Genomic DNA, 144,179 nt, shown 5'->3' with positions numbered 1-144,179 from the left:
TATGTGAACGTAGAGCTTATCAGACCCGATCATCACGTGGTGTCTCAGCACGACGAACTATAGCAACAGTGCATACTCAGGGAGAACACTTGTACCTTGAAATTTAGTGAGAGATCATCTTATAATGCCACCGCCAAACTAAGCAAAATAAGATGAATAAAGGATAAACATCACATGCAATCAACACAAGTGATATGATATGGCCATCATTATCTTGTGCCTTTGATGTCCATCTCCAAAGCACCGTCATGATCACCATCGTCACCGGCTTGACACCTTGATCTCCATCGTAGCATCGTTGTCGTCACACCAACTATTGCTTCTACGACTATCACTACCGCTTAGTGATAGAGTAAAGCAATTACATGGTGATTGCATTTCATACAATAAAGCAACAACCATATGGCTCCTGCCAGTTGCCAATAACTGTGTTACAAAACATGATCATCTCATACAACAATTTATATAATCACATCTTGACCATATCACATCACTACATGCCCTGCAAAAACAAGTTAGACTTCCTCTACTTTGTTGTTGCAAGTTTTACGTGGCTGCTACGGGCTTAGCAAGAACCTTTCTTACATACGCATCAAAAACCACAATGATTTTTCGTCAAGTGTGATGTTTTAACCTTCAACAAGGACCGGGCGTAGTCACACTCGATTCAACTAAAGCTGGAGAAACAGATAGCCACTAGCCACCTGTGTGCGAAGAACGTCGTAGAACCAGTCTCATGAACGCGGTCATGTAATGTCGGTATGGGCCGCTTCATCCAACAATACCGCTGAATCAATGTATGACATGTTGGTAAGCAGTATGACTATTATCACCCACAACTCTTTGTGTTCTACTCGTGCATATAACATCTACACATAGACCTGGCTCGGATGCCACTGTTGGGGAATGCGGTATTTCAAAAAAATTCCTACGATCACGCAAGATCTATCTAGGAGATGCATATCAACGGGAGGGGTGAGTGTGTCTTCATACCCTCATAGACCGAAAGCAGAAGCGTAAGTAACGCGGTTGATGTAGTCGAAGGTCTTCGTGATCCAACCGATCAAGTACCAAACGCACGGCACCTCCACAATCTGCACACATTCAACTCGGTGACGTCCCTCGTACTCCTGATCCAGCTGAGGCCGAGGGTGAGTTCCGTCAGCACGACGGCGTGTTGATGGTGATGATGAAGTTACGACGCAGGGCTTTGCCTAAGCACTACGACAATATGACCGAGGTGGAAAACTGTGAAGGGGGGCACCGCACATGGCTAAAGATCAACTTGTGTGTCTATGGGGTGCCCCCTCCCCCATATATGAACTAGGGGAGGAGGAGGGCCGGCCACAAGGGGCGCGCCCAAGGGGGGGAATCCAACTCCTAGTAGGAGTAGGTTCCCCCTTTCCTAGTCCAGGTAGGAGAAGAAGGAAGGAGAGAAAGAAGAGAAGGAAAGGGGGGGGGGTCGGCCCCCTTAGCCCTAGTCCAATTCAGTTTGGGCTAGGGGGGTGGTGCGCGCCACCTCTTGGCCTGCCTCCTCTCTTCCACCACTAAGCCCATAAGGCCTAATAACTTCTCGGAGGGGGTTCCGGTAACCCCCGGACTCCAAAACTTATCCGAAACGACCCGAACCATTCCGGTGTCCAAATGTAACCTTCCAATATATGAATCTTTATGTCTCGACCATTTCGAGACTCCTCGTCATGTTCGTGATCTCATCCAGGACTCCGAACAACCTTCGGTACATCAAATCACATAACTCATAATACATATCATCATCGAACGTTAAGCGTGCGGACCCTACGGGTTTGAGAACTATGTAGACATGACCGAGACACATCTTCGGTCAATAACCAATAGCGGAACCTGGATGCTCATATTGGTTCCTACATATTCTACGAAGATCTTTATCGGTCAAACCGCACAACAACATACGTTGTTCCCTTTGTCATTGGTATGTTACTTGGCCCAGATTCGATTGTCGGTATCATCATACCTAGTTCAATGTCGTTACCGGCAAGTCTCTTTACTCGTTACGTAATGCATCATCTCTTTACTCATTAGTCACATTGCTTGCAAGGCTTATTGTGATGTGCATTACCTAGAGGGCCCAGAGATACCTCTCCGATACACGGAGTGACAAATCGTAATCTCGATCTATGCCAACTCAACAAACACCATTGGAAACACCTGTAGAGCATCTTTATAATCACCCAGTTACGTTGTGACATTTGATATCACACTAAGTGTTCCTCTGGTATTCGGGAGTTGCATAATCTCATAGTCACAGGAACATGTATAAGTCATAAAGAAAGCAATAGCAATAAACTAAACGATCATAGTGCTAAGCGAACGGATGGGTCTAGTCCATCACATCATTCTCTAATGATGTGATCCCATTCATCAAATGACAACACATGTCCATGGCTAGGAAACTTAACCATCCTTGATTATCGAGCTAGTCAAGTTGAGGCATACTAGGGACACTCTGTATGTCTATGTATTCAAACATGTACTAAGTTTCTAGTTAATACAATTATAGCATGAATAATAAAAAATTATCATGATATAAGGACATATAAACAACAACTTTATTATTGCCTCTAGGGCATATTTCCTTCAACATTGTGTTCGGAAGCCGAATGAAACTTTGAGAGATTTCATCCAGAGATGGACTACCCTTCACCATGTGGTGGAAAATGTGTGACAACACCAGGCAGTCTGCGCCTTCAAGGAGGGCGTCTGGTACAGAGAGCTCATCCTAAAGTTCGGTCGCTCTGGAGACATGTCTGTGGGCCGAATGATGGAAATTGCCACTCGGTATGCAAATGGTGAAGAAGAAGACCGACTCCATAATGGTAAGGGGAAACTGGTCGACCAGGACACTGGAGGTGTGGAAACACCAGCCAAAAGCAAAAATGTAAAGCTGAACCTGCGGGTCCCACCAAGGCCGCAGTCTTGAATCAAGGAAATTTCAAGGGAAAACCTAAAAGGCCGTGGGTGCCCAAAAAGGTGAAAGATTAGTCGGGACAGGACGTCCTGGACTTGCCGTGTCACATCCACACGAAAAAGGATGAAGAGGGTAACTTTATTCTGCCCAAGCATACCACTCAACAATGTCGACTCCTGATTCAGTAGTACCGAGAGGGTCAACCCACTGAGAAGGACTCTGATAAGGATGAAGAGAAGGAAGAACACGATGGTTACCCCAATGTCAACGCTACTTTGGTGATTTTTGCTGACGTAGAGAGCAAAACTCGACTAAAGGTCATTAACAAAGAAGTGAACATGGTTTCTCCGGCAACTACAACATACCTGAAGTGGTCAAAGACTCCCATTACCTTCGACAAATCCGATCACCCAGCAGACGTTGCTACCCCGGGCGCCATGCATTGGTGGTCGACCTAGTCGTTGGGGGCACCCGACTGACCAAAGTTCTTATGGATGGTGGCAGTGGTCTGAACATTCTGTATGCCAAGACCCTCCAAGGGATTGGCATTCTGATGTCCAAACTCAGTGAGAGCAACATGCAGTTCCACGGTGTGATCCCAGGAAAGAAGGCAAAGTCACTCGGGCAGATTGCTCTTGATGTGGTTTTCGGTGATTCCAAGAATTACCGAAGGAGAAGTTGACGTTCGAGGTAGTGGATTTCCACAATGCCTATCAAGCTATTCTGGGTAGGCCCGCATATGCTCGTTTCATGGCCTGTCCATGTTACGTATATCTTAAGTTGAAGATGCCCAGACCCAGATGTGTGATCACAGTTACGAGGAGTCGGCAGAGAGTAGAGGAGTGCCTCCAGAAAGGCTCCAAAATTGCTGATGAGCAAATGGCAGTGGTGGAGCTGGAAGAATACAAGAAAAATGCCGATCTGAGTGATTTGTTGCGAGCCAAGAAGCCTGCTTCAGAGTCAGCATTTCAGTCGGCCGGTGAAACAAAGCCAGTCCACATCCACCTAGAAGACCCCTTGAAAGTGCGTTATATCGACTAGGGGGGGGGGGGTGAATAGGCGATTTTTATGAAAGTCTTCAAAACATGGAAGTTATGAAGACAAATAGTAGAGATATGCCTATCACTATGCAGCGGAAGTTAGATTACACTAGGCAAGCCATGATCAAGTATTCAACAGAGTGAAAGCACAATGACAAGTAGCTGCAGTGTAATAAGGATCAGGTAGGAAGAGGTTATGAAGCCAAACAAATCATACAATTATGTTGTGAAGACAAAAGATATAGCAAGCATGCAATGGCTTCACAATGAGTAACAATACGTAAAAGGAAGTGAAAATGAAACCAGTGACTCGTTGAAGACAATGATGTGTTGCACCAGTTCTAGTTGCTGTGAAAACTGTACGTCTGGTTGGAGCGGCTAGGTATTTAAACCTTAGGACACACAGTCTCGGACACCCAGTCCTGAACACGCAGCTCAGGACACCAAGTCCTCACCGTATTCTCCTTGATCTAAGGTCACTTAGTCCTCGCCCAATCACTCTGGTAAGTCTTCAAGGTAGACTCCCAAGCCTTCACAGACTGCGTTCACTGGCAATCCACAATGTCTCTTGGATGCTCTGAACGCGACGCCTAACCGTCTGGGGATGCACAATCCTCAAGTGTAATAAGTCTTCAGATCAAACAGACAAGAAGACTTAAGTGATGCCCAATGTTCTCTGGCTCTAGGTGGTTAGGGCTTTTCTCCTCGCTAGGAATTTTCTCTCAGAGGCTTTGAGGTGGGTTGCTCTCAAACGACAAAAGCCGTGCACTAAAATTTGAGCAGCCAACCGTTTATGGTTGTAGGGGGTGGGCTATTTATAGCCACTTGGCAACCCAACCTGATTTGTCCGAAATGACCCTGGGTCACTAAGGAACTGACACGTGTCTCAACGGTCAGATGGCAACTTTACTTGGGCTACAAGCAAAGCTGACTTGTCCGGCTCTGGACAAGATTCGCTCTCATTGTCTTCACTCGAAGACATAGGTTTTTGGTTTAGGCATCACTTCAGTCATTCTGACTGGTTCTCCTGGACCCCACTTAACAGTACGGTGGTTCCTATGACTCAACACAAAAAGAAAAAGAACTATGAAAGATTTAGGTCTTCGAGCTCCGTAGGCTTCATAACGTGTCTTCTTTTGTCATAGTCTTCAATGTGAATATCTTCATATACCACCTTTGGCTTCAATGTCTTCATACATTTTAGGGGTCATCTCTGGTAGTGAAACCGAATCAATGAGGGACTTCTACTTGTGTTATCCTGCAATTCTCACAAACACATTAGTCCCTCAACTAAGTTTGTCGTCAATACTCCAAAACCAACTAGGGGTGGCACTAGATGCACTTACAATCTCCCCCTTTTTTGTGATTGATGACAAACTAGTTGAAGTTTTCAACGGGGAATATAGTCTGTGAAATTGTAGAGGATAAGGAATTGTCTTCATAAGTTGCAAGGGCTCCCCCTGAAGATGTGCATATAAGTTAATTTGCTTTTGGAATGCAAATGCACATGGCAGGTTGTACTTGTGGAGATCCACTTCAGCTTATGATGACAATCTACTATGCATGTGAAAGTATATGAAGATAATGACATGCATAATGGAAAATGGACGTCTGCAGAATGAGATAAGTGCGGAATTTATCTTCGCAAAACAGGGTGGCAAACAAGTAGCAGACGACCATCGAGTTTTAGTGTTACAACTCAAAGAACCAAATGAAGCAAAAACAAGAGTTGTAAGCACGAAGCAAAATATAGCAAGACATAAAGCACCCGCCCATATGGACCCGCTTGAAGACTATCAACCCATATGCTTCTCCCCCTTTTGTCAGCAAGGACCAAAAAGGTTTGAAGACATAGAGTGTCTATTCGTTCCCAGAAGCAGCAGGGTCATTGGAGGTGTTTGGCGGTGCAGAAGAGCTTGGAGGTGCTGAAGCAGGTGGCGGTGATGTAGCATCGTCTTCTTCATCAATGATTCTGGCAGTGACTATGGCAGCAGATGAAGAAAACTCAGAGTCTTCAAGTGATGATGTGTTTCGCATCACAGCCCTTCTTGGAGGTGTGGTGTCAAACTTGAATCGCTCAGTGAAGCCATCCTCTTCAAGTTCAGCTTTAGTACACATCATTGATAGCCCTTTCCATGTACGACGACAGGTTTCATGAGTGACGAAAGCATTCTTGGTGGCAAGATTTCGAAGACGATTAACATCCACCAAGAGGCTTTTCATCTGACGCTTTAGCCAGTCATGATGCCTATCTTGTTTTTGATGAAGGGCCACAAGAAGCTCTCGGTTATTGAGAACATAAGCGCGCTTCTTGGGTCTTGAAGCAGTTGCACTATCAGTGGCTTCAGTTGAAGCAGGGTGCGGCGCACGTGTAGTGCCAGCCAAAGGATACACCCTGGAGATGGCTTCAACACCTTCATCGTTCTGAGTGAAGCTCTGGTATTCTGCATTCTGAAGACTCAAAGGTTGCTTGGCAGGCTCAGGATATATAGCTTTAGCAGAGGTATCCACATCTGGCAAGAAGATCCGATGGTTGCGGGCTGAGGGCTGATATGAGATCGCAGAGTGAAGCTTGATCAGTCTCATTACCCAAGGAGCATAGTACTTTAAACCAAACAGATCTGAGCCTGATGCAGCTAGTTGGCGTATGAAGAAATCCTGTGCGTTGAAGCATTTGCCATGAAGGATACAGAATATCAGAGTCTTCATTGCACCCTCGATCTTGGCATTTGGAGAGTGCCCTTTGATAGGCCAGAGAGTCCGCCGGATAATGTGATAGATGGTTCTGGGCAGGTACTCAAAGTCTTCAACAAAAAACTCTGTTGGATAAGGAGCATCGTGGGGCAATGGCTTCATCATGGAGAGCATCTGACTCATATTCGGTTCAGGCCTCTGGAATATGCTCTCAAGAGCTTCAGTGTGTAGTGGACAGCCTTCCTCGAAGAGCTCGCCAGGAGTGGGCAGGCCGGTGAGCTCAATGATATCGAATGCATTGGCTTCATGATGGACATTGCCGGTCATCCATTCCAGGGCCCAAGTCTTCGGATCTCTGTTGTATCCTTTGATGTGTAGGGTGGCATAGAATTGCAACAGAAGCTCTTCATTCCAGTGTTCTTCATCAGTTATAAACTGCAGCAGACCCACTTGCTTGAAGCAATCCAGCGCTTCCTCTAAGCAGGGCAGACCAGCAGTGGCTTCAACATCAAGGCGCTTGTGCAAGAAGATGCGACCTTGGTTGTATAGGATGCATGAATAGTAGCTGCGCTGAGGATAGCTCCAGAACCTATCTGATGAAATCCTTTCCCTTGAATAGGGGTTCTTGGAGCTGTTGAAGAACGTATTGTCTGCCTTGAAGCTATTGATGTCAAAGGAGCCAGGTGCTGATGCAGGACCTGGGAACCTTGGCAGCCTTGGACTGGCTTCTGAACATGAGGCCTGTGTTCAACATGGTAATCAAATTGAGGACCAGCAGCAGACTCAGGAACAGAAGTGTCTTGATCAGTAGCTTTGCTGTCTGCTGAAGCTTTTGGTGGGGATGGCTCCACGTTGGCTTCAGTGTTGGTTGTGGCAGCCTCAATATTTTCAGCCTCCACTTGACTAGCTGGAGGGTCAGTCACAAGCACGTTCTCCCGGAGAACTGCTTCTGGGTGGAGCATTGGATTGGGCTCTTGTGGTGCTTCTTCTGCGGCTGATGCAGCCGGAATGTCTTCAGCATAGACTTGAGGCCTTGGACCTTTGCGAAGCCTGCGGAATGTAGACAACGCCTGTGGGGTTGGAGTGGGCTGGGCCTCATTGTCTTCTTCCTTTTGAGGGCGATCCGCCCATGATGCATCTTGTGCAATTGGCGTCAGAGGACGACCAATGCTGATGAGTTCGCTTTGTTCATACTGAGGAAGGGTTGCATCATCTTGTACATTGTCCTGATGACCAATGTCTTCAGCAGCAATGGGGTTGGCTGCTGGTATGTCTTCAGCTTCAGGAGCCTCTGTGGAAGGAGGCTCATGAACTGTCAGTTGTCGTTCTGTGTTGGGGTGAATCATAGAGACAGGTTCAACTATCAAGGGCTCTGTGGGAGCAGCCCAAGATTTCTTGATCTTTCGCTTCTTCTTGCTGGGGGCAGTAGGAGAGGCTTCAGAGCTTTTCCTCTTCCTGGCTTCAGCCTCTGCAGTTCTTGTCTTCTTGAGCTCTGAAGCTGTTGACCGGCTCTTTGGCTTCGAGCCAGTCGTTGCAGTTGGGAAGACAATTGGAACTACTTCTTGCCTAGGTGCCTCTGTTTCAGCCATAGCAGGCTTCTTCTTTTTCTTCACGGCCATCTTGGGGTCGATGCCTGGACGCCCAAGTGCCTTGCGCTTCTCAGCCTCATTGTAGGCTTGTACACATCTTTCAGCCAGAGACTTCATCCGCTCACGTGAGCCCTGAGCTTCTGCACGCTTCTTCAGAAAATTTTCCTTGAGCTCATGCAACATGGTCTTGAAGCTCTTCACTTCTTGCACGCTGAGCTTGGCCATATTCTTCTTGAACTGAGCCTTTTCATGATCAATTTTCTGCTTCAGTTCAACAATGCGCTAGGCAATGGCAAGTTCTGAAGCAATTGCGCCTTGGAAGGCGACGCTGAGGCCAACAGGCAGCTGCAGATCTTCGAAGCTGATGTTTGGTGTGGCAAACCATTCGTCGATGAAGTTGTGGATGATGGCGACATCAAAGAGAGGCAAATTGTTGAAGATTTCAGCTTCTTCTTTGCTCTTGATGAGCTGCTCTAGAGCGTCATCTCCAAGATCTTCATCACTTGACAGATCAATGGCTTGGCTGCGTAGAATGGCAGCAGCTGTGAGCTCTTTGCCGGTGTGTGGCTGAGGCACCTTGGCCTTCTGGGGCTTGGAGATGCGGGATACGTCTTTAGACTGCACACTGGCTTTAGGAGGTGCAGTTGCTAATGGCTTCGCCCTTGAGATTTTTGATGAAGGGGCCGGCTTTGAAGCTTTTGGCTTCTTCGACTGCTTTGGCTTTGGTACAGCAGGAGCTTCATCAGACTCAGAGTCAGCTGGGGGGTCATTCACGGCAGTCCCTTGGACTAAGATGCGGGTGATGAGGCCCTCAAGGTTGGCATACGGACCGATGATATTGGGTTCTGCGTCGCGTGTGCCATCTGCCCTTGGTGCTGAGGGACCAGGGTTGAAGTCTAACCCAAATTTCTTCTTGTTGAGCTTCGCGGATTGTTGGGCAAACTGGAAATTGCGCTTGAACAGATTGTCGTCACGACACCAGAGTAGTGACGACGGATGTGCATCATCAGGCTGTGGCCCACGAACCATGCATGGATAGAAGCTTTGGGCAATAGCTTCATCTCTGGTCCTGGGTACAAGGTTCTTGTATAAGATGTCTCCCCATGGACTTTTGATGGCACTTTTCTCAGCATACTCTTGGGTTGTGAAGCGGTATTTGAACCATTGTTCAGCCCAATAGCATCGAATCCATTGGATCCGGGACTTGCGCTGCCCATAATTCTCTTCAGGATCTGTTTTATACATTTCTGCCAGGTCTTCAGGCAGATCTTTGGAAGTTCCTCCACGTCTCTGTCTGCCCCCCTTTCTTGCTGCTACTTCTGAAGCCATAAACTTTAACTTGAAAGGCTTCAAAACTTTCAAAGGCTTCAAAGGCTTTCTTTTGTTGGACCAACAGGAACTGGCTTCAGGAGAATTTATGTGATGTTGTAGGAATTCTACAAATGAATGCAGACTATGAGAACCGAAGGATTCTCCCACGGACATGTACCTGTGACAACATTAAGGTACGAGGGAAGAGGAAGAGGTCATATTCATTGTCAGAAGGTTTTGAAGATTAATCAGTTTAGAAGACATTGACCTCATCGTGTAAAGACATTCACTCATAGATAAGAAGTTGGTTCCAGATTTGTATGAACCCACAGATCAGTACAAGTGAGGAATCTAACTACTTCATGAAGCACAAGTGAATATACTAGGCATGTTATGAGATGCAGATAGAGAGATCCATCTTGTGTGAAGAGAAACTTCTTATGGTAGAAAGTGACAGAACCATGAGATCAACCGGGGCTGTAAAAAGAAGTTTTATTTACCACACTTGGAACTGCTAGATGGAGTGGGAGATGATGCCGAGCAGTTCAATCCTCCGTGCCCTAACTTGGCGACGGAAGACACATACGGCGACGGCGGAGAGGACGATGTCCGCGGTCGGCGTGAAGACGGCGTCGGAGAGGTTGCGGCAGCGAAGCGCTTCGTCGCCGACGTCGTCGAGAGCTAGCGGTGGCGCTAGGGTTCGTGCGAGGGTGGAAGAAGGAGATAATGACCGCGGTAAGTGTGAATTTATAGGCTCAGGGGCGGCACTGTGCTATTACAGAGGTGCCCCTGGCGATTCGCATCTGAGGAATGCGTGGCTAGTTTGCGGAAGTTTGGGGTTTGTTCCACGTCCCACACACGCCTGGATTGTCGGGCGGTCGTTCCTGCTTCTCCGGATTTTATGTGGAGGAATGAGCATTGAAAACGGACTTTATGGTTGTCTCTATATCTTCTGCTGACAAGGACACAGTGAAGACATTCGACAGTTTGAATAGAATGCATATGACTTGGAGAGATAGAGTTTGAGATAGAAAGCATAGAGAAGTTGGGGTCCGATCACATTCACTTAGTTCAAAAGATTCAACACGAAGATATAGCTATAAGTGAATGCTGTAGAGGACAGAACACTAGCATATATATATATATATATATATATATATATATATATCTATAATCAACATAGTGAAGATAACCATGAAAATATGTTGAGTTCGAAGCCAAACCAAATGTGAAGACATTGCAAGGTAACGCCATGAGAGAAACACTTCAAAATAGAACGTTTGGTGGTGGCGTTACCCACCGTATAGGAAGTATTAGACCCAGACACGGCGCACAATTATCGTGGCGCTCCGAAGTCAAATTCCACATTAATGATTTCACACTTAGAATGTATGTCTTCATTGATTGAAGATATACTTCACTTCGTGTGTTGCACATCTAAGTCATCAATATGCATAAGGGTTAGGATGTGTGCCTGATCATAGGACATTTGAGGATTCTAGGATATTTAGCTCACACCGTAACTTGCAAAACCACTTCTCATCCAAGGGCTTGGTGAAGATAGCTGCCAATTGCTCTTCAGTGTTGACGTGTATGATATCAATGTCTTCCTTCACAACATGATCTCTGAGAAAGTGATGACGAATTTCAATGTGCTTTGTCTTCGAGTGCTGAACTGGGTTGTTGGCAATCTTGATGGCGCTTTCGTTATCGCAGTAAAGTGGCACTTGCTTCATATGAATGCCATAGTCCTTGAGTGTTTGCTTCATCCACAGAAGCTGAGCGCAGCAAGATCCAGCAGCAATGTATTCAGATTCAGCAGTGGAGAGTGATACACAGTTCTGCTTCTTTGAAGACCAACATACAAGTGATCATCCCAGAAAGTGACATGTGCCTGATGTAGACTTGCGATCAACTTTGTCACCAGCATAATCAGCATCTGAGAATCCAACCAAATCAAACTCTGAGCCCTTTGGATACCATAATCCTAGAGTTGGGGTGTGAGCCAAATATCGAAGAATTCGCTTCACAGCTAAGTGATGCGACTCCTTTGGTGCCGCTTGAAATCGAGCACACATGCAAACACTAAGCATAATATCTGGCCTAGATGCACATAGATAAAGTAAAGAACCAATCATGGAGCGGTATACCTTTTGATCGAACTCTTTACCATTGTCGTCAGGACCCAGATGATGTTTGGCTGGCATTGGTGTTGTGAAGCCTTTGCAGTCTTGCATACCGAACTTCTTCAGGCAATCTTTGAGATACTTCTCTTGAGATATGAAGATGCCATTGCGTTGTTGTCGTATTTGAAGACCAAGGAAGAACTTCAGCTCCCCCATCATGGACATCTGATATTGCTCTTGCATCATATATCCAAACTCTTCACTGTACTTCTGATTGGTGCAGCCGAAGATAATATCATCCACATATATTTGGCACACAAACAGTTCACCATCATATGTCTTCGTGAAAAGAGTGGGATCCAGGGAACCAGGTATGAAGCCTTTGCTCTTCAGGAAGTATTTGAGTGTGTCATACCAGGCCCTAGGGGCTTGTTTGAGGCCATACAGTGCCTTGTTGAGCTTGTATACCATGTCAGGATGTTTTGGATTTTCAAAGCCAGGCGATTGTGCAACGTACACTTCTTCTTCAATCTTGCCATTGAGAAAGGCACTTTTCACATCCATTTGATATAGAAGTATGTTATGATGATTTGCATAGGCCAGCAGTATGCGTATGGCTTCAAGCCTAGCCACTGGAGCAAATGTTTCATCGAAGTCAATGCCTCCCACTTGAGTATATCCTTGAGCAACGAGACGAGCTTTGTTTCTGACAACTTGACCATGCTCATCTTGCTTGTTGCGGTATATCCATTTGGTGCCTATTATATTGTGCTTCCGTGGATCAGGACGCTTAACCAGTTCCCATACATTATTTAGCTCAAACTATTGAAGCTCTTCTTGCATAGCTTGAATCCATTCAGGTTCCATGAAGGCTTCTTCAACTTTCTTGGGTTCTGCAATTGAGACGAATGCGAAGTGCCCACAGAAATTTGCCAGCTGAGTTGCCCTTGAACGAGTGAGTGGACCAGGTGCATTGATGCTGCCAATTATTCTGTCAATCTGCACTTCATTGGCAACACGAGGATGTACAGGGCGAAGACTTTGCTCTTGCTGATCTGTGTTGTTGTTGGGAGGAATGTCTTCAGGCTGAGCATTGTCTTCATGTTGATCAGGTGCTGAGATGATAAGTTCTTCTTCAGGATGAGCTTCAGAAGGTATAATCTCTCTAGTTCTGTCGGGGGGTGCTGATCCACCAACACCTATGGGGACAGGGCCCCTTTCGGTTCGGTGGGAGGCGGAGAGCGCACAAAGAGCGGATCGAGGCATTGCACGCGGGCGATTTTACCCAGCTTCGGGCCGCACGGATGTGTAAAACCCTACTGCTGCTTGTTTGTGTGTATTGAATCTTTGCTCAGGAGCGATCGACGCTACCAGACTGAGCGTGGTAGTGTTTCTGGTGTCTCGAATGAGCCGAACCGGCCCCCCAACCTCCTCTACGTTGCGCTTGGGCCTCCTTTTATACTCTCAAGGGGTCACCCACAGGTGGCAACGTAGACTAGAAGGGTAAAAATGGAAAAGGATGCGGTAGGTGCAGCTACCGCTACTGTGGATACAGTGCACCCTACCTAACTCTGACGGCAGGGGACAAGGGCATTAAATGCCTGTCTGAGTCTCCTAAACAGTGCAAAAGGTGACCGTTAGGAGCGCCACCGTTTGCCACGATGGGCTTCTCTTCATCTCCGCTTGCTACCACGTACCCCTAGCTGCACGGCCTCCTGCCACGTGTGCTTGGGAGAGTCCCAGAGTGACACGTTAGCAGGTGTGCTGGAGCGCGGGCACGAAGTGGGGGTTTCCCGCGGCAAGCTCCTTGCCGCGGCCGTCGTCTTGTCGCGTCCGGAAGCTTGTCGCTCGCCGGATCTTGCGGGGACGCAGGGTGCGTCGCGGCAAGCTTTCTTGGTATGCTTTGAGTGGCCTTCCCGGCAAGCTTCTCTTGCCAGGGTCTTGTCCCTTCCCGGCAAGATCCTCTTGCCGGGGCCTTGGTTGGCCTTCCCGGCAAGCTCCTCTTGCCGGGGCCTTGGTTGGCCCTCCCGGCAAGCTCCTCTTGCTGGGGCCTTGGTTTGAGTACTTTGGTCTTGAATGGTCTTCAAGGGAACCACGGAGGGTCTTGGCGGTCACCCGACAAGCCTTGCCGCGGGGTGCTGCGATTGCCCGTGCACAAATTCGGGGTACTAGGGTACCCCTACTCTAGTACACCGACAGGAGCCCCCAGGCCTGGGCCATACACGGTGCCGAGCGCTGTTGGGCCAGGCCCAAAACAGTGCATGGGCACGCGCGGCCTAGGTCACGCCGCATATCTCTCCGCTCCCACCGCGCACGCCCAGAACGGCACACGTCAAATGCGGCATCGTGGGAGAGATCGTGGGAGGTTGTTTATTTGGAAGGCCGAAACATCCGCCCCGTTCTCCTTATAAGCAGGGGAAACAGGGGTATTTCCCCTATCTTTGCCATTTGCTGCTGTAATCTCAGAAACCTCCGCCGCCCTCTTCCGCTTTCAAAGTCGAAAGAGAGCAGCGCTCCGCTCCCGTCGCCGTCGCCACCACCAGCGCCGTCGATCTCCCCCACCGCCTCCGCCATGCCTCCGAAGTCCTGGAAGGGGAAGGCCACGAAGGCCGTGAAGTCGACCGAAGCGCAGCGGCTTGAGGCGCTGCGGAAAGAGCGGGCCACCTTCCTCCCCGAGCTCTCCGCAAAGGATCTGAGGGAGTGGTACTATCTCTTATGGTCGACGGAGACGCGGGCGCATCCGCGTACGAAGATACTCTCCGCCGTCGCCTCGCAAGCAGCTCCAGTTGGCGGATATCCTTTCTTCGCCGTGTTCTTCTACTGCGGGCTCTGCCCGCCATTCTCTGATTTCTTCTGTGATATCATGAACACCTATGGGTTCCACCTCCTTGATGTCTTCTGGCACCCGTAGCTCGCCTAGGCGCTCCTTTTGCCCTTTTCGCCTCCTTGACCTGCCTCCTGAGGAGAGGGACAGTAAAGGGATTATGGGCATCTTATCTTTTTAATTTGTAAGCCTTCGGGCCTTAGCTGTATCTAAAACTTGTAATCCTCTCTTTCATGTTTTTCATCCTCTATGGACTGTACCTGAGCGGGATGTTTTTTTAATGAAAAGGGGATGCTTGCCGGGTTATTTGTCTCGTGAGTTAAACCCACGCCAAGGAGCAAATCCTTGGTATCCCTCGGACAGACATTTCATCTCCCGGCAATAGGCCCTGCCGCCTTCCCACGCCGCTCGACCTTTCTCACGCTTTTAACGGAGGCAGGAACGAGGTGGGTGCGGTCTCCTCGTTTCATCCCTTTGCTGCCGCGACTACGACCAAACTTGGCCCCGAGAACGAGCCCCAGGGCCTAGAGTCGAGGGAGCACGGCAGTTTCCGGGAAGAAACGTGGTTTCACATTCCCCAGTCCATAAGAGGATGCATGATGAGGGATAAAAGACTTATCTGATTTGCAGCCCCCGACAACTCTGGTTTGCCGTGGACGATTCTTGGCACTCGCAGCCCCCAGCGATACTGGCTTGCCGGGAGGGCTTTTATCTTCCAGCAGAGAACTTTGACGTTCTCGATGCCGGCTTCCGGCAAACTTTTGGCCAGGAAGGCTTTTATCTTCGGCAGAGAACTTTGACGTTCTCGATGCCGGCTTCCGGCAAGCTTGTTGCCAGGAAGGCTTTTATCTTCGGCAGAGAACTTTGACGTTCTCGATGCCGGCTTCCGGCAAACTTGTTACCAGGAAGGCTTTTATCTTCGGCAGAGAACTATGACGTTCTTGATGCCGGCTTCCGGCAAGCTTGTTGCCAGGAAGGCTTTTATCTTCGGCAGAGAACTTTGACATTCTCGATGTCGGCTTCCGGCAAACTTGTTGCCAGGAAGGCTTTTATCTTCGGCAGAGGACTTTGACGTTCTCGATGCCGGCTTCCGGCAAGCTTGTTGCCAGGAAGGCTTTTATCTTCGGCAGAGAACTTTGACGTTCTCGATGCCGCCTTCCGGCAAGCTTGTTGCCAGGAAGGCTTTTATCTTCGGCAGAGAACTTTGACGTTCTCGATGCCGGCTTCCGGCAAGCTTGTTGCCAGGAAGGCTTTTATCTTCGGCAGAGAACTTTGACGTTCTCGATGCCGGCTTCCGGCAAGCTTGTTGCCAAGAAGGCTTATGGCGAAGAACGTCGTCGTTCTTGACACCGGCTCCCGGCAAGATCGTTGCCGGAAAGGCTTATGGCGAAGAACTTTGTCGTCCTTGACACCGGCTCCCAGCATGATCGTTGCCGGAAAGGCTTATGGTGAAGAACTTCGTCGTTCTTGACACCGGCTCCCAGCAAGATCGTTGCCGGAAAGGCTTATGGCGAAGAACTTCGTCGTTCTTGACACCGGCTCCCGGCAAGATCGTTGCCGGAAAGGCTTATGGCGAAGAACTTCGTCGTTCTTGACGCCGGCTCCCGGCAAGATCGTTGCCGGAAAGGCTTATGGCGAAGAACGTCGTCGTTCTTCACGTCGGCTCCTGGCAAGATCGTTGCCGGAAAGGCTTATGGCGAAGAACTTCGTCGTTCTTGACGCCGAAAAGATTGGCCCTAAGGGCGTTGCCAGCCCCCGGGCCATAACTGCGTTCAAACATAGCAAGTGATTAGCATCTGAAGTGCACTTAACTCGCTTGCGAATTTTGACTTCTGCTACATATTCCCTATGCCTGCTGGAATGCTTTCCGGTGCGTGTGATCCAGCCAGCAGCGCTTGAGGGAACGGGCCCTTAGCGGCTATTCGGGAACATCGCCTCCCGGAAAGGTTTACCTTCTTGGTTCTAGCGCAACCGCACAAGTTGCTGAGCGGACTCGAGGCAACATGGAGTGCAACTAGCCCCAAGAAGGCTCCTTGGCATACAGGTCTATGCAGAAATCTCAAATAAATAGCACATGATATCTTCCTGTTCAACCTCTCTTTGTACGTCCACCCTACGCTTTCTAGGGAAACTTGCTGGTGCAGGCACCCTTGCCGCGAGCGCCGAGTGCGGAACTTCAGCAGCCTGCTGGCAGGGTCGCTACCGACAAGCAATCTTGTCGCAACTAGTTGCAGCTCGCTTAAGTTGTTGAGCGGACTCGAAAACAAAGTAAGGGCGCTAGCGGCTCACTTAAGTTGCTGAGCGGACTCGAAGCAAAGTAAGGGCGGTAGTAGCTCAGTTAAGTTGTTGAGCGGACTCGAAACAAAGTAAGGGCGCAACTAGTTACGAGTTGATTCCTCCGTGCACAGGTTTTCCATACAAAGAACAAGATCTCCGAGGCGGATAACCTTATATAGAAAGGAAATATCTAAAGTTTTGATTGACTTAGCTTTTTCTGTTGCGGCACTGGTGCCGTTCTTTTGCTCGCCCGCTTCTTAGGAGCCATGACGATGAAGATTTAGCTTGCGTGCACGCCGGATCGGGTTTGCACAATCTCGACGCCCCCTACCTGGTGCGCCAGAGATGTCGGGGGGTGCTGATCCACCAACACCTACGGGGACAGGGCCCCTTTCGGTTCGGTGGGAGGCGGAGAGCGCACAAAGAGCGGATCGAGGCAGTGCACGCGGGCGATTTTACCCAGCTTCGGGCCGCACGGATGCGTAAAACCCTACTGCTGCTTGTTTGTGTGTATTGAATCTTTGCTCAGGAGCGATCGACGCTACCAGACTAAGCGTGGGAGTGTTTCTGGTGTCTCGAATGAGCCGAACCGGCCCCCCAACCTCCTCTACGTTGCGCTTGGGCCTCCTTTTATACTCTCAAGGGGTCACCCACAGGTGGCAACGTAGACTAGAAGGGTAAAAATGGAAAAGGATGCGGTAGGTGCAGCTACCGCTACTGTGAATACAGTGCACCCTACCTAACTCTGACGGCAGGGGACAAGGGCATTAAATGCCTGTCTGAGTCTCCTAAACAGTGCAAAAGGTGACCGTTAGGAGCGCCACCGTTTGCCACGATGGGCTTCTCTTCATCTCCGCTTGCCACCACGTACCCCTAGCTGCACGGCCTCCTGCCACGTGTGCTTGGGAGAGTCCCACAGCGACACGTTAGTAGGTGTGCTGGAGCGCGGGCACGAAGTGGGGGTTTCCCGCGGCAAGCTCCTTGCCGCGGCCGTCGTCTTGTCGCGTCCGGAAGCTTGTCGCTCGCCGGATCTTGCCGGGACGCAGGGCGCGTCGCGGCAAGCTTTCTTGGTATGCTTTGAGTGGCCTTCCCGGCAAGCTCCTCTTGCCGGGGTCTTGTCCCTTCCCAGCAAGATCCTCTTGCCGGGGCCTTGGTTGGCCTTCCCGGCAAGCTCCTCTTGCCGGGGCCTTGGTTGGCCCTCCCGGCAAGCTCCTCTTGCCGGGGCCTTGGTTTGAGTACTTTGTTCTTGAATGGTCTTCAAGGGAACCACGGAGGGTCTTGGCGGTCACCCGGCAAGCCTTGCCGCGGGGTGCTGCGACTGCCTGTGCACAAGTTCGGGGTACTAGGGTACCCCTACTCTAGTACACCGACAAGTTCCCATTAGCTTGATTGATTCACTAGCTGGAATTTCATCTAGCACATTTGGCAGTTGCTCTCTTTGTGAACCATTTGTCTCATCGAACCGCACATCCACTGTTTCAACCACTTTGTAATGAAAGAGATTGAAGACTCTGTAGGAGTGTGAATCCTTTCCATATCCAAGCATAAAACCCTCATGTGCTTTTGGTGCAAACTTTGAGGTGCGGTGTGGGTCCTTGATCCAGCACCTTGCGCCAAATACTCTGAAGTAACTGACATTTGGCTTCTTGCCAGTTAGGAGTTCATAAGATGTCTTGTTCAGAAGCTTGTGAAGATAAACACGATTGATTGTATGGCATGCAGTGTCAATGGCTTCAGTCCAGAATTTTCTTGGAGTCTTGTATTCATCTAGCATCGTTCTGGCCATCTTAATGAGTGTTCTGTTCTTGCATTCGACGACGCCATTCTGCTGTGGCGTGTACGAAGCTGAGAATTCATGTGTGATGACCAAGGTATCAAGATATGTATCAAGGCCAGTGTTCTTGAATTCAGTGCCATTGTCACTTCTGATGTGCTTTATCTTGGCGCCGTAATTGTTCATAGCTCGATTGGCGAAGCGTCTGAAGACATCCTGCACTTCATTCTTGTAAAGGATTATGTGCACCCAAGTATATCTAGAGTAATCATCAACAATGACAAAGCCATAGAGGCAAGCAGTAGTGGTAAAAGTTGAGTAGTGAGTGGGACCAAAAAGATCCACGTGAAGCAGTTCGAAGGGTCGAGTAGTGGTCATGATTGTCTTCGAGGGATGTTTTGCCCTTGTCATCTTCCCTGCTTCACGGGCACCGCATAAGTGATCTTTCTTGAACTTGACGCCCTCGATGCCTATGACATGCTTCTTCTTCGCAAGGGTGTGGAGGTTCCTCATGCCAGCATGCCCAAGCCTCGGATGCCAAAGCCAGCATTCTGAAGCTTTTGCAAGAAGACATACTGCAAGTTGTGGCCCTGCTGAGAAATCTACCACGTACAGATCATCTTTTCGATACCCTTCAAACACTAGAGACTTGTCAGAATCCATTAGTACTAGGCAACGATATTTTCCAAACATTACGATCATGTTCAAATCGCAAAGCATTGAGACAGACATTAAGTTGAAACCAAGGGATTCAACAAGCATGACTTTATCCATGTGTTGATCCTTTGAGATTGCAACTCTACCTAGACCCAATACCTTACTTTTACCAGTGTCAGCAAATGTGATGTGGCTCTTGTCAGATGGACGTAAGGTTGAGTCCATAAGAAGACTTCTTTTGCCAGTCATGTGATTTGTACACCCACTGTCAATAATCCATTCTGAAGACTTTGAAGACGCTGGTGTCGTACCCTACAGTGCAGTTAGGGGGATAGGCTTCACGAAGAGAATTGTGAAGCAAAAACATTTGACGAACCAGTGGGTTATGAAAACTTAGATCCAGATTAGGACTAATAGGGAGAGTAGCATGCGATTCAGGAACGAAGTACATAATGATGCCATTCGGGCATTTTATCTTGCGCCCTACAAGATTTTTAAGGTCCCCAGCAATAGCGTCAGAAGATTTTGGTTTTCTGCTGGAGACCTTTCCCTGCAAAAGAGAGTTAAGCCTTCTTAACCACCCACATCTTCAAGGGTGGCTTAGAAGCAATAAGTCTAAGTGCAGCATCTGAGAATTTTGGCTTTGAAGCCTTAGCAAACAGTCTTGCAGGTGGACAATAGTACTCATAAGAATAAGCAGAATAATTTTTGGTCATATGAACATGACGGTTTGATGAACCGCTCTCATATTCATATGCCTGAGTATGGTTTCCCTGCAAAACATTTGCGTTAGTGTGACTCAGGTGAGTCCTCTGTTTGTATGAAGCCTTTGGACCGTATGAAGCCTTTGGTCTGAGGTTTGTCTTCTTCAAGTGAGGTGTCATGAAGACATTCACAGGAAGATTTTCCAGACACTTTTTCGGAACCCAGATCTTCTTCATAGGCGGTCCATTCCTGCAGTTAGTACCAATGTACCTGGCAAACACTTCACCATTCTGATTCTTAAACAGTATATAGTTTGCATCAAAGGATTCATCAATGATAATGGGGTTAGCACAAGTGAAGCCAGATAAATTGGATGGATCTGCTGAAGGTTCCTTTGCAGCAACCCACTTGGTTTTGGGGTACTGCTCAGGTTTCCAGTAAGAGCCATCTGCATTTATTTTCCTTACGAACCCAACACCCTCTTTCCTAGGGTTTCGGTTCAGAATCTGCTTCTTGAGGACATCACATAATGTCTGATGTCCTTTAAGACTTTTGTACATCCCTGTTTCAAGCAATGTCTTCAACCTAGCATTCTCATCAGCAATAGCAGTGGTATCCTCAGCAGAGGGGTTAGTTACCACATCAACAGTTGAAGATATTGCAACAGCAGTAGCAGTGGAACATTCAGCAACAGAAGTAGCATTATCACGCTCAATGCATTTAAGACATGGTGGTTCAAATCCTTCCTGAGCGGAACTGATCTGTTCGGTGCGAAGTGACTCGTTTTCCTTTTGAAGATCTTCATGAGCCGCTCTCAATTTCTCAAGTTCTTGCTTCCTTTGAAGATAATCATAGGAAAGCTTTTCATGAGTTGTTGAGAGAGTATCAAGACGATCTTCAAGTTCCTGATACTTAACGTGAAGATTTTTTATGTCTTCAATTAAGGATTCAGATCGAGTCATTTCAGCACCCAACAGATCATCGCTTCTGTCTAACAGTTTTTGAATATGTTCCATGGCCTTTTGTTGTTCAGTTGCAATTTTAGCAAGTGTTTTGTAGCTGGGTTTTGAATCACAATCAGAGTCATCGTCACTGGATGTTTGATAGCGAGTAGTGCGTGTGTTTACCTTGGCACCGCGTGCCATGAAGCAGTAGGTAGGAGTGGAGTCGTCCTTGTCATTTGCATCGGTGTCGGTGATGAAGTCATTGTCTTCAATGTTGAAGATGGACTTGGCGACGTATGCTGTAGCCAGACTTGCAATGCCAGAATCAGACTCCTCCTCAGACTCCACCTCTGCCTCCTCAGAAGCGGACTCCTCCTCAGAATCCATTTCCTTGCCAACAAACGCACGTGCCTTGCCAGATGAGCTCTTCTTGTGTGATGAAGACTTTGAGGAAGACTTGGAAGAAGACTTTGAGTATTTCTTCTTCTTCTTGTCGTCAGAGTCATATTCCTTGCTCTTCTTCTTCCTTCTGTTCTCATTGTCCCACTGTGGACACTCAGAGATGAAGTGTCCAGTTTTCTTGCACTTGTGGCATGTTTTCTTCTTGTAGTCATGAGCAGAAGCTTCATCATTCCTTGAGCTTGATCGTGAAGACTTTCTGAAGCCTTTCTTCTTGGTGAACTTTTGGAACTTCTTCACAAGCATTGCAAGTTCCCTTCCAATGTCTTCAGGATCATCAGAACTGCTGTCAGATTCTTCTTCAGATGAGGAAACAGCTTTTGCCTTCAAGGCACGAGTTCGCCCATAGTTTGAACCGTAGATATCTCTTTTCTCAGAAAGCTGAAACTCATGTGTGTTGAGCCTCTCGAGTATGTCAGACGGATCGAGTGTCTTGAAATCAGGACGTTCTTGAATCATCAGGGCTAGAATGTCAAACGAACTATCAAGTGATCTCAGCAGCGTCTTGACGATTTCATGCTTGGTGATCTCAGTGGCGCCGAGGGCTTGAAGCTCATTTGTGATGTCAGTGAGTCGATCAAATGTGTGCTGGACATTCTCATTGTCATTTCGCTTGAAGCGGTTGAAGAGATTGCGAAGGACACTGATTCTTTGATCTCTCTGTGTTGAGATGCCTTCATTGACCTTGGAGAGCCAGTCCCAGACCAGCTTGGATGTCTTCAAAGCACTCACACGGCCATACTGTCCTTTGGTCAGATGACCACAGATGATGTTCTTGGCAGTAGAGTCCAGTTGAATGAATTTCTTGACATCAGCAGCAGTGACACCTTCTCCAGCCTTGGGAACGCCGTTCTCGACGACATACCATAGGTCGACGTCAATAGCTTCAAGATGCATGCGCATCTTATTCTTCCAGTAGGGATATTCAGTTCCATCGAAGACGGGGCACGCAGCGGAGACTTTGATCATCCCTGCAGTCGACATAGCTAAAACTCCAGGTGGTTAAACCGAATCACACAGAACAAGGGAGCACCTTGCTCTGATACCAATTGAAAGTGCGTTATATCGACTAGAGGGGGGGGGGTGAATAGGCGATTTTTATGAAAGTCTTCAAAACATGGAAGTTATGAAGACAAACAGTAGAGATATGCCTATCACTATGCAGCGGAAGTTAGATTACACTAGGCTAGCCATGATCAAGTATTCAACAGAGTGAAAGCACAATGACAAGTAGCTGCAGTGTAATAAGGATCAGGTAGGAAGAGGTTATGAAGCCAAACAAATCATACAATTACGTTGTGAAGACAAAAGATATAGCAAGCATGCAATGGCTTCACAATGAGTAACAATAAGTAAAAGGAAGTGAAAATGAAACCAGTGGCTCGTTGAAGACAATGATGTGTTGGACCAGTTCCAGTTGCTGTGACAACTGTACGTCTGGTTGGAGCGGCTAGGTATTTAAACCTTAGGACACACAGTCCCGGACACCCAGTCCTGAACACGCAGCTCAGGACACCAAGTCCTCACCGTATTCTCCTTGAGCTAAGGTCACTTAGTCCTCGCCCAATCACTCTGGTAAGTCTTCAAGGTAGACTCCCAAACCTTCACAGACTTCGTTCACTGGCAATCCACAATGTCTCTTGGATGCTCTGAACGCGACGCCTAACCGTCTGGGGATGCACAGTCCTCAAGTGTAATAAGTCTTCAGATCACACAGACAAGAAGACTTAAGTGATGCCCAATGTTCTCTGGCTCTGGGTGGTTAGGGCTTTTCTCCTCGCTAGGAATTTTCTCTCAAAGGCTTCGAGGTGGGTTGCTCTCAAACGACAAAAGCCGTGCACTGAAATCTGAGCAGCCAACAGTTTATGGTTGTAGGGGGTGGGCTATTTATAGCCACTTGGCAACCCGACCTGATTTGTCCGAAATGACCCTGGGTCACTAAGGAACTGACACGTGTCTCAACGGTCAGATGGCAAATTTACTTGGGCTACAAGCAAAGCTGACTTGTCCGGCTCTGGACAAGATTCGCTCTCATTGTCTTCACTCGAAGACATAGGTTTTTGGTTTAGGCATCACTTCAGTCATTCTGACCGGTTCTCCTGGACCCCACTTAACAGTACGGTGGTTCCTATGACTCAACACAAAAAGAAAAAGAACTACGAAAGATTTAAGTCTTCGAGCTCCATAGGCTTCATAACGTGTCTTCTTTTGTCATAGTCTTCAATGTGAATATCTTCATATACCACCTTTGGCTTCAATATCTTCATACATTTTAGGGGTCATCTCTGGTAGTGAAACCGAATCAATGAGGGACTTCTACTTGTGTTATCCTGCAATTCTCACAAACACATTAGTCCCTCAACTAAGTTTGTCGTCAATACTCCAAAACCAACTAGGGGTGGCACTAGATGCACTTACAACCCTTTGCTGCTCCGACCTACATTTCAACTACACTCGACAACAAATAGGAAGAAGCGCTCATCCAGTTCTTCTGTGAGAGATGGACATCTTTGCAGGGAAGCCATCTGACATGCCGGGTGTACCCAGGGGACTGGCTGAGCATCGTTTGCGTGTCGAGCCAAAAGCGAAACATGTCAAAGAGCATCTCTGTCAGTGCGCCATGGAAAATAGGAAGGCGATTGGCGAAGAAGTAGCTCGACTCCTGTCAGCTCAGTTCATCCGCGAGATATACCACTCCGAGTAGCTCGCCAATGTCGTCATGGTACCCAAGAATGATGACTCACTTTTTATGTGTATTGAGTTCAAGCATATCAATTGGACCTGTCCAAAAGATCACTTTCCTCTCCCCCGCATCGATCAGATTGTCGATTCAACTGCGGGGTGTGAGCGTTTATCCTTTTTGGATGCATATTCCGGGTACCATCAGATCCGTCTGTATGCACCCGATGAAATAAAAACAGCCTTCATCACCCCATTCAGGTGTTTTTGCTATGTTACCATGCCTTTTGGTCTCAAGAATGCTGGTGCCATGTTCATGTGCATGATCCAGAAGTGCATGCTCACTCAAATCAGTCGGAACATGGAAGCGTACATGGATGATATTGTGGTCAAGTCATGCAAGGGTTCCAACCTACTAACTGAGCTTGCTGAAACCTTTGCCAATTTAAGAAGATACGCCATCAAGCTTAATCCATCAAAGTGCACATTCGGAGTCCCGAGAGGGAAGTTACTCGGTTTTCTCGTTTTCGAACGGGGGATCGACGCAAACCCAGAAAAGATTGGAGCAATTCTCTGAATGAAATGCCCTATGCGTGTGCATGATGTTCAGAAGCTTACATGTTGTTTGGTGATACGTCTCCAACGTATCTATAAATTTTGATTGCTCCATGCTATATTATCTACTGTTTTGAATGTTTATGGGCTTTATTATACACTTTTATATCATTTTTGGGACTAACCTATTAACCCAGAGCCCAGTGCCAGTTTCTGTTTTTACCTTGTTTTAGGGTTTCGGAGAAAAGGAAAATCAAACGGAGTCCAATTAACCTGAAACTTCACGGAACTCATTTTTGGAAGGAAAGAAGCCCAGAAGACTTGAAGTGCACGTTAGGGAAGCTTCGAGGAGGCCACGAGGTAGGGGGTGCACCCACCCCCCTGGGCGCGCCCTCCACCCTCATGGGCCCCACTGACGTATTTCTTCCGCCTATATATCCCCATATACCCTAAAAACATCCGAGAGCACAATAGATCGGGAGTTCCACCGCCAGAAGCCTCTGTAGCCACCGAAAACCAATCTAGACCCGTTCCGGCACCCTGCCGGAGGGGGCAATGCCTCTTCGGTGGCCATCTTCATCATCCCGGTGCTCTCCATGACGAGGAGGGAGTAGTTCTCCCTCGGGGCTGAGGGTATGTACCAGTAGCTATGTGTTTGATCTCTCTCTCGTGTTCTTGAGGTGGTACGATCTTGATGTATCGCGAGCTTTGCTATTATAGTTGGATCTTATGATGTTTTCTCCCCCCTCTACTCTCTTGTAATGAATTGAGTTTCCCCTTTGAGGGTTCTTTGGTTTCACTCGTTTGTCAAAGAAGCAACTTAGTTTTACCTCTTCTCTTTCTCTTCCTTTTTTCCCTCCGGTGCCATTCTAGAACTCGGGACGAGATCCTCTCGTAGTGGTGGAGTGTTGTAACACCCCGAGACCGATGTGCCAGGTGTCTTCCAGTTATTCGCTGTTGTTGCCTCGTCATTTGCTTGCATATCATGCATTTCGTATCATGTCATCATGTGCATCGCATTTGCAGACGTGTTCGTCTCATGCATCCGAGCATTTTCCTCGTTGTTTGTTTCTCAATCCGGTGCTCCGATGTCCTCTGGTGCCCCCTTTTGCCTCTTTTCGTGTGCGGCTGTTAAACGTCCTCGGATTGGATTGATATTTGCCAAGCGGCCTTGGTTTACTACCGGTAGACCTCCTGTCAAATTTCGTGCCATTTGGACTTCGTTTAATACTCCAACGGTTAACCGAGGAACCGTAAAGGCCTCGTGTGTGTTGCATCCCAACACCCCTCCAAAGTGGCCCAAAACCCACCTAAACCCCTTCCATCATCTAGGACGTTCGATCACGATCGTGTGGCCGCAAACCGTGCTCAATTTGGAGTCTCCTAACTCCCTCTACCTATATATATGTGATCCCCTCAAAAATTCGCGGACGAAACCCTAGCCCCGCTCCTCGCGCCGCCGGACAAAAACCTCCCACCACGCCGGACATGTCCGCCGCCCCGCAGCCACCTCACCCCGGTGAATCACGCGCTGACACATCATCAACTCCGCCGCCTCAGCCAACCGCGCGCCACCACGCGTCCCTGCCAGATCCCACCGCCGCCGCGGCCCGCGCAGCCCGCGACCGGCCCGCTTGGGCATGGGCGCCAGCGCCGCCCGCCCGCGACTCGCGCTGCCCTAGCGCCGCCGTCCGCCTTCGCCGGACACCACCGCCCATACCCCTCGCGCCTCGCCGTCGGTGAGCACCAGGTCGCCGCCCCATCGCCCTCCCCTTTTTCCTCTCTCTCTCTCTCAGGCCTCACATCCCTCTCTCTCTGCCGCCATGGACAGGAGCTCCATGGTCGCCATGCTCGGGCTCCACCTTGACCTCGTCCTCTAGCCGCCGGATCCTGCTGGAAATGGGCTCCTCTGCCCCGGATCTCGTCGCGCATGCCCTTCCCGCTGGCCTGCCTCGCCGGAGGTCCTCCCCGCGCCGCCGCCGCTGTGGATCGGGAGGAGCCCGATCTAGCTGGTCCCCGCTCGAGGCCGTTGACCTCACCCGCGTGGGCCCCGCGTCAGGCCCAGTCCCAGCCGGCCCGATCAGCCTCCTCTGCTTCTTGGGCCAGGCCCGCTAGGTGAGCGCCCGCCTAAACCTCACCCCGAGCGTCTTTTAGTGATCCTGCGCTCTTGTGATTTTGGCTAAGTCCCCAGATCTGCATATTTTCATGCCATATTCATCACATAACAACTTGAATTGTTCTTCTCGACGAGTACTTCATTTCATTCCATTGCACCATGTTCATTTGAGCTCATCTTGATGCCCTAAATGCTGTTGCAAGAGTGCTAGTTTATATTAGTTCCAGATTCTTATCAGTAATTGGACATTTATCATTTTTGCCATGTTTGATGTGTGCCTCCTATGATCTTGAGCCCTACATGAGTTTTGAAGTATGCCATGTCATCTTTACAGGGGTGTATGCCATGTATTTTGGTGATCTCTGTGGTGACTAGGACAAGCATGCAAAGTAGCTCTCGTAATGTTGCTGATTTCAGGGACTTAGAAATATTCTAAGTCTTTGCCCTGTCATTATTTTTATGCCATGTGTTCATGTTGCTACAGAGAGATCCATGCCTCTTTTGAGCATGATCAGTAAGGATGTTTTTTAGATATTGTGGTGCTCTATCCATCCATGTCTTTGTTTTCATTTATGGAGCACCCTAGCTTGAGACAATCGAGCTCTACTTTTGCTATAAATGTTCCTGGCAGAATGTTTACATGTTAAGCATTTTTGCTGAGCTTGTTATAGTTGATCCATGCATGCTATATTATTGTTCTTGCCATTTCTAGCTTCTATGCCATGTCTACTTGCTGGGTGTATGCTTAGTTTGTCATGCAATGCCTTGTGGTGAGTGCATTGAGCTCGTAAACATGCCTACTTGATATCTGTTTTGCCATGTTCCAATTTTCTACTAAGTCTGAATCTGTTAACGTTAATTGCTATGTTAACATGGTTGCCATTGTATTTTCTGATCCCTTTTGGCTTATGGTCAGTAAGGGACTTTTGTTGAATCTTTTGAGTATCTTCATGCCATGCCTTGCTTTGCCTTGATATGTTCCTGTAGCATGTTGTTATCTTGCTCTAAACATTGCTTCCTGATGTTAAATTCCTGACATGTTGTTATTTTCACTAAGTCTGTAACATGTAATCTTTTGCACTTTTGCCATGCTTGTTTGAACCTGCTATTGAGTGAATTAGCCATAGCTCAGTGTTCATCTTTTGTCAAGCATCATGAGTGGATCCCTGCCATGTATTTTGTTGCTATGTTAGAGTGTTGTAGCATGTTGTTCTTGATGCATTTAGATGGCCTCGTGCTGTTAATCACAGACCGGTGCCATATTTGTTTTGCTTGTCTTTTCCAAACCGTGCATCCGATTCCGGTGATCTTTATATCGATTTAGACCGAAATCAACTTATCTTTCTAGTGGCACTCTTGGTTTTCCAAGTTGAGGCCAGGTTCAATCTCTCCTTTCCGAAACATGCATATGCATCGCATATCACATCCCGCATATCATGCCATGTTTTGCATCATGTTGTTTGTGCATTGCACGTGGTTGATTGTGTCTCCCTTTTGCTTGTTGTTCTTGCTTGGGTAGAGCCGGGAGACGAGTACGTGATCGAGGACCTGTTGAGTATGTTTCCGAGGTTCAAGCCTTCGTCTTCTCGGAGAACTTTGCAGGCAAGATGACCATACCCTCGAAATCACTTCTATCTTTGCTTGCTAGTTGCTCGCTCTTTTGCTATGCCTATGCTATGATACCTACCACTTGCTTATCATGCCTCCCAGATTGCCATGTCAAACCTCTAACCCACCTTGTCCTAGCAAACTGTTGTTTGGCTATGTTACCGCTTTGCTCAACCCCTCTTATAGCGTTGCTAGTTGTAGGTGAAGATTGGAGTTTGTTCCATGTTGGAACATGGATATTTGTTGGGATATCACAATATCTCTTATTTAATTAATGCATCTATATACTTGGTAAAGGGTGGAAGGCTCGGCCTTATGCCTGGTGATTTGTTCCACTCTTGCCGCCCTAGTTTCCGTCATACCGGTGTTATGTTCCTTGATTTTTGCGTTCCTTACACGGTTGGGTTATAATGGGAACCCCTTTACAGTTCGCCTTGAATAAAACTCCTCCAGCAAGGTCCAACATTGGTTTTACCATTTTCCACCTAGCCTTTTCTTTCCCGTGGGTCGGCCAACCCAAGGGTCATCTTTATTTTAACCCCCCCGGGCCAGTGCTTCTCTAAGTGTTGGTCCAACCTGAGCGATGTCCGGCGCCCCCTGGGCAACCAGGGTTTATGCCAACCCGACGTTTTGCTCATCCGGTGTGCCGTGAGAACAGGATATGTGCAGCTCCTATCGGGATTTGTCGGCACATTTGGGTGGCTTTGTTGGTCTTGTTTTACCATTGTCAAAATGTCTTTTAACCGGGATTCCGAGCCTGATTGGGTCTTCCTGGGAGAAGGAATATCCTTCGTTGACCGTGAGAGCTTGTGATGGGCTAAGTTGGGACACCCCTACATGGATTTGAACTTTCGAAAGCCGTGCCCGTGGTTATGGGCAGATGGGAATTTGTTAATGTCCGGTTGTAGAAAACCTGAAACGTATCTTAATTAAATGCATCAACCGCGTGTGTAGCCGTGATGGTCTCTTTCCGGCGGAGTCCGGGAAGTGAACACGGTGTTGGAGTTATGCTTGAACGTAGGTTGTTCTAGGATCACTTCTTGATCATAGTTTCTCGAACGTGCTTTGCCTTCTCTTCTCGCTCTCATTTGCGTATGTTAGCCACCATATATGCTAGTGCTTGCTGCAGCTCCACCTCATACCTTTACCCTTCCTATAAGCTTAAATAGTCTTGATCGCGAGGGTGTGATATTGCTGAGTCCCCGTGACTCACAGATACTTCCAAAACCAGCTTGCAGGTGCCGATGATACCGTGCAGGTGACGCAACCAAGCTCAAGGAGGAGCTCGATGAAGATCTTGTTCATTGTGTTATTTCGTTTCCAGTTGATCAGTAGTGGAGCCTAGTTGGGGTCGATCGAGGATCTGTAGCATTAGGGGTAGTCTTCTTTCATTTGGTTCCGTAGTTGGACCTTGTTTGTATCTGGATGATGTAATGCTTTTTACAGGGTTGTGTGAAGATTACCTCTCTTGCGTCATTGCCTTGAATGCGGTTATGCCTCTAAGTCGTGCTCCGACACATGGGAGATATAGCCGGATCGAGGGTGTTACAATACCCTAAAAACATCCGAGAGCACAATAGATCGGGAGTTCCGCCGCCAGAAGCCTCCGTAGCCACTGAAAACCAATCTAGAACCGTTCCGGCACCCTGCCGGAGGGGGCAATCACTCTTCGGTGGCCATCTTCATCATCCCGGTGCTCTCCATGATGAGGAGGGAGTAGTTCTGCCTCGGGGCTGAGGGTATGTACCAGTAGCTATGTGTTTGATCTCTCTCTCTCGTGTTCTTGAGGTGGTACGATCTTGATGTATCGCGAGCTTTGCTATTATAGTTGGATCTTATGATGTTCCGCCCCCTCTACACTCTTGTAATGAATTGAGTTTCCCCTTTGAAGTTATCTTGTCGGATTGAGTCTTTAAAGATTTGAGAACACTTGATGTATGTCTTGCTGTGCGTATCTGTGGTGACAATGGGATATCACGTGATTCACTTGATGTATGTTTTGGTGATCAACTTGCGGGTTCCGCCCATGAACCTATGCATAGGGGTTGGCACACGTTTTCGTCATGATTCTTCGGTAGGAACTTTGGGGGACTCTTTGAGGTTCTATGTGTTGGTTGAATAGATGAATCTGAGATTGTGTGATGCATATCGTATAATCATATCCACGGATACTTGAGGTGACATTGGAGTATCTAGGTGACATTAGAGTTTTGGTTGATTTGTGTCTTAAGTTGTTATTCTAGTACGAACTCTAGGGATGTTTGTGACACTTATAGGAATAGCCCAACGGATTGATTGGAAAGAATAACTTTGAGGTGGTTTCGTACCCTACCATAATCTCTTCGTTTGTTCTCCGCTATTAGTGACTTTGGAGTGACTCTTTGTTGCATGTTGATGGATAGTTATGTGATCTAATTATGTTATTATTGTTGAGGGAACTTGCACTAGCGAAAGTATGAACCCTAGGCCTTGTTTCAACGCATTGCAATACTATTTACGCTCACTTTTATCATTAGTTACCTTGCTGTTTTTATATTTTTAGATTACAAAAACCTATATCTACTATCCATATACCACTTGTATCATCATCATCTCTTCGCCGAACTAGTGCACCTATAAAATTTACCATTGTATTGGGTGTGTTGGGGACACAAGAGACTCTTTGTTATTTGGTTGCAGGGTTGCTTGAGAGAGACCATCTTCATCCTACGCCTCCCACGATTGATAAACCTTAGGTCATCCACTTGAGGGAAATTTGCTACTGTCCTACAAACCTCTGCACTTGGAGGCCCAACGTCTACAAGAAGAAGGTTGTGTAGTAGACATCATTTGGCTATATTGAGTCGATTCATTTATCATCTCGGTGAAAAGTCATTGCCTCTTACCGATTAATGAAAAAGTCGGATACATCCGAGTGGACTCCTGAAGCTGAAACAACGTTTGTAGAGCTCAAAGCCCTGCTTTGCACCCAGCTAGTGCTTGCTGCCCCAGTCAGCAAAGAGCCTTTATTGTTATATATTGCAGCCATTGGGCAGGTTGTCAGCACAGTGCTCACGGTCGAGCGGGAGGAAGAAGGCAAAGCCTATAAATTTCAATGCCTAGTGTATTACATTTCTGAAGTCTTGACTCCGTCCAAGCAAAGGTATCCACATTACCAGAAGCTTGTGTACGAAATTTATTTGACCATGAAGAAAGTTTCACATTACTTCGTAGACCACTTGGTTTCAGTCGTCAGCGATGCTCCATTGTAAGAAATTCTGAACAATCGGGATGCAACCGGTCGAGTGGCTAAGTGGGCAATAGAACTTCTCCCTATCAAGTTTGAACAAAAAAAGGCAATTAAGTCTCAGGAAATTGCAGATTTCTTGGCTGAGTGGATTGAGCAACAATAGCCAACTCAAGTTCACTCAGAACACTGGACCATGTTCTTTGATGGATCTAAGATGTTGAATGGTTCTCGTGCTGGATTGAGCAACAGTAGCCAACTCAAGTTCACTCAGAACACTGGACCATGTTCTTTGATGGATCTAAGATGTTGAGTGGTTGCTACCTCTTGAGCACTACATTAGTTTTCCCCGAACAGGAAGGGATGATGCAGCAAAGTAGTGTAAGTATTTCCCTCAGCTTTGAGAACCAAGGTATCAATCTAGTAGGAGGCTAAGTGCCAGTCCCTCACACCTGCACAATACAAATAAATCCTCGCAACCAACACGATAAGGGGTTGTCAATCCCTACACGGCCACTTACAAGAGTGAGATCTGATAGATATGATAAGATAACATTTTTTGGTATTTTTGTGGTAAAGATGCAAAGTAAAGTAAAAGCAAAGTAAAAAGCAAAGGAAATAACTAAGTAGTAGGAGATTAATATGATGAAGATAGACCCCGGGGCCATAGGTTTCACTAGTGGCTTCTCTCGAGAGCATAAGTATTCTACGGTGGGTGAACAAATTACTGTTGAGCAATTGACAGAATTGAGCATAGTTATGAGAATATCTAGGCATGATCATGTATATAGGCATCATGTCCGAGACAAGTAGACCGACTCCTGCCTGCATCTACTACTATTACTCCACTCATCGACCGCTATCCAGCATGCATCTAGAGTATTAAGTTAAAAATAGAGTAACACCTTAAGCAAGATGACATGATGTAGAGGGATAAACTCATGCAATATGATGAAAACCCCATCTTGTTATCCTCGATGGCAACAATACAATACGTGCCTTGCTGCCCCTACTGTCACTGGGAAAGGACACCGCAAGATTGAACCGAAAGCTAACAACTTCTCCCATTGCAAGAAAGATCAATCTAGTAGGCCAAACCAAATTGATAATTCAAAGAGACTTGCAAAGATAACCAATCATACATAAAAGAATTCAGAGAAGATTCAAATATTGTTCATAGATAGACTTGATCATAAACCCACAATTCACCGGTCTCAACAAACACACCGCAAAAAGAAGATTACATCGAATAGTTCTCCACAAGAGAGGGGGAGAACATTGTATTCAGATCCAAAAAGAGAGAAGAAGCCATCTAGCTAATAACTATGGACTCGTAGGTCTGAGGTGAACTACTCACACTTCATCAGAGGGGCTATGGTGTTGATGTAGAAGCCCTCCATGATCGATGCCCCCTCCGGCGGAGCTCCGGAACAAGCCCCAAGATAGGATCTCGTGGATACAGAAAGTTGCGGTGGTGGAATTAGGGTTTTGGCTCCATATCTGATCGTTTGGGGGTATGTAGGTATATATAGGAGGAAGGAGTACGTCGGTGGAGCAACAGGGGGCCCACGAGGGTGGAGGGCGCGCCTGGGGGGGGGGGGTAGGCGCGCCCCCTACCTCGTGGCCTCCTCTTTTGTGTCTTGACGTAGGGTCCAAGTCTCCTGGGTCTTGTTCGTTGACAAAATCACGTTCCCGAAGGTTTCATTACGTTTGGACTCCGTTTGATATTCCTTTTCTTCGAAACCCTAAAACAGGCAAAAAACAACAATTCTGGGCTGGGCCTTCGGTTAATAGGTTAGTCCCAAAAATAATATAAAAGTGGATAATAAAGCCCAATAATGTCCAAAACAGTAGATAATATAGCATGGAGCAATAAAAAATTATAGATACGTTGGAGACGTATCAAGCCTCCCCAAGTTTAATTCCTGCTCGCCCTCGAGTAGGTAAATGATAAAAATAGAATTTTTGATGCGGAGTGCTACTTGGCATAATTTTAATGTAATTCTTCTTAATTGTGGTATGAATATTCAGATCCGAAAGATTCAAGATAAAAGTTCATATTGACATAAAAATAATAATACTTCAAGCATACTAACAATGCAATTATGTCTTCTCAAAATAACATGGCCAAAGAAAGTTACCCCTACAAAATCATATAGTCTGGCTATGCTCTATCTTCACCACACAAAGTATTTAAATCATGCACAACCCCGATGACAAGCCAAGCAATTGTTTCATACTTTTGACATTCTCAAAACCTTTTCAATCTTCACGCAATACATGAGCGTGAGCCATGGATATAGCACTATAGGTGGAATAGAATGGTGGTTGTGGAGAAGACAAAAAGGGGGAAGATAGTCTCACATCAACTAGGCGTATCAACGGGCTATGGAGATGCCCATCAATAGATATCAATGTGAGTGCGTAGGGATTGCCATGCAACGGATGCACTAGAGCTATAAGTATATGAAAGCTCAAAAAGAAACTAAGTGGGTGTGCATCCAACTAGCTTGCTCACGAAGACCTAGGGCATTTTGAGGAAGCCCATCATTGGAATATACAAGCCAAGTTCTATAATGAAAAATTCCCACTAGTGTATGAAAGTGACGAAATGAGAGACTCTCTACTATGAATATTATGGTGCTACTTTGAAGCATAAGTGTGGTAAAAGGATAGTATCATTGCCCCTTCTCTCTTTTTATCTCATTTTTTTATTTGGGTTTTTTCTCCCTTTTTATGGCCTCTCTTCTTTCTCCTTTTTTTATTTTTTGTCCGGAGTCTCATCCCGACTTGTGGGGGAATCATAGTCTCCATCATCCTTTCCTTACTGGGACAATGCTCTAATAATGATGATCATCACACTTTTATTTTCTTACAACTCAACAATTACAACTCGATATTTCGAACAAAATATGACTCTATATGAATGCCTCCGGCGGTATACCGGGATATGCAATGACTCATGAGTGACATGTATGAAAGAATTATGAACGGTGGCTTTGCCACAAATACTATGTCAACTACATCATGCTAAGCAATATGACAATGATGGAGCATGACATAATAAACGAAACAGTGGAAAGTTGCATGGCAATATATCTCGGAATGGCTATGGAAATGCCATAATAGGTAGGCATGGTGGTTGTTTTGAGGAAGGTATATGGTGGGTGTATGATACCGGCGAAAGGTGCACGGTATTAGAGAGGCTAGCAATGGTGGAAGGGTGAGACTGCGTATAATCCATGGACTCAACATTAGTCATAAAGAACTCATATACTTATTGCAAAAATCTACAAGTTATCAAAGCAAAGTATTACGCACATGCTCCTAGGGGGATAGATTTGTAGGAAAAGACCATCGCTCGTCCCCGAGCGCCACTCATAAGGAAGACAATCAATAAATAAATCATGCTCCGACTTCATCACATAACGGTTCACCATACGTGCATGCTACGGGAATCACAAACTTTAACACAAGTATTCTTCAAATTCACAACTACTCAACTAGCACAACTTTAATATCACCATCTTCATATCTCAAAACAATTATCAAGCATCAAACTTCTCATAGTATTCAACACACTCATAAGAAAGTTTTATTATTAATATTTTATACCAAGCATATTTGGATTTAAAGAAAATTACCATGCTATTTAAGACTCTCAAAATAATCTAAGTGAAGCATGAGAGATCAATAGTTTCTATAAAACAAATCCACCACCGTGCTCTAAAAGATATAAGTGAAGTACTAGAGCAAAACTATATAACTCAAAAGATATAAGCGAAGCACATAGAGTATTCTAACAATTTCCAAATCATGTATGGCTCTCTCAAAAGGTGTGTATGGCAAGGCTGATTGTGGTAAACTAAAAAGTAAAGACTCAAATTATACAAGACGCTCCAAGCAAAACACATATCATGTGGCGAATAAAAATATAGCTCCAAGTAAAGTTACCGATAGAAGTAGACGAAAGAGGGGATGCCTTCCGGGACATCCCCAAGCTTTGGCTTTTAGGTGTCCTTAGATTATATTGGGGGTTACATGGGAACCCCCAAGATTAGGCTCTTGCCACTCCTTGTTCCATAATCCATCAAATCTTTACCCAAAACTTGAAAACTTCACAACACAAAACTCAAAGTAGAAAATCTCGTGAGCTCCGTTAGCGAAAGAAAACAAGAGACCACTTCAAGGTACTGTAATGAACTCATTCTTTATTTATATTGGTGTTAAACCTAATGTATTCCAACTTCTCTATGGTTTATAAACTATTTTACTAGCCATAGATTCATCAAAATAAGCAAACAACACACGAAAAACAGAATCTGTCAAAAACAGAACAGTCTGTATTAATTTGTAGCTAGCGCAAGATCTGGAACCCCAAAAATTCTAAAATAAATTGCTGGACGTGAGTAATTTATCTATTAATCATCTTCAAAGAGAATTAACTAAATATCACTTTCCAAATAAAAATGGAAGCAGTTCTTGTGAGCGCTAAAGTTTCTGTTTTTACAGCAAGTGTAACAAGACTTTCCCCAAGTCTTCCCAACGGTTCTACTTGGCACAAACACTAATTAAACACAAAAAACACAACCAAAACAGAGTCTAGATAAATTATTTATTACTAAACAGGAGCAAAAAGAAAGGAATAAAAATAAAATTGGGTTGCCTCCCAACAAGCGCTATCGTTTAACGCCCCTAGCTAGGCATAACAAGCAAGGATAGATCTAGGTATTGCCATATTTGGCAGGCAATTCTTCAATGAGACATATAACATCTTTAGGAATTTATTTCTTTTTATTGATTATCAAACTTTTAGGCACAAGATCAAAAAAAAATCATTTGTAACAAATGGTTCCTTAATGATAGCAAAAAGATTGGGATGAATACTTATAGATTTGAGATCCGCAGTTTCCTTACTAGAGGATTCACCCTTATTTTTAGGAACATACATAAGCTTGGCAACTTTAGCGGGAGGACTTGGAGTATTCTTTACGGAAGAAAAAGCGGTTCCCAAGTTGGTAATAATATCCTCAAGTTTATCAATTCTAGTGGAATCATGATTTATTTTCTCATTAACTATGGGTTCCTTCTCTTTAATATTTTTCAAAGTGACTCCTACTTTAGATCCATATTGAGAGATTCGGTTGTGGATATTTTTATCCAAATTTTAAATTAACTCTACGGTAGCAACCTTATTTTCAATAATTTCAAGGCTTTGCATTACATGCTCCAAAGTTAATACAGTTCCATTAACCAAAAGAGGGGGTGAGCCAAACAAATCTATCATAACATTATAAGAATCAAAAGTATGGCTACCCAAGAAGTTCCCTCCAGTAATAGTATCAATGACATATCTGTGCCAAGGAGTAATGCCTATATAAAAATTGCGAAGAAGAACAGAAGTAGATTGCTTCCTGGTGGATCTATTTTGAGCATTGCAAATTCTATACCAAGCGTCTTTTAGATTTCCCCCCTCCCTTTGCTTAAAATTCATAATTTCATTCTCGGGAGATAACGGAGAAGATAAGGGACTAGCCATAACGACAAGCCAGCAAACTAACACAGAAGCAAACAAAAAGCAAGCGGGCAAAAAGAGGAAAATAGAGAAAGAGAGGGAGGATAGAGAGAGAGGGTGAATAAAATGGCAAGGGTGAAGTGGGGGAGAGGAAAACGAGATGCAAATGGAAAATAATGTAATCCGAGACATAAGGGTATGTGATGGGTACTTGGTATGTTGACTTTTGTGTAGACCTCCCCGACAACGGCGCCAGAAATCCTTCTTGCTACCTCTTGAGCACTGCGTTGGTTTTCCCCAAAGAGGAAGGGATGATGCAGCAAAGTAGCGTAAGTATTTCCCTTAGTTTTGAGAACCAAGGTATCAATCCAGTAGGAGGCTCCGTGCCAGTCCCTCACACCTGCACAATACAAATAAATCCTCGCAACCAACGCGATAAGGGGTTGTCAATCCCTACACGGCCACTTACGAGAGTGAGATCTGATAGATATGATAAGATAAGATTTTTTGGTATTTTTGTGATAAAGATGCAAAGTAAATTAAAAGCAAAGTAAAAAGAAAAGGAAATAACTAAGTAGTAGGAGATTAATATGATGAAGATAGACCCGGGGGCCATAGGTTTCACTAGTGGCTTCTCTCGGGAGCATAAGTATTCTATGGTGGGTGAACAAATTACTGTTGAGCAATTGACAGAATTGAGCATAGTTATGAGAATATCTAGGCATGATCATGTATATAGGCATCACGTCTGAGACAAGTAGACCGACTCCTGCCTGCATCTACTACTATTACTCCACTCGTCGACCGCTATCTAGCATGCATCTAGAGTGTTAATTTAAAAATAGAGTAATGCCTTAAGCAAGATGACATGATGTAGAGGGATAAACTCATGCAATATGATGAAAACCCCATCTTGTTATCCTCGATGGCAACAATACAATACGTGCCTTGCTGCCCCTACTGTCACTGGGAAAGGACACCGCAAGATTGAACCCAAAGCTAACAACTTCTCCCATTGCAAGAAAGATCAATCTAGTAGGCCAAACCAAACTAATAATTCAAAGAGACTTGCAAAGATAACCAATCATACACAAAAGAATTCAGAGAAGTTTCAAATATTGTTCATAGATAGACTTGATCATATACCCACAATTCATCAGTCTCAACAAACACACCGTAAAAAGAAGATTACATCGAATAGTTCTCCACAAGAGAGGGGGAGAACATTGTATTGAGATCCAAAAAGAGAGAAGAAGCCATCTAGCTAATAACTATGGACCCGTAGGTCTGAGGTGAACTACTCACACTTCATCGGAGGGGCTATGGTGTTGATGTGGAAGACCTCCATGATCGATGCCCCCTCCGGCGGAGCTCCGGAAGATGCCCCAAGATGGGATCTCGTGGATACAGAAAGTTGCGGCGGTGGAATTAGGGTTTTGGCACCGTATCTGATCGTTTGGGGGTACGTAGGTGTATGTAGGAGGAAGGAGTACGTCGGTGGAGCAACAGGGGGCCCTCGAGGGTGGAGGGCGTGCCTGGGGGGGGGGGTAGGCGCGCCCCTACCTCGTGGCCTCCTCTTTTGTGTCTTGACGTAGGGTCCAAGTCTCCCAGTTCTTGTTCGTTGAGAAAATCACGTTCCCGAAGGTTTCATTCTGTTTGGACTCCGTTTGATATTCCTTTTCTTCGAAACCCTAAAACAGGCAAAAAATAGCAATTCTGGGCTGGGCCTCCGATTAATAGGTTAGTCCCAAAAATAATATAAAAGTGGATAATAAAGCCCAATAATATCCAAAACAATAGATAATATAGCATGGAGCAATCAAAAATTATAGATACGTTGGAGACGTATCAGTGGTCCTGGTGTCCACAAGAGGCGACAAACTCAGTTATTTTCTCCAGATTCACTTTGATTCCTCCAACAACGAAGCAGAGTACGAAGCACTTCTATATGGGTTACGTATGGCCATCTCACTCGGTATCCGCCGCCTGATGGTTTACGGCGACTCGAGTTTGGTGGTAAGTCAGGTGATGAAGGAGTGGGACATCAGGTGCCCCGCCATGACTGGATACTACAATGCAGTGAGGAAATTGGAAAAGAAGTTTGAAGGATTAGAGCTCCACCACATACCTCGACTCAAGAATCAAGTAGCTAATGATCTAGCGAAAATAGGTTCCACTCGGAAGCCTATTCCCAGTAATGTGTTCTTGGAGCATCTCTACACCCCATCAGTACAAGAAGATCCCTTCACAAAGGAGCCCCCGCAACCAATAAGTGCTACCAATCCGACTAAGGTGGAAGTACCAGTAGTAGTTGACTTAATCATGGAAGTTCTAGAAATCACCCCCGACTTGACAGTGTCATATATTGCATATCTGCTTAGGCACAAGCTTCCAGAGGATGAAGATGAGCAACGTCAGATCATCTGCAGATCCAAAGCCTTCACAGTTATAAGCGGATAGCTTTACAGAGAAAGTGTTACTGGCGTAGCTCAGTGATGTATCTCTCCAGAAGAGGGTTGACTGATCTTAAATGAGATTCACTTGGGGACCTGCGGTCACCACGCGTCCTCTCGGACCATCATGGCCAAAGCATACCGAGCGGGATTCTACTGGCCACAAGCCAATGAAATGGCAAAAGAGATAGTCAAGAAGTGTGAAGGTTGCCAGTTTTACTTGAACATGTCCCACAAACCCGCATCTGCCTTGAAGACTATTCCACTCGTCTAGCCTTTTGCTGTGTGGGGAATGGATATGATTGGACCTCTAAGGACTGGCAGAAGTGGCTTTACTCATCTACTCGTAGCAGTCGACAAGTTCACTAAGTGGATTGAAGCCAAACCTACCAAGAATCTTGACTCAAGCACAACCATCAGTTTCATCAAAGAGTTGGTGTTCCGATATGGAGTTCCACACAGCACCATCATGGACAACGACTCAAACTTCGATTTAGATGAGTTCAGAGCATTCTGCGCTTCCCAAGGCACTCGGGTCGACTACGCATCCGTTGCTCACCCACAGTCGAATGGACAAGCCGAAAGAGGAAATGGTTTGGTCCTTCAAGGTCTGAAACCCCGATTGATGCGCAACCTCAACCACACAGCTGGAGCTTGGGTGACTGAGTTGTCTTCTGTTCTGTGGGAATTGAGGATGACTCCCAACCGGTCAACTGATCGAACACCTTTTTTCATGGTGTACGGGGTTGAAGCTGTGCTTCCAAGTGATCTGCTGCACAATGCTCCCCGAGTGGAACTCTTCTCAGAAGCTGAGGCGGAGCAATCACGTCAGGACGCTGTTGATCTGCTAGAGGAAGAGCGAGAGATGGCCTTGATCCGGTCGACCATCTACCAGCAAGACCTTCGTCGATTTCATGCCCGAAACGTCAGAGGTCAAGCATTCCAGGAAGGAGATCTTGTGCTCCGAGTGCATCAGAAACGGCCTCACAAGCTCGCCCCAGCTTGCGAAGGCCCCTTCATCATCACCAAGGTGCTCCACAACGGGGCGTGTCACCTTTAAAATGTAGCCAAGAAGGAAGATGAACCCCACTCTTGGAACGCGGATCTGCTCCGACGCTTCTATACCTAAAAACACTCGAATCGTCGAGATGTAATAAGAGTACTTTTCAGATTGCTTACCAAGGACATGATTTCCGCAATCTCATAATGTTTTTTTCATAAATGTGTTTCCAAATCCCCCAGTGGGTAGCTTAGCCGCAAACCTGATTCACCTAAGTTACAAAACATACTCCGAGTGAAGAGCAATCCTCTCACTCGGGGGCTTAGCTGTGATCCCATACTCGCCTAAGTTACAAAAACTGCTCCGAGTGAAGAGCAATCCTCTCACTCGTGGGCTTAGCTACGATCCCGTACTCTCCTAAGTTGCAAAAACTACCCTGAATGGAGAGCAATCCTCTCAGTTGGGGGCTTAGCTGCGATCTCGTACTCGCCTAAGTTACAAAAATTACTCTGTGTGGAGAGCAATCCTCTCACTCGGGGGCTTAGCTGCGATCCCGTACTCACCTAAGTTTCATAAATTACTCTGAGTTAAGAGAAATCCTCTCACTCGGGGGCTTAGCTGCTATCCCATACTCGCCTAAGTTACAAAAACTACTCCGAGTGGAGAGCAAACCTCTCACTCGGTGGCTTAGGTGCGATCCCGTATTCGCGTAAGTTACAAAATCTACTCCGAGTGGATAGCAATCCTCTCACTCGAGGGCTTAGCTGCGAACCAGATTCGTCTAAGTTTCAAAACTACTCTGAGTGAAGATCAACCCTCTGACTCGGAGGCTTAGCTGCGACCCCATACTCGCCTAAGTTACAAAAACACTTCGAGTGGAGAGCAATCTTTCCACTCGGGGAGAACAATCTGAAAGTACGACGAGGTGCACTCTGAGCTGCGCCACAAGTATAAAGATTGTGCTCTCCTCCGAGCTGCACCACAAGTACAACGGCTGCTCTCTCCTCTGAGCTATGTCACAAGTACAGCGCCAACTCTCTCCTAAGCTTCAGAAAACAACTCTGAGTGGAGAGTGATCCTCCAACTCGGGGACTTAGGCGCGATCCCATACTCGCCTAAGTAAAGAAATCCAAGCACATTGGAGAAAAGGCAACGACATTCAGATAAAGCAACCAAGTTCAGATAAATCCAGCAAGGTTTAGAACCACAAGCCAAAATACTCGAACGCCAGACCCAAAGGATTTTAATGATTACAAAATCTCTCGGCATTCCGAGGCAAATAAAGTCAAGTTATCAAGTTTTTCACTCGGTGGGAGGAGGACTTGCTGGCTCGACGAAAGTGTGCAAGTCAATGCCGTCTGCAATAAGAGTGGCTGCATCGATGAAGGTCTCAATAAAAGACTAAAACTGAAGCTTCTTGGTGTTTGCCACCTGAAGAGCTTTCAGTTTCTATTCCTTGGCGTCCTTGCAATGAACACAGACGAGTGATAGAGCTACGTCAGCACCGCAGCGAGTAGATGACTTCTTCCATGCCTGCACTCGGTCAGGGATGTCATTGAGTCGAGTCATCAGTGACTCGAGGTCATTCTGAAACACATCTTCTGGCCACAGCTCCTTGTTCATCCGCAACAGTGCCACTTTCAGCCGGGCGAGATAGTCCAAGAAACTGGCGAGGCAAGATTCCAGTCGCAACATGTTCATGGCAGCTCCGTCCTTGATGGGAGAGTTGATGAGGTCCAGTCCTTTCTTGATCCGCCCGGTTTCCGCCTCGAAATTCTGACAAAACTCTGCACTGAGAGTAAAATAGTGAGTCGGCGGCAACATTGTGAATAAGTTCTGGATCCAGTCGGATAAGATAAAATACCTTCGAGCATGAGGAACATCTTCTTGGCAAGACCTCCCTGATAAGTTTCTAGTTCATCCCTCTGCCGAGTGAGAACATCCACTTTGTCAGCCAGGGCCACCTTCTCCTCCCTCAGCTGCGCAGCTTCTTTCTTTGCCTCGTTGACATCAGTCTTCAGCTTGGCATTCTCCTCCTCCAACTTTCCGACTGAAGCCAGCTTCCTATCGGCCAGTTCAGTCTTCTCGCGCGCCATTTTCGGCGCCCATGCAAGATCAATGTCCTTCTGCTCCAAGGCCTGCTTCATTTTGTCTAAAGAAACAACATTCCTCAGTCGGGCTTGGAGTTGACAGTTTTCACTACGCACATCTGTTTGAGTGGGATCACTCACTCATCTCAAAAGAGGATGGGAAAGGAAAAATAACAATGCATATAGTTGACAAGTTTGTTACCTCCCATGATTGCCACTTCATCTTGAGCCTTCTTCAGGTTCTCCTTGGCCAGATCAAGATCAAGCTTGAGTTGGATTTTCTCCTGTTCCAAGGAAGCATATTGGGTTCCAAGCTCGCAAGATTTCCGCAATCAACAACGAGACCAGTCAATCGACAGAAACAAAGATCAGTTACTTCCGAGTGCAAAAGTGCAAGATCAGATTACTATGGCAAAAGATTTCTAAGAGTGCCGCCGAATCAAACATTCAACAGCAGTCTCGGGGACTACACCCACTGGGTGCACTTAGCATGTGCCCACTAGTTTGATTTCCCACTTGGCATGGTCTGCCCAGTCCGAGTGGAAAGAAGAGTAAAAAAAGAGGAATTATTTGTTCTCAGACCACCTTCGACCACACATAGTCAACAGTGGTCTCGGGGATACACGTAGTGGGTGCACTCAGCATGCCCCCACTGGACCAAGAACTCACTCAATGCAACCTGTCTAATTCGATTGAAAGAGCTACACAGCTATAAGTGAAAGAGCTACACAGCTACAAAAAAACAACCAGTGGGTGTATAGATGCAAGGTACAAACCGACATCTTACGAATAATAAAGCAGCAGTTTTCAGGTAGCATATCTTAAGGGAGGAAGAATCAAGCTAGAAAGCCAATCGGAAATCAACTTACAATCCCGCTTACTCGGACATTAGCTTGGAGAGGAGAGCTGGTGTCGTAGGCGGCCTTGCTGGTATCATACACCACCTTCATTCGGCCCATCGTCAGACCCGCCTGGATCATAGCTTCCTTGGCAGCTCCTACTTGGTCCTCCGGGGTCTGATGTAGAACAAACAGAGTGGTTGATGGAGCATATGACATGGCTGGTGGGGTTGGATCTTGAGGTTGTGCAATCGGACCAAAAGTCTGAGCAGTCGATGCCGAGGGTTGGTCAGTCGACAAAGGATCAGCAAAAGAGACAGTGGCCCGTACTTGATCATCAACTTGTTGAATTACAAGCTCAGATGCCGGGCGAGGCACTTTGCCGGCGGGTACCCTCCTGCTCGAAGCCCTGCCCCTTCTCCCTGTGTTCCTTTGAGGTACTTCCTCCTCCTCCTCCTCCTCATCATCATCATCATCTGGAAGCTGGATAACATTTGCTGGCAATACAAAACACTTGACATCAAGATTTCAGTCGACCGCCCAAACTGTCGACAGAGTGATAGCATGACTACGGAATCATACCTGCCTGAGAGCTGGCCACATCCGCGGTCTCCGGATCACCCCGCTCCTCGTTGATATCCATAGATGTTGAAGAAGTAGCAGCACTGAAAGTTCCAAATGTCACTCGGTCAAGGAAGTAAGATGTTCACAGTGGCAACGAGACGTAAGGAAAAGAAACACTTACACTGAGGCGACGGGCATGGCCACCTTGATCCTGGACAGGGCCTTCCGAGGCTTCGGTGGGACAACTTTGGCCTGCTTCGCGGCCTTCTCAGCTGGGTCCGGGGTTGACGTCCGAGTGCGCTTCAGAATCTTCGCACTCGACAGAACCGCTTTGCCACGTCCTCCTGTAGTGTCCTGTGACTATCTGGAGCATCGTTCGGAGCGGGGTGACGAGTCGACCTCCTCGCTGCTGCCAGAGTCCTCGCTGCCATCTGCATATTGCCAATCAATATTGTCTCCACCTCTCTCTGCTCCTTCCTGGTGCTGCTCCTCGCTTGGCATTGAATACATCTTGGTGAAAATTTACAAGACACAAGTTACAGATATCAGTCGGATTCAAGAACAATCGCGTATTGAAAAAACACTCGGTAAAATCCTCCTGCGCGTTGTTGGCGTCGAATGGCAAAATCCTCCTAGCTCCATGAGGGTTGTCCTTGTTCCCAGTGATGCTTCACAACCACTGGGCCATCGTCTCCTCGGCAACCTCCTTCGGGTGGACCCTAGTGGTGTCATCAACGCCCGAGTACATCCACATTGGGTGGTCACGAGCTTGGAGAAGTTGAATGCGTCGACTGAGAAACACCTCCAGCAAATCCATGCAGGTCACGCCCCCCTGAACTAATGCAATGGCCGTGTCGACTAACATGGACACCTCACCCTTTTCTGTTGCGGTTACTTCTAGTGAAGAAGGTCAGCGGAGTCTGTCCAGAGTGAAAGGAGGGAGGCCAGTCGACTGGCCGGGGGTCGGGATGTCTTTGCAGTAAAACCAAGTCGACTGCCATCCTCTAACTGACTCGGAAAGGTCATGGGGGGAAAGTGCTCCTACCTCTCATTTGTATCCCTAACCCCCCGCACATTTGGATCACATGCGTCTTTTCGTCGTCTGGGTTGGACTTCTTCACTGACTGAGATCGGCAAGTGAAAATGTGTTTGAACAGGCCCCAGTGCGGCTGGCACCCAAGGAAGTTCTCGCACATTGAAACAAATGCGGCAAGGTACGATATTGTGTTGGGAGGAAAGTGGTGGATCTAAGCGCTGAAGAAATTCAAAAAACCCCGAAAGAATGGATGCGGGGGCAAAGAGAAACCTCGGTCTACGTGGGTGGTGAGAAGGACGCGCTCACCCTCGCGTGGCTGGGGCTCAGATTCCCCCTCTGGCAACCTCTAGGACCCGTGAGCAATCAGGCCATCGACAGCGAGATTCTCTAGGTCTTCCTTCATGTCGGTGGAGCGAATCTAGTCCCCCTAGATCCAACCAGGCGGCAGACCGGACCACGACGAAGACCCTCTCACCGTATTCTTGCCCTTCACGCGCTCCAAGGTTGCGGTCTTGTCCTTCACCATGGTGGTGGAGCTCGAGCGGGTCGGGCGACGGTGTGGAGAGCAGGAAGAAGTAAGGCGGAGAAGAAGAGAGAAAGGGGAACAAATGGAATGCACAGTGCCTCGCATCGGCAATGGCGCGTTTTATGGACCCGCTTCCGAGTGGTTGACCTATGGGCCCGAGCGATCCTATCACATCCCGTAATAGGCGCTGGCTCAATACATGGCAAAAAAGGTGGTGCAAAGATCGAGGAGCCCCTATCTACTTTCTCTACTTACTGCGCCACGCCCCGTCCCGCGCACTTCTCCAAAATTTTGAATCCCGTGAGATCCGGGAACCGCAGAGCAGTCAATCACACCATAGATATCACATTCCAATTCACTCGAAGATTTGTAGCATAATTCACTCGGTGATCTCAGAAGCCAGAATCGATCAAGGCGACTGATCCAGGGTTAAAGTACCAGTATGCTTTCTAGACCTTGGTGAAATGCCTCCGAAGCATTTAATCAAGTCGGAAACAACTTCAACTATCGTGGAATTGTCACGGCAGATGTCCTAGTGTGAGGACTTAGTCGTGAGGCCAACGCATCTATGTGGTAGCTTGAGAGGGGTTGATCGGGACAAGAGATGCAACACATAAGACAAGGATTTAGACAGCTTCGGGCCTCGGGAAACATCAGCCGGTAATAGCCCTACATGCTATTTGTGGCTAGGTCTTATTATGCTCATGAGGGAGACATGTAAATCCGGCTCTCCTCTCTTTGTGTCTAGCCTTAATGATTCTTTTCTTGCCCTCCCCTCTTGGGGTGCCCCGACCCTCCTTATATAAGATGAAGGGGCGGTTTACATGTAGAGTCCAACTCGGATTAGGACTTAACCTATTTTGACGTCTTACCATGGGCTTCTTGACATCTTGGGCTTCTTAACGTCTTGGGCTTCTTAATGTAAGCCGGTTTACAATCCGGCTTACAATCTGGCTTACAATCTGGCTTAACTATCTGGCTTACATGACTGTGTGTGCCGGCTTACAATCTGGCTTAACTGTCCGGCTTACATCACTGTATCTGCCGGCTTACATGACTGTGTCTGCCGGCTTAACCTGCTTAACTGTTCCTGCCGGCTTAACCTGCTTAACTGTTCCCGCCGGCTTATAGTTTGCTGGGTCACTGAGGGTGTCCTGGATTAGAGGGTCCTCGGACAGCCGGGGTATATACTTTGGCCGGACTGTTGTACTATGAAGATACAAGATTGAAGACTTTGTCCCATGTCCGGGTGGGACTCTCTTTTGCGTGGAAGGCAAGCTTGGCAATTCGGATATGTAGATCTCCTCCCTTGTAACCGACTCTGTGTAACCCTAGCCCCCTCCGGTGTCTATATAAACCAGAGGGTTTAGTCCGTAGGACAATAACAATCATAATCATAGGCTAGCTTCTAGGGTTTCGCCTCTACGATCTCGTGGTAGATCAAATCTTGTAATACTCATATCATCAAGTTCAATCAAGCAGGACGTAGGGTATTACCTCCATCGAGAGGGCTCGAACCTGGGTAAACATTGTGTCCCATGCCTCCTGTTACCATCTGCCTTAGACGCACAGTTCGGGAGCCCCTACCTGAGATCCGCCGGTTTTGACACCGACATTGGTGCTTTCATTGAGAGTTCCGCTGTGTCGTCGCCATAAGGCTTGATGGCTCCTCCGGTCATCGGTAATGATGCGATCCAGTGTGAGGTTTTTCTTCCCGGACAGATTTTCGTATTCGGCGACTTTGTACTGCGGGCCAACTCGCTTGGCCATCTAGAGCACATCGAGAGCTATGCCCCTGGCCATCAGGTCAGGTTTGGAAGCTTAAACTACACTACCGACATCCGCGGAGACTTGATCTTCGAGGGATTCGAGCCCATGTCAAGCGCGCCGCACAGTCTCGACAAGCATGACTTAGCTCTGCCGTCGGACGGTGTTCGAGAGATCACACCTGTGGCTACTACGGCCTTCGATCCGGAACAGATTGTGCCGTACGAGGATGTGTGGATAGACCCCGCCACGGAGGCCGCACATTCAGCGGCGATAGAGCCGAATACTGACTTCACTCCCTATGAGACCTGTGTTGCCGGACCCTTGGATTCATTCTCGGCCACAGGCTCTGAACCGCCCGCGTCTGTGCCTATCAAATCTGACTGGGCACCAGTCATGGAGTTCACCTCCGCGGATATCTTTCAGCACTCGCCCTTGGGCGACTTGCTAAACTCATTGAAATCTCTCTCCTTGTCAGGAGACCCTTTGCCGAACTATGTCCGGCTTGAGTGGGAAGCGGACCATGAAGAAACTCATTCCCCACCCACCACCCACTTAATAGCCACTCTCGACGACTTAACTGACATGCTTTATTTCGGCTTCGAAGACATCGATGGTATGGACGACAATGAAGAAGAGCAGGAACCACTGCCCATAGGGTGCTAGACCGCCACCTCATCATATGATATATACATGGTGGACACCCCCAAAGAAAGCAATGGCAATAAGGCAACAGAGGATAATCCCTTCGAGAAGCAATCTAAGCACCGGCGTCAATGCCGCCGCTCTAAACCCCGCCATAGCAAAAACAGCGATACCGTCACAAGAGACAATAACGTGGCGGATAGCGCCGAAGACGAATACAATCCCCTCCAGCGAGGCCTCGAGCGGGAGGATGGGCAAGCCAGCCCTAAGCAATAGGCAGCAGACGGAGAATCAGAGGATGACAATTACATGCCTCTCTCCGAAGGTGAGGTGATCCTCGGCGACGACGAATTTATCGTGCCCGAGGATCCCGCCGAACAGGAGCGCTTCAAGCGCCGGCTTATAGCCACAGCAAAAAGCCCGAAGAAAAAGCAACAACAACTTCAAGCTGACCAAGATCTGCTAGCGGATAGATGGACCGAGGTCCTGGCGGCCGAGGAATATGAACTCGAACGGCCAACCAAAAGTTACCCAGAGCGCAGGTTGCTACCCCAACTCGAGGAGCAAGCATTAAAGCCTACACTCCCAGCGTATGATGCAGCTGACCGACCACCTCGTGGCCGAGACAAAGCGGCATATCAGGCCGAAGTCCAGCTCGCACCCCGTCGCCAGTCAATTAAAAACACAAAGGCCCGGGGCAACACGTAGGACCCGCGAGACATATTGGAAAACAAAGCAGGACTTACAAGATCGATCTACGGATCACGGGGCGTGCCCCAACGCGTGATGACGACCGTCATGCCGGATACACTAAAAGCAAATCCGGCTAGGCCGAACATAGTAGACAGGACTCATATGAACTGCGTCGTGATATAGCCCGGCATAGAGGCGCCGCACACCCCCTATGCTTCACTGATGAAGTAATGGATCACGAGTTCCCAGAAGGTTTTAAACCCATGAATATCGAATCATATGATGGCACAACAGACCCCGTGGTATGGATCAAAGATTTCCTCCTCCATATCCACATGGCCCGCGGTGACGATCTACATGCCATCAAATACCTTCCATTAAAACTCAAAGGGCCTGCTCGACATTGGCTCAATAGCCTGCCGGCAAACTCCATTGGCAGTTGGGCGAATTTGGAATATGCATTCCTGGACAACTTCTAGGGCACTTATGTGCGACCACCAGATGCCGATGACTTGAGTCAGATAACCCAACTGCCAGGGGAATCAGCCAGGAAATTCTGGACTCGGTTCCTAACTAAAAAGAACCAAATTGTTGACTGTCCGGATGCCGAGGCCTTAGCGGCATTTAAGCATAATATCCATGACGAATGGCTTGCTCGACACCTCGGCCAAGAAAAGCCGAAATCCATGGCAGCCCTCATAACACTCATGACCTGCTTTTGTGCGGGCGAGGATAGTTGGCTGGCTCGGAGCAACAACACATCAAGAAACCCTGGCAATTCAGACACCAAAGATAGCAATGGCAGACCACGTCATAACAGGCACAAGCGCCGTAACAACGGCGACAACGCCGAAGACACGGCAGTTAATGCCGGATTCAGTGGCTCTAAATCCGGTCAGCGGAAAAAGCCGTTCAAAAGAAGCAATCCGGGACCGTCCAGCTTGGACCGCATACTCGATCGTTCATGTCAAATTCACGACAACCCCGATAAACCAGCCAACCACACCAACAGTGTTGGGTGTTCAAGTAGGCTAGCAAGTTGAATGCCAAAAATAAGGAAAAGGGTTGCATATATAGGAGGGCAGAAGAAATTTCCTGCACAAGTGAAAACGGTAAACATGATATACGCAACCCATATTCCCAAGAGGGAACGGAAGCTTCGGTGTCAAAACCGGCGGATCTCGGGTAGGGGGTCCCGAACTGTGCGTCTAGGAGGATGGTAACAAGAGACAAGGGACACGATGTTTTTACCCAGGTCCGGGCCCTCTCGATGGAGGTAAAACCCTACTCCTGCTTGATTAATATTGATGATATATGTAGTACAAGAGTAGATCTACCACGAGATCAAGGAGGCTAAACCCTAGAAGCTAGCCTATGGTATGATTGTTGTATGATGAAGTTGTCCTACGGACTCGAACCCTCCGGTTTATATAGACACCAGATAGGGTTAGGGTTACACAGAGTCGGTTACAATGGTAGGAGATCTTGAATATCCGCATCGCCAAGCTTGCCTTCCACGCCAAGGAAAGTCCCATCCGGACACGGGACGAAGTCTTCAATATTGTATCTTCATAGTCCTGGAGTCCGGATGAAGGTATAGTCCGGCTATCCGAACACCCCCTAATCCAGGACTCCCTCAGTAGCCCCCGAACTAGGCTTCAATGACGACGAATCCGGCGCGCAGATTGTCTTCAGCATTGCAAGGCGGGTTCTTCTCCAAATTTCGTGTTCCTGTAGCAATAATGTCCGATTTTTGTAATGTAGCGCTCCTTGGCTTCCATGCCCAATAATGGTCGTCTTCCACGTGTCAAACGAATGCGAAAAGCCGGGGCATTTTTACATCCACACCCCTAGCCGCATAAACGATCCGCCTATTTAACGGGGTGGGGATTCAGATCCAAACCACACCTTCTCCTCTCCGCGAGTAATCATCAGAGCGCCTCCAGCAAAGGTCCATTCCAACATGGCCAGCCGTCGCAGCTCCTCCTCTCGCCCTTCCAGTCCTAAACCCGGAGACTGGGAGAGTTGCTCCGTCCCGCACAGCGAGTTAGTGTCGCTTTAGGCCAAGGGATTTCTCCCTCAGGCTTATATGGTCCCGGTCCGAGCTGGACTCGCCACCTATAATGGCGGAAAACAAGCGGAGAGCACCCCCAATCCCTCTAAGGGAGAGCGAGTGTGCTTCGTCCCTTATCTAGTAAGGGGACTGGGATTTCTAGTTCATCTGTTTCTCCATGGGCTTCTGGAGTTCTACGACCTCCAGCTGCACAATCTCACGCCCGCCTCTATATTGCATATCGCGGGCTTCATCGCCCTTTGCAAGGTATTTTTGGGTGTTGAGGCTCATTTCGCGCTGTGGAAGAGGATATTCTGCCTGGTGCCCCGTTCTCAAGAGGGGTCTATATATCAAGTGGGCGGAGCCGAAGTGTGGCGCATCGCCGGGACCGGATACCTATCCGGGACCCCAAAGAAGGCGTCTGAGGACTGGCCTTCGGAATGGTTTTATATAGATCATGTCCCGCTACTGGACCCTATCCGGGTCGGTCTCCCTGAGTTCAGCAATGCTCCATTAAAGAAACACTTGAGCTGGCATCCGCGGAGCTCTCGGAGAGAAAGCGACAGAGACGTCCTTTACCTGATGGGCCGGATAAGACTATTGGCTCATTCCGGACTAACCATGATTGGAGTCATGGCCGCATGCATCATGCGGGGGGTGCAACCGCTTCAATATAGAGGCCACCCCATGTGGGATTTTAACGGGGAGGATGACGCCACCCGTTATGGTCGTAAGGGGCCAGCCTCAGCTGCCGCTCTAGTAAAGATCTTATCCTCTTTGTACAAGGGAGAAGAGGAGGAATTCCGCCGCGTCAACCTGCAGGGCGGATTTACTATGTACAACCCTCCAAGTTGGGTAAGTGGACAATTGTGCTTGCCCGTTCGTTTTATATTCCCATGATTAACTATATAGTCTAACGACTTCAACGCAGGAACTGCGTCAGGAGGTAAAGGATATAAACAGCCGTCCTCCACAGCCCGAGGATCCAGAATGGTCCCTCGATCCGGACTCCGAAGAGGATCCGGACATATCGGTGGAGCTTATTGATGGGGTGTTCCATCAGCTAAGCAAGGACAATACCTTGGTGGCCATTACGGCTGATTACCCAGGGTTAAACCCGGCCTCCCAGGTGACAGAGACCAGAGCCTCATCCCCTTGAGAAGGATTCCATTCTCACGTATTTCAGTTTTCTGACGACAACCGCGTTTTGCAGGGGAGATTTCAGAGGCGGGAGGCCGAACCTGCAGCGGCTAGCCAACGAGGGGCCGCAGGGCCCCGTGGGGTAAAAAGGAATGTGGTCCGGACTGAGATGCCGGTGCAAAGGTATAGCGCACCCTCTATTTCCCTGGTGTTATTTCTTCAGGGCATATTAATGTTCGTGCTATCTTCAGGACGAAGAAACCTCGCCGGACTATATACGGAGAGGTTGCCAATCGTGCCTCCATCCAATGTCTGGCCCGGAAGCGGAGGCGAGCACAAGGCGCGCACCGGACGCTCCTCCGACAGAGGATGCGGATAGGCTTTCTGCCACGAATTCTGAGGTGGAGAGTGCCATGAACCACAGGCGTCGCCGGACAGTTCTTTGCGACGCTTGTTTCTCCCAAGAGGCGTTAGATGCCTTCAATTCGGGAGATGCGTACCTCTGTGCCGCTCAAAATGGTTTAGCCAGAGCCACGGAGCAGTATGTAAAAGACATATGGGTAAGAAAATTTTGGTCAAATATATATATACCAGTAGCCCCCGAGACTTGAAATAGTTAGAGTAACTGATTTAAGGATCATTTGTTATGTAGGTTCTTACAGAGAAGAATACAGTACTGTCCCAGGAGCTGGAAGAGTGCAAAGCCCAACTAGAGGCCGCACTAGCCGCGGCAGGGGAGCCCAAAGAGACCCCCTCTGGTAAGATACACTTCGAAAGATTAGTATTTTGCGGCGTGGGTGCAAATCTGACAAATCATATTGTAGATGGCGCCGGACTCGATCCGGAGAGACAACAACTCTTACGCCGGCTAAAGGCCGGTGAGAGTACGCTGACAAAGGTGAGGCGAGAGAAGAATGATCTTCAGGATGCCAACACCAAGCTGGACGTTGAACTTAGAGATGTTCGTGGCCAGCTGTCGGACTCCACTAAGGAGAATCAGCGGCTTCGACGCGGCATATTTAGTAAGTGCTTAAGCGAATCTTTTGAAAAAAGAGTTCAACGAGGAAGTCGACTAACAGAGTAATGTCTGTAGGTATGCTAACAGGTCGTCCTGCAGAGGAGATGCCCGGTTCTACGGGTGACCTTCTTCCCGAGCTATTGCAACTGCAGGAGCGAATTCGGCAGGCAATGCGAGGCGTTGCCCAAGCCTTATGGTTGTCCCACTCCATGCCCGAGGGCCTTGGAGAGCTTGCGGAGAAGCTTAAGGGAGCTCGGCGGCGCTTCCGGTTGTGGAAGATATCGGCCTGCCGGCAAGGTGCTAGGGAGGCCTAGGCCATGGTGAAGACCCGGTTTACGAGGTCTGACCCAAACCACATGGCCGAAGTCGGACCTGTGGGGCCTGATGGGAAGGAGATCCCTATAAGCTTAGTATACGGCCAAGTAGAATTGGCCGCAAAGTATTCCCAACAGGACTGTAAATTAGACAGCCTGTTAGATGGTATAGAAGATGAATACAATCAGTTAGAGTGACTATGTAATTGTTAATTGACATGTGTAATGCCTTCTAGACAGATTTTAGATCATTTGTCATTGCCGACCTTTTCGCTTCTACCTCGGGACTGACGGTCCGGAGTGTGTCCGAATACCCTACCGGTTATGTATGAACCAGGGTATGCATGGAGACCAGGCGTAGGGGTCATTAGTGCTTTATCAGACAAGTGCCCAACTAGTTATGTTATATTACATGGTTAGTAAGAAATATCTTCCAGAGAGAATAGTTCCGTTAGGAGTTCCTTTCTCTGGGAGGCATGCCCTAAAGTGCATGTCCGGACTGCAAATGCAGGAAAATCATCTGGGGGCATGTATATAAATAAGTAAAAAAGGTCATCTTTTAGTTCACCGACCGAATATTCCCTTAAGAACGCTAGCTTTTGGCTTCACCCAGTCTGAGGTACACATCCGGCTGATCCGGCAGTAACAATCGCAGAGGTGCTCCCTTTACCGCCTAGCCGAACAATCGGGAACGTAGGGGTAAGCACAGGAGCCAGGCAACCCAGCTTGGCCAAAACTTAAGTCATATCGATGCATATAATGGTGAAGAAAAGGTACATGCGGAAGTTTGACGCATGTGTTGGGCGTGAAGCCCATAAATAAGCTTATGTTAAAGAAGCCCCTAGGTTTAATGAGCGCGGGTAGCACGCCACTTAATGAGCCTTTAAGGGCTATAAGAGAAAAGAGGGGAAGGAGAGAAATGTAAGACGAAAAACGTAAAAAATGGACAGAGGAAGGAGACAAACACAGAGTCCGGTGCTAGGCATAGAATCTTCGGAGACGGGCGGCGTTCCATGGGTTCGGCTCGAGTCAGTTATCCGACGCATCTCGCGGGCGGTACGCTCCACCAATTAGGACTTGGTCGATTATGAATGGACCTTCCCACTTGGGCTTGAGTTTGTCCTTTTTCTTATCCAGAAGGCGTAGAACTAGTTTGCCAACATTGTAATTTTTGGCCCGTACTTCACTGCTTTGATATCTTCGAGCCTGCTGTTGATAAAATGCGGAACGGGCTTTTGCCACGTCACGCTCCTCCTCCAAGGCGTCCAAGTAGTCCTGCCGATCGAGCTCGGCTTCTCTTTCTTCGTACATGCGCACTCGAGGTGAGTCATGAATTATGTCGCAGGGCAGAACTGCCTCTGCGCCGTACACCATAAAGAATGGTGTGTATCCGGTGGTGCGATTCGGCGTGGTCCGCAGTCCCCAGAGTACGTAGTCGACCTCCTCTACCCAGTGCGTGTTAGATTCCTTGAGGGACCGCACTAGTCTGGGTTTAATGCCACTCATGATAAGACCATTTGCATGTTCGACCTGGCCGTTAGTTTGTGGGTGATAGACGGAAGCATAGTCGAGCTTGATGCCCATGTTTTTGCACCAAAGTTTTACCTCGTCGGAGGTGAAGTTTGTGCTGTTATCAGCGATGATGCTGTGGGGGACGCCGTAACGGTGTACAACCCGGGATATGAAGTCTATCACAGGTCCGGATTCGGCCGTCTTAACAGGCGTAGCTTCTATCCATTTGGTGAACTTATCCACCATGACCAGTAAGTATTTTTTCTTATGGGTTCCGCCTTTGAGGGGTCCAACCATGTCAAGCCCCCAGACCGCGAAGGGCCAAGTGATGGGGATAGTTCGGAGGGCGGTGGGTGGCATATGGCTTTGGTTTGCAAAAAGCTGTCAGCCGACGCATCGTTGGACCAAGTCCTGAGCGTCAGGCTCGGGCCATCGGCCAGTAAAAGCCCATATGGAAAGCCTTGCTTACAAGGGACCGAGCTGCAGCGTGGTGGCCACCGAGTCCGGCATGAATTTCAGCCAGCAAGTTCCGCCCTTCCTCTTCGGAGATGCACCTTTGAAGGACTCCGGTAGTGCTTGTCTTATAAAGCTCTCCCTCGTGGACTTTATAGGCTTTAGATCGCCGCACTATGCAGCGTGCCTCGTTTTGGTCCTCTGGGAGTTCCTGCCTAGTAAGGTAGGCTAGAAACGGTTCTGTCCACGGGGCGATGACCGCCATTATTACGTGGGCTGAAGGTGTAATTTCAGTGGCAGGGCCTCCAATTATGTCAGATTGTTCGGCGTCGAGTGGTGCGGTTAGGTCTGGGCTGTTATCTGTGGGTTCCCCCTCCCATGCTATGGATGGCTTGAATAGTCTTTCTAAAAAGATGTTGGGGGACTACATCACGTTTTGCTCCAATGCGTGCCAGGACGTCCGTTGCCTGATTGTTTTCTCGGGCTATATGATGAAACTCCAACCCTTCGAACTGAGCTGACATTTTTAGGACGGCGTTGCGGTAAGCTGCCATTTTTGGATCCTTGGCGTCGAAGTCTCCGTTTATTTGGGATATCGTGAGGTTTGAGTCCCCGCGTACCTCTAGGCGTTGAATGCCCATGGATACTGCCATCTGGAGACCATGTAGGAGGGCCTCTTATTCGGCTGCGTTGTTGGAGTCCGTGTACATGATCTGGAGCACATATTGAATTGTGTCTCCTGCGGGGGACGTCAAGACGACGCCAGCCCCTAGTCCGGCCAACATTTTGGAGCCGTCGAAATGCATGATCCAGTTTGAATATGTGCCATACTCTTTAGGGAGCTCGGCCTCCGTCCATTCTGCGACGAAGTCGGCCAAAACTTGCGATTTAATAGCTCGCCATGGCTTATAGGTTATATCGAACGGGAGGAGCTCGATGGCCCATTTTGCGATCCGGCCCATTGCGTCGCGGTTGTTGATAATATCGTTGAGTGGTACTTCCGAGGCTACTGTTATGGAACACTCTTGAAATTAATGTCGTAGCTTCCGGGATGCCATGAATACCACGTATGCAATCTTTTGATAATGCGGGTACCGTGATTTGCATGGAGTGAGGACAGTGGACACGTAGTAGACCGGCCTTTGAAGGGGGAGTTTGTGTCCATCCGTTTCCCGCTCGACGACGAGTACTGCGCTGACAACTTGATGGGTTGCTGCAATGTACAATAGCATTGGTTCGCCGGTGTTTGGCGTGGCCAAGACTGGGTTTGTTGCCAATATGGCTTTTATTTCATCAAGTCCGGCCGTGGCAGCATCCGTCCACTCGAAGTATTCGGTGCGCCGAAGGAGGCGATCAAGGGGCAGTGCCTTTTCTCCCAAGCGAGAGATAAAGCGGCTTAGAGCCGCCACACATCCAGTTAATTGTTGTATTTGTTTGAGGTCCTTTGGGATATCCAGTTGCAACAAAGCTCGGATCTTGGCCAGATTTGCTTCAATTCCTCTACCGGATATAATGAAGCCCAAAAGCTTTCCGGCTAGAACGCCGAAGACGCATTTTTCTGGGTTGAGCTTGATGTCGTATTTTCGGAGGTTGTCGAATGTTAGCCTCAAGTCGTCTACTAGAGATTCGACATGTCTTGTTTTGATGATCACATCATCCACGTACGCCTCCACTGTCTTGCCGATCTGGTTTGCCAGGCATGTCTGAATCATGCGCTGATATGTTGCGCCGGCATTTTTCAGCCCGAAGGGCATTGTGTTGAAGCAAAATGGGCCGTATGGTGTGATGAATGCTGTTGCGGCTTGGTCTGATTCTGCCATCTTAATTTGATGGTAACCAGAGTATGCGTCGAGGAAACACAACGAATCGTGTCCTGCGGTGGCATCAATAATTTGATCGATACAGGGGAGGGGGAAGGGATCCTTTGGACAAGCCTTGTTAAGGTCTTTAAAATCGACACATAGGCGCCAGGATTTGTCCTTCTTTGGTACCATCACCAAGTTTGCTAGCCAGTCCGGGTGTTTTATGTCTCTAATGAATCCGGCCTCCAATAGCTTGGCTAGCTCCTCTCCCATAGCCTGTCTCTTGGGTTCGGAAAAACGCCGAAGGGCTTGTTTGACAGGTTTGAATCCTTTTAGGATATTTTAGCTGTGTTCGGCCAGCTTGCGTGGGATTCCTGGCATGTCTGAAGGGTGCCAGGTGAAGATGTCCCAATTTTCACGTAGAAATTCTCGTAGTGCGGCGTCCATATCAGGGTTTTATCGTGCCCCGATGGATGCTGTTTTATTGGGGTCCGTTGGATGGACCTGGAACTTGACTATTTCGTCTGCTGGCTTAAAGGATGTGGACTTGGATCTCTTGTCGAGTATCACATCATCCCTGTTAACTGTGGAGCGTAGCGTAGTCAGTTCCTTAGCTACTAAGGCTTCGGATAGTGCCTCCAGGGCTAATGCGGCTGTCTTGTTTTCGGTGCGGAGTGCTATGTCCGGATAACTAGCGAGAGTGATAATACCGTTCGGCCCGGGCATCTTGAGCTTCATGTACCCGTAATGGGGTATTGCTTGGAAAATTGTAAATGCTTCCCACCCTAGTAGGGCGTGATATCCGCTGCTGAACGGGGCCACCTGAAATGTGACCTCTTCGGATCTGTAATTATCCCACGTGCCGAACACCACATCTAGTGTGATTTTTCCTGTGCAGCGCGCTTCCCGACTGGGGATTATTCCTCTAAAGGTTGTGCTGCTTCGCTCAACGCGGCTCCAGTCTAGTCCCATTTTTTGAAGAGTTTCCTCATAAATGAGGTTCAATCCGCTGCCTCCATCCATGAGTACCTTGGTGAGGCGAAAGCCGTCCACTATCGGACTGAGGACCAATGCGGCTGGTGCTCGGACTGTTCGGAATTTAGGTTCATCACTTGCGTTGAAGGTAATAGCCGTGTCGCTCCATGGGTTTATTGTTGCTACTTGATAGACTTCGGCAAGGCTGTGGAGTGTTCTTTTTCGCGTATTATTTGATGCGAAGGTCTCGAAGACTGTGAGAACGGTACTGGTGTCTCCAGGGTGGTTTTCTGTGGCCTCCGAAATTAAGAGGTCCTCCCAAATTTTGGCCACCTGCCGGAGTATCCAACATGCTCTAAGGCTGTGAGTTGGTGTGGCGTCCTCTATACTATGAATTTTACAGGGTCCATCAAGCCATCTTTCCAGTACGGTTCCATGCTCTGTAGAGGGTTTTGGTTTTTTGGTGTTTAACCCGGGTGTCTTATGATGATGCACCCTCTTAGTTCGGTCGGGATTGCTATTCAAGGCCGGATTATCCCAAAATTTTATTTCGGTTTTCCAGGCACTTTCCATCGCATAGTACTTTTGTACTATGGACGCCAAGTCAGCGAAGCGTGTAATATCATGACGACTTATGGCGTTAAGGATTCCCTCGTCCGTGCAATTACTGCAGAAGATTGATATTGCGTCTCCCTCACGGCAATCCTTTATCCTGTTCATAACCAGGAGGAATCTGGCCCAGTAATGATGTACTGTTTCCTCGGGCTTTTGCCTGATTTGGAAAAGATCGCTTATGTTCGGGTGGGCGGGTGGCGTTGATTCTGAAACCACGCCCAATCTAAGATTCAGAGGCCGAAGAGCTTCCGAACTCTGAGGTCCGGATTCTTGGATGTTGTCCAATGAGTCTAGCCCGTTGCCTGATTTTAAGCTCAGGTCTCGAGTTACATCCTCCCCTCCGCGGGTATCCGGCTTGGAGGGGTCAGGAATTCGGACGTAACTAGTCCTTAGAATAGATGAAGGGTCGCCGCACTGCACCTCTACCACGGCGACGTGGTGGGTGGCCTGGGGAGAGTTAATTTCTCTTAGATCGGGTTTAAGCCCAACATGGTCGTAATCCGTAGTGACCCGTAGGGCGGCGATGCGATCCAAGAGCTCATTTATGGAAGAGAGCTCCATTGGATCTAACTGCTCGGCGAGTTCCGAGCTGACGTGAAGATTGCTTTTGATGACCCAAGAGGTCATCGTCGGCACAACAGCCGAACATGCAGTCATAAGAAAATCGCCGAGCCGGAGAGTTCAGCCGACAGCCAAAGCTCCCTTAGCAATGGTGCCGTCTTTAAAGACGGGAAGAGGCATCCTTCCTGATTGCGACGACACAGAGGAACTCTCAATGAAACCACCAATGTCGGTGTCAAAACCGGCGGATCTTGGGTAGGGGGTCCCGAACTGTGCGTCTAGGCAGATGGTAACAGGAGACAAGGGACACGATGTTTTTACCCAGGTCCGGTCCCTCTCGATGGAGGTAAAACCCTACTCCTGCTTGATTAATATTGATGATATATGTAGTACAAGAGTAGATCTACCATGAGATCAAGGAGGCTAAACCCTAGAAGCTAGCCTATCGTATGATTGTTGTATGATGAAGTTGTCCTATGGACTAGAACCCTCCGGTTTATATAGACACTGGATAGGGTTAGGGTTACACAGAGTCGGTTACAATGGTAGGAGATCTTGAATATCCGCATCGCCAAGCTTGCCTTCCACGCCAAGGAAAGTCCCATCCAGACACGGGACGAAGTCTTCAATCTTGTATCTTCATAGTCCTGGAGTCCGGCTGAAGGTATAGTCCGGCTATCCGAACACCCCCTAATCCAGGACTCCCTCTGACGTCTATGCGTTGGAGCCAGTCGCCCCAAAGTTCAACCCATGGTCTTCTTGTCCGATCACCTTCGATCGCAAGGACCACCCCACCAGCATCCGTCATGGCGGTTTTGCCACATTGGTCCTTGACACCATCATTGACGGATTTCACCTCACTCGGGTCCTTATGGACGATGGCAGCAGCCTGAACCTGCTCTATCAGAATACAATGCGCAAAATGGGTATAGACCCCTTGAGGATCAAACCCACCAAAACCACCTTTAAAGGTGTCATCCCAGGTGTAGAGGCCTGCTGCACGGGCTCAATCACGCTGGAAGTGGTCTTTGGATCTCCGGATAACTTCCGAAGCGAGGAATTAATCTTCGATATCGTCCCCTTCCACAGCGGCTATCACACACTGCTCGGACGAACCGCATTTGCCAAATTCAATGCGGTACCGCATTATGCATACCTCAAGCTCAAAATTCCAGGACCTCGCGGGGTTATAACAATTAATGGAAACACAGAGCGCTCACTCCGCACGGAGGAACACACTGCGGCCCTCGCAGCAAAAGCGCAAAGGAGCCTTATGAGGCAAACCGCCAATTCAGCGAAAAAGACCCCGGACACCTTCAGGCGAGTCCGGAGTACCCTGCAAGAGGATCGCTAGGCATGTTTAGAGATCGCCTAGTAGTTCGGCCTCCGTCCTAGTCCCATCAAAGCGGCGAAATTAGTGCCGCGCGTACATAATTACGCACTCACTATACCATGGGCATAGGCGGAGGCACGGCCACGGCACAACCCACAATGTGGCTCAACCGCTTTAGGGCCTGTATACCTTTAACACTTTCTTCCTTTCAGGCCCCTACTCTCCAAAGGCCCTCTCCGGTAGTCTGATTATCGGACCCGCCACGGGAAGAAAACACCAAGGAAGCAAGAAGCTTTGATGTACAAGGGAATCCCCAGGTGGTCTCTAATAACGATCACTATACCTGTTTTACATACCACACGCAGCTTGCCCTTAGATAGGACATGTTAAATAGTCCTATTTTTGCTTATTGCACTACTTGTATACATGTGCTTTGACGTATCATTTCAACAACAATGTACAATGTTAGCTTATTATTACATTTCTTCATCCTTTTTCCTGTCTGCCTATTTACGACAAATTGCACCCGTACGTTCTAGTATGTCCAGTGCGCCAGGGGCTTCAGTGTGCCCCGTAACACGACAAGAAAAGTCCGAACACTCTCGACAGTGCGACACCTCGAACTTATAGCATTATATGCATCAGCTCCGAATCATGTCTTGGGTCAATAGTTGGGTTCGCCCGGCTCCCACGTTTTGGTACCTTACGTTCCACTATATCGGCTAAGGTAGCACTGGGAGAACTACTGCGATTGTGTCCCAGTTCTTCCGGACGAGCACCTCAATAGAGAAAGCCGAAAACTGACTGTCATGATGCGGCGAGAGCTGGTCGCTGTTCGAGAGGTCTCAAATCCCTAAAGATTTTTTCTGCTTAGGGCGAGGAGTCGGTCTTGTCCGACTTCGGCGTACATAGCACCCCAAGTTTGGCCTTCCAAATACCAGGGGCTTTGCCAAAATTTAAAATTGTAGACTTCTATGGCTAAGTGAGAGTGATAAAGCTTTATAGTCCGATTGCCTAGTTCGTTGTGCTGAACACCTCCTTCGAAGGACCCAAAACTGGGATAAAGAGTGATCAGGTTTATCCCGAACACCTCAGTACTAGTTACATGGGGGCAGAAGTCGACGACTGGCCAACTCTCCAATTTTATAAACGGCCGCATAGAAGGTAATATTTTAAATCAAACAAGCGCTACATAGCGCATATGAACTTGGTTCACATTACAGGATCAGAAAGTACATTCATTCAAATATTACATCCTTAGTACATTCTTCTGCCACAAGGGGAGCACCCTTCAGGACGCTGTCATAATACTTTTCGGGGTGGCAATGCTCCTTGCCCTCCGGCGGCCCTTCCTGCACCAGCTTTTCGGCGTCCATCTTCGCCCAGTGCACTTTCACCCGGGCAAAAGCCCTGCGCGCGCCCTCAATGCAGATGGACCGCTTTATGACTTCAAACCGGGGGCTGGCGTTCACGAGTCGCCTTACCAAGCCAAAATAGCTGCCAGGCAGGGGCTCACCAGGCCACATCTGAACTATAAGGCCTTTCATGGCCAGTTCGGCCGCCTTGTGAAGCTCGACCAGTTGCTTCAACTGGTCGCTCAAGGGCATCGGATGTTCGGTCCCAGTATACTGAGACCAGAGCAACTTCTCTGTCGAGCTCCCTTCCTTGGCCCGGTAGAACTCCGTGGCATCCGACACACTGCGGGGTAGATCTGCGAACGCTCCTGGAGAACTCCGAATTCGGGTAAGTAAAAGGAAAGTTTCCTTCACATGCTTGCTTTGCATAATGAATGCCTTACCCGCCGCTATCTTCTTAACCGCCTCAATTTCCTGGAGGGCCTTTTGAGCTTCGGCCTTGGCATTTTGCGCGCTCTCAAGGGCCTTCGCAAGCTTGGACCCTAGTGTCTTAGAGTCACGCTCCAAGGACTCGTACTTCTTGATGAACTCCTGGAGCTCTTGCTGAACCTCGCCAACTCGGGCCTCTTGCTTCTCGCGCTCGGCGCGCTCCTTCGCCACTTTGCTTTCGGCCTCAGACAGCGCCTTCTTTAGGGCTGCCACATCGGTCGTGGCCCCTAGCAAAATTCATGACGATCCTGTGATCCAATGACAAGTTTCCTTTTTCTTTATCAATAAACAGATGAGGTATCACTTACCTTTGTTCTCTTCGAGCCACCTCTTGGTAAGGCCGAGCTCTTCCTCGGACCGCTCAAGGTCCCGCTTCAGTGCGGAGACCTCCGCCTTGTGAGCGGCAGCGGCTAGCAGTGAAGCCTGCTTATTCACATAGACATATTATGATTAGACTCCTGTGGTTATTATTTGATCCTCTGTTCGGCTTTTCTTCCGAACACCAAACAGAGCATCAGGGGCTACTGTCTATGCTATAACATTTTCTCATAATTTGATTACTTACCTCAAAGCCTGTTAGGAGGTTGGCACAGGCTTTAGTCAGTCCGCTTTTGGCGGTCTGAATCTTCTTGACCACCGCACTCATGATAGTGCGGTGCTCTTCCTGAATGGAAGCGCCGCGAAGCGCTTCCAGCAAATTGTCCGATGACCCTGGATGGACAGAGGCCATCGGCACAGACTTGCTGCCCCCGGTGTTAGACCCCATGAGAGTCTTGCCCCTCGTACGCCCAGCGTCCGGAACGTCACCTTGGGGCGCTTCCAGAACTATCTCCCCTTGGTTCGGTACCCTTTGAGACAACACCTCGACGTCGTCCGTAGGGCGGGGGGGAGGAGGTGGTCGGGAGTGAATCGCTATTCATCTCCGACAGGCCCAAAGACCCATCCGAAAGGGGATACGTCAATATGGGCTTTGGATGGGCTGCATGATCATGTTTGGCATGATAAGAAGCAATAAAATAAAACATACCAAGAACTATTATGGTATCCGGATACTTACGACTTCGCCAGGGGCTTGTCCCTGGGTAACCACTCCTCATCACTAACAGCGGCGGCCGTGGAGCGTTCTCGAAGGAGATTCCTTCCCTTCTTGGACCATTTGGCTTCCCCTGATGGGGCGGCCTTCCTTTTCTTGTCCCCCCCCGGCTAGGAGGGAGAACTTTCCTCTTCCTCCTCCTTGTTTTCGTGGGAGGAGGGCGCCTCGGTGTTATCGGACGATGAGTCCAATATGACCTTCCGTCGGAGACCTTTCCTGGTACCCGTGGCCTTCTTCTTGGCCTTCTTCTCCGGCGCCTCGTAGGGCGCCGAAGCCAGCATCTCAGTTAATAGAGCGCTTGCTGGATCCTCGGGCAGTGGGGCCGGACAATCGATCTGCTCCGCTGTCGCGACCCATTCCTGTCAAATGGCACGAAGGCTTAGATCCCCCACATGATTATACCGGGGAAAGAAACATCTTATGAGTTATAAAGAGCTTACCGGATTGGCAGGGTGCTTTGCGCTGAGTCCGCGATCCTCGGTAAGGGGAGGAGGTACCTCGGCGGCCTTGAATAGCACCCTCCAGATGTCTTGGTGCATCGTGTCAAAAAGCTCTCGCAGCGTCTGGTGCTTGGCCGGGTCAAACTCCCACATATTGAATGCCCGTCCTTGACACGGAAGGATCCAGCGGAAGAGCATGACCTGGACCACGTTGACGACCTTGATTTTCTTGCTTATCATATTTCTTACGCAGTTATGGAGTTCGGTCAGCTCCACCGATGAACCCCAGGATAGGCCCTTCTCTTTCCAGGAGGTGAGCCGCGTGGGGATGCCGGATCAAAATTCGGGGGCCACCGCCCATTTGGCGTCGCATGGCTCGGTGATGTAGAACCACCCTGATTGCCACCCCTTCACGGTCTCCACATATGAGCCCTCGAGCCAGGTGACATTAGGCATCTTGCCCACCATGGCGCCTCCGCACTCCGCTTGCTGGCCGACCACCACCTTCGGTTTCACGTTGAAGGTCTTCAGCCACAGGCCGAAGTGGGGCTTGATGCGGAGGAAGGCCTCGCACACGACGATAAACGCCGAAATGTTGAGGATGAAATTGGGGGCCAGATCATGGAAGTCCAGCCCGTAGTAGAACATGAGCCCGCGGACGAATGGGTGGAGGGGAAATCCAAACCCGCGGATGAAGTGGGGTCTTGGAGTAGGGACGATCTGCCCCTCGTCTGGGAGCCGGTGCCCGATGTCTGCGGCCAAGTATCCAGCTTCCCGGAGCTTCGTAATGTTCTCCTCCGTAATGGAGGAGACCATCCACTTGCCTCCTGCTCCGGACATGTTTTGAGTGGTTTCATGGAGAGAATGCAAACTTGGGCGCTGGAGCTCGAGTGCGCAAGAATGGATGGGTGGGGAAGAAGAAGGCATGGGTGAAAAGGAGGAGTCCTTGTCCCTTTATTAGGGTGGAAGAAGCTATGCGCCTCCCCACCTGCCTGGTAAACTCGCTTATTCCCCAAGCGGCGCCATTGATGGCACGGTTGGGTTACCCACACCCGTATTGATGAGAATCCCGTGATAATGGGACACGTTCTCTGCTTCGACAAGACCTGCCAAGAAAACCGCCTCGCAATATGCGTAGTAGCTGGTTGAGAAAAACGGTTTGCATAATGACCAGGCCATGGCGTGATGTCACATTATGAAAAGTCATCAGCAGATTAGATTTGTGGAAATATTATACTCTCTACGGTAGTATGTGGAATTTGTTTTGCAGAGTAGGACACGATCATCGTGTTCAAGATCTTCTATGGAGTATTCGGAAGAAGAACCCGCCTTGCAATGACGAAGAAAATCTGCGCGTCGGACTCATCGTCATTGAAGCCTGGTTCAGGGGCTACTGAGGGAGTCCTAGATTAGAGGGTCCTCGGACAGCCGGACTATATACTTTGGCCGAACTATTGGACTATGAAGATACAAGATTGAAGACTTTGTCCCGTGTCCGGGTGGGACTCTCCTTTGCGTGGAAGGCAAGCTTGGCAATTCGGATATGTAGATCTCCTCCCTTGTAACCAACTCTGTGTAACCCTAGCCCCCTCTGGTGTCTATATAAACCAGAGGGTTTAGTCCGTAGGACAATAACAATCATAATCATAGGCTAGCTTCTAGGGTTTAGCCTCTACGATCTCGTGGTAGATTAACTCTTGTAATACTCATACCATCAAGATCAATGAAGCAGGACATAGGGTATTACCTCCATCGAGAGGGCCCGAACCTGGGTAAACATTGTGTCCCCTGCCTCCTATTACCATCCGCCTTAGACGCACAGTTCGGGACCCCCTATCCGAGATCCTCCGGTTTTGACACCGACAGTCACCAATGAAACATCAAGTCCCAGCCGGGTCATATCTCCGGCCGGGTCACACCGCGGGGTATATCCCTGACATTAGCCCCTAGTTTAATTTGGATTGATCCATGTTAAGTTGATCTTGTAAAAAAACACAAGAACAATTTTGATAGATTATGCTCTAGGTTAAGAACTCTTGTAAGCCAGCACCTGATCATGCTTAAGTCCTTGTCGTTTCCTTCTTGTGGGAAGTCCGCTTCAATATACCAGCTTCATAATCAATTTGCTGACATTGGTTTCTCACAGAAAAATATTGTGAAGAATATTGGCCTTGAAATACTCATCTGATTTTCAGCCGGCTTAAAGATGTAGATCTCCATTATATTCATATCACTTGTAGCCCCCAAGGGCCAGGCCATTATGCAATAATGAGCAGCGACTTTTTAAATATGATCATGTAGACTTGAGAAGCAACGTGTAGCCCCCAAGGGCCGGGACATTAAGATAATACTGAGCTGGGACTTTGTATATAATTCATTGATAATAACATCATATGATATAATCTACACCATGGGGCTCGAACCCACGTCCATAAGGTTAAGAGCTTTGTACTCTACCAACTGAGTAGTGGATCTTTCAATATAATGGACTGAGGCTTGTGTACCTTGAATTTTTGACAGGAGCAATTGGTAGCCCCCAAGGGCCGGCACATTACAATGGGATGAGTCGGGTCTTCAATAAGTTGATCAAAAAAATGACTTTACCTCCAAGTGCCATGGTGCATGGTGGCAGTGACACGGGACATGCATATTTGATGTAATCTCAATTTGAATAATGTAGCCCCCAAGTGTCGGGTTGTAAGCCTACAGCGACTCGGGACTATTCCCTCCATTGTAAAAATAAATCATGTCCATTAATAAAATAATAACCATTGCGCTGAAGCGACTTTGAAGACCTCCATCATAATATTGGCTATTGATAACCATAATAAAAATCCAGCTATGTTGGCTATTAAAGATTTGAATAATATAATCTGGTTTGGAAAATCGGTTCCTGTGATATTGAATCATACTGCCGGTTTAGGATACCTGTGTAGTAAGGGTGATAACCCAATCTTTAGAAGCCAAAACTTCCAAATGTTTCTGATTGTCATATATGGCAACTTATCATCCAAAGTCAAGCCGGGTTAATTGAAACCACATATATGTTTCAGATATGAACAAAAAGGTCTCAAGACAAAACCAAAGATTGTTTTCAAAAAACTTACGCCAAACAGAGAAAAAATGAGGCTTGTGATTCGAATACGATTAGTATACAGGACCAAAAGGGGTTAAGCTAGGATTTGAATACGATCATGAAGCCCCGTAGTGGTTTTGGCGTTGTACCGATCAAGAGGGTACCGACAGCTGTGTTCTCTTTGGTTCGAATACGACCTATGTTTGAACAGGAAGCCCCCAAATGACCTTGAGAGCTTTTTAACGACTCTGATTTGCATACGATCAAAGTCGGACCCAAAAGGGGTTAAGCTATGATTCGAATACGATCAAGAAGCCCCCTAGTGGGTTTGGCATTGTGCCGATCAAGAGGGTACCGATAGCTATGTTCTCTTTGGTTCAAATACGACCTATGTTTGAACAAGAAGCCCCCAAATGAACTTGAGACTTTTTTAATGACTCTGATTTGAATACGATCAAAGTCGGACCCAAAAGGGGTTAAGCTAGATTCAAATACAATCAGCCCCCAATGGTCTTTTGAAGCAGGGTACGTATGTTTAAGTTGTGCCTTGCAACAAACTCTCTTTGGTCCCTTTAATTTTTCCTGAGAACTCGAGCTTTGCGAGAGATAAATTCTTTTTGAACCGGAATTTTTTCTGGACGGCCTTTAAATTGGCAACATTTATTGAGCTATGTCCATGTAACCCTCGAGTCTTTAAGACGACTCAATGAGTTGACTTGAGATTCTCCACAGTTGACCGTGATATAGACCGGTTTGAGTCCTGCATGGGAGAACTTGCAAGCCAGAGTACTTGCTCTTTTAAAGAAAGAAATATGTAATATAAAAATATACTGGATGGATTTCACATGATTTGTTAATCTAGAAGTTATCCACCGCAGAGTTGGATGATTATCACGGTGAAGCTGAAATCCATCACGGCCAGGTCGGCCGCGGGAGCAGATAGATAAGTCACCCGCACCGTTGTAAGCTGACGCGGATGGGCGAGTCAGTCACAGGCGCGGTAAGCTGTGCGGTCGGGCGAGTCAATTGCAAGTGCGGACAGATGAATTGGCCGAGGATGGGCGAGTCAGCCGCGGTGCAGATGGGCGTGTTAACCCCATCGTGTCGATGTAGATTGGGCCGCAGAGACTGCGGCTTGCGCACACCCATTCAATAGCAAGCGGGCGCAGACGCTAGTGCATGATGATGCTAACGCACACTCCATAGGCGCGGCATGGCACCACCCCTATAGTGAATAATTGTCCTGCACATAAAAATATACAAACCAAATGAATTGTTCTTTAATTAAACAATATATACTAAAAGTAGATAGAGAAAATAGCACCTGGTAATATTGCAGCAGTTCTCAGCCCAACTAATACTATTGCTTCTATAGCAACAGTAGTAGCACTAGGAACCAAAGTGTACAGTATCCTTGATCTCATGTGGAGTAAGTAGCACCAGTGGTTGATGTGATTTCTCTTGATCAATGTGGAAGCAGCAGCTGCCACAACAAAAGCCAGAGAAAAGAACAAACGAAACAACGCTATTAATCTCCTTCCCTTGCCTCATGCAAGCAGTTTTCCTCCTGCACACAATTAATCTGGGACTCGCTGGACACTTTCAAGTTCTTCCTTCAGAGATTTAGCTTCACCCATCACAGAGCTAAGTTTTACTTCCTGCCTCATCCAACTGTATTGGTTTTTATCCAGTGTATTTTGCAACTCTGACACAAAGAGCTCGTTATTCCTAAATTCCAAAATATGATGTTCATTGCTTTTGGAGTTTAAAATACCAAGAGGACTTTCAACAGGAATATCTGAAGTATCCATCGTGGTGACTTGACTTAACATCCTCCCTTCCTCGTCAATGTTGACAACCTGATGCTCATTATCACGTGGAAATTTATGCCAAGGGAGTACCCAGATTACTGCGACCTACCGGGTTAAGTCATTGCAAGTTCAGTTCATCTGAAACATCAGTGATATTCTCATCTCCATATGGTGAGGCCGCGAAGGCGGGCTGAGGCGGCCAGCGGCTCAACATGGCTCACGGCGTGGCAGCCAACTCGAGACATTGTGGTGGCAGCAACAGACTAGGAGCGACGAGGCGGGCTGCTGCAAAGGCAAGCCACATTGGCGATGAGTCCATAGCAACAGAGGCTGGCTCAATTGAAGCAAAGACGGGTTGAGTCTATGGGGCGGCATGGCGCGTCAGCCGGCTCACGCCGCTGCTGGAGGCGAGGACCGGGAGCGCACGAAGGAATGATAGACCTGGAGCAAAGGCAGTTTAAAGCATGTAATGGAAATTGCGACGGTGGCTCACAGGCGTTGAGACAGAGATGGCCGGTGATTGATTTGGCCATGGCGACAGCTTGTTGAGGCGACGACAGCTCAAGGGCAGTGCAAGGGCGGCTCTCCGACAGCGTGGCAAAGGCGGCTCCGCACTGCATCGACGGGGACGGGCCGCAGCGATGGACCAATGGAGGCAACACAAGGCGGGGCCGCAGTGGAGCCCAGCGACTCAGCGTCGAGGTCGTGCGGGGTCTCGGGTGACTCGAGGCGAACACAACGACTTGGCATATGTCCCAACGACCGCGGAGGCTCGGTGGCTGTGCCACGGAGGAGCCTCGACGACCTTGGTGGGTCAAAAGGCATGGTCGGAGGAGGTAAATGCAACAGAGAGGCACCGGTGTCCGCGAGAGAAGTAGAAGAAGCTACGTCGCGGGAGATTGGCAGGGGTAGCTCGGCGCCGCAGGAGCAAGGTCCGCGCGAGGCGGATCAGTGGTTTAATCAAACGGCGGCTCAGGAAACGGAGCCATGGCGAGACTCGACGCGGAGGAGCAGTTGGCGGAGTGAGACGTGTCGGCCATGGCGGGGCCGGCTTATAACAGCGTGATGCAAGACGGCGCTGCGAAAGTAGCACGAGATTGGGCTGATGAGGCGGGGACTCAACACTTGTCCGCGACAGCAGACTATGGGGATGATTCAGAGTGAAGGCAAGGGAGCGTCGGCGGCTTGGCGCAATAGCGACTCGAGGCCGTGCCCACGGTGGCGGCTTGACGCGCGGGCGTGGCGACCCGGCAAGTGGTTCATGGGCGGCTTGGAAGAAACGGAGACAACGCAGCGGGGTGAGGCCGGCGGCTCGGAATCGCGGCAGATGCAGAAAACCAGAACAAGCCATGGTGGGTCTCGGTGGTGGCGGCAACTCAGACGAGGCGATGGCGGCCCATGAGGCCACAGCGACCCACGAGGCGGCAACGGTGGCGGCTCTCCGCAGTGGAAACCCGACTTTTGAAGTGGCGACTTGGAGGCAGAGGATCCCCAGCGCATGGATAGCTCAGCGGAGGAGACCCGGCGCAGAGAACCAGAGCAGACCCAACAATTGCCGGCGCACGCGGACCCGACAGTGGTAGTGAGCTGGCGGCGCGGTACGACAGCTGTAGAAATGGATGACCGTGGTCACAGTAGCGGAGGTGACTGCTCATGGCAGCTCAAGCGTCATAGAGGAGGCGGCGGGTCATAGACGGGCGACACGGTAGAGGCGCACCGACCGCTCCGGGCCGAAGTAGCGATCAGCCCGGATTCCGGGCAGAGGTGACAGGTGAGGTACAGTCCGTGGAGGAATCCGAGTCGCTGCCCTCTTTGTTTCCGGGTTGTAGGTGTCTTTGAAAAACTCACATCTGAATCTCTGTCGTAGTCTTGATGTAAGAGAAAATTTGACTAACAGCTTGAGGATGTGACCTTTAACAATCACTGATGTTGACGTAACAACAATCAGACCTGCCGCTGATTTCGTGACGACTTACAGTAGTGAACAGATGGCAACCCTGATTTTACAAGAACCTTTTGAATCTCATAAATTATAAATCTGGCCTGAAGAACTTGAAGCTGATGTAGATTCTTTCAAACCGGCTAGTCTTCGTCCAAAAAATAATAAACTTCTCGATCCCTGAGAGATCCCTCCAAGAAATGAACACCACCGTGCGCGAGTCCCATAGTGGGCACCAACTGTCGTGGAATTGTCACGGCAGATGTCCTAGTGTGAGGGCTTAGTCGTGAGGCCAACACATCTATGTGGTAGCTTGAGAGGGGCTGATTGGGACGAGAGACGCAACACATGAGACAAGGATTTAGACAGCTTTGGGCCCCAGGAAACATCATCCGGTAATAGCCCTACATGCTGTTTGTGGCTAGGTCTCATTATGCTCATGAGGGAGACGCCGTAAATCTGGCTCTCCTCTCTTTGTGTCTAGCCTTAATGATTTTTTTCTTGCCCTCCCCTCTTGGGGTGCCCTCCCCTCCTTATATAAGATGAAGGGGCGGGTGACATGTAGTGTCAAACTCAGATTAGGACTTAACCTATTTTGACGTCTTACCATGGGGTTCTTAATGTCTTGGGCTTCTTAATGTAAGCCGGTTTACAATCCGGCTTACAATCTTGCTTAACTATCCGGCTTACATGACTGTGTCTGTCGGCTTACAATATGGCTTAACTGTCCGACTTACATGACTGTATCTGCCGGCTTACATGACTGTGTCTGCCGGCTTAACCTGCTTAACTGTTCCCGCCGGCTTAACCTGCTTAACTATTCCCACCGGCTTATAGTCTGTCGGGTCACCAATGAAACATCAAGTCCCAGCCGGGTCATATCTCCGGCCGGGCCACACCGTTGGGTATATCCCCGACATCAACCCTTCTTCACTCGGACCTCAATCCATTCGGGGGCTAATGACGATGACATGTACCTAGAGTAGGGTCTTAGGCCTGACTTAGACACCCTACCCAAGGACACTGCCCTAAAGTCAGAGACATACAAAGTGCAGCAGAAGATACCGACTAAAATCACCCTGAAGTATAAACCACTCGATGGAATATTCCACTCGGATATCTCAATTCCACTCGACCTGACAACAACACTCAACCATACACAAGAATCACTCAAAGAATAGAAGGCCTAGAGTCACCCCATGATGGCAACGATCAGGCATTCACTCTGTTGTCATAAAGATCATTAATAGCAAGCATTACTAGTAACGCCCCAGTCTTAACTCACATTGAACCCTGTGTAGATGAGAGCTAGGAGGGTCCTGGTGCACTCTATATAGGCCACCCCTGCTACCTCGTGAGCACTGCGTTGGTTTTACCTTGAAGAGGAAAGGGTGATGCAGCAAAGTAGCGTAAGTATTTCCCTCAGTTTTTGAGAACCAAGGTATCAATCCAGTAGAAGACTACACGCAAGTCCCTCGTACCTACACAAACAAATAAGAACCTCGCAACCAACGCGAAAAAGGGGTTGTCAATCCCTTCACGGTCACTTACGAGAGTGAGATCTGATAGAGATAATAATAATAAGATAAATATTTTTGGTATTTTTATGATATAGATTGAAAATAAAGATTGCAAATTAAAATAGATTTGAAACTTATATGATAAAATATAGACCCAGGGCCATAGGTTTCACTAATGGCTTCTCTCAAGATAGCATAAGTATTACGGTGGGTGAACAAATTACTATCGAACAATTGATAGAAAAGTGCATAATTATGACAATATCTAGGCATGATCATCTACATAAGCATCACGTCCGCGACAAGTATACCGAAACGATTCTGCATCTACTACTATTACTCCACACATCGACCGATATCCAGCATGCATCTAGAGTATTAAGTTCATAAGAACAAAGTAACGCATTAGGCAAGATGACATGATGTAGAGGGATAAACTCAAGAAATATGATATAAACCCCATCTTTGTATCCTCGATGGCAACAATACAATACGTGCCTTCTGCCCCTGCTGTCACTGGAAAAGGACACCGCAAGATTGAACCCAAAGCTAAGCACTTCTCCCATTGCAAGAAAGATCAATCTAGTAGGCCAAACCAAACTGATAATTCGAAGAGACTTGCAAAGATAACCAATCATACATAAAATATTTCAGAGGGAATCAAATATTGTTCATAGATAAGCTTGATCATAAACCTACAATTCATCGGATCTCGACAAACACACCACAAAAAGAGTTACATCGAACAGATCTCCAAGAAGATCGAGGAGAACATTGTATTGAGATCCAAAGAGAGAGAAGATGCCATCTAGCTAATAACTATGGACCCGAAGGTCTAAGGTAAACTACTCACACATCATCAGAGGGGCCATGGAGTTGATGTAGAGGCCCTCCATGGTCGATCCCCCCCTCCGACGAAGCTCTGAAAAAGGCCCCAAGGTGGGATCTCTTGGGTACAGAAGGTTGTGGCGGCGGAAATAGGGTTTCGTGGTGCTCCTGGATGTTTTCGGGGTATATGAATATATATAGGAGGAAGAAGTAGGTCGATGGAGCCATGAGGGCCCCACGAGGGGGAGGGCGCGCCCAGGGGGGTATTAGCGCCCCCTGCCTCGTGGCCACCTCGTTGGTTGCTTGACGTCCACTCCAAGTTCCTTGGATCATGTTTGTTCCAAAAATAACTCTCCCGAAGGTTTTATTCCATTTGGATTCCGTTTGATATTCCTTTTCTGTGAAACACTGAAATAGGCAAAAAAATAGCAATTTGCACTGGGCCTTGGGTTAGTAGGTTAGTCCCAAAAATAATATAGAAGTGTGTAAATAATCCCATTAACATCCAAAACATATAATATAATAGCATGGAACAATAAAAAATTAGAGATACGTTGGAGACGTATCAAGCATCCCCTAGCTTAATTCCTACTCGTCCTCGCGTAGGTAAATGATAAAAACAGAATTTTTGATGTGGAATGCTACCTAGCATAATTCTCAATGTAATTTTCTTTATTGTGGCATGAATATTCAGATCTGAAAGATTCAAGACAAAATTTTATTATTGACATAAAAATAATAATACTTCAAGCATACTAACTAAGCAATCATGTCTTCTCAAAATAACATGGAAAAAGAAAGTTCATCCCTACAAAATCATATAGTTTGGTCATGCTCCATTTTCGTCACATAAGAATGCTCTCATCTTGCACAACCCCGATGACAAGCCAAGCAATTGTTTCATACTTTAGTAATCTCAAACTTTTTTCAAATTTCACGCAATACATGAGCGTGAACCATGGATATAGCACTATGGGTGGAATAGAATAATGATAGGGGGTTATGTGGAGAAGACAAAAAAGGAGAAAGTCTCACATCGATGATGCTAATCTACGGGCTAGGGAGATGCCCATCAATTGATGTCAATGCAAGGAGTAGGGGTTGCCATGCAAGAGATGCACTAGAGCTATAAATGTATGAAAGCTCAACAAAAGAAACTAAGTGGGTGTGCATCCAACTTGCTTGCTCACGAAGACCTAGGGCATTTGAGGAAGCCCATTGTTGGAATATACAAGCCAAGTTCTATAATGAAAAATTCCCACCAGTATATGAAAGTGACAAAACAAGAGACTCTCTATCATAAAGATCATGGTGCTACTTTGAAGCACAAGTGTGGAAAAAAGGATAGTAGCATTGTCCCTTTTTATTTCCTTTTTTGGCCTTTCTTTTTTTGGCCTTTCTCTTCTTTTTTTATTTGGGACAATGCTCTATTAATGATGATCATCACACTTCTATTTATTTACAACTCAATGATTACAACTCAATACTAGAACAAAATATGACTCGATATGAATGCCTCCGGCGGTGTACCGGGAAGGGCAATGAATCAAGAGTAACATGTATGAAAAATTATGCATGGTGGCTTTTCCACAAATACGATGTCAACTACATGATCATGCAAAGCAATATGACAATGATGAAGCGTGTTAAATGAAATGGTGGAAAGTTGCATGGCAATATATCTCGGAATGGCTATGGAAATGCCATAATAGGTAGGTATGGTGGCTGTTTTGAGGAAGATATAAGGAGGTTTATGTGTGATAGAGCGTATCATATCAAAGGATTTGGATGCACCGGTGAAGTTTGCACCAACTCTCAAGGTGAGAAAGGGCAATGCACGGTACCGAAGAGGCTAGCAATGATGGAAGGGTGAGAGTGCGTATAATCCATGGACTCAACATTAGTCATAAAGAACTCACATACTTATTGCAAAAATCTACAAGTCATCAAAAACCAAGCAGTACGCGCATGATCCTAGGGGGATAGATTGGTAGGACAAGACCATCGCTCGTCCCCGACCGCCACTCATAAGGAAGACAATCTAAGAACACCTCACGTTTCAAATTTGTTACACAACGGTTACCATACGTGCATGCTACGGGACTTGCAAACTTCAACACAAGTATTTCTCAAATTCACAATTACTCAACTAGCACACTCTAATATCACCACCTTTATATCTCAAAACAATTATCAAGTATCAAACTTCTCATAGTATTCAATGCACTTTCTATGATAGTTTTTATTATACCCATCTTGGATGCCTATCATATTAGGACTAGTTTCATAACCAAAGCAAATAACCATGCTGTTCTAAAGGATTCTCGAAATAATATAAGTGAAGCATGAGAGATCAATAATTTCTATAAAATAAAACCACCACCGTGCTCTAAAATATATAAGTGAAGCACTAGAGCAAAATTATCTAGCTCAAAAGATATAAGTGAAGCACATAAAGTATTCTAATAAATTTCAATTCATGTGTGTCTCTCCCAAAAGGTGTGTACAGCAAGGATGATTGTGGTAAACTAAAAAGCAAGGACTCAAATCATACAAGACTCTCCAAGCAAAACACATATCAAGTGGTGAATAAAAATATAGCCTCAAGTAAAGTTACCGATAGAAGAAGACGAAAGAGGGGATGCCTTCCGGGGCATCCCCAAGCTTAGGCTTTTGGTTGTCCTTGGATTTTACCTTGGGGTGCCATGGGCATCCCCAAGCTTAGTCTTTTTCCACTCCTTGTTCCATAATCCATCAAATCTTTACCCAAAACTTGAAAACTTCACAACACAAAACTTAAATAGGAAATCTCATGAGCTCCGTTAGTAAAATAAAACAAACCACCACTTAAGGTACTGTAATGAACTAATTCTTTATTTATATTTGTGTTAAACCTACTGTATTCCAACTTCTCTATGGTTCATAACCTCCGATACTAGCCATAGATTCTTCAAAATAAGCAAACAACACACGAAAAATAGAATATGTCAAAAACAGATCAGTCTGTAGTAATCTGTTGGTTTCGAATACTTATGTAACCCCAAAAATTCTAAAATACATTTATGGATGTGAGGAATTTATCTATTAATCATGTTCAAAAAGAATCAACTTAATAGCACTCTTCAGTAAAAAATGGCAGCAAATCTCGTGAGCGCTAAAGTTTCTGTTTTTTTACAGCAAGATCGCAAAGACTTTCCCCAAGTCTTCCCAAAGGTTCTACTTGGCACAAACACTAATTAAAAGCATAAAACCACATATAAACATAGGCTAGATGAATTATTTATTACTAAACAGAACCAAAAAACAAGGAACACAAATAAAATTGGGTTGCCTACCAACAAGCGCTAAAGTATAACGCCCCTAGCTAGGCATAAAAGCAAGAATAGATCTAGGTATTATCATCTTTGGTATGCAATCCATAAGTGGCTCTCACAATAGATTCATAAGGTAATTTAATTTTCTTTATAGGAAAGTGTTCCATGCCTTCCCTTTACGGAAATTGGAATCTAATATTCCCTTCCTTCATATCAATAATTGCACCAATCGTTCTAAGGAAAGGCCTACCAAGAATAATAAAACATGTAGGATTGCAATCAATATCAAGAACAATGAAATCTACGGGCACATAATTCCTATTTTAAAAAATAAGAACATCATTAATCCTTCCCATAGGTTTCTTAATAGTGGAATCCGCAAGATGCAAATTTAAAGAACAATCATCAAATTCACGGAAACCTAACACATCACACAAAGTTTTTGGAATCATGGAAATGTTAGCACCCAAATCACATAAAGCATAGAATTCATGATCTTTAATATTAATTTTAATAGTAAGTTCCCACTCATCATGAAGTTTTCTAGGGATAGAAACTTCCAATTCAAGCTTTTCTTCATAAGATTACATTAAAGCATCTACGATATGCTTAGTAAAAGCTTTATTTTGACTATAAGCTTGCGGAGAATTTAGCACGGATTTCAACAAGGAAATGCAATGTATTAAATAACAATTATCATAATTAAATTCCTTGAAATATAAAATAGTGGGTTCATTGCTATGTAAAGTTTTGACCTCATCAATCCCACTTTTACCAATTTTTGCATCAAGATCTAAAAACTCCGAATCATTGGGACGTCTTTTAACTAAAGTTGACTCATCTCCAATCCCATCATTATCAAGATTCATATTGAAAAACAAAGATTTAATAGGAGACACATCAATCACTTTTAGATCTTCATCCTTATTATCATCAAAACTAGAAGAACACACTTTCACAAAGCAATCTTTTTTAGCGCGCATCCAAGCGGTTCTTTCCTTGCACTCATCAATGGAAATTCTCATAGCTTTGAGAGACTCATTGATATCATCCTTAGATGGAATAGATCTAAGTTTCAAAGAGTCAACATCAAGATAAATTCCATCCATGTTCCTAGCCAACTCATCAATCTTAGACAATTTTTCTTCAATCAAAGCACTGCAACTCTTTTGCGAACTAATAAATTCTTTAATATTAGATTCAAAATAAGAGGGCATCTTATTATAATTTCCATAAGAATTGTTGTAGGAATTACCATAATTATTAGAGGAATTACTAGGAAACGACCTAGGATTAAAATTACCTTTATACACGTTATTAGCAAAATTGTTCCTACCAACAAAATTCACATCCATAGATTCATTATTATTCTCAATCAAAGTAGACAAAGGCATATCATTAGGATCAGAAGAAACACTCTTATTAGCAAACAATTTCATAAGTTCATCCATCTTTCCACTCAAAACATTAATTTCTTCTATTGCATGCACCTTTTTACTAGTAGATCTTTCAATGTGTCATTGAGAATGATTAACCATAATATTACCTAGGAGTTTGGTAGCTTCTCCTAAAGTTATTTCCATAAAAGTGCCTCCCGCGGCCGAATCTAAAATATTTCTAGAAGCAAAATTCAATCCGGCATAATTTTTTTGTATAATCATCCAAAGATTGAAACCATGTGTGGGGCAATTACATATCATTAATTTCATCCTCTCCCATGCTTGTGCAACATGTTCATGATCAAGTTGCTTAAAATTCATAATATCATTTCTAAGAGAGATGATCTTAGCGGGAGGAAAATACTTAGAGATAAAAGCATCTTTGCACTTATTCCATGAATGGATACTGTTTTTAGGCAAAGACGAAAACCAAGTTTTAGCGCGATCTCTAAGTGAAAACGGAAATAGCTTCAATTTAACGATGTCAATATCCACATCTTTCTTCTTTTGCATATCACACAAATCAACAAAGTTGTTTAGATGGGTAGCTGCATCTTCACTGGGAAGGCCGGAAAATGGAGCTTTCATGACAAGATTCAGCAAAGCAGCGTTAATTTCACAAGATTCAGCATTGGTAAGAGGAGCAATAGGAGTGCTAATAAAATAATTATTGTTGGTATTAGAAAAGTCACACAAATTATTATTGTATTGAGCCATCGTGATAAACAATCCAACACACAAGCACACAAGAAACAAGCAAAAAGAGACGAACTAGAAAACAGAAGGGGAACGGAAAAAGAGGGTTAATAAAACGGCAAGGGTGAAGTGGGTGAGAGGAAAACGAGAGGCAAATGGCAAATAATGTAATTCAAGGGATAAGAGTTTGTGATGGGTACTTGGTATGCTTGACTTGTGGTAGATCTCCCCGGCAACGGCGCCAGAAATCCTTCTTGCTACCTCCTGAGCACTGCGTTGGTTTTCCTTTGAAGAGGAAAGGGTGATGCAGCAAAGTAGCCTAAGTATTTACCTCAATTTTTGAGAACCAAGGTATCAATCCAGTACGAGACTACACGCAAGTCCCTCGTACCTACACAAACAAATAAGAACCTCGCAACCAACGCGATAAAGGGGTTGTCAATCCCTTCATGGTCACTTACGAGAGTGAGATCTGATAGAGATAATAATAATAAGATAAATATTTTTGGTATTTTTATGATATATATTGAAAGTAAAGATTGCAAAATAAAATATATTGGAAACTTATATGATAAAAGATAGACCCAGGGGCCATAGGTTTCAATAGTGGCTTCTCTCAAGACATCATAAGTATTACGGTGGGCGAACAAATTACTATCGAGTAATTGATAGAAAAGTGCATAATTATGAGAATATCTAGGCATGATCATGTATATAGGCATCACGTCCGCGACAAGTAGACCGAAACGATTCTGCATCTACTACTATTACTCCACACATCGACCGCTATCCAGCATGCATCTAGAATATTAAGTTCATAAGAACAGAGTAATGCATTAGGCAAGATGACATGATGTAGACGGATAAACTCAAGCAATATGATATAAACCCCATATTTTTATCCTCGATGGCAACAATACAATATGTGCCTTGATGCCCCTGCTGTCACTAGTAAAGGATACTGCAAGATTGAACCCAAAGCTAAGCACTTCTCCCATTGCAAGAAAGATCAATCTAGTAGGCCAAACCAAACGAATAATTTGAAGAGACTTGCAAAGATAACCAATAATACATAAAAGATTTCAGAGAAGAATAAAATATTGTTCATAGGTAAACATGATTATAAACCCACAATTCATCGGATCTCGACAAACACACCCCAAAAAGAGTTACATCAAATATATCTCCAAGAAGATCGAGGAGAACATTGTATTGAGATCCAAAGAGAGAGAAGAAGCCATCTAGCTAATAACTATGGACCCGAAGGTCTGAGGTAAACTACTCACACATCATCGGAGGGGCCATGGAGTTGATGTAGAGGCCCTCCGTGATCGATTCCCCCTCCGGCGGAGCTCCGAAAAAGGCCCCAAGATGGGATCTCTTGGGCACAGAAGGTTACAACGGTGGAAATAGGGTTTCATGGTTCTCCTGGATGTTTTTGGGGTATATGGATATATATAGGAGGAAGAAGTAGGTCGGTGGAGCCACAAGGGGCCCATGAGGGGGGAGGGCGCGCCCAGGGGGTTAGGCGCCCCCCTGCATCGTGTCCACCTTGTTGGTTGCTTGACGTCCACTCCAAGTTCCGTGGATCATGTTTGTTCCAAAAATAACTCTCTCGAAGGTTTTATTCCGTTTGATATTCCTTTTCTGCGAAACACTGAAATAGGCAAAAAAATAGGAATTTGCACTGGGCCTTGGGTTAGTAGGTGTGTCCCAAAAATAATATAAAAGTGTATAAATAAGCCCATTAACATCGAAAACAAATAATATAATAGCATGGAATAATCAAAAATTATAGATAGATTGGAGACGTATCAACCCCCTCCTCTGGCACAAGGGTTCACACCCCCTGTAACTTCTACACACATCTAGTCAACAAGCCTCAGTGGCACCGAGACGTAGGGCTTTTACCTCCTCCGAGAGGGGCCTGAACTCGTAAATTTGTGTGTACAATCTCGCCATAGCTAGGATCCTGCCTCCTTCTACGTACCCCCTACTCTTACTGTCAGACTTGTTCCCACGACACTACATTCCTAAGTACGAGTATTTTTTTAGAGATTTCAATATGAACTGCATACACATGTATATAGAATTATAGATATAGTTTAGATTAGAATCTAGATTCACTCATTTTGCTCCTTATGTAGTATATACTGGAATTTCTAAAAATACTTATATTTAGGAATAATGGTGTATAAGACAGGGGATCCAGCTAACCTCGATGGCAAACAACAACATCGCCCATTGTAGCCATGTGTAAATACATGTGGAAAGCCAATGTTAACTACAACAGGGTTAACATCCACCAAAAATAGGAAATGGTAATAAAATGGTAGCATCTGTAGTGATATCTTCATTGCGAAAGAGTAGCACGGTAGCAAAGGGACGGATTAAAAAAATGGATACAACTGTTAATTGCAATAGGCTTACAACATCCTAATTCATGTTTTGTAAGTTTGTAGCCATTGAAATACAACTGTTTAAAAATGGATACAAATGTTAATTGCAACATGCTTAATGGCCATTGAAACCGGTACTGATAAAAATGCAATTGGCAGAGTTAAACATCACAAGGCAGGTGCTGCTAGAGCAGATAATGTCCCAGTTGTCTATAAAAAGGTAGGGAAAATAGCTAAAACGTGTTAGGCATGTTTACTACAACATGCTTAATACATCCACCATACAAAACATAGCCATTAATTGCAAGTTGTATTTGTAAGATTGAACTGGTGAGTACATACTTGGTATGTCCTGAGAGGTAGTTGCTGGGGCACTTCATCTTGGCCAGAGCCCGCCCAAATTCAACGCTGGCGGAGGCGAGCTATTCCTCCGGGTCGAAGTGTCGATCAGTGTCACTGACATGTGTACCTACATGCAACCAGTAAATGGTAGAAGTTAAAATGCAATTGCACAAATGATGTGAAATACTGTAAGACATGGGATGCAGCTAACCTTAATGACAAACAACAACATCAGCCGTTATGACCCTGCATAAGTACATGGACAGGCATGTTAAGTACAACAGGGTTAGCATCCACCAAAAATAGCAAATGGGCAGCATCTCTAGTATATCTTCATTGCGGAGAGTAGCATGGTAGCAAAGGGATAGATTAGGAAATGGATACAACTGTTAATTCACTACAGGAATCAGGCACTTTGCCGTCTGCCATGGCAGACGGCAAAGGCATGCCTGGCGGATGACAAAGGCCTTTACCCTCAGCCAGCAGACGACGACACATCCGGCTGAACAAGCTACGACAAAGGCCTCTTTGCCGTCTGCTGGTGGACGACAAAGATGCAAAGGCCTTTGTCGTCCGCCAGCAAACGACAAAGAGCATGGACGGCACACATGGCAGCTTAGGTCCGTTAAGGGGTTAACGGCATGCTTTGTCGTCTGCCCGCAGACGGCAAAGGGCCCATATAGGCCAGCCCAAGTAGCGGCCACGTGGCATGCTATTCCGTCTGCTGGCAGGCGGCAAAGATGCGAAGGTCTTTGTCATCTGCTAGCAGACGGCAAAGCTGCACAAAGATCCTGTACAACCCCTGTTTTTTCTGTTTTTTCTTAAATTCATTCAATTTGAGAGAATTTCACCAAGCATACCAACAATAAGTTTCCAACAATTTTGAGCTAAGCTAGGTAAATAGGTCATTTTGGAGCTAACCTAGGTAGTTATGCCATTTTTGAGCTAACTAAGCATATTTATTCATTTTGGAGGACAGAATGGTAAGTGTAGGTCATTTTAGAGCTATCCTAGTTAAAATCGGTCATTTTGGAGCTAGGTAAGGTTATTTTGTCATTTTGGAGGAAAATAAACTAATTATATGATAGTTTGGAGGTAAACCAAGGTTATTATGCCATTTTTTACCCAAGTAAGCTAATTATGTCATAAATGAACTAGGTAAGCTAATTATAGATCATTATTGAGCCATCCTAGGTAGTTATGCCATTTTTAGCTAACTAAGCATATTAAGTCATTTAGGAAGAAAAAATGCTAAGTATAGGTCATTTTATAGCTATCTTAGGTAAAGTATGTCAGTTTTGAGCTAAGTAAGGTTATTATGTCATTTTCGAGGAAAATAAGCTAAGTGTAGGTCATTTTGGAGCTAAACCAAGGTTATTATGCCATTTTTACCTAAGTGAGCTAATTATGTCATAAATGAACTAGCTAAGCTAATTATAGATCATTATTAAGCTATCCTAGGTAGTTATGCCATTTTTACCTAAGTGAGCTAATTATGTCATAAATGAACTAGCTAAGCTAATTATAGATCATTATTGAGCTATCCTAGGTAGTTATGCCATTTTCTAGCTAACTAAGCATATCAAGTCATTTTGGAGGAAAAAAAGGTAAGTATAGGTCATTTTATAGCTATCCTAGGTAAAATATATTATTTTGGAGCTAAGTAAGGTTATTATGTCATTTTCGAGGAAAATAAGCTAAGTATAGGTCATTTTGGAGCTAAGTAGGTCATTTCTGAAGCTAAGTATTCATTTGTTAAGCAAAACACTTGGGAAAACTTACCATCATCATGGAGGTGAAGGACCGGCCGGGTTTGCGCCAGTGCCAGACGGAGGAGGACCGGTCGAGGTCGGGGTTGTGCCAGTGCGAGACGGAGAAGGATCAGTCGATGCTTGTCGGGAGGCATGCTGCACCAAAGATCATTTGCAATGTCTCGTTAGCATGATGCAACTAAAATGTGAATACTAGTAACTAATGACCATTCAAATGAAAGTCACCGTGTCCACTATACCAATCTGGGGCATCGGCGGAGGGGTCTGACCGTTTTTCTCGCACACAAACTGCACATTTTGTTTTCATGAGTCAGTCATATTAGTTAGTAATGAAACGAACATTACGTGCATGATTTGGCTAATATGCAGGAGAAACATACCACAAGGAGCTCATATAGGGCCCGGTGAGACGCGTCGTTCTTGTTCCTCTCCGCCTCCAATAGACTAGCCATCCTCTCCTCCAACTCCTTCTCCCTCTGCGCCACCTGCCTGTTTGCCTCCGCCAGAAGCTCCTGGGACCTAGCCTCGATGGTGAGCTCCATTGGCTATGGATGAGGCGGTATCTCAGGATCGGAGCTCATCTGGCGCTTCTTGATCTCCCGGAGAGTTCAAGGACAATGTATGAGTCCATCCCCAATGGCTACCGAGCCATGGTACCTCCCGTCACCAGATAGCATCACGATCTCTGGATCAAAAGGACTCTGGCTCGGGTTGAAGTCCTCCCCTTTCCTCATCTTCCCAACGTCTCTGTACCTCATGAGCTTGTTGTGGGAGGAGATGTTGGTGAAGCTCTTTGTATGATCGAGGTCATGGCTTGGCCTTCTTGTACGGGGCAGTATGAGCCATGGCATAGAGGTCGTACAGCGGTGGCACGTCCTTATTGTTGTGTTTTGCCTAAAAGAGAGGAAAAAAATATTAGTTAAGGGCTCAAGCTAGCATGAAGAATGAAATTGCATGAATCGTGAAGCAAACCACATACCCAGTGATCCCCGTAATCAAACAGGTTGGAGCTCCCTTGATGATGTGGCACACCTTGCATCTGGGCACACTTATTCTTGATCTTGTTGTGGACGGCTAGCCATTGGGGAGAGCACCACTCATCCACCAATGCCTCCCAACAGTCCATCCTATCTGACCACCATCTCGGGGGCACCTAAGTTAGACAAAGATAAATTTCAGCGCTACACCTACAAATCTAATCAAGGAAACAAGTACAAGGCCTTAAGAATAGGTAATTACCTTCATGTACTTCTCCTTACTCAGACACTTGTCGTGGCACTTCTTTCTGGCCCTCTTAATTAATGTTAGTCGAGGCATAGTAGTGTCGAACAAACTGCACCCTAGCCTCGTGTCATAAGTTCTGAAGATTCGCTTGCACTCGGCTTCGAGAACCATAGCCGCGTCTGCCTCCTGTTCCTCAAGACACCTGTAGAAGGTCTACAATCGAACAAGACAACACTGATTAGTACAATCACTAGGTACCATTGATTTTTAATTCTGTAAAGGAGAAATTACCCAAAACCGCCGCCTCACAATGTCGGCCACCATCTCGCACAAGACACCGTCGACCCTCTCCTCCGACGGGGCTGGGGCAGCCACGTACAACTTCCAGCTCAGTGCTAGCTGTGGAACCTGACCCTCACCGGGCAACGTGACCCACCCCGGGAAGTGGTGCCGACAAAACACACCAAGGACCTGGTTGGGCCTGCATACATGATTGCTGTATTTGCAACCCCTGTAGTATGACAAGGCCAACACATTAGATATTAATTTGAAGAAACATGAAGGCCAAAGGTTAAAAAAGAGCAAATGCACTTACTTCTCCCTGTTAGGGTCAATCAACCACCTATGATCGCGGGTCACCGGCACGGCCGTGAGCTTCATACCACCATGCTAGTATACCTTCTTGCCCCCTCAACCGGCTCACCCTCGCTATAGCTATCGTCACAAAAGGTGTCCTCACCACCAGCATGGCCACTAGTCTCCGGAGTCACGTGGGATGAAGACTCTGGGACCGGAGTCTCGTGGGACGAAGACTTTGGGGCCCGAGTCTCGTGGGCCGAAGGCTCGGCGACCGAGGCTCATGGACCGGAGTCGGAGATGGGTCCAAGTCAGACGGGTCCACCTGAGACTGAGAACTCCAGTGGTCTGGAGAATCAGCCGGGGGTGGTGGCGAGGAAGGCGCAATAGCCTTCCTACCTCTTCCGCCGCCACGTCCACATCTAGCAGCCATTTGGGCTTCCACGACCTCTCCCGGCCGAAGAAGAAGCGCCCGCCGGTGTCGTCATGCTGTCTACCAGCGCTCTCCGAAGGTGCTAGGGTGGAATAATACCACCCTGATAACCCACAAGTATAGGGGATTGCAACAGTTTTTGAGGGTAGAGTATTCAACCCAAATTTATAGATTCGACACAAGGGAGCCAAAGAATATTTGAAGGTATTAGTAGCTGAGTTGTCAATTCAACCACACCTGGAGATTAATTATCTGCAGCAACATGGTTAGTAGCAACGTAATATGATAGTTTTGATAGTAGTAGCAATAGCAATAGCAACGGTAACAGTGGTAGCCGTAATTTTGTGGCAAGTGCAACAGTAACGATAGGAGTAGTAACTTAGCAAGAACAATATAAGATAAATTCGTAGGCATTCGATCGATGACTTGTTGGATGATATTCATCATGAGGCAGTTATAACCTAGGGCGATACGGCAATAGCTCCAGTTCATCAACATAATGTAGGCATGTATTTCGTAAATAGTCAGATGTGCTTATGCAAAGAACTTGCATGGCATATTTTGTCCTACCTTCCCGTGGCAGCGGGGTCCAATTCGAAACTAAGGGATATTAAGGCCTCCTTTTAATAGAGAACCGGAACAAAGCATTAACACACGGTGAATACATGAACTCCTCAAACTACGTCATCACCGGGAGTGGTCCCGACTATTGTCACTCTGGGGTTGCCGGATCATAACACGTAGTAGGTGACTATAACTTGCAAGATCGGATCTAGAACATGGATATAATGATGATAACATAAACGGTTCAAATTTGAAATCATGGCACCCGGGCCCAAAGTGACAAGCATTAAGCATGGCAAAGTCATAGCAACATCAATCTTAGAACATAGTGGATACTAGGGATCAAGCCCGAACAAAACTAACTTGATTACATGATGAATCTTATCCAACTCTTCACCGAGCAGCGAGCCTATGAAGGAATTACTCACTTTCGGTGGGGAGCATCATGGAATTGGCGATGGAGAAGGGTTGGTGATGACGAAGAATGGATATACCCCTCTCCGGAGCCCCAAACGGACCCCAGATCTAGCCTCCCGATGAAGAACAGGAGGTGACGACGGCTCCATCTCGTGGATTGTGATAATTCTTTCTCCCTGGTTTTTTCTAGAAAATGGGTATTTAAGGAGTTGGAATCAGGGTCTGCGGGGCCACCAGGTGGGGAGAACCCACCTCGTCGCGCCAGGAGGAGGGTGCGCCCTGGTGGGTTGTGCCCACCCAGGTGCCCCCCTCCAGTGGATCTTGGCTCCAGAAATTCTCTTTATTTATATAAAAATTCCTTGCAAAGTTTCATTCCATTCCGAGAACTTTTAATTCTGCACAAAAACAACACCATGGTAGGTCTGCTGAAAACAACATCAGTCTGGGATTAGTTTCATTCAAATCATGCAAATTAGAGTCCAAAACAAGACGAAAAGCGTTAGGAAAGTAGATACGTTGGAGACATATCAACTCCCCCAAGCTTAAACATTTGCTTGTCCTCAAGCAATTCAGTTGACAAACTGAAAGTGAAAAAGAAAAACTTTTACGAACTCTTTTGCTCTTGTTTGCATAAATAAGCTTAAACAACACCCAGGTTTTCAGCCAACATTATAACTAACCATGTCGACAATAACTCTTAAAAATTATATTAACTCATATCTATGACATAATCATCTAGCGAGCAATAATAAGATGTCTCAAACGACAACACGTTGTCAAAACAACCATGATATAATATGACAATAGTGGTATCTTGCTAGCCCTTTCTATGACCGCAAAACATAAGTGCAAAGCACCTCCAAAGTTCAAGCAGCGTATAAACATTGTAATTCATGGTAGAAAAGATCCAGTCATGATGCACCCAACATTAGCTACACACAATGCATAAGCATGACAGCAGTGCTCTCAGGTTCTGGCGCTTATTTTAGAAGGTGATGACACAACATAAAAGTAAATAGATAGTCCCTTCGCAGGGGAAGCAGTGATTTGCAGAGGTGCCAGAGCTCAAGTTTTAAAATAGAGGTAAATGATATTTTGAGACATGCACCCTTCTCATTTACTTCACGACCATCAGTTATCAATATCTTCCATGCTAAGCACGCTAGTGGCGTTTCCCAAGCGATAAAAGTAAAGGTTTTGACTCCATTGGGAGTTTTTGTTTGATTATTTGTAAGCTTTTCTGTTTGCAGTTTGGGACTGGGCATCCATATTACTGCCCTTTTCTCGTGCGATGGCGAGTGAATAAACACTCGACCTGAGAATAACCCGCTTAGCATGGAAGATACCGACCACCTCCTGTCGTTCCATGAACGATCCAGGCACACAAAAAGGATATTTATTAGAAGTTTTTAGAGGTGGCACATGCAAATTTACTTAGGACGGCAGGGTAATACCGCATATAGGTAGGTATGGTGGACTCATTTGGAATAACTTGGGTTCAAGGTTTTTGATGTACAAGCAGAATTCCCACTTAGTACAGGCGAAGGCTAGCAATTATATTTACAAGCGGCCAGCTAGAGAGCAACAACGGTCATGAACATGCATTATGCATAAGTAACATTGGACACTAGCATGAGTAGGATATGAACACCATGAACATAAGTATCATAGAGGCTATGTTGGTTTTGATTCAACTACATGCATGAACATGTGCCAAGTCAAGCCACTCGAACATTCAGAGGAGGATACCATATCATCATACTACATCACAATCATTTTAACGCAATGTTGATATCCAAGATAAATCATCATCCACTCCCAGCTACTTATGCATGACATGAGAAACTATAACATCTAATTGTCATTGCAAACATGTTTAATCATAATGGGCTGAATCATGAATACTAGGTTAAACATATTTACACAAATAGAACAAGTCGAGTTCATACCCGTTTCTCTCTGCCACGGACAGTTCATCGAATATCGTCATTATTGCCTTTCACTTGCATGACCGAACGATGTGAAAATAAAAATAGTGCAAGAGTGCCGTGGACTAAGCTAGAATATACAAACATTTTATTCAACGGGAGAAGACAAGGTAAAATGGGCTCTTTATTAGATCAACAATTATTCAAATGAGAGCCACTCAACATTTTCATCATGGTGTTCTCCTCGATAAGACTCGAATAAAAAGAAAAAGAAATTCAGAGAAACACACTAAAATATTTATGGAGTTTTTGGTTTTCTAGAACAAGCAAATAAAAGGGAAAGCAAAAACAAGAAAACTATATACATGGGAAAGCTCCCAACAAGCAGAAGAAGAACAAGGAAATCGTTTTGTGTTTTCTTTTTAATGCTAGAGCTAAGCATGCATAGAAAGTAAATTAACTACAACTATTTTTTTGGTTTTTCTAAGGTTTTTCAAACAGACAAGAAGAACGCAAGAAAATAAAATTAAGCATGGATGATGCAATGAAAAAGTGTAAACACCGACAACTGGAATGAGATGTGTGAACATGAATGTAATGTTGGTGAGAAACACGTAGTCCCCCAAGCTTAGGCTTTTGGCCTAGCTTGGTAATCAATCGCTAGCTTGGATAGTAGTCGGATTGGTAGCTCACGGAGGCTCTTGGTGCGGATGCCTCAGCCTGCCATGCTGCCTCCATCGCCGCGTTGTGGGCACGGACCTTGCTCTCAAGGACGAACTACCTTCCCTTGTTGTGATAATCAAAAATAGCAGGCGCAGGCAAATATGTGTGCACAACAGACACTTGGTTAAACAACAAGTTATAGGTGAAATTATGAATATTTCCTTTAAGGATCTTATGATCTTTCATAGCATCAAAGTCCAAATACTGTGTGGGTAGGATAGGGTCAAAGGGCAAAGGTGAAACACCCAACCCTCGTGCCAAGCGTGTGGCATAAATTCCACATAGAAATAGCCACTATTAGCGTTATGCTGCAGTCTGCGTGCAACAATCGCTGCTAGATTGTAAGTCCTATCACCAGTGAGAGCGATGCGTATGAGGCTTAAGTCTGGAGCACAAAGTGTACTACAATCTTGCTTGCCTACGATACATTTCCCGTTAAATAAAGCAAAGTATTGAATTGCGGGAAAATGAATGCTCTTTATTCTACCTTGTGTCACTCCCCTCGTCTCACCGTAGCAAAGACCAGTCAAGAATGATTGGTACTCATCCCTTGGCGGTTCGTCAAGCGAACCCCAAAATGGAAGTTTGCAGTGGTGAGTAAAACTCTCTAGTGATATGGTAAATGGATTTTCATAAAGCTTAAACGACACCCTAGATTCACGTGGATGAAATTTAAATCCTTTGACAAATAATTCAGTGAGAGTGTGGTGTTGGTCGCACTTATCTAAAATGTAGGGACCGAGACCGACATTGTGAACATGTTTCTCAAATTCCTCCTTAATGCCCATACACACCATATAATCATCGCATGGCCAAAGGCATGTTTTGGTGGTGGCATCTCGAATGGAACTTTCACTTGGTTCAACATAATATAGACGAGCGGAGCTGTCACTAGAAGATGCCCCCGAGGATCTCCTCCTCGAAGAACTCCTTCCAAATAGGTTCATCATGTTCGCGTACAATTTTCTAAAAAAATTTGGGTGACAAAAATTTATCAACAAAACTTTACAAGATTGATAGCAGCTACTCGTAGGGATACATAGAGGCCATAACAAGCATTCAAACTACTTAGAACTCTAAGAATTCAACATGCAAGCTCATCTACAGCAGCACCAAGAGTAGCTAATTAATAAAAATATAAACCACTACAACAAAAACTAATTGGACAAACGGTGGAGTCACATACCAAGCAAAAATCCCCTGAAACAGTTTTGGAAATGGAGCTTCGAGCAAAGAGATCGAAATCCGCGGGTTTGAGAGCAAGAACATGAGAGAAAGAGAGAGAGAGAGCTATGGAGAAATTTTTTCTGGGGGTAGGTGATGTTGTGGTCTAAAGGGATAAGTGAGGGGCCTACGTGGCGACCACAACCCACCAGGGGACGCCTGGGGGTGCTGGCGCGCCCTGGTCGGTTGGGCCCACCGGGTGCACGTCCTTGTGATGCTATTTGCACCCAAAATTCTTAAATATTCAGAAAAAATCGTATTAAATTTTTAGGGCATTTTGAGAAAATTTATTTTTGGGTCATTTTTTATTGCATGGGAAATTCGGAAAACAAACAAAACATGGCAATTTATTTTATTTAACTACTAAAAACAGAAAACAGAAGGTAGGGACAGAAGGTAGTGCTTACTAAACTCATCAACTTCATACCTCTAAAAATGATCCATTAATAAGGTTGATCGGGTCTTCTTAATAACCACTTTTGATTAGCATGAAACCGAAGAACTTTCGCAAATCACTAAGTTACCTCAACGGGGATATAAATGTCCCCGACAATGAGCATTTCATATTTCTTTTTGGTAGTAGGTAAAGTTAGTTGGAAACTTCCAATAATGATTGTCGGAGATTTTTCAATAACGTTAATACCATTCACTTGGAATTCTTTCTTCGGAAAGTGCACCGTATGCTCATTATCATTGATATGAAATGTGACCTAGCTTTTATTGCAATCAATAACAGCCCCTGCAGTATTCAAGAAGGGTCTACCAAGGATAATCGACATGTTGTCATCCTCGGGCATCTCAAGTATAACAAAGTCAGTCAAAATAATAACATTAGCAACAACAACGGGCACATCCTCACAAATACCGATAGGTATGGCAGTAGATTTGTCAGCCTTTTGCAATGACATTTCAGTAGGTGTGAGCTTATTCAAATCAAGTCCTTTATATAATGAGAAAGGCATAACACTAACACCAACTCCTAAATCACACAAAGCAGTTTTCACATAATTCTTTTTTATAGAGCAAGGTATAGTTGGTATTCCCGGATCTCCAAGTTTTTTAGGTACTCCATCTTTAAAAGTATAATTAGCAAGCATGGTGGATATTTCTGCTTCCGATATTTTTCTCTTATTGGTAATGATGTCTTTCATATACTTTGCATAAGGAGGCATTTTCAAGATATCAGTCAAGCGAGTACGCAAAAAAAACTGGCCTCAGCATTTTAGCAAAGCGTTCAAATTTTTCATCGTCTTTCTTTTTAGTTGACTTAGGTGGAAAGGGCATAGGTTTTCGAACCCACGGTTCTCTTTCTTTACCGTGTTTTCTAGCAATGAAGTCTCTTTTATCATATCTTGTATTCTTAAGTTGTGGGTTATCAAGATCAACCGGTGGTTCTATCTCAACATCATTATTTGGTTCTTTATTATTTGTTTGAGTGTATTCATGAACCTAATCATTAACTTTTTCATTATCAGAAGGTGAGTGTTCACTACCAGGTTGAGTTTCAGCATCCGATAGAAACTTCATTATCATTATCAGGAGGTTTTTCTACTCCAGGTTCACTAGAAGCATGTGAAGTCCTATCATTTTTATTTTTTTCTTTTCTTTTTAGAAGGACTAGGTTTAGTGATGTTGTTCCTTTGTGAATCCTATTCAATTATTTTTGGGTGTCCCTCAGGATAAAGTGGTTCCTGAGTCATTTTACCTCCTCTAGTTGCAACTCTAACAGCAAAGTCATGTATATTATTATTCATTTCATCTAGCAACTCTCTTTGAGATTTAGCAACTTGTTCTAACTGGGTTTGTACCATAGAAGCATGCTTTCCAACACCTCTAACATATTTTGAGATTCTAAATAACAAGTCACTCAAGCGAGCAATCATATCAGAGTTGTATTTCAATTGTTTCATAACATTTGCATTGAAGTGATCTTGTTTTCTAATATAGTTTTCAAACTCATAGAGGAATTGGCTAGGATTCATATTGCGAGGATTGTCATTATCATTGAATTTCATAAGAGAATTTACCTCTGCCACCTTAGGAGGTGGTGGTGTATTAAGCCCATGTATTTCTTTGATAGGAGGTAAATTTTTAACATCCTCAGCTTTAATACCTTTTTCCTTCATAGATTTCTTTGCCTCTTGCATATCTTCAGGACTGAGATATAATATACCCCTCTTCTTCGGAGTGGGTTCGGCCGGTGGTTCAGGAAGAGTCCAATCATCATAATTTTTCAATACGTTATTCAATAATTCTTCAGCTTGCCCAACAGTTCGTTCCCTAAAAACACAACCAACACAACTATCTAGGAAATCCCTAGAAGCATCGGTTAGTCCATTATAGAAGATATCAAGTATTTTATTTTTCTTAAGGGCATGATCAGGCAAAGCATTAAGTAATTGGGAAAGTCTCCCCCAAGCTTGTGTGAGACTCTCTTCTTTAATTTGCACAAAGTTAAATATTTCCTGTAAAGCAGCTTGTTTCTTATGAGCACGGAAATATTTTGCAGAGATGTAATAAATCATATCGTGGGGACTACGAACACAACCATGAGCAAGAGTATTGTACCAAGCTTTAGCATTACCCTTTAATGAGAACAGGAATAATTTGAGAATAAAGTAATAACGAGTCTTCTCATTATGAGTAAAAAGGGTGGCTATGTCATTCAACTTAGTAAGATGTGCCACAACAGTTTCAGTTTCATAACCATGAAAAGGATAATATTCAACCAAAGTAATCAACTCTAGGTCAACAGAGAATTCATAATCCTTATCATCAATAAACATTGGTGAAGTAGCAAACTTAGGATCATATTTCATTCTAGCATTCAGATATTTTTCCTTATACTTGCATAATAATTTCTCTAGATCATCTCTATCCTTACAAGCAAGAATGTCTCTAGTTGTCTCCTCATTCATAACATAACCTTCTAGTACCTTAGGCAATTCATATATAGGAAGGGTAGTTCTAGCAAGTGTTTCAGGAGTTTCAGTTTCAAGCTCATCATCAAATTCAACAACATCATGTTGCATTACTCTAGCGATCTGTTCATCAAGAAAGTCACCAAGTGGCACACCATTATCATCAAGCAAGGTACTAACATCATCATAAGTATCATTCATAGCAGAAGTAGCATCATCAATAACTTGTGACATATCAGGATTAATAGCATGTGGTGGTGTTGCAAGTTTACTTATAACAGAAGTTGAATCTAAAGCAGAACTGGGTGGCACTTCCTTACCTCCCCTCGTCTTAGAGGGATAAATCTTAGTCTTAGCATCCTTCAGATTCTTCATAGTGATAAATTGATAATAATCCCAAGTGACTCAGCAAATATAGCTATGCTCCCCCGGCAATGGTGCCAAAAAGGTCTTGATAACCCACAAGTATAGGGGATCGCAACAGTTTTCGAGGGTAGAGTATTCAACCCAAATTTATAGATTCCACACAAGGGGAGCCAAAGAATATTTGAAGGTCCTAGCAGCTGAGTTGTCAATTCAACCACACCTGGTGATTAATTATCTGCAACAACGTGATCAGTAGCAAAGTAATATGATAGTTTTGATAGTAGTAGCTGAAGGAAATATGCCCTATAGGCAATAATAAAGTCGTTATTTATATTTCCTTATATCATGATAAATGTTTATTATTCATGTCAGAATTGTATTAACCGGAAACTTAGTACATGTGTGAATGCATAGACAAAACAGAGTGTCCCTAGTATGCCTCTGCTTGACTAGCTCGTTAATCAAAGATGGTTAAGTTTCCTAACCATAGACATGTGTTGTCATTTGGTGAACGGGATCACATCATTAGAGAATGATGTGATGGAAAAGAACCATCCGTTAGCTTAGCATTATGATTGTTTAGTGTTATTGCACATTCCTCTGACTATGAGAGTATGGAACTCCCAAATACCGGAGGAACACTTTGTGTGCTATCAAACGTCACAACATAACTGGGTGATTATAAAGATTCTCCATAGGTGTGTCTGATGGTGTTTGTTGAGTTGGCATAGATCAAGATTAGGATTTGTCACTCTGAGTATCGGAGAGGTATCTCTGGGCCCTCTTGGTAATGCACATCACTATAAGCCTTGCTAGCAATGTAACTAATGAGTTAGTTACAGGATGATGCATTATGGAATGAGTAAAGAGACTTGCCAGTAATGAGATTGAACTAGGTATGATGATACCGACGATCGAATCTCGGGCAAGTAACATACCGATGACAAAGCGAATAACGTATGTTATTATGCGGTTTGACCGATAACGATCTTCGTAGAATATGTAGGAGCCAATGTGAGCATACAGGTTCTGCTATTGGTTATTGACCGAAGATGTGTCTCGGTCATGTCTACATAGTTCTCGAACCCATAGGGTCCGCACGCTTAACGTTTGATGACGATTTGTATTACGAGTTATGTGTTTTGGTGACCGAAGTTTGTTCGGAGTCCCGGATGAGATAACAGACATGACGAGGAGTCTCTAAATGGTCGACAGGTAAAGATTGATATATTGGAAGGTTATATACGGACACCAGAATGGTTCCGATAAGGCTCAGCGATTTTTTGGAGTACCGGGAGGCTACCGGAACCTCCCGGGAAAGTTAATGGGCCCAATGGGCCATAGTGGAGGAGAGGAGGCAGGCCACGGGAGGAGGCGCGTGCCCCCCTTGCCCCAATCTGAATTGGACAAGGGGACGGGGCGCGACCCCCCTCTTTCCTTCTCCCTCTCTTTCCCTTCCCCTTCCCCCTCTCCATTGGAAGGAAAAGTGGGGGCCGAATCCTACTAGGAACGGAGTCCTAGTAGGACTCCCCCATTGCGCGCCCCCTTTGGGCCGGCCTGCTCCTCCCTCCCTCCTTTATATACATGGGCAGGGGGCACCCCAAAGCACAATAGTTGTTTCTTAGCCGTGTGCGGTGCCCCCCCTCCATAGTTTACCACCTCGGTCATATTGTTGTAGTGCCTAGGCGAAGCCCTGCGCGGACACCAACACCATCGCCTCGCCATCATGCTGACGGAACTTTCCCTCGACCCTCTACTGGATCAAGAGCTTGAGGGACGTCATCGTGCTGAACGTGTGCTGAACACAGAGGTGTCGTACGTTTGGTATTTGGATTGGTTGGATCGTGAATACGTTCAACTACATCAACCGTGTTACATAACGCTTCCGCTTTCGGTCTACGAGGGTACATGGACGCACTCTCCCCTTTTGTTGCTATGCATCTCCTAGTTAGATCTTGCACGGTCGTAGGAATTTTGTTTGAATTAGTATGTTCCCCAACAGTAGCAATAGCAACGGTAACAATGATAGCAGTAATTTTGTGGCAAGTGCAACAATAACGATAGTAGTAGTAACTTAGCAAGAACAATATAAGATAAATTCATAGGCATTGGATCGGTGACTTGTTGATGATATTCATCATGAGACAGTTATAACCTAGGGTGATACGGCACTAGCTCCAGTTCATCAATATAATGTAGGCATGTATTCCGTAAATAGTCATATGTGCTTATGGAAAGAACTTGCATGAAATCTTTTGTCCTACCCTCCCGTGGCAGCGGGGTCCAATTGGAAACTAAGGGATATTAAGGCCTCCCTTTAATAGAGAACCGGAACAAAGCACTAACACAAGGTGAATACATGAACTCCTCAAACTACGGTCATCACCGGGAGTGGTCCCGACTATTGTCACTTCGGGGTTGCCGGATCATAACACATAGTAGGTGACTATAACTTGCAAGATCGGATCTAGAACATGGATATAATGATGATAATATAAACGGTTTAGATATGAAATCATGGCACCCGGGTCCAAAGTGACAAGCATTAAGCATGGCAAAGTCATAGCAACATCAATCTTAGAACATAGTGGATACTAGGGATCAAGCCCTAACAAAACTAACTCGATTACATGATGAATCTCATCCAACTCCTCACTGACTAGCAAGCCTATGAAGGTATTACTCACTCCCGGTGGGGAGCATCATGGAATTGGCGATGGAGAAGGGTTGGTGATGACGAAGAACAAAGATCCCCCTCTTTAGAGCCCCCAACGGACTCAAGATCTGGCCTCCCGATGAAGAAGAGGAGGTGACAGCGGCTCCGTCTTGTGGATCGTGATAATTCTTTCTCCCTGATTTTTTCTGGAAAAATAGGTATTTATGGAGTTGGAATTAGGGCCTGCGGGGCCACAAGGTGGTGACAACCCACCTAGGCGCGCCAGGAAGGGGGCGCCCTGGTGGGTTGTGCCCACCTAGGTGCCCCCTCCGATGGATTTTAGCCCCAGAAATTCTCTTTATTTATGTAAAAATTCCTTGCAAAGTTTTGTTCCATTCCGAGAACTTCTATTTATGCACAACAGAAACACCATGGTAGTTTTGCTGAAAATAGCGTCAGTCCGGGGTTAGTTTCGTTCAAATCATGCAAATTAGAGTCCAAAACAAGAGGAAAAGCATTAGGAAAAGTAGATACATTGGAGACGTTTCACACCTCTCCCAGCACATGCCGAGGAAGGAGGCTCAGAGCGCTCTTGACCCGCGCCCACCATCTGTCAACACCTGCAATGACAAAGAGTAAACGAAATTAGTACAACATAAACATAATAAAATATTAAGTGTGTACCATCATCATCAACATAATAAAAAATTGAATACCTAATAACATGAACTAATTAATAATATATATATGTACATAATAATAATTGAATAGCTGACCTAACTCATAATTCACAAATATATGACCCCATCGGCCTCTGGAAGGCCGAAGAGCACCTTTTTCGGGAGGTGTCGGGGGTCGGGGTGTCGGGGGTGTCTGGTCGGGGTCGGGGTGCTGTGTCGGGGTCTGGGGGTGCCGTGTCGGTGGTTGGGGTGTCGGTGGTGTCGTGTCGGGGTGCTGTCTTAGGGTCGGGGGTGCCGTGTCGGGGTCGGAGTGCTGTGTCGGGGTCACGGTGTCGGGGTGTCGAGCCGGGGTCGGGGTGTCATGTCGAGATCAGGAGGTCGGGGCGGCGACCCTCAACCCCCTTTCCCCTCGTCCCTCGACCCCTAGACCCTCGACCCCTTTTCCCCTTGATCCTCAACCCCTCGACCCCTTTTCCCCTCGACCCCTCGACACCTCGATCCTTGACCCCTAGACCCTCGACTCCTTTTCCCCTTGATCCTCGACCCCATGACACCTTGATCCTCAACCCCTAGACCCTCGACTGCTTTCCACCTCAATCCTTTCCCCCTCCACCCGCGACCCCTCGACACTTTGATCCTTGACCGCTAGACCCTCGACTCCTTTTTCCCTCGATCCTAAATCCCTCAACCCCTCGATCCTCGACCCCTAGACCCTCGACTCCTTTTGCCACCGATCCTCGAGTGCTCAACCACTCGGTGACCCTCAATTCCCTTGACAACCCTCTTTTTCTACTTTTGCTACTTCTTTTTTTTCATCTTCTACTTCTACTTATTTTTTTCATCTCCACTTCTACTTTTCTTCTTCTTCTTCTTCTTCTTCTTCTTCTTCTTCCTTCTTTCCCTTCTTCCTCTTGTCTTCTTTTTCTTCATTTTCCTTATTTTCCTTCTTCCTCTTGTCTTCTTTTTCTTCTTCAACTAATAAACCTAAATCAACTAATTAACCTAAATCAACTAAAATCTACTAACCTAAAATCAACTAAAATCTATTAACCTAAAATCAACTAAAATCTACTAACCTAAAATCAACTAAAATCTATTAACCTAAAATCAACTAAATTCTACTAACCTAAAATCAACTAAATTCTATTAACCTAAAATCAACTAAAATCTATTAACCTAAAATCAACTAAAATCTACTAACCTAAAATCAACTAAAATCTAATTAACCTAAATCTCCTTTTTGACTTTGTATAGTAGGGTAAAACACCACCTACTAATTAACTAAGTAACCTAAACAATAACTAACTAAATAATGAACCTATGTATAGTAGGGTAAAAAAACTAACTAATTAACCTAAAAAACTAACTAACTAACTAATTAACCAAAATAAAAAACAGCAAAAAAGAAAGAAAAAAGGGAAGAAACCTCACCAGGGGTGGAGCGACGCCGGGCGGCAGGGCGCCGGCGTGCCGGGGCGGCGGGGGTCGGGGGCAGTGGTGTTCAGGGTCGGCGGGGGCGGTGGGGGTCAGCGGCGGGGGCGGTGGTGGTCGGGGCTAGCGGGGGCGATGGGGTCGGCGGCGGGGGCGGCGGGCACGGGGACAACGGGCACGAGGGCGCCGCGGGTGAGGTGTGGGAGAGAGAGAGAGAGAGGGAGAGAGAGAGAGAAGAGAGAAAGAGGGTGGGGTGTGGGGCCGACCTTTTTTTGTTAGGTTTAATTTCTTTGCCGTCTGCTAGAAGACGACAAAGAGAGTAGCTAGTGGGGTGGGGCCAGGGGGAAACGACCGTTAGGTTGGCTATTATCTTAGCCGCCTGCTAGCAGATGTCAAAGAAAGTGGTCATTAGGTGGTTCTCGTTAGTGGGCCACCCTTCCTCTTTGTCGTCTGCTAGCGGACGAGAATGCTTCTATGCCGTCCGCTAGCAGACGGCAAAGAGTTGGTTGACGGAAAATATGATCTTTGCCATCAGCTATTTCTTTGCCGTCATTTTTCTTTAAGCTAATGGAAAAGACCTTCTTTGCTGTCAGCTAGCTGACGGCAAAAGTTGGCTGACGGCAAAGACCTTCTTTGCTGTCAGCCAGCTAACGGCAAAGAGTTGGCTGACAGCAAAGATCCTGTTTCCAGTAGTGATTGCAACAGGCTTAACATCATCATAAGTCATGTTTTGTAAATTTGTAGCCATTGAAATACAACTGTTTAAAAATGGATTCAACTCTTAAAAGGTAGGGTTAAACATCACAAGGCAAGTGCTGCCAAAGTAGAGAATGGCCCAGTTGTCTATAAAAAGGTAGGGAAAGTAGCTAAAAAATGTTAGGCATGTTTACTAGAACATGTTTAATACATCGACCGTACAGAACATAGCCATTAATTGCAACTGGTACTGGTAAGATTGAACTGGTGAGTACATACTTGGTAAGTCCTGAGAGGTAGTTGCTAGGGCACTTCATCTTGGCCAAAGCCCACCCAAAGTCAGCGGCGGCGGAGGCGAGCTGTTCCTCTAGGTCGAAGCATGGATCAGTGCCACTCACATGTGTACCTACAGGCAACCAGTAAATGGTAGAAGTTAAACTGCAATTTCATAAATGATGTGAAATACTATAAGACATGGGATGCAGCTAACCTCGACGGCAAACAACAATATCAGCTGTTATGACCCTCCGTAAGTACATGGACACGCATGTTAGGTACAACAGGGTTAGCATCCAGTAAAAATAGCAAATGGGCACCCTATCTAGTGATATCCCGAGTCATGTATTGTAAGTCTGTTGCTGGTATTGCTGAAATTGAGCTGGACACGGTAATATTTGAACATCACACAGTGTGCAGTACTAAAATAAACAAGGTACGAACATGCTTAATACATCAACCATACAAATCATAGCTGTTGCAAGTGGTATTGGTAAGATTTAGCTGGTCAGTCTTACATGTTAAGTCATGGGGGGTAGTCGCTGGGGCACTTCATCTGGGCTAGAGCCTGCACCATGTCGGCGGTGGCGGAGGCTAGGTGTTCCTTCGGGTCAACACACACAATGGCCATCGCGCCATGGACCACCATCAGCTCCTGGCGGTGGGGATTTTGAGGCATGAGGATGTTTCGCAGGCGTCATTTAAGCAATCAGGCTGGGGCTGTGATAGAGATCGATGGGTTACCTGACTGGATCCGAGTAGAACATAGATGTGGTTGAAGCTGTGGTTGCGGCGGCGGCAATTTGAGCTGCCAGTAGGGGGCGCGGGGGGGGGGGGATACTGAGGAAATTTGATGGGTGGGGATGTGGTTGGAGGAATAAATTCCGAAATCGCGCGCCTAATGAAAATTTCGCTGCGGAACTTGAAACTTGGGCGGGGGAAACACAAAACACAGACGAAGCCCGCAAAATACTCGTGTGCGAGAACATAAAATTGGCAGATCCCGTCTCCAAAAAAATGTACACGTGTAGTTGATTTTTTAGGTCAATGGTACATCTGGTTTATTAGGAAACATCACATAGGTAGCTCACTTATGGATCATTAACGCAAAAAACGCAGATGGATACTGCATAGAAACTGTGTTTTGTGATCTTCTATTGATTAACGCAAAAAATGCACACGGGCAGACATGCTAATCAACGCTCAAAGCCCTCAAAACATGCTCTTACCGACATTGTACATTAATACTACAAACTTAACATATTACTGGTAATTTTCTCTAATACTACAAACTTAAACTACTTCTCACATGCTGCCACCGGGGCATGCTGGCCACACGCTGGCGTTCTCCTTCCAACCTTATAGGCAGTAGCCCACCATGCTTCGATCTCCACCAAGCTCTCCTCACCACTGTGCACGGCCTCTTCTTTGTTGCGGCGGCGGGACTCTCTTTTCTTGACTGCTTTCTGCCTTTTCAGCTCCTTCTGTGCGGCTTTGGCCGCCTCTAGATCCACCATGCATTCGGCCATGGTAGCCTCAAAGTCCGCCCATGAAACTGTGTGGTCGGCGGCGGCGATGAAATTGGCGCGACGAGATGCCATCACTTCCTTACCATGTATGCGGTCGCGGGCGGCGGGGAACGTGGCGTGGCGGGATGCCATCGCCTCCTTACTAGTTACCGTGCGCCGCGGTGCCATGGACGACACTTGGAGAGAGCTTTGGGATGGAGGGGCCGGGCAGCCGTACAGTGCGGTGGTATTCAAGAGCTCAACAACAAACGACAATAGAAATTTGGCTTCCCTTACAATTCCGCTCGTTCATTATCGCACACGGTTCATCTCCGTCGCTTTCGGAAATAGTGTTCGCTGAGCCTATTGTGTGTTGCATTATGATTCTCCGAAGTCCCAGCCACGCGGATCGCACGTTTGCACCATAGGATGCACTGCGATCGAACGGCAATCCATTCCCCTCACATCACACCCGTGTTGTAGCTGGATTAGATTTATATGCGCTAAATTCCTAGAAAATGCACATAATCCCCTAAATATGGTAAATGAGCTTGGAAAAATGCCAAATTTGAACACGATGATTTGCAGGGTGTATGTTCGTCATAGAAAAAAAACTCTAGGGCAAAGAACGAAAAAAATTTGGATTCCCCTTCAATCTTGGTGATTTCCCTCTCGAACGCATGGAATTTCCTCGGTGATGGTTCAATTTATGAAGGGCGTGCATGAGGACACAAGCCAAACCTTCTCAAATTTGTACAAGGGCATGGTGAGGTCATACCATGGCACCATGCCAGGCGTCATGTTTTTCAAGAATTTATTTCATTTTTTATATAGTTGAAAAGCCAATAAACAAACGTTTGTGGTTGACTATTGCCACACATTTCATCCAAATATCTATCCATTCCTTGTAAAAGGCATGAGAATTTACTAAATGGCACGATCATGGTTTTCCAGGCCGTTCTTGTGCACCCTTTCATGCACGGATTGTTTGAACTTGAATTATGTGCATTCATGCCTAGGAAATGCACACAATCCCCTAAATATGGTAAATGGATCCGGAAAAGTGCCAAATTTTAACATGGTGATTTACAAGGTGTATGTTCATCATAGAAAAAAACTCGTGGACAAAGGACAAAGGGAATTTGGATCCCCCTTCAATCTTGGTGATTTCCCCCTCGAAACGGATACATGTCCAACATATCTATAATATTTGATTTTTCCATGCTATTATATTATCTATTTTGATGTTTTATATGCATTAATATGCTATTTTATACAATTTTTGGGACTAGCCTATTAACCTAGAGCCTAGTGCCAGTTCCTGTTTTTTCCTTGTTTTAGAGTTTCGTAGAAAAGGAATACCAAACGGAATAAAACTTTCGCGATGATTTTTCTTGGACCAGAAGACAGCCAGGAGACATGGGGTGCATCTCAGAAGAGCCACAAGGCAGCCACAAGGGTGGAGGGCGCGCTCGGGTGGGAGGGCATGCCCCCGACCTTGTGGTCCCCTCGGTGACCCCTGACCTAGACCTTCCTCCTATATATATTCTCAAATACCCCGAACACTTCCAGGGGAGCCACGAAACCACTTCTCTGCCGCTGAAACCTTCTTTACCTGTGAGATCCCATCAAGGGACCTTTTCCGGCATCCTGCCGGATGGGGATTCAATCACGGAGGGCTTCTACATCAACACCATTGCCTCTCCAATGAAGCGTGAGTAGTTTACCATAGACCTACGGGTACATAGCTAGTAGCTAGATGGCTTCTTCTCTCTCTTTGATTCTCAATACAAAGTTCTCCTCGATGTTCTTGGAGATCTATTCGATGTAATACTCTTTTGCGGTGTGTTTGCTAAAATCCGATGAATTGTGGGTTTATGGTCAGCTTATCTATGAATATTATTTGAATCTCCTCTAAATTCTTTTATGCAGGATTTGATATCTTTGCAAGTCTCTTTGAACTATCGATTTGGTTTGGCCAACTAGATTGGTTTTCTTGCAATGGGATAAGTGCTTAGCTTTGGGTTCAATCTTGCGGTGCTTGATCCTAGTGACAGAAGAGGAACTGACATGTATTGTATTGTTGCCATCGAGGATAAAAAGATGGGGTTTTTATCATATTGTTTGAGTTAATTCCTCTACATCATGTCATCTTGCTTAAGGCGTAACTCCATTCTTTATGAACTTAATACTCTAGATGCATGCTGGATAGCGGTCGATGTGTGGAGTAATAGTAGTAGATGCAGAATCGTTTCGGTCTACTTGACACAGACGTGATGCCTATATTCATGATCGTTGCCTTAGATATCGTCATAACTTTGCGCTTTTCTATCAATTTCTTGGTAGTAATTTGATCACCCACCTTAATAATTTCTATCTCGAGGGAAACCTCTAGTGAAACCTATGGCCCTCGGGTCTATTTTCCATCATATAAGTTCCTGATCTATAATTTTAGTTTCTGATTTACTTTCTTTGCAATCTTTTACTTTCTGTCCCATATCCCAAAAATATTACTTTGCCATTTATCCATCTATATCCGATCTCACTTTGCAAATAACCATGAAGGGACTGACAGCCCCTTTATCGCGTTGGGTGCAAGTTGGTGTTTGTTTGTGCAGGTATTCGGTGGCTTGTCGCGTTGTCTCCTACTGGTTGATACCTTGCTTCTCAAAAGCCGAGGGAAATACTTACTCTACTTTGCTTCACCACCCTTTCCTCCTCAAGGGAAAAGCTAACACAAGCTCAAGAGGTAGCAAAAACCATGAAACTTCCTCGGTGATGGTTCGATTTATGAAAGGCATGCATCACGATAGAAGGAAAACATTCTCCAATTTTTACCAGGGCACAGTGAGGCCATACCATGGCACCACACCAGGTGTCAAGTTTTCCAACCATGTACTTCATTTTTTGTGTAGTTCTTAACCCAGTAAACGACGCATTTATGGTTGACTATTGCCACACATTTCCTTGACATATCTGCCCATTCCTTTTAAAAGGCATGAGAGTGTACTAAATATCACGAGCATGGTTTTCAAGATCCTTCTTCTGCACCTTTTCATGCACCAATTGTTCGAATTTGAATTATGTGTATTAATGCCTAGAAAATGTACATAATCCCATAAATATGCTAAATGAGCACGAAAAAATTTCAAATTTGAACACGTTGCATTTGAGGTGGTATGTTGATCGTTGGAAAAAAACTGAATGACAAACTAGGACGGAAATTTGGATTCCCCTTCAATCTTGGTGATTTCCCTCTCGAAAGCATGGAACTTCCTTGGTGATGGTTCGATTTATGAAGGGCGTGCATGCTGACATAAGACAAACCTTCTCAAAAAAATTCTAGGGCATGGTGAGGTCATACCATGGTACCATGCTAGGCGCCATGTCTTTCAAGCATTTATTTCATTTTTTCTATAGTTGAAAACCCAATAAACAAACGTTTGTGGTTGACTATTGCCACACATTTCATCGAAATATCTGCCCATTCTTTGTAAATGGCATTAAAATTTACTAAATGGCACGAGCATGGTTTTCCAGGCCGTTCTTGTGCACCCTTTCATGCACCAATTGTTTGAACTTGAATTATGTGCATTAATGCCTAGGAAATGCACATAATCCCCTAAATATGGTAAATGAACTCAGAAAAGTGCCAAATTTGGACACGGTGATTTGCAGGGTGTATGAAAGATCAACTTTTCGGCCTTCCCATTGAAGGTGCCGCGTCCCATCTTAAAAATTTCATTGATTTATGTGATATGCAAAATAAGAAAGATGTCGATAATGATATTGCTAAATTTAAGCTATTTCCGTTCTCGTTTAGGGATCGCGCTAAAACTTGGTTTTCACCTTTGCCTAAAAATAGTATTGATTCAGGGAACAAGTGTAAATATGCTTTTATTTCCATGCAGTTTCCTCCTGCTAAGATCATCTCCCTTAGGAACGATATGATGAATTTTAAGAAACTTGATCATGAACATGTTGCACAATCTTGGGAGAGGATGAAGTTGATGATTAGAAATTGCCCTGCGCATGGTTTGAATTTGTGGATGATTATACAAATTTTTTATGCTGGATTGGATTTTGTTTATAGAAATCTTTAAGATTCGGCCGCGGGAGGCACTTTTATGGAAATTACTTTAGGAGAACCTACTAAACTCCTAGATAATATTATGGTTAATTATTCTCAATGGCATACAGAAAGATCTTCCACTAGTACAAAGTGCATGCAATTGAAGAGATTAATGTTTTGAGTGGAAAGATGGATGAGCTTATGAAACTATTTGCTAGCAAGAGTGCTCCTATTGATCCTAATGATATTCCTTTGTCTACTTTGATTGAAAACAATAATGAATCTATGGATGTGGATTTTGTTGGTAGGAACAATTTTGGTAATAACACGTATAGAGGTAATTTCAATCCTAGGCCATTTCCTAGCAATTCCTCTAATAATTATGGTAATTCCTACAACAATTCTTATGGAAATTATAATAAAATTCCCTCTGATTTCGAGAATATTGTTAAGAATTTATAAGTTTGCAAAAGAATTTCAATGCTTTGATTGAAGAAAAATTGCTTAAGATTGATGATTTTGCTAGGAACGTGGATAGAATTTCTCTTGATGGTGATTCTTGGAAACTTAGATCTATTCCACCTAAGCATGATATCAATGAGTCTCTCAAAGCCATGATAATTTCCATTGATGAATACATTGAGAGAACCGCTAAGATGTGTGCTAAAAAAGATTGGTTTATGGAAGCGTGTTCTTCTAGTTTCCGTGAAAATAATGATGAAGATCTTAAAGTAATTGATGTGACTCCTATTGAATCATTGTTTTCCAATGTAAATCTTGATAAAGATGGGACTGTAGATGAGTCAACTTTAGTTAGAAGGCGTCCCAATGATTCAGAGTTTCTAGATCTTGATGCAACAATTGATAAAAGTGGGATTGGAGAGGTCAAAACTTTAGGTAGCAATGAACCCACTCTTTTGGATTTCAAGGAATTTAATTATGATAATTTTTCTTTAATAGATTGTATTTCCTTGTTGCAATCCATGTTGAATTCTCCTCAAGTTTATAATTAGAACAAAGCTTTTACTAAACATATCGTTGATGCTATGATGCAATCTTTTGAAGAAAAGCTTGAACTGAAAGTTTCTATCCTAGAAAACTTTATGATGAGTGGGAACCTACTATTAATATTAAAATTAAAGATTATGAGTGCTATGCTTTGTGTGATTTGGGTGCTAGTGTTTCCACGATTTTGAAAACTTTATGTGATGTGTTAGGTTTCTGTGAATTTGATGATTGTTCCTTAAATTTGCATCTTGCGGATTCCACTGTTAAGAAACCTATGGTAAGGATTAATGATGTTCTTATTGTTGCAAATATGAATATGTGCTCATACATTTCATTGTTCTTGATATAGATTGCAATCCTACATGTCCTATTATTCTTGGTAGACCTTTCCTTAGAACTATTAGTGCAATTATTGAAATGAAAGAAGGAAACATTACATTTCAATTTCCATTAAGGAAAGGCATGGAAAACTTCCCTAGAAAGAAAATTAAATTGCCTTATGAATCCATTATGAGAGCCACTTATGAATTGCATGCCCAAGATGACAATACTTAGATCTATTCGTGTTTTATGCCTACCTAAGGGCGTTAAACAATAGTGCTTGTTGGGAGGCAACCCAATTTTATTTTTGTTCTTGCTTTTTAGGTCCTGTTTTGCAATAAATATTTCATCTAGACTCTGGTTAGATGTGGTTTTGCGTTTTAATTAGTGTTTGGGCCAAGTAAGACCTTTGGGATAGCATACAGTGATAGTTGATTTGATCTTGCTGAAAAATAGAAACTTTTATGCTAATGAAAACAATTATCATTTTTAGCAGGGACGTGATAAAATACCGTTTCTCTTTGCAAAAGATTAATAAACAAATTGTATAGGACTTACTAATTTATCAGGATTTTTAAAGTTACAGAAGCATTCAAAATATCCAGATTGCTACAGACTGTTCTGTTTTTGACAAATAATGTTTTTCGTGTGTTGTTTGCTTATATTTGATGCATCTATGGCTAGTATCGGGGGGGGGGGGGTATGAACCATGGAAAATTTAGAATACAATAGATATTACACCAATACAAATAAAGAATGAGTTCACATCAGTACCAAAAGTGGTGATTTATTTTCTTATACTCACGGAGTTTACGAGATTTTCTGTTGAAGTTTTGTGTTGTGATGTTTTCAAGTTTTGGGTAAGGATTCGATGGACAATGGAATAAGGAGTGCCATGAGCCTAATCTTGGGGATGCCCAAGGCACCCCAAGGTAATATTCAAGTAGGCCAAAAGGCTTAAGCTTGGGGATGCCTCGGGAAGGCATCCCCTCTTTCGTCTTCATATATCGGTAACTTTACTTGAGGCTATATTTTTATTCACCACATGCTATGTGTTTTGCTTGGAGCATCTTGTATGATTTGAGTCTATGCTTTTTAGTTTGCCACAATCATCCTTGCTGTACACACCTTTTGGGAGAGACATGCATGAATCGTGATTTATTAGAATACTTTATGTGCTTCACTTATATCTTTTGAGCTAGGCAATTTTGCTCTAGTGCTTCACTTATATCTTTTTAGAGCACGATGGTGGTTTTATTTTAAAGAAATTGATGAACTCTCGTACTTCACTTATATTACTTTGAGAGTCTTTATAACAACATGGTAGTTTTCTTTGGTTATAAAATTAGTCCTAATATGATAGGCATCCAAGAGGGATATAATAAAAACTTTCATATAAAGTGCATTGAATACTATGAGCAGTTTGATTCCTTATGATTGTTTTGAGATATGAAGATGGTGATATTAGAGTCATGCTAATAAGTAGTTGTGAATTTGAGAAATACTTGTGTTAAGGCTTGTGAGTCCCGTATAATGCACGTATGGTGAATCGTTATGTAACGAAGTTGGAGCATGAGATGCTTTTTTGATTGTCTTCCTTATGAGTGGCGGTCGGGGACTAGCGATGGTCTTTTCCTACCAATCTCTTCCCCCAGGAGCATGCACTTAGTACTTTGTTTCGATGACTAATAGATTTTGGCAATAAGTATGTGAGTTCTTTATGACTAATGTTGAGTCCATGGATTATACACACTCTCTCCTTTCCGCCATTGCTAGCCTCTCTAGTACCGCACAACTTTCGCCGGTACCATAAACCCACCACATATCCTTCCTCAAAACAGCCACCATACGTACCTATTATGGCATTTCCATAGCCATTCTGAAATATATTGCCATGCTACTTTCCACCGTTCCATTTATTATGACATGTTCCATCATTGTCATATTGCTTTGCTTGATCATGTAATTGACATCATATTTGTGGCAAAGCTAGCATTCATCAATTTTTATACATGTCGCTCTTGATTCATTGCACATCCCGGTACACCGCCGGAGGCATTCACATAGAGTCATATTTTTGTTCTAGTATCGAGTTGTAATTTTTGAGTTGTAAGTAAATAGAAGTGTGATGATCTTCATTATTAGAGCATTGTCCCATGAGAGGAAAAAAAGAGAAAAGGCTAAAAAAAGAGAAGGCCCAAAAAGAAGGGGAAAAGATAAAAAATGAGAGAAAAAAGAGAGAAGGGACAATGTTACTATCCTTTTTGCCACACTTGTGCTTCAAAGTAGCACCATGATCTTCATGATAGAGAGTCTCCTATGATATCACTTTCATATACTAGTGGGATTTTTTTTCATTATAGAACTTGGCTTGTATATTCCAACGATGGGCTTCCTCAAAACGCCCTAGGTCTTCATGAGCAAGCAAGTTGGATGCACACTCACTTAGTTTTATTTTTGAGCTTTCATAAAATTATAGCTCTAGTGCATCTGTTGCATGGAAATCCCTACTCACTCACATTAAAATCTATTAATGGGCATCTCCACAGCCCGTTGATACGGCTAGAACTACAAAAAAAGACACATCCGTGACATTTTGGGCCGAACAATTTTTTTTCTGTCATACTTATGACACTTCTACGACGATAATTGTGACAAAACCCGGTATCATCATAGATGTGGTGGGGTCCTACTTCTATGACAAAAAATCATGACAGAAAATGGGCTTCTCGTACGTACATGTGTGTGCGCGAGGTGTTGGGCTCTAACTGAACCTGAGCGAGGCGTTGGGCTCTAACTGAACCCGAGCGATTGCACTGCAGGCTACGCGTTACTGAACCCGAGTGATCGATCGATGGCTGTTAACTGAACCCGATCGAGCGATTCCTTCGCTACTGCTGCTAATTGAAGCCGATCGATGCTACCTCTGGATGAACAGTGAGCATTGGGGGGGGGTTGGATGAACAGTTCCCAGTGAGGGTGGATGAACAGGACCCCGTGGTGTTGCCTCTGGATGAACAGTACCCCGATCGATCGAGCTGGTTGCGGCTGGATGAACAGGACCTCGTGGAGGGCAGGATGAATAGTAGACGCTGGAGGGCAGGATGAACATTAGCCCATGGAGGGGTGGTTGAACAAGAGCTCGTGGAGAGGGCTGGTTGAACAGTAGCCGGTGGAGTAGCGCGCGGTGGAGGCTGGATGAACAGGAGCCCATGGATGAACAGTCGCATATGGAGGCTGGAGGAGGTCGACGATGGATGAATAGTAGCCCGTGGAGGCTGGAGGGGGTCGATGGTGGAGATGAACAATATCCCGTGGAGTCCCGTTTTGCGTTATGCCACACCCCTCCCGATGAATAGGACCCCCGTTTCAAAAGTAGCGCTCCAACACAAGTTCGTTTCCTCCATTTTGCGGTACACCACACCCCTCCCGATCAACAGGACCCCCGTTTCGACCGTAGGAGGTCCCTTTCCTCCGTTTTGTGGTACGCCAGACCCCTCCCGATGAACAGGATCCCATTTCGAACGTGGCCGGTCGAACACAAGGCCGTTTCCTCCGTTTTGCGGTACGCCAGGCCTCGTTTCCATCGGCTATTCTGTCCAAGCCCTCCCGATGAACACGACGCCGCATTTCATTCTGACCCAGCCGGTTGGCTCCCCATGAACACGACGACGATGCTGTTTCTCCGTTCCGACCCTGCCATGTACACGAGCCCTGGCAGTACGTATGCGCGAGTAGGTGTCCAAGACCCTTCCTGTATGTACGTACGTGGCCGTATTTTCTTTCTTGCACACTGGCCGCTGTACGTATGTGTACATGCTACGTGCACGCCTCTACTTCGACACGTGCACGCCTCTACATCGACCAGTATGTGCGTACACGTTCGTGACCAGAATGACAACGCTACGTACGCTTCGACCAGGTGGGTCCCGACTGTCAGGCACTTCCTTGTGTGCGAAGATGTAGCTGGTGGGTCCCAGCAGTCAGGGGGAAATGTTTTTTTTGCGAAATATGGTGGCCCGTCCGGTGGGTCCCCGCTATCAGGTGGAGGAATAATTATTTGGCGCATAATAAGGAGGCACTTCCTTGCTGCGGCTGTGGACCCAGCTGTCAGCCTCTCCACGTACAATCCACTTCCAATGGAAGCCATTCCTTGACCACGTTTACCACGCCGCGCCGAGAGCACCAGGGCGGTGGACGATGGCGAGGCCTAGGAAGGGGACGACACGGAGCCGGGGAAGAAGCGGCAGTGGATGCCCACACATAGAGGAGTATGAGGGTTCACTAGTTCGCTGCAGTGTGAGGCTGTCGTCGCCGGAGAATAACAGGGGGTGTGGGTGAGTAGAGGGATAGCCTGGCCAGCGGTGGGAGTAGTAGGGGGCTGTGAGGCCTTCGTCGCATCGCAGCCGGGCACGGGAGGCGGGAGCACGAGGCACGACCGGCGCTGGTTTGGGCGGTTGGAGCAAGAAGACCAGAGGTTGTAGAAGCACTACGGCTGTTGGATGGACATCGTACGGTCAGTGGAGCTAGAATCGTTCATATTGACTAAGTTGACAAAGCACTCCGTCCCCCTCAACTTAGTAGGCCCACAAGTCATCCTCCCACCAAGGTGGGTCCCAACAAGTAGGGGGAGTATTCATTTTTTGTGCGTAATAAGGAGGCACCTCCGGTGGGTCCGAGCTGACAGCGGGGGAACATTTTTTTCGTGAAATACGTTGGCCCATCCAGTGGATCCCAGCAGTCAGGGGGGATGTTTTTTTGCCAAATACGGTGGCCCGTCCGGTGGGTCCCTGCTATTAGGTGGAGGAATAATTATTTTCCGCGTAATAAGGAGACTCTTCCTTGCGGTTGCCATGGATCCTGCTATCAGCCTCTCTGCCGGTGTCAAAACTGGCGGATCTCGGGTAGGGGGTCCCGAACTGTGCGTCTAAGGCGGATGGTAACAGGAGGCAGTGCACGATGTTTACCCAGGTTCGGGCCCTCTTGATGGAGGTAAAACCCTACGTCCTGCTTGATTGATCTTGACGATAGGAGTATTACAAGAGTTGATCTACCACGAGATCGTAGAGGCTAGACCCTAGAAGCTAGCCTATAGTATGATTGTATGTTGTCCTACGGACTAAACCCTCTGGTTTATATAGACACTAGAGGGGGTTAGGGTTACTCAAGGTCGGTTACAAGGGAGGAGATCTATACATTAGTATTGCCAAGCTTGCCTTCCATGCCAAGGAAAGTCCCATCCGGACACGGGACGAAGTCTTCAATCTTGTATCTTCATAGTCCAATAGTCCGGTCAAAGGATATAGTCCGGCTGTCCGGAGACCCCCTAATCCAGGACTCCCTCAGTAGCACCTGAACCAGGCTTCAATGACGATGAGTCCGGCGCGCAGTTTTGTCTTCGGCATTGCAAGGCGGGTTCCTCCTCCGAATACTCCATAGAAGATTTTGAATACAAGGACATTGTCCGGCCCTGCAAAATAAGTTCCACATACCACCGTAGAGAGAATAATATTTCCATAAATCTAATCTGCTGACACATTTTGACAGCACGACATCATGTCATGGCCAGTTCATTATTTGAACCGTTTTTCTCAACCAGCACCGCACATATCGCGAGGCGGTTTTCTTGACACGTCTTGTCAAAGCAGAGATCGTGTTCCCCTTATTACAGGATTCTCATCAATACAGACGTGGGTTACCCAACCGCGCCATCAATTAGGGCGCTTGGGGAATAAGCGAATTTACCAGGCAAGTGTGGAGGCGTATCACCTCTTCCGCCCTTATGAAGGGACAAAGATTCCTCATTTCTACCCACGCCTTCTTCCTCCTCTCTTATCCATTCTCATGCACTCGAGCTGCAGCGCCCAAGTTTGTGTATTTCTTCTCAAACCACTCCAAGCATGTCCGGAGCAGGAGGCAAGTGGATGGTCTCTTCCGTCACGGAGGAGCACATCGCGAAGTTATGGGAAGCCGGATATCTGGCCGCGGATATCGCACACCGGCTGCCAGATGCGGGGCGGATCATCCCTATGCCCGAACCCCATGAGAGGGTAGTTTTTCTTACCCAGTTTGTCCGCGGACTGGGATTTCCCCTCCACTTGTTTGTCCGCAGGCTCATGTTTTACTACGGGCTGGATTTTCATGATCTGGCCCCCAATTTCATCCTCAACATCTCAGCGTTTATCGTCGTGTGCGAGGCCTTCCTCTGCATCAGGCCCCACTTCGGCCTGTGGCTGAAAACCTTCAATGTTAAACCAAAGGTGGTGGTCGGCCAGCAAGCAGAGTGCAGAGGCGCCATGGTGGGAAAAATGCCTAACGTCACCTGGCTCGAGGGCTCCTATGTGGAGACCATAAAGGGGTGGCAATCGGGGTGGTTCTACATCACCGAGCCACGCGACACCAACTGGGTGGCGGCCCCCAAATTCCGATCCGGAATCCCCACGCGGCTCAACTCCTGGAAAGAGAAGGGCCTGTCCTGGGGTTCTCCGGTAGAGCTGACCGGACTCCAGACCTGCATTAAGAACATGATGAGCAAGAAAATCAAGCTCGTCAACGAGGTCCAGGTCATGCTCTTCCACCGGATCCTCCCGTGTCAACGACGGGCATTCAATTTGTGGGAGTTCAACCCGGCCAAGCACCAGACGCTGTGAGAGCTCTTCGACATGACGCACAAGGACATCTGGAAGGTGCTCTTCAAGGGCAGTGAGGTACCTCCTCCCCTTACCGAGGACCGCGGACTTAACGCAAAGCGCTATGCCAATCCGGTAAGTTTTCATATCTCACAGGATATTTATTTGCCCCAGTTTAATCATGTGCGGGATCTAAGCTTCCACGCCATTAACAGGACTGGGTAAAGACAGCGGAGCAGCTTGATTGCCTAGCCCCCCTGCCTGAAGATCCTGCAGATGCTCTCCTAACGGAGATGCTGGCTTCGGCACCTTATGAGGTGCCGGCGAAGAAGACCAAGAAGAAGGCCCCAGGGACCCGAAAGGGTCTTCGACGCAAGGTTATATTGGACTCATCGTTCGATGACTCCGACGCGCACTCCTCCCACGAAAACAAGGAGGAGGAGGAGGAGGAAAGTTCTCCCCCCAGCTGGGGGAGACAAGAAAAGGAAAGCCGACCCTACCGGGGAGGCTGAAGGGTCCAAGAAGGGGAGGACCCTCCTTCCGAACTGCTCCATGACGGCCGCCTACAGCGGCGACGAGTGGTTACCCATGGAGAAGCCCCTGGCGAAGTCGTAAGTATCCGGACATCATAGTAATTCATGGTATGTTTTATTGGACTGTTTCTGATTACGACGCATATGATTATGCAGTCCGTCCCAAGCTCATCTCGATGTAGATTCATCGGACGGTTCATTGGACTCATCAGATATGAATAGTGATTCACTTCCGACCGCCTCCACCCCTCACCCTATGGACAACGTCGAGGTGTTGTCCCGAAAGGCACTGAGCCGAGGGGAGGTAGTCCTGGGGGCGCCTCGAGGCGACCTTCCGGACCCTAGGCGCAAAGGGAGCAAGACTCCCACGGGATCCAAGTTCGGCCCCCAGCCGAATACTGCCCCGGGACCTTCGGTGGTTCTGGACTCCGGCAGGCGATCCCCCATTAAGGGGGGCAAGCCGCCCGTGCCGGTGTCCTCTGTCCATCCAGAGGCACCGAACAACTTGCTGGAAGCGCTTCGCGGCGCTTCCATCGATGAAGAGCACTGCACTATCATGAGTGCGGTGATCGAGAAAGTTTAGTCCGCCAAAAACGGACTGACCGAAGCTTGCGCCAGCCTCCTAACAGGCTTTGAGGTAAGCAATCAAAATATAAGAAAATATTACCGCATAGACAGTAGCCCTTGATGCTCTGTTCGGCGTTCGCGAAGAAAGGCCGAATAGAGGATCAAATGATGGCTCAGGAGTCTAATCAGAATATGTCTATGTGTATGTGCAGGCTTCACTGCTGGCCGCTGCCGCACGCACTGCGGAGGTCTCTGCAGTGAAGCAGGACCTGGATCGGTCCGAGGACGAGCTCGGCCTTACCAAGAGGCAGCTCGAGGAGAGCAAAGGCAAGCAATACCTTGTCTATATATTTAAAAAGAAGTTCGAGTGTAAATTAATAGGATCATCATGAATTTGCCAGGGGCCACGACTGAAGTGGCGACCCTGAAGAGGGCGTTGTCCGAGGCCGAAGACAAAGCGGCCAAGGAGAACATTGAGTGGGAAAAGCAAGAAGCCCGGGTAGGCGAGGTGCAGCAAGAGCTCGAGGCTCTCTCCAAAAGTACGAGTCCTTGGAGCTTGACTCTAAGACGCGAGAGTCCGAGCTTGCGAAGGCGCTCGAAAGAGCCCGGAGCGCCAAGGCTGAAGCCCACAAGGCCCTCCAGGAGATTGATGCGGTGAAGAAGATAGCAGTGGGTAAGACATTCATTATGCAAAGCAAGCATGTGAAGGAAACTCTCCAGGAGCGTTCGCAGATCTTCCCCGCAGTGTACTGGATGCCGCAGAGTTTTACCGAGCTAAGGAGGGGAGCTCGATGGAAAAGTTGTTATGGTCTCAGTATACTGGGACCGAACACCCAATGCCCTTGAGCGACCAGCTGAAGCAATTGGTCGAGCTTCACAAGGCGGCCGAACAGGCCATGAAGGGTCTGATAGTCCGGATGTGGCCTGGCGAGCCCCTGTCCGGTAGCTACTTCGGTCTGGTGAGGCGGCTTGTGGATGCCTGCCCATGGCTTGAAGTCATAAAGCGGTCCGTCTACATCGACGGTGCACGTAGGGCTTTTGCCCGGGTGAAGGTGCACTGGGCGAAGCTGGACGCCGTGAAGCTGGTGAAGGAGGGGCCGCCGGAGGGCAAGGAGCATCTCTGCCCCGAAATGTATTATGACAGTGTCCTAAAGGGTTCCCGGCTTGTGGCAGATGAATGTGCCAGAGATGTAATTTTTGAATGAACATGCTCATGTGATCCTGTAATGTGAAACGAGTTCATTTGCGCCATGCAATGCTTTTTTTAATTTAAAATATTACCTTTTGTGCGTCCGTTTATAAAATCTGAGAGTTGGCCAGTCGTCGGCTTCTGCCCCCATGTAGCTAGTACTGGGGTGTTCGGGATAAACCTGAGCACTCTTTATCCCAATTTTGTGTCCTTCGAGGGAGGTGTTCAGCACAACGAACCAGGCAATCGGACTATAAGGTTTATCACTCTCACTTAGCCATAGAAGTCTACAATTTTAAATTTTGGCGAAGCCCCTAGTATTCAGAAGGCCGAATTTGGGGCGCTATACACGCCTAAGTCGGGCAAGGCCGACTCCTCGCCCGAAGCGGAAAAAGTCTTTAAGGACTTGAGACCTCTCAAACAGCGACCAGCTCTTGCCTTATCATGACAGTCAGTTTTCGGCTTTCTCTACTGAGGCGCTCGTCCGGAAGAACCGGGACACAATCGCAGTAGTTCTCCCAGCGCTACCTTAGCCGATATAGTGGAACGTAAGGTACCAAAGCATGGGAGCCGGGTAAACCCAACTATTGACCCAAGACATGATTCGGAGCTGATGCATATAATGCTATAAGTTCGGGGTGCCGCACTGTCGAAAGTGTTCGGACTTCTCACACCGTATTATGGGGTAAACGAAAGCCCGTGGTGTACTGACCGTACCAGAATGTACGGGTAAATGAACATATAAGAAAAAAAAGGGATGAATAATGCGATAATAGACTAATTCTATGCATTGTTATTTAAATAATACGTCGAAGCGTACTGATACAAGTAGTGCAAAAAACAGAAAATAGGACTATTTGACATGTCCTATCCAAGGGCAAGCTGCGTATGGATAGTAGAAAGCGGGTATATCGATTATTATTAGAGACCACCTTGGGGTTCCCATGTACATCTTAGCTTCTTGCCTCCTTGGTTGTTCCTTCCCGTAATGTGTCCGGCAATCCTACTGCCAGAAAGGGCTTCCAGAGAATAAGGTCCTGAAAGAGAAAAAAATATAAAGGTATGCAGCCCCTAGGGTGGTTAAGCCGCATTACGAAACGTGCCCTGATCGTACCCCCGCCTATGCCCATGGTATTTCCAGTGTGTAATTATGTATACGCGGCACGGATTTCATCGCTTGAATGGGACTAGGACGGGGGCCGAATTGCTCTAAACGTGCTAGGCGATCCTATTGCAGGTTACTCCGGACTCGCTTGACGGTGTCCGAGGGCTGTACGGCCGAATTGGCTGTTTGCCTTAAAAGGCTACTTTGTGCTTCTGCTGCGAGGGCCGTAGTGTGCTCTTCTGTGCAGGGCGAGCGTTCTGTATTTCCATTGACTGCTATGACCCCCTAGGTCCTGGCATCTTGAGCTTGAGGTATGCGTAATGCGGTACCGCATTGAATTTTGCAAATGCGGTTCGCCCGAGCAGTGTGTGATAGCCACTACGGAACGAGACAATATCGAAGATTAACTCCTCACTTCGGAAGTTGTCCGGAGATCCGAAGACCACTTCTAGGATGATTGAGCCCGTGCAATGGGCCTCTACACTTGGGATGATGCCCTTAAAGGTGGTTTTGCTGGGTTTGATCCTCGAGGGATCTATACCCATTTTGCGCACTATATCCTGATAGAGTAGGTTCAGGCTGCTGCCACCGTCCATAAGGATTCGAGTGAGGTGAAATCCGTCGATGATGGGGCCTAGTACCAATGCGGCGGATCCGCCATGACGGATACTAGTGGGGTGGTCCCTGCGATCAAAAGTGATCGGACAAGAGGACCATGGGTTAAACTTTGAGGCGACGGGCTCTATCGCATAGACATCCCTTAGTGCACGCTTCCGTTCCCTCTTAGGAATGTGGGTTGCGTATATCATGTTCACCATCTTCGCTTGTGGGGGGAACCTCTTCTGTCCTCCAGTGTTCGGCGGCCGGGGCTCCTCCTCGTCATCACTATGCAGCCCCTTGTCCTTGTTTTCGGCATTCAACTAGCTGGCCTGCTTGAACACCCAGAATTCTCTGTTGGTGTGATTGGCTGGCTTATCGGGGGTGCTGTGGATTTGACACGAGCGATCGAGTATGTGGTCGACACTGGACGTGCCTCGATTACTTCTTTTGAATGGCTTTTTCCGCTGACCGGATCTAGAGCCTCTGAATCCGGCATTGACTGCCGTATCATTGGTGTTATCGCCGTTGTTGCGGCGCTTTTGTCTGTTACGACATGGTTTGCCATTGGCATCTTTGGTATCCGAAGTGCCCTGATTCCTTGATGTGTTGTTGCTGCGTGCCGGCCAGCTATCCTCGCCCGCGCAAAAGCGGGTCATGAGTGTCGTGAGGGATGCCATAGATTTCGGCTTCTCCTGGCCGAGGTGCCGGGCGAGCCACTCGTCACGGATGTTATGCTTGAATGCCGCTAAGGCCTCTGCATCCGGACAGTCGACAATTTGGTTTTTCTTAGTTAGGAACCATGTCCAGAATTGCCTGGCCGATTCCCCTGGTTGCTGAGTTATATGGCTCAAGTCATCAGCATCCGGTGGTCGCACATAAGTGCCCTGGAAGTTGTCAAGGAATGCATCTTCCAAATCCTCCCAACTGCCGACGGAGTCTGCTGGCAAGCTATTCAGCCAATGCCAAGCTGGTCCTTTGAGTTTTAGTGGGAGGTACTTGATGGCATGCAGATCATCACCGCGAGCCATGTGGATGTGAAGGAGGAAATACTCAAACCATACAGCGGGATCTGTTGTACCATCATACGGTTCGATATTTACGGGTTAAAAACCCTCCGGGAATTCGTGATCCATAACTTCATCAGTGAAGCATAGGGGGTGTGCGGCGCCTCTATGCCGGGCTATATCATGATGTAGTTCATATGAGTCTTGTCTGCTGTATTCGGCCCGACCGGATTTACTTTTAGTGTGTCCAGCGAGACGGTCATCATCCCGCGTTGGCGCGCGCCCCCGTGACCCATATATTGACCTTGCATGTTTTGCCCTACTATCCAATACGTCTCGCAGGTCCCGTGTGTTGCCTCGGGCCTTGGTATTTTTGATTGAGTGGCCGCGGGGTGCAGGCTAAACTTCAGGCTGAAACGCCTCTCTGGCTCGGCCACATGGTGGCCGGCCAGCCGCATCCTACACTAGTGATGGATGTTTCAATGCTTCCTCCTCGAGGTGAGGTAGAAACCTGCACTTTGGGTAACTTTTGAAGGGGCGCTCGAGTTCGTATTCCTCGGCCGCAAGGACTTCGGTCCATCCGTCTGCTAGCAAGTCTTGATCAACTTGAAGCTGTTGTTGCTTTTTCTTCAGGCTATTTGCTATGGCCATAAGCCGGCACTTGAAGCGCTCCTGCTCGACGGGATCCTCAGGCACGATAAATTCTTTGTCGCCGAGGCTTACCTCGTCTTCGGAGAGAGGCATGTAATTGTCCTCCTCCGATTCTCCATCTGCTATCTGCTCTGGAGGGCTGGCTTGTTCACTCTCCCGCTCTAAATCGTGCTGGGGGGATTGTTGTTGTCTTCTGCACTATCAGGAGTGTTATTGTCTCTTGTGCCGGTATCACTACTTTTGCTATGGCGGGGCTTAGAGCGGCGCCGCTGACGTCGGCGCTTGGGTTGCTTCTTGGAGGGGTCATCCTCTGCTGTCTCGTCGCCATTGCCTTCTTTGGGGGTGTCCACCATGTATATATCATATGATGAGGTGGCGGTCCAGCGCCCTGAGGGCGATGGTTCCTGTTCGTCTCCTTCATCGTCGTCCATACCGTCGATGTCTTCGGAGTCGAAGTCGAGCATGTCGGTTAAATCCTCGACAGTGGCTACTAAGTGGGTGGTGGGTGGGCAGCGAATTTTGTCGTTCGCATCCCATTCTAGCCGAACATAGTTCGACCACAGTTCTCCTGACAAGGAGAGAGACCTTAATGAATTTAGCACATCGCCGAAAGGCGAGTGCTGAAAGACATCCGCGGAGGTGAACTCCATGATTGGCGCCCAGTCGGATTCGATAGGCACCGATGCAGGCGACTCGAAGTCCATGGCCGGAGACGAATCCAGTGGTTCGGCGACACGACTCTCGTAAGGGGTGAAGTCAGTATCCGGCTCCATCGCCACTGAGAGTGCGACCTCCATGGCGGGGTCAATCCCTCCGTCCTCGGATGGCGCAATTTTCTCCAGATTAAAGGCCGGAGTAGTTGCAGATGCGTTCTCCCGAACATTGTCCAACAACATAGTTACATCATGCTCGTCGTGATTGTGCGACGCACCTGACATGGGCTCGAATCCATCGAAGATCAAGTCTCCGCGGATGTCTGCGGTGTAGTTTAAGTTTCTGAACCTGACCTGATGGCCAGGGGCATAGCTCTCGATCTGCTCTAGATGGCCAAGCGAATTGGCCCGCAGTGCGAAGCTGCCGAATATAAAGATCTGTCCGGGGAGGAAAACTTCACCCTGGACTGCATCGTTACCGATGATCGAAGGAGCCATCAAGCCTTAGGGTGACGGCATAGTGGAACTCTCAATGAAAGCACCAATGTCCGTGTCAAAACCAGCGGATCTCTGGTAGGGGGTCCCGAACTGTGCGTCTAAGGTGGATGGTAACAGGAGGTAGGGGACACGATGTTTACCCAGGTTCGGGCCCTCTTGATGGAGGTAAAACCCTACGTCCTGCTTGATTGATCTTGATGATAGGAGTATTACAAGATTTGATCTACCACGAGATCGTAGAGGCTAAAACCTAGAAGCTAGCCTATGGTATGATTGTATGTTGTCCTACGGACTAAACCCTCCGGTTTATATAGACACCGGAGGGGGCTAGGGTTACACAAGGTCGGTTACAAGGGAGGAGATCTATACATCCGTATTGCCAAGCTTTCCTTCCACGCCAAGGAAAGTCCCATCCGGACACGGGACGAAGTCTTCAATCTTGTATCTTCATAGTCCAACAGTCCGGCCAAAGGATATAGTCTGGCTGACAGGAGACCCCCTAATCCAGGACTCCCTCACTCTCCACGTACAGTACTCTTCCGATGGAAGTCGTTCCTTGACCATGTTGACCATGCCGCGCCGAGAGCACCAGGGCGGTGGACGACGGCGAGGCCTAGGAAGGGGACGACGCAGAGCCGGGGAAGACGCGGCAGTGGATGCCCATGCAGAGAGGAGTACGAGGGTTCACTGGTTCGCTGCAGTGTGAGGCTGTCGTCGCCGCAGAATAACATGGGGTGTGGTGAGTAGAGGGATGACCTGGCCTGCGGTGAGAGTAGTAGGGGGCGATGAGGCCTCCGCCGCATCGCAGCTGGCGATGGGAGGCAGGAGCACGAGGCACGACCAACACTGGTTTGGGCGGCTGGAGCAAGAAGACCAGAGGTTGAAGAAGCACTACGGCCATTGGATGGACATTGTACGGTCACTGGAGCTAGAATCGTGCATATTGACTAAGTTAACAAAGCCCTCCGTCCCCGTCAACTTAGTAGGCCCACAAGTCAGCCTGCCACTATACTGGGTCCTAGCTAGCAGGGGGAATTGCTACCTCTTGAGCACTGCGTTGGTTTTCCCTGAAGAGGAAGGGATGATGCAGCAAAGTAGCGTAAGTATTTCCCTTAGTTTTTGAGAACCAAGGTATCAATCCAGTAGGAGGCTATGCGCGAGTCCCTTGTACCTGCACAAAACAAGTAAATCCTCACAACCAACGCAAATAGGGGTTGTCAATCCCTATAAGGGCACTTACGAGAGTGAGATCTGATAGATATGATAAGATAATATTTTTGGTATTTTTATGATAAAGATGCAAAGTAAAATAAAGGCAAAGTAAATAGCAAAGGAAATAACTAAGTAGTAGGAGATCAATATGATAAAGATAGACCCGGGGGCCATAGGTTTCACTAGTGGCTTCTCTCGAGAGCATAAGTATTCTACGGTGGGTGAACAAATTACTGTTGAGCAATTGACAGAATATAGCATGGTTATGAGAATATCTAGGTATGATCATGTATATAGGCATCACGTCCGAGACAAGTAGACCGACTCTTGCCTGCATCTACTACTATTACTCCACTCATCGACCTCTATCCAGCATGCATCTAGAGTATTAAGTTAAAAATAGAGTAACACCTTAAGCAAGATGACATGATGTAGAGGGATAGACTCATGCAATATGAAGAAAACCCCATCTTGTTATCCTCGATGGCAACAATACAATACGTGCTTTGCTGCCCCTACTGTCACTGGGAAAGGACATCGCAAGATTGAACCCAAAGCTAAGCACTTCTCCCATTGCAAGAAAGATCAATCTAGTAGGCCAAAACAAACTAATAATTCGAAGAGACTTGCAAAGATAACCAATCATACATAAAAGAATTCAAAGAAGATTCAAATATTATTCATAGATAGACTTGATCATAAACCCACAATTCATCGGTCTCAACAAACACACCACAAAAAGAAGATTACATCGAATAGTTCTCCACAAGAGAGGGGGAGAACATTGTATTGAGATCCAAAAATAAAGAAGAAACCATCTAGCTACTAACTATGGACCTGTAGGTCTGAGGTAAACTACTCACACTTCATCGGAGAGGCTATGGTGTTGATGTAGAAGCCCTCCATGATCAATGCCCCCTCCGACGGAGCTCCGGAACAGGCCCCAAGATGGGATCTCATGGATACAAAAAGTTACGGCGGTGGAATTAGGGTTTTGGCTCCGTCTCTGATCGTTTGGGAGTACGTGGATATATATAGGAGGAAGGAGTACATCGGTGGAGGAACAGGGGGCCCACGAGGGTGGAGGGCGCACCTGGGGTAGGCAGGCGCGCCCCCTACCTCATGGCCTCCTATTTTATTTCTTGACGTGGGGTACAAGTCTCCCGGGTCTTGTTCATTGATAAAATCACGTTCCCGAAGGTTTCATTCCGTTTGGACTCTGTTTGATATTCCTTTTCTTCGAAACCCTAAAACAGGCAAAAACAACAATTCAGGGCTGGGCCTCCGGTTAATAGGTTAGTCCCAAAAATAATATAAAAGTGGATAATAAATCCCAATGATGTCCAAAATAGTAGATAAAATAGCATGGAGCAATAAAAAATTATAGATACGTTGGAGACGTATCAAGCATCCCCATGCTTAATTCTTGCTCGTCCTCGAGTAGGTAAATGATAAAAACAGAATTTTTGTGCTACTTGGCATAATTTTAATGTAATTCTTCTTAGTTATGGTATGAATATTCAGATCCGAAAGATCCAAGACAGAAGTTCATATTGACATAAAAATAATAATACTTCAAGCATACTAACTAAGCAATTATGTCTTCTCAAAATAACATGGCCAAAGAAAGTTCATCCCTACAAAATCATATAGTTTTGTCATGTTTCATTTTCGTCACACAAGAATGCTCTCATCATGCACAACCCCGATGACAAGCCAAGCAATTGTTTCATACTTTAGTAATCACAAACCTATAAACTTTCACGCAATATATGAGCGCGAGCCATGGACATACCACTATGGGTGGAATAGAATATAATGAGGGGGTTATGTGGAGAAGACAAAAAAGGAGAAAGTCTCACATCAACGAGGCTAATCCATGGGATATGGAGATGCCCACCAATTGATGTTAATGCAAGGAGTAGGGATTGCCATGCAACGGATGCACTAGAGCTATAAATGTATGAAAGCTCAACAAAAGAAACTAGTGGGTGTGAATCCAACTTGCTTGCTCATGAAGACCTAGGGCACTTGAGGAGGACCATTGTTGGAATATACAAGCCAAGTTCTATAATGAAAAATTCCCACTAGTATATGAAAGTGACAAAACAAGAGACTCTCTATCATGAAGATTATGGTGCTACTTTGAAGCACAAGTGTGGCAAAGGATAGTAACATTGTCCATTCTCTCTTTTTCTCTCATTTTTATGGCCTTTCTCTTTTTTTGGGCTTTCTCTTTTTATGGCTTTTTTATATTCCTCACTTGGGACAATGCTCTAGAAAATTATGATCATCACACTTCTATTTATTACAACTCAATGATTACAACTCGATACTAGAACAAAGATGACGCTATATGAATGCCTCCGGCGGTGTACCGGGATATGCAATGGACCAAGAGTGACATGTATGAAAGAATTATGAATGGTGGCTTTGCCACAAATACTATGTCGACTACATGATCATGCTAAGCAATATGACAATAATGAATGTTTCATGATGAACGGAGTGATGGAAAGTTGCATGGCAATATATCTGGGAATGGCTATGGAAATGCCATAATAGGTAGGTATGGTGGCTGTTTTGAGGAAGATGTTTATGTGTGAAAGATCATATCATATCACGGGGTTTGGATGCACCGGCGAAGTTTGCGCCAACTCTCAATGTGAGAAAGGGTAATGCACGGTACCGAAGAGGCTAGCAAGAATGGAAGGGTGAGAGCGCGTATAATCCATGGACTCAACATTAGTCATAAAGAACTCACATACTTATTGCAAAAATCTACAAGTCATCAAAAACCTCGGTACTACGCGCATGCTCCTAGGGGGATAGATTGGTAGGAAAAGACCATCGCTCGTCCCCGACTGCCACTCATAAGGAAGACAATCAAATAACACCTCATGTTTCAAATTTGTTGCATAATGTTTACCATACGTGCATGCTACGGGACTTGCAAACTTCAACACAAGTTTTTCTCAATTTCACAACTACTCAACTAGCACGACTTTGATATTATTACCTCTATATCTCAAAACAATCATCAAGCATCAAACTTCTCTTAGTATTCAAAACACTCTTAAGAAAATTTTAATAACTTTGAATACCTAGCATATTAGGATTTAAGTAAATTACCATGCTATTAAGACCCTCAAAATAATATAAGTGAAGCATGAGAGATCAATAGTTTCTATAAAACAAATCCACCACCATGCTCTAAAAGATATAAGTGAAGTACTAGAGCAAAACTATATAACTCAAAAGATATAACCGAAGCACATAGAGTATTTTAACAAATTCCAAATCATGTATGGCTCTCTCAAAAGGTGTGTACAGAAAGGATGATTGTGGTAAACTAAAAAGCAAAGACTCAAATAATACAAGACGCTCCAAGCAAAACACATATCATGTGGCAAATAAAAATATAGCTCCAAGTAAAGTTACCGATAGAAGTAGACGAAAGAGGGGATGCCTTCCGGGGCATCCCCAAGCTTTGGCTTTTGGGTGTCCTTAGATTATCTTGGGGGTGCCATGGGCATCCCCAAGCTTAGTCTCTTGCCACTCCTTGTTCCATAATCCATCAAATCTTTAGCCAAAACTTGAAAACTTCACAAAACAAAACTTAAAGTAGGAAATTTGGTGAGCTCCGTTAGCGAAAGAAAATAAAAGAACACTTCAAGGTACTGAAATGAACTCATTATTTATTTATATTTGTGTTATACCTACTTTATTACAACTTCTCTATGGTTTATAAACTATTTTACTAGCCATATATTCATCAAAGTAAGCAAACAACACACGAAAAACAGAATCTGTCAAAAACAGAATCTGTCAAAAACAGAACAGTCTGTAGTAATCTGTAGGTAGCGCAAGATCTGGAACCCCAAAAATTCAAAATAAATTTCTGGAAGTGAGGAATTTATCTATTAATCATATTCAAAAAGAATTAACTAAATATCACTTTCCAAATAAAAATTATAGCAGTTCTCGTGAGCGCTAAAGTTTTTTTTCAGTCAAAAAAAAGTTTCTATTTTTTACAGCAAGTTCAACAAGACTTTCCCCAAGTATTCCCAACGGTTCTACTTGGAACAAACACTAACTAAACACAAAAATCACAACCAAAACAGAGGCTAGATAAATTATTTATTACTAAACTGGAGCAAAAATCAAGGAATAAAAATAAAATTGGGTTGCCTCCCAACAAGTGCTATCGTTTAACGCCCCTAGCTAGGCATAACAAGCAAGAATAGATCTAGGTATTGCCATCTTTGGTAGGCAATCCATAAGTGGCTCTCATAATAGATTCATAAGGTAATTTAATTTTCTTTCTAGGAAAGTGTTCCATGCCTTTCCTTAATGGAAATTGGAATCTAATATTTCCTTCCTTCATATTAATAATTGCACCAATCGTTCTAAGGAAAGGTCTACCAAGAATAATAGGACATGAAGGATTGCAATCTATGTCAAGAATAATAAAATCTACGGGCACATAATTCCTATTTGCAACAATAGGAACATCATTAATTCTTCCCATAGGTTTCTTAATAGTGGAATCCGCAAGGTGCAAGTTTAGAGAGCAATCATCAAAATCACGGAAACCTAACAAATCACACAAAGTCTTTGGAATCATGGAAACACTAGCACCAAAATCACATAAGCATAGCATTCATGATCTTTTATTTTAATTTTAATAGTTGGTTCCCACTCATCGTAAAGTTTTCTAGGGATATAAACTTCCAATTCAAGTTTTTCTTCTTAAGATTGCATCAAGGCATCAACGATATGTTTAGTAAATGCTTTATTTTGACTATAAGCGTGAGGAGAATTTAGCACGGATTGCAACAAGGAAATACAACCAATAAAAGAGCAATTTTCATAGTTAAATTCCTTGAAATCCATAATAGTGGGTTTAGCAACATCTGGGGTTTTAATTTCTTAAATCCTACTTTTATCAAATTTAGCATCAAGATCAACAAATTACGAATTCTTGGAACGCCTTCTAGGTAAAGGTGGATCATATTCAGTCCCATCATTATCAAGATTCATATTTCAAAACAAAGATTTAATAGGGGACACATCAATAACTTTTAGATCTTCATCTTTATTTTCATAGGAACTAGAAGAACACGCTCTTATAAAGGCATCTTTCTTAGCACGCATCCTAGTGTTTCTTTCTTTGCGCTCATCAATGGAAATTCTCATGGCTTTGAGAGACTCATTGATATCATGCTTAGGTGGAATATATCTAAGTTTCAAAGAATCAGCATCAAGAGCAATTCTATCAACGTTCTTAACCAAATCATCAATCTTAAGCAATTTTTCTTCAATCATAGCATTAAAATTCTTTTGCGAAGTAATAAATTCTTTAATATTAGATTCAAAATCAGAGGGCATCTTATTATAATTTCCATAAGAATTGTTGTAGGAATTACCATAATTATTAGAGGAATTACTAGGATAAGGCCTAGGGCTGAAATTTCCTCTATACGCGTTGTTACCAAAATTGTTCCTACCAACAAAATTCACATCCATAGATTCATTATTATTATCAATAAAAGTAGACAAGGGCATATCATTAGGATCAGAAGAAACACTCTTATTAGCAAATAATTTCATAAGTTCATCCATCTTTCCACTCAAAACATTAATTTCTTCTATCGCATGCACCTTTTATTAGTATTTAGTATGCCATTGAGAATAATTAACGATAATATTGTCTAGGAGTTTAGTAGCTTCTCCTAATGTGATTTCCATAAAAGTGCCTCCCGCAGCCGAATCTAAAAGATTTCTAGAAGCAAAATTCAAACCGGCATAAATTTTTTGTATAATCATCCACGAATTTAAACCATGAGTAGGGCAATTACTTATCATTAGTTTAATTCTCTCCCAAGCTTGTGCAACATGTTCATGATCAAGTTGCTTAAAATTCATAATATCGTTTCTAAGAGAGATGATCTTAGTGGGAGGAAAATACTTAGAGATAAAAACATCTTTGCACTTATTCCATGAATCAATACTTTTTTTAGGCAAAGACAAAAACCATGCTTTAGCACGATATCTAAGCGAAAACGGAAATAGCTTCAATTTAACAATATCATTATCCACATCTTTCTTCTTTTGCATGTCACATAAATCAACGAAGCTATTTAGATGGGTAGCGGCATCTTCACTAGGAAGGCCGGAAAATGGATCTTTCATGACAAGATTCAGCAAAGTAGTATTAATTTCACAAGATTCAGCATCGGTAAGAGGAGCAATCGCAGTGCTAATAAAATCGTTGTTGTTGGTATTGGTGAAGTCACACAATTTAGTATTATCTTGAGCCATCGTGACAAGCAAGCAAACTAACACACAACAAACAGAAAACAAGCGGGCAAAGAGAAGCAAATAGAGAAAGAGAGGGAGGATAGAGAGAGAGGGCGAATAAAACGGCAAGGGTGAAGTGGGGAGAGGAAAACGAGAGGCAAATGGCAAATAATGTAATGCGAGAGATAAGGGTATGTGATGGGTACTTTGTATGTTGACTTTTGCATAGACCTCCCCGGCAACGACACCAGAAATCCCTCTTGCTACCTCTTGAGCACTACGTTGGTTTTCCCCGAAGAGGAAGGGATGATGCAGCAAAGTAGCGTAAGTATTTCCCTCAGTTTTTGAGAACCAAGGTATCAATCCAGTAGGAGGCTACGCGCGAGTCCCTCGTACCTGCACAAAACAAATAAATCCTCGCAACCAACGCAAATAGGGGTTGTCAATCCCTATAAGGCCACTTACGAGAGTAAGATCTGATAGGTATGATAAGATAATATTTTTGGTATTTTTATGATAAAGATGCAAAGTAAAATAAAGGCTAAGTAAATAGCAAAGGAAATAATTGTCGGCGTTCTTGGAACGGGGGTCCCCAGACTTGCCTGCCTGCGGCCTGCGGCGTGGCTCAAAGGGGGGCCCAGCACGGCCCATCTTCACCAACACAGACCGAAGACCCTCGCGAGGGGCCAAGCCTCGCGGGGCGGACGATGCGGAGCTTCCTCAGGCACGGCCTCATCAGGCTGGCTCGCGAGGAGGCGGAGAGATCAAGGCGGGGTACCTCACGAGGTGCCCGTGACGCAAGCCATGACGACCGAAGGCGCCAGGCGGGTGCCAGCCCGCGCAGCGTCCTCCTTCCCTCTTTGGTGCAATGGGAGCAGGCGCAGCCGCGGAGTACCGAGGCATCAGGTTGCCATTTCGGTGCAATAAGATCAAGACCAGGAGGACTGCAAGACGGAGGTCATTGTGGAGCCCAAGATGGCGTCACCACCAGAGCTTTGTTCAGGCGAAGACTACTTTTGTCAGGATATCTAGTACTAGTTGTCCCCCTTCAAATTAGCCCGCCATTGTTGGCTCCCTTCCCTCTCGATATTTGGGAAGAGGACCAGGGCTTCTATAAATAGGACCAACCACCCACAGGACAAGGGGGGCGGGGGGACGAATGACGAGAAAAAGAGAAGAGAGAGAGAAAGAGAAGGGTGACTGAACTCCTCCCAGCAGTTCATCGCCCCAGCCAAGAGCAGACCCTCGCGAGGCTGTTCTTCCTTGTATTGTTCATCATCGCCAGCCCAAGAGGCAATCCACCACACCACACACCGGAGTAGGGTATTACACCACAACGGTGGCCCGAACCAGTATAAACCCTGTGTCATTTGTGTTGTTCTTTCCATTGCTTAGATCTTAGCGAGGCGGAGGGGTGCAGGAAGGTAGAAGGTGAAATCTCCGCGCGCACCCCAGTGTTCGAACCTCAAGGGTCTGCCGGAACCCGAAATTTGACATTTGGCGCACCAGGTAGGGGTGCGCCGGAATTCGTCTTCCACCGCCCCGTTCTCCTCCGACCATCGCGCCCATGTGTGATGCTCGTCGGGCCCGCGCCGAGCGCCGGGCCGCTCTCGCTTCCCGCGTCGCCCAGACGGCTCCTATCGGTGGGCGTCCTCGCTGTTCCCCGTCACCTGCCGTCAACGCCGCCACCGGCCCGGCGGGGGACGAGCAGCAAGCATCGTCTCAGCATCCGTCCGTGCGGCAAGACGGCCGCACCGCTACTCCCTCGCTCACCACAGCTGGTTCTTCGTCCCGCGCGCTCCGCGCACCCATGGAGGCTCGAGCTGCGCTCATCGCGGCAAACAAGCTCCTGCGCTACCGTCCCGTCGACGATGTCTACGAAGAATGGATCGACCGCGTCACCGAGCTCGTCCGCGCCGCAGGGGGCTCTCTTGCGCCGTCCGCTCCGCTGCACCACACCCCGCCCCGCGCGGGCCACGAAGCTCCAGCGGTGCCCCGACCGCCTCCTCCACAAGAAGGCGCCATGGCTCCAAGGCACGCGGCCCCTGGGCGGAACCCGCTCCGTCAGGTGCCAACCCGGCAAGAGCGGAGCTGCCAAGAAGTCCCTCGCCCACAAGAAGCTGCCCGGGCGCTCCTTGCTCCAGCACCTCGCGACCATGCTCCAGCTCCCGCACGTCAAGACCCAGCTGCAGCGCGTGGGGACATGTAGGACCAAGCTCTCCGTCACCCAAGGCCTCCCGTGGCCACAACAGGCTGCCGTGCCTTCATCGCCGAGCTACACAGCGTCGCGTGGCCCGGCAAGTTCAAGCCGGACCTGCCTCCTCGTTACGATGGCACGGCTGACCCTGCGGAGTTCCTCCAGCTCTACGAGCTGGGCATCTAAGCTGCCAACGGAGACGAGAAGGTCATGGCGAACTGGTTTCCCATGGCGCTCAAGGACGGGGCCTGCACCTGGCTCTTGAACCTGGCTCCAGGCACGATCTCCTCCTGGGACGAGATGCGAACCCGCTTCATCGCCAACTTCCAAGGTACTCGCGACCGGCTACCCGCCGTGAGCGACATGCGCCGCATCAAGCAACAACCCAGGGAGACCCTGCAGAAGTACATCCAGCGCTTCAATAACGCACGCCTCAAGATTCCCAAGGTGACTGAGGAGGCCATCATCGCAGCCTTCTCCGACGGCGTACGCGACGTCAAGATGAAGGAGGAGCTGGCGATGCATGAAGACCTATGCACTTCCTTGGAGCTGTTCAACTTGGCGACCAAGTGCACCAGGGCTGAGGAAGGGCGTCTCTCCCTCCTCGAGCTGCCTGCCGCAGACCCAGAAGAGAAGAAGCCCAAGGCCAAGGACGTGAAGCGCAAGGGGGCTACCGTGCTCGCGGCAGAACCGGACACTAAGCGGGGAAGAGATCAGCCCGAACCTTCCAAGGGCAGCCGGTATTGTGTGTACCACGACCTCCACACCCACAACACCAACGAATGTCAAGAGCTCCGAGCCATGCGAGAAGGAAGGATCGGCCGTCGCCCCGACCGCGGTGACCAGGGCTACAGTCGAGGAGGAGGAAGGAACACAGGACGCTGGGAAGACCGTGGCCTGCGCCAAGGGTGGCGCGATCAACCTTGCGAGGATCGCTGGCAAGACCCGCCTCGTGAGGGAGACTGGAGGGATCAGCCTCGCGAGGATCGCCAGCATGGCAATGCAGGCCTCCCTCCGCTGCCGCCGCAGCCAAGGAGAAACGAGGACAACCACCAAGACGAGGGGGCTGGGGGCTTCCAGGAGCCGCGCGCGATCGCCTGCATCCTGGGCGGGGCTCAGGCCCTAGCCTCTCAATGCATCTTCAAGTAGTTCGCCCGTGAAGTGAATGCAGTCCTCCCCAGGCTTGAAGCCACGCGGCCTCTCAGGTGGTCGGCGTGCGCCATCACGTTCATCTCAGCAGATCAGGTCAGGTGTGCGGCTACAGCCGGAGTCCTCCCGATGCTTTGTTCCCCAATCATCAGCAATGTGGTGGTCACCAGGACCCTCATTGATGGCGGGGCAGGGCTCAACGTCCTGTCCGTGGAAACATTCAACAATCTCCAAGTGCCCTACAGCCAGCTTCAGCCAACCAAGCCCTTCTCTGGAATCACCGACGACTCCACGGTCCCGATTGGGCTGGTCCACCTCCCTGTCACCTTCGTGGCACGCGACAACTACCGCACCGAGCACATTGACTTCGACGTCGCTCACATTCGCCTGCCGTACAACGCCATCCTTGGGTACCTGGCGCTGGCCAAGTTCATGGCCGTAACTCACCACGGCTACAACGTCCTCAAGATGCCAGGAAGTGGCGGAGTCATCACGGTGCCCTGTGAAGAGAAGGACGCGGTGTGTTCCCTGGAACGAGCCTTTCAGGCCGCGTCACTGGAAGACCCGGATCACGGAAGCAGGAGGCTTCCCGAGACCGCCACCAAGAAGAAGAAGACATTGTCCGGCCCGGCCCCTCAGTAGGCAGGCCTCTCTGGGCCCGTGCCTGCCCAGGGGGAACCTCCTTCCGTCGCATAGGAAAGCATGCCCGGCGCTTGGGCACCACATGGAGGCGTGCTTCGAAGCACATTTCCCTCAAGAAGGAGTAAGGCAAGGAGAGCCAGACCCTCAGGAGTTCGTCAGCAAGGCCATTCAGGAGCTACAGGAGTCAAGGGTCATGAAAGGCGGCCGCCGTCTACCAGCAGTGGCCCCCCATCCAGGCGAGGATGGTGCGCTGCGCATCTGCATCGACATACCAGGGCTCAACCGAGTCGCCTCTCTGAGCGCCTCTGGCCCTCGTGAGTGGGGCGCTGCGGAGGTCCACCCCACAGCTGCGTTTGCATGCCTTACGGCTTCCCGAACGCGGCTGTCACGCATCAGCGCCTCATGAGGGGCATCATGGAGGCACAAGAGGCCAGGCGTTCCACAGCCCTGGCAGAGATGGAGATGGCCCGCAGGGAGCCACCAGCGCCCCCGGAGCCTCCTGAGGCCCCTGGGCCTGGGGGCTCGTGAGGATCGGCTTCCGCATCCCACCGAGTCTGCTACACCAACACCCCTTCGTCCTCGACGTCATCAGGTGACATCTTTCGAGTTTTACTTCCAGCTGGGAGCGCCCCCCAGGGCTGCATTATTCCCAGGCCGCATGGGTCCGTCCCTGCGGCATGTATCCCTTTTATTTCATGCTGTTAGCTTACCTTGTTGGGGGCGCCCCTCGGGCTGCACGATCCCCAAGTCGCTCGGGCCAGACCCAGTGGCGTGTATCTCATTTGCAGTTATTTCCGGTTATGTGTCATACCCACCATGCTTAATTATTTGATGCCAGCCCATGGCACCTCTTCTTCTCCATGCCGACCGCTTGCACGTTAAAGGGGGGGTACCTGAGCATCGCGACTCAGGGCTCTTACTGGCTCTCCAGTCCTCACCCTCTGGCCTTGTCCACGGCATCACGACCTGGCATACCAGCGACGGCTGAGACCAGCTCGAGGGCTGGGACCCGAGGACGTAGAGTGCCGGCATCTAACCAAATTTGCAGGGACACATCACAAGATAAGGCCCAGTGCCAGGCGCAACCCGCCTAGAGGTAGGGCCCCGTGAGTCCCGTGCTGGCCCACGGGTGCCTAGATACACCTCGCCAGGCCCTACCGTGCCAACCACGTGCCAAGGCTGGGCTGTACATGCCCCGGGGGCTCCTCCCGAAGGGGAGCCCCCTCCCATGTACCAGTGGAAGCACCATGCTCCGCGCTGGCTGACGACACTGCCGAGGAGCGGCTATGCCCATACACATACGGAAGCGTTATGCTCCGCGCTGGTGATAAACAACTGAGGGTGGCCCCCGGGCCGCATCAACCTCATGGAGCCCAGAGCTCAGTGTCTAGCCTCATCGTAACGCCTCCCCTCGGGAGTGCCGCACGAGGGGGATGGGCACGGGGGCCGCGCCTGGGTCACGCCCAGACGCACGCCGCCCAGCCAGCCCCCCCGGGCCTGGTTCGTCGCGCGTCTCTCCCCGAGCGGAGCCAAGGTACGAAGGCCGTTTGAGCGTCAAGGGGGACTCATGAGCATCGCGACTCAGGAGCCTAACTGGTCACGTAGCCCCTCACTCCTTAGTTCCGAAAGGCTAATGCTGGGTGAGGTATGCGCGCGGCCAGGCTCTGCAGACGTAGAACGGTAGATCCACCCACATCACACCTCCCTACTTGCTGTTCGTGCGCCAAGGGGGACTCCTGAGCATCGCAACTCAGGAGCCTAACTTGTCACGTAGCCCCTCACTCCTTGGCCCCGTCCTAGTTTCCGGTCGGGACTAATGCTAGGTGAGGTATGCGCGGGGCCGGGCTGTGCCGGCGTAGAACATAAGCAAGTAGGAAGGAAAAGTGCAAATTTCAAGGAATTCAAAAGAAAATATCACAGTCCACACTGTTATCTCAATGCCAAACGCAAGTTTAAACGCCTCCCCGAGGCATGATACATGTGCAGGAATTAAAGGCAAGAGCCACAACGGAGTCACTTGTCGGCGGTGGAGCGTCACGGAGTGGGTGCGCCTCATGGAGCGGCGGGGTCGGCAGCGCCTTGCTTTGGCTTGGTGCTGAAGGCCCGGAACTTCCCCAGCAGAGCCTCCGGGCGACCCTTGACGGCCTCGGCAGTGGCAGTGGCACGCTCGCCGCTTACTGGCTCCAGCAGGCCGTCGAGGTCGAGCTCGGGATTGCGAAGGTAGATGTGGGTGAGCACCCGCGTCAGTGCTGCAGAAGATAGGACACGCGCCTCGGCCTCTGCCGTGGGGCCAAGGCCAAGGGCGACATCTTCAAGAGCGCGAACCAGAAAGGGGAGCAAAGGCGAGAGGGGAGGGACACGCGAGGACCTCGCCGAGCAACCACGCGCCTGCCGATGCACGGACCCGGCGACACGCCAGAGAGCGACCCCTGATTCTCAAGATAAGTCACCACCTGGAAGCACCAGCTATCGTGGCACAACCCCCGCACCTAATGCAATCCTGTGTTAATGACGCCGCTCTCCTTTCTCACCGAACGACGGCTGCTTGGGCGCCAAAGGGGACCTCCTGAGCATCGCGACTCAGGGGCTCTTACCGAACTTCGGGTCGCTCACCTCCTGGCCTTGACCACGGCATCGCGACCTGGCATACCAGCGACGGCTGAAGCTGCCTTGGGACTGGGACCTGTCGGCGCAGAGCACCAAGCCCTCGTGAGGTTCGAAAGGGAGGACAGAGCTAAGACAGAATGAGCAACTTGCACAGTTCTACGACAAGGGTTGTATTAACAAAAAAGGATCACAGGCACCTTACAAGCCCCCACGAGATGCGTCTTTGATTCCTCGTAGGGAACAGATCCTCAAGGGACACTAACTACGCGCGCACCTACAGAAGACGCCATCATCAACAGTGGGCCGTCAAGCACTGGCGCCAACCCCATCCAGATCAGAGTCGGCGGCGGCCTGACGAGCCCGCCCTGCTCCAGGAGCGGCGCCGGCTCGGGGGCTCGCAGCTGTCGTCGCTCGTCTCCGGAGTCGCGAAGAGCTCACCGGAGTCGCTGGAACCTCCGACGCCTCCACCGCCTGAGGAGCCGCCAAGGGAGCGGTCGGCGGGCCCAGTCCTCGCCGCAGCCGGATCCCGGCCACCTCTCCCGGGACAGCACTCCAGCGGCGCCCGTTCGCATCGAAGACCTTGAAGAACATCACCGAAGCATCGTCGTACTCCAAGTGGATCGCGAAGGCGCCTCTTGTCCTACAAACCCGGGCGATTTCTCTCCAGCCTCGAGTCATGAAGACCTCGCCCGGGGCAACGACCGCGACCTCTGCCTCGGTCGCGAGGGTGCTGCAGCCGGCGTGCTGCAGCCAAAGCTCCAGGGGCTCCCCCTGCGGGATGATGGAGGCGAAGAAGGGAGTAAGGCGGATCCAAGACTGAGGAGGCATGGCGACGTGGAGCACGAGCTCTCGGGAGGAGCCCTCGTTGTGGACCCCAGGGGGACGACCCACACCTTCGTGACCCGTCGACGCCGACGGCGGTGCCGCCCGTGGCGATCAGCATCAGCTCCTTCAGGGCCCTCGATGTGGGCATACAAGGGAAGTGGGAACCCCGGCGGTGCCCGCTCGCACCAAGGCCTCGGCACCACCTGATGGGCCCCCTCGTCCGCGCCACGGGGGACGAGCCGTTTCTTTGGCGGGAGAGGGTCAGGTTCCTCTCGAGGAGCCTTTCCCTTCTCTGCCATCGAGAACCGGCGGATCGGAGCCACTCGGGGAACCCCGGCCGTGCCTGAGGAAGCTCCGCATCATCCGCCCCGCGAGGCTTGGCCCCTCGCGAGGGTCTTGGGTCTGTGTTGGTGAAGATGGGCCGTGCTGGGCCCCCCTTTGAGCCACGCCGCAGGCCGCAGGCAGGCAAGTCTTGGGACCCCCATTCCCAGAACGCCAACAGTAGCCCCCGGGCCCAAAACGCGCCCGGACTTGGCCGTGCAGGGAGGCGGAAGGGAAAGAGCGAAGCGCCGCGGGCCCTAACAGCCTGCGGGCTTGGGCGCCACGTGGCGGTTGATTGGACGTTGGCGCCTCCACTTCCCCACGGCGCCTCGGCAACTGCACGGATTGGACAAGTCCCTGCATGCAAAGCGGGTCATGATTACCTGCGATCGTCGAGGTCGACGGTTTGGCCTTCGCCGGCTATAAGTACGGAACGGCGCGCGCCCTTCCAGTTCATCCCCGCTTGCTTCTTCTTCTAGGTCCTTGCTCCGTCCGATCCGCCAGTTCTCGACGGCAGAGAAGGGGAAGGATTCCCGAGAGGAACCAGACCCGCTCCCGCCGAAGAAATGGCTCGTCCTCCACGGCCCGGACGAGGGGGCCCATCAGGTGGTGTCGAGGCCCTGGTGCGAGCGGCCACTGCCGGGGTTCCCTCTTCCTTTGTACACCCACAACGAGGGTGTCGTATTTCGGGTTCCGGCAGACCCTTGAGGTTCAAACACTAGGGTGCACGCGGAGATTTCGCCTCCTACCTACCTGCACCCCTCCGCCTCGCTAAGATCTAAGCTATGGAAAGAACAACACGAATGACACAGGGTTTATACTGGTTCGGGCCACCGTTGTGGTGTAATACCCTACTCCAGTGTGTGGCGTGGTGGATTGCCTCTTGGGATGATGATGATGAACAATACAAGGAAGAACAGCCTCATGAGGGTCTGCTCTTAGCCGGGGTGATGAACTTCTAGGAGGAGTTCAGTCACCCTTCTCTCTCTCTCTCTTTCCTTCTCTCGTCTTTTCCCCTTTTTCATTCTCCCCTACCTGGGGTGGCTGGTCCTATTTATAGAGGCCCTGGTCCTCTTCCCAAATATCGAGCGGGAAGGGAGCCAACAATGGCGGGCTAATTTGAAGGGGGACAAGCTAGTACCAGCTATCCTGACAAAAGTAGTCTTCGCCTGCACAAAGCTCTGGTGGTGACGCCGTCTCGGGCTCCACAATGACCTCCATCTTGCAGTCCTCCTGGTCTTGGTCTTGTTGCACTGAAATGGCAACCTTTGCCTGATGCCTCGGTACTCCGCGGCTGCGCTTGCTTCGTTTGCACAAAAGAGGAGAGGAGGACGTTGCGCGGGCTGGCACCCGCCTGGCGCCTTTGGTCGTCATGGCTTGCGTCACCGGCACCTCGTGAGGTACCCCGCCTTGATCTCTTTGCCTCCTCGCGAGCCAGCCTGATGAGACCGTGCCTGAGGAAGCTCCGCGTCGTCCGCCCCGCGAGGCTTGGTCCCTCGCGAGGGTCTTGGGTCTGTGTTGGTGAAGATGGGCCGTGCTGGGGCCCCCTTTGAGCCACGCCGTAGGCCGCAGGCAGGCAAACTGGGGACCCCCGTTCCCAGAACGCCGACAGTAGCCCCCGGGCCCAAGGCGCGCTCGGACTTGGCCGTGCAGGGAGGCGGAAGGGCAAGAACGAAGCACCACGGGCCCTAACAGCCTGCGGCCTTGGGCGCCGCATGGCGGTTGATTGGACGTGACCGCCTTAGAAACCGTGCGAGTTGATAAAGGAGCGGCATCTGCCTAGGCTTTGCTTTTTGCTTTCTCCGGTTGCTGCTCAGATCCCCTTTCTTGCGCCTCTCCTTCCTTCCTCCAAAGTTTCCAGATCTACTCCGACCGCGTGACCTAGGAAGCCATGGCGCCTCGTCAGCCCACGGGCGTAGCTTGGTACTCGTCTGCCCTGGACTCGCCGAACGTGTCGGAGGCGAGCCTTGCCCGGTTGCGCTGGATGGCGGCGGCGCGGGGCATCGACGGGGCGAAGGTGTTCAAGGCCGGCTCCGCCACCCCTGAGGGTCAAGGGAGCACCTTCTATCCGTTCTTCATAAGTTCCATTGCTGCTGGCCTGGTGCCTCCCTTCTCCGAGTTCTTCTTCTCTGTCCTCCGCCATTACAAGATACAAGCTTTGCATCTCCACCCCAACTCCGTCCTTCTCCTGGCAATCTTCGCCTATTACTGCGAGGCTCACGTAGGGGTGCAGCCCTCAGTGGCCTTGCTGCGCCACTACTTCTACCTCCGGACCTCTCGCGGTCCTGCTTCCGCGTGCGCGAGCTTCATCGCGTACGGCAGCGCCATTGCCATCTCGAACCCCGGGAAAAGGATTGAGGGCTTCAGGAGCAAGTGGGTCTTGGCGGATGCTGGGCGCATTCACCCTCGGCTGATCTTGCCCACGGAGCAGCCCATGAGATCCAGCGATTGGGGTCGAGCGGAGCTCGCGGACCCCCGCGCGAAGCTGGTGTTGGAGAAGATGGATGCGGATCTGAGGCCGGCCAACATGGCGGCGGCGAAGCTGACTGGCGCGTCGCTGCTGATGGAATTCCTAGAGCACCAGTTGGCTCCGCTTCGGCTGTACTCACCCCCGATGTGGAGGCCCCATTTGAGCCCCGCGGCCTTGGCTGAAGAAGATCTGGCTCCGGTCCTCCAATCTCTGGTCGGGGGCAATGTGGCGAGGTTGGAGGGTGCTCCTACGCCCTTGTTCCTCCGCGACGACTGGGAGCAGGTAGTGGAGTCCATGCCCGTCTTCAATGGGGATGCGCCCGTGCCCATGGAAGCTCCCGAGGAACCGGTGGACGTGCCCTCCGACGACTCCAGCGAAGAGGAGGAAGGAGGGGAGCGGGAAAAAGGGACTGGCTCCGAGGCGACTGACGGGGAGTCGAGGGCTCCCCTCCCCGGCGCAGGTCCCGCATTCTCTGCCTTTCTCTGAGCGATGACGACGAGGATGATGACGAGCAGGACGGCGAGAGCTTGCCCCCGATCCTAAAGAAGGACAGGACCGGGCTGATCTCCTGCGGGTCTGCCCCGGCCCCGAGGCGGACCGCAGACGCACCTTCCGCTTCCAAGCTTCCCGAGGTTGACCCTTCCAGCCGACTTTCAGGCTTCAAATTTGGCCGAAGGCCGCTTGAGCTCACTAGCGACGACCCATAAGCGTTTGATTCTTGTCTTTGTTTCTTGCTCTGCTTCTGAGGCTTGACGTCCGCATCCCTTGGATAGGCCGGCGCCCGCAGCAAAGAAGTCGAAGGGAGCTCCCGGGGTTCCATCCGCGGCGGCGCCTCTGCCCGCGAAGGAGGGTGACCGTGATGCACGGGCTTCTCCTGCCCGGTCGTCCTCGCGAGGCCTGGCTGAGCCGGCTGGGGTGAGCTCAGGCCCCCACGGCCCAAGTGACTCCCGAGGTGTCCTTGCCTGCCGCCGCCACTACAGCCGTTGAGGGCGCAGCAGACTCCGCCTCAGGATGCTGTGGCCGCGCTGCCGCCTTCTCCTCCTACTCCACCGGCTGCTTCTCCGACTCTTCTCTGGATCGTGCTGTTGCTGAGCTGGACCGACTGCGGCAGGATCTTCTTGGCGCCGACCCTCGCTTGGTGGCCGGGCGCTTGGAGCTGGCTTCGGGATGGGTTCGCTCCGACGCTTCGATTCGGGCGGCGCTGGTCCAGGCCTCGACGGCTTGCGATGAGGAGAAGCAGGCCGTCCTTGAGGCGAAGGCTGCTCGTGACGCAGCCCTGGGGGAGGTGGTCGACGTCCGTGGTCGCTGCAAGGCGCTGGAGGACGAGCTGCAAGGCCTGCGGGACCAGCTCGCGAAAGAGGTCCGCCTTCGCCAAGAGCAGGAAGAAGGCGTGAAGGCTCGCGAGGTGGCCGTCAAGGAGAGGGAGGTCAAGCTCAGGAAGCGCCGCGACCGCCTAGGCGCGCTGGAGCAGGAGTTGGGGGCGAGGAAGGCCGAGCTGGACGACAAGGCCCTGGTTCTTGCCGAGGACCGCGTGGCCTTCATGGAGATGGAGGCGAAGGCTCGCTCCTCGCTGAGGACGCTTTACGACAGCGGCCTGGAGAGCCCGCTGGCTGGCGCCGAGGACGGCCCCGCCAAGCTGCTTCCCTTCCTGGTTCGCGCTCTTGAAGATGTCGCCCTTGGCCTTGGCCCCACGGCCGAGGCCGAGGCGCGTGTCCTGTCTTCTGCAGCACTGACGCGGGTCCTCACCCACATCTACCTTCGCGATCCCGGCGTTGACCTCGACAGCCTGCTGGAGCCAGTAAGCGGCGAGCGTGCCGCTGCCGTTGCCGAGGCCGTGAAGGGTCGCGCAGAGGCTCTGCTGGGGAAGTTCCGGGCCTTCAGCACCAAGCCGAAGCAAGGCGCTGCCGACCCCACTGCTCCATGAGGCGAACCCACTCCGTGCTGCTCCACCGCCGACAAGTGACTCCGTTGCGGCTCCTGTCCTGCCTTTAATTCCTGCACATGTATCATGCCTCGGGGAGGCGTTTAAACTTGCGTTTGGCATTGAGATAACAGTGTGGACTGTAATATTTGCTTTTGAATTCCTTGAAATTTGCGCTTTTCCTTCCTACTTGCTTTTGTTCTACACCGGCAGAGCCCGGCCCCGCGCATACCTCACCCAGCGTTAGTCCCGACCGGAAACCAGGACGGGGCCAAGGAGTGAGGGGCTACGTGACAAGTTAGGCTCCTGAGTCGCGATGCTCAGGAGTCCCCCTTGGCGCACGAACAACAAGTAGGGAGGTGTGATGTGGGTGGATCTACCGTTCTACGTCTGCAGAGCCCGGCCGCGCGCATACCTCAACCGCCGTTAGCCTTTCGGAACTAAGGAGTGAGGGGCTACGTGACCAGTTAGGCTCCTGAGTCGCGATGCTCAGGAGTCCCCCTTGACGCTCAAACGGCCTTCGTACCTTGGCTCCGCTCGGGGAGAGACGCGCGACGAACCAGGCCCGGGGGGGGGGCCTGGCTGGGCGGCGTGCGTCTGGGCGTGACCCAGGCGCAGCCCCCGTGCCCAGCCCCCTCGCGCGGCACTCCCGAGGGGAGGCGTTACGATGAGGCTAGACACTGAGCTCTGGGCTCCCTGAGGTTGATGCGGCCCGGGGGCCACCCTCAGTTGTTTATCACCAGCGCGGAGCATAGCGCTTCCGTATGTGTACGGGCATAGCCGCTCCTCGGCAGTGTCGTCAGCCAGCGCGGAGCATGGTGCTTCCACTGGTACGTGGGAGGGGGCCCCCCTCCGGGAGGAGCCCCCGGGGCGTGTACAGCCCCGCCCTGACACGTGGCTGGCACGGTAGGGCCTGGCGAGGTGTATCTGGGCACCCGTGAGCCAGCGCGGGACTCACGGGGCCCTACCTCTAGGCGGGTTGCGCCTGGCACTGGGCCTTATCTTGTGATGTGTCCCTGCAAATTTGGTTAGATGCCGGCACTCTACGTCCTCGGGTCCCGGCCCTCGAGCTGGTCTCAGCCGTCGCTGGTATGCCAGGTCGCGATGCCGTGGACAAGGCCAGAGGGTGAGGGCTGGAGAGCCAGTAAGAGCCCTGAGTCGCGATGCTCAGGTACCCCCCCTTTAACGTGCAAGTGGTCGGCATGGAGAAGAAGAGGTGCCGTGGACCGGCATCAAATAATCAAGCATGGTGGGTCGAACGCATAACCGGAAATAAACTGCAAATGGGATACATGCCGCTGGGTCTGGCCCGAGCGACTTGGGGATCATGCAGCCCGAGGGGCGCCCCCAACAAGGTAAGCTAACAACATGAAATAAAAGGGATACATGCCGCAGGGACGGACCCACGCGGCCTGGGAATAATGCAGCCCTGGGGGGCGCTCCCAGCTGGAAGTGAAACTTGAAAGATGTCACCTGATGACGTTGAGGACGAAGGGGTGTTGGTGTAGCAGACTCGGTGGGCTGCGGAAGCCGATCCTCACGAGCCCCCAGGCCCAGGGGCCTCGGGAGGCTCCGGAGGCGCTGGTGGCTCCTCGCGGACCATCTCCATCTCCGCCAGGGCTGCGGAACGCCTGGCCTCTTGTGCCTCCATGATGCCCCTCATGAGGCGCTGGTACGTGGCAGCCGCGTTCGGCAAGCCGTAAGGCATGCGAACGTAGCTGTGGGGTGGACCTCCGCAGCGCCCCACTCGCGAGGGCCAGAGGCGCTCCAGAGAGGCGACTCGGTTGAGCCCTGGTATGTCGATGCAGACGCGCAGCCCACCATCCTCGCCTGGATGGGGAGCCACTGCTGGTAGGCGGCGGCCGCCTTTCATGACTCTTGACTCCTGTAGCTCCTGAATGGCCTTGCTGACGAACTCCTGAGGGTCTGGCTCTCCTTGCCTTACTCCTTCTTGAGGGAAACGTGCTTCGAAACACGCCTCCATGTGGTGCCCAAGCGCCTCCCTCGTGACCCTAGCCAGGTCGGTGGCCCTCCAGGGGAGAGCCCCCGAGCCCTGCCTGAGGAGGGCGCCGGTGCGCTTTCCTATGCGATGGAAGGAGGTTCCCCCTGGGCAGGCACGGGCCCAGAGGGGCCTGCCTCCTGAGGGGCCGGGCCGGACGATGTCTTCTTCTTCTTGGGGGCGGTCTCGGGAAGCCTCCTGCTTCCGCGATCCGGGTCTTCCAGTGACGCGGCCTGAAAGGCTCGTTCCAGGGAACACACCGCGTCCTTCTCTTCACAGGGCACCGTGATGACTCCGCCACTTCCTGGCATCTTGAGGACGTTGTAGCCGTGGTGAGTTACGGCCATGAACTTGGCCAGCGCTGGGTACCCAAGGATGGCGTTGTACGGCAGGCGAATGTGAGCGACGTCGAAGTCGATGAGCTCGGTGCGGTAGTTGTCGCGTGCCCCGAAGGTGACAGGGAGGCGGACCTGCCCAATCGGGACCGTGGAGCCGTCGGTGATTCCGGAGAAAGGCTTGGTTGGCTGAAGCTGGCTGTAGGGCACTTGGAGATTGTTGAATGTTTCCACGGACAGGACGTTGAGCCCTGCCCCGCCATCGATGAGGGTCCTGGTGACCACCACGTTGCTGATGATTGGGGAACAAAGCATCGGGAGGACTCCGGCTGTAGCCGCACACTTGAGCTGATCTGCTGAGCTGAACGTGATGGCGCACGCCGACCACCTGAGAGGGCGCGTGGCTTCAAGCCTGGGGAGGACTGCATTCACTTCGCGGGCGAACTGCTTGAAGATGCGTTGAGAGGCTGGGGCCTGAGCCCCGCCCAGGATGCAGGCGATCGCGCGCGGCTCCTGGAAGCCCCCAGCCCCCTCGTCCTGGTGGCGGTCCTCGTTTCTCCTTGGCTGCGGCGGCAGCGGAGGGAGGCCTGCGTTGCCTTGCGGGCGATCCTCGCGAGGCTGATCCCTCCAGTCTCCCTTGCGAGGCGGGTCTTGCCAGCGATCCTCGCGAGGTTGATCGCGCCACCCTTGGCGCGGGCCACGGTCTTCCCAGCGTCCTGCGTTCCTTCCTCCTCCTCGACCGTAGCCCCGGTCACCGCGGTCGGGGCGACGGCCGATCCTTCCTTCTCGCACGGCTCGGAGCTCTTGACATTCGTTGGTGTTGTGGGTGTGGAGGTCGTGGTACACACAGTACCGACTGCCCTTGGAAGGTTCGGGCTGATCTCTGCCCCGCTTGGTGTCTGGTTCTGCCGCGAGCATGGCAGCCCCCTTGCGCTTCACATCCTTGGCCTTGGGCTTCTTCTCTTCTGGGTCTGCGGCAGGCAGCTCGAGGAGGGAGAGACGCCCTTCCTCAGCCCTGGCGCACTTGGTTGCCAAGTTGAATAGCTCCAAGGAGGTGCACAGGTCTTCATGCATCGCCAGCTCCTCCTTCATCTTGACATCGCGCACGCCGTCGGAGAAGGCTGAGATGATGGCCTCCTCAGCCACCTTGGGAATCTTGAGGCGTGCGTTGTTGAAGCGCTGGATGTACTTCTGCAGGGTCTCCCCGGGTTGTTGCTTGATACGGCGCATGTCGCTCATGGTGGGTGGCCGGTCGCGAGTACCTTGGAAGTTGGTGATGAAGCGGGTGCGCATCTCGTCCCAGGAGGAGATCGTGCCTGGAGCCAGGTTCAGGAGCCAGGTGCGGGCCCCGTCCTTGAGCGCCATGGGAAACTAGTTCGCCATGACCTTCTCGTCTCTGTTGGCAGCTTCGATGCCCAGCTCGTAGAGCTGGAGGAACTCCATAGGGTCAGCTGTGCCGTCGTAACAAGGAGGCAGGCCCGGCTTGAACTTGTTGGGCCACGCGACGCTGTATAGCTCGGCGATGAAGGCATGGCAGCCTGTTGTGGCCACGGGAGGCCTTGGGTGACGGAGAGCTTGGTCCTGCATATCCCCACGCGCTGCAGCTGGGTCTTGATGTGCGAGAGCAGGAGCATGGTCGCGACGTGCTGGAGCAAGGAGCACTCGGGCAGCTTCTTGCGGGCGAGGGACTTCTTGGCAGCTCTGCTCTTGCCGCGTTGGCACCTAACGGAGCGAGTTCCGCCCAGGGGCCGCGTGCCTTGGAGCCATGGCGCCTTCTTGTGGAGGAGGCGGCCGGGGCGCCGCCGGAGCTTCGTCGCCCGCGCGGGGCGGGGTGCGGTGCAGCGGAGCGGACGGCGCAAGAGAGCCCCCGGCGGCACGGACGAGCTCGGCGACGCGGTCGAGCCATTCTTCGTAGACATCATCAACGGGACGGTAGCGCAGGAGCTCGTTTGCCGCGATGAGCGCAGCTCGAGCCTCCATGGGTGCGCGAAGCGCGTGGGACGAAGAACCAGCTGGGGTGAGCGAGGGAGTAGCGGTGCGGCCGTCTTGCCGCACGGACGGATGCTGAGACGATGCTTGCTGCTCGTCCCCCGCCGGGCCGGTAGCGGCGTTGACGGCAGGTGACGGGGAACGGCGAGGACGCTCACCGACAGGAGCCGTCTGGGCGACGCGGGAAGCGAGAGCGGCCCGGCGCTCGGCGCGGGCCCGACGAGCGTCACACATGGGCGCGATGGTCGGAGGAGAACGGGGCGGTGGAAGACGAATTCCGGCGCACCCCTACCTGGCGCGCCAAATGTCGGATTTCGGGTTCCGGCAGACCCTTGAGGTTCGAACACTGGGGTGCGCGCGGAGATTTCACCTTCTACCTTCCTGCACCCCTCCGCCTCGCTAAGATCTAAGCAATGGAAAGAACAACACGAATGACATAGGGTTTATACTGGTTCGGGCCACCGTTGTGGTGTAATACCCTACTCCGGTGTGTGGTGTGGTGGATTGCCTCTTGGGCTGGCGATGATGAACAATACAAGGAAGAACAGCCTCGCGAGGGTCTGCTCTTGGCTGGGGCGATGAACTGCTGGGAGGAGTTCAGTCACCCTTCTCTTTCTCTATCTTTCCTTCTCTCGTCTTTTTCCCCTTTTTTCATTCTGTGGGTGGTTGGTCCTATTTATAGAGGCCCTGGTCCTCTTCCCAAATATCGAGCGGGAAGGGAGCCAACAATGGCGGGCTAATTTGAAGGGGGACAACTAGTACTAGCTATCCTGACAAAAGTAGTCTTCGCCTGCACAAGGCTCTGGTG

This window comes from Triticum aestivum, chromosome 2A, assembly GCF_018294505.1.
Source record: "Triticum aestivum cultivar Chinese Spring chromosome 2A, IWGSC CS RefSeq v2.1, whole genome shotgun sequence".
Classification (NCBI taxonomy): Eukaryota; Viridiplantae; Streptophyta; class Magnoliopsida; order Poales; family Poaceae; genus Triticum; species Triticum aestivum.
Note: the sequence above shows the minus strand (reverse complement) of the source record.